This window comes from Lacerta agilis, chromosome 16, assembly GCF_009819535.1.
Source record: "Lacerta agilis isolate rLacAgi1 chromosome 16, rLacAgi1.pri, whole genome shotgun sequence".
NCBI classification, from domain to species: Eukaryota; Metazoa; Chordata; class Lepidosauria; order Squamata; family Lacertidae; genus Lacerta; species Lacerta agilis.
Genome location: NC_046327.1, coordinates 25,468,492 through 25,608,077, shown reverse-complemented (window position 1 = coordinate 25,608,077; position 139,586 = coordinate 25,468,492). Strand labels below are relative to the sequence as shown.

At 45.1% G+C, this 139,586-nt stretch overlaps 7 protein-coding genes and 1 non-coding gene across 15 annotated transcripts in view; 3 read left to right on the top strand and 5 right to left on the bottom strand.

The window, feature by feature from the left end:
- The window catches only part of C1R (complement C1r), a 17,954-nt gene extending 7,798 nt beyond the window's left edge, over positions 1-10,156 (top strand). Inside the window, 8 exon segments of the mRNA XM_033173349.1 lie at positions 25-221; positions 941-1,088; positions 1,175-1,296; positions 4,604-4,682; positions 5,390-5,527; positions 6,224-6,298; positions 7,588-8,177; positions 8,180-10,156. Coding sequence (XP_033029240.1) covers positions 25-221; positions 941-1,088; positions 1,175-1,296; positions 4,604-4,682; positions 5,390-5,527; positions 6,224-6,298; positions 7,588-8,177; positions 8,180-8,425 — 1,595 coding nt within the window. The 3' untranslated portion in view covers positions 8,426-10,156.
- Positions 10,157-17,900: 7,744 nt separating this feature from the next.
- C1S (complement C1s) lies at positions 17,901-38,386 on the bottom strand. The gene is made up of 12 exons (XM_033173347.1): positions 38,182-38,386; positions 37,667-37,779; positions 36,776-36,980; positions 34,223-34,400; positions 32,928-33,053; positions 30,248-30,447; positions 28,093-28,246; positions 26,698-26,813; positions 25,093-25,171; positions 23,005-23,139; positions 20,922-20,996; positions 17,901-19,106 (listed from the first exon to the last, which is right to left on the bottom strand). Exons 2-12 carry the CDS (start codon positions 37,684-37,686, stop codon positions 18,307-18,309), a joined length of 2,088 nt encoding a protein of 695 aa, XP_033029238.1. The 5' UTR covers positions 37,687-37,779; positions 38,182-38,386; the 3' UTR covers positions 17,901-18,306.
- An 8,667-nt stretch (positions 38,387-47,053) lies between these two features.
- LPCAT3 (lysophosphatidylcholine acyltransferase 3) lies at positions 47,054-74,381 on the top strand. Of its 3 annotated transcripts, none has more exons than XM_033172882.1 (13): positions 47,054-47,075; positions 64,057-64,164; positions 64,275-64,381; positions 64,532-64,625; positions 65,128-65,165; positions 66,670-66,848; positions 67,237-67,345; positions 69,180-69,266; positions 70,325-70,491; positions 72,239-72,386; positions 73,570-73,728; positions 73,844-73,970; positions 74,062-74,381. In XM_033172882.1, exons 3-12 carry the CDS (start codon positions 64,334-64,336, stop codon positions 73,958-73,960), a joined length of 1,146 nt encoding a protein of 381 aa, XP_033028773.1. In that variant the 5' UTR covers positions 47,054-47,075; positions 64,057-64,164; positions 64,275-64,333; the 3' UTR covers positions 73,961-73,970; positions 74,062-74,381. The 3 variants fall into 3 exon arrangements, with proteins under 3 accessions (XP_033028773.1, XP_033028771.1, XP_033028772.1); XM_033172880.1 differs by lacking the exon at positions 47,054-47,075 and adding an exon at positions 55,763-55,904; XM_033172881.1 differs by lacking the exon at positions 47,054-47,075 and adding an exon at positions 55,824-55,843.
- A 631-nt stretch (positions 74,382-75,012) lies between these two features.
- On the bottom strand, positions 75,013-78,582 carry EMG1 (EMG1 N1-specific pseudouridine methyltransferase). The gene is made up of 6 exons (XM_033172883.1): positions 78,427-78,582; positions 76,972-77,073; positions 76,491-76,632; positions 76,016-76,074; positions 75,778-75,927; positions 75,013-75,269 (listed from the first exon to the last, which is right to left on the bottom strand). Exons 1-6 carry the CDS (start codon positions 78,559-78,561, stop codon positions 75,156-75,158), a joined length of 702 nt encoding a protein of 233 aa, XP_033028774.1. The 5' UTR covers positions 78,562-78,582; the 3' UTR covers positions 75,013-75,155.
- Positions 78,583-79,618: 1,036 nt separating this feature from the next.
- PHB2 (prohibitin 2) lies at positions 79,619-87,173 on the top strand. The gene is made up of 10 exons (XM_033173342.1): positions 79,619-79,778; positions 79,865-79,949; positions 80,503-80,582; positions 81,000-81,184; positions 82,716-82,845; positions 82,972-83,075; positions 83,752-83,829; positions 84,618-84,694; positions 86,136-86,141; positions 86,540-87,173. The coding sequence occupies exons 1-10, from the start codon at positions 79,640-79,642 to the stop codon at positions 86,571-86,573; spliced, it is 918 nt and encodes a 305-aa protein (XP_033029233.1). The 5' UTR covers positions 79,619-79,639; the 3' UTR covers positions 86,574-87,173.
- Positions 87,174-93,022: 5,849 nt separating this feature from the next.
- On the bottom strand, positions 93,023-129,229 carry PTPN6 (protein tyrosine phosphatase non-receptor type 6). 6 transcript variants are annotated; one of them, XM_033173372.1, is made up of 16 exons: positions 129,067-129,228; positions 127,952-128,049; positions 120,810-120,932; positions 118,826-119,020; positions 110,116-110,332; positions 107,803-107,919; positions 105,727-105,840; positions 103,981-104,077; positions 103,249-103,319; positions 103,005-103,154; positions 101,220-101,351; positions 99,104-99,258; positions 97,991-98,058; positions 95,995-96,146; positions 94,934-95,022; positions 93,023-93,537 (listed from the first exon to the last, which is right to left on the bottom strand). In XM_033173372.1, exons 2-16 carry the CDS (start codon positions 127,963-127,965, stop codon positions 93,423-93,425), a joined length of 1,809 nt encoding a protein of 602 aa, XP_033029263.1. In that variant the 5' UTR covers positions 127,966-128,049; positions 129,067-129,228; the 3' UTR covers positions 93,023-93,422. The 6 variants fall into 6 exon arrangements, with proteins under 6 accessions (XP_033029263.1, XP_033029264.1, XP_033029265.1 ...); XM_033173373.1 differs by having other exon boundaries at positions 127,952-128,027; XM_033173374.1 differs by having other exon boundaries at positions 129,073-129,228.
- A 3,547-nt stretch (positions 129,230-132,776) lies between these two features.
- C16H12orf57 (chromosome 16 C12orf57 homolog) lies at positions 132,777-136,570 on the bottom strand. The gene is made up of 3 exons (XM_033173754.1): positions 136,467-136,570; positions 134,083-134,259; positions 132,777-133,122 (listed from the first exon to the last, which is right to left on the bottom strand). Exons 1-3 carry the CDS (start codon positions 136,540-136,542, stop codon positions 132,974-132,976), a joined length of 402 nt encoding a protein of 133 aa, XP_033029645.1. The 5' UTR covers positions 136,543-136,570; the 3' UTR covers positions 132,777-132,973.
- Positions 136,571-138,412: 1,842 nt separating this feature from the next.
- Positions 138,413-138,476, bottom strand: LOC117061335. Its single transcript, XR_004428069.1, has one exon. It is a non-coding gene; the product is annotated as a U7 small nuclear RNA (small nuclear RNA).
- Between the last annotated feature and the right edge of the window lie 1,110 nt (positions 138,477-139,586).

Sequence of the window (139,586 nt, the reverse complement as noted above, 5' to 3'; positions counted from 1 at the left end):
TTATTTTGTTTCCTTGCCCTGCAGTGAATTGCAGCAACGAACTGTTCACGGAGCAATCTGGGTACTTGTCAAGCCCTGGTTATCCTCAGCCCTACCCAGCTGATTTGCGCTGTAACTACAGCATACGAGTGGAGGCAGGCCTGCTCATCACACTCAAATTCCTGGAGCCTTTCGAAATTGATGATCACCAGCAAGTCCGCTGTCCTTATGACCAGCTCAAGGTATTATAGATCACTGTACCCCCGGCTGGGGCTCTCCCGCTCAGCCCCGCTTGCCCCAAATGGATCACAAATGAGGAAAGGGGGGGGTGTGCTCCAAAATGTCCAAGGTCTGCAATCTGTCTTTGAAGTATCTAGTTCTCAGCATGTGGAATAAAGAAGTCCTGCTATTTTCCTGAAAGCCATCTTTGGAACATATCTAGAATGTTGTTCTGTATGTTCACTGCCACCTTCTCCTGGGCTGCACTTCTTTTGGAAAGAGAAATCATTAGAGTGTTTTTGAAATAGATGGTTTATTCGCAAATACCATCGTTCAGTCCAGACACTGAGCTCCAGCTCCGAGGGCCTTCTGGCGGTTCTCTCACTGTGAGAAGTGAAGCTACAGGGAACCAGGCAGAGGGCCTTCTCGGTAGTGGCGCCCATCCTGTGGAACGCCTCCCTTCAGATGTCAAGGAAATAAACAACTATCTGACTTTTAGAAGACATCTGAAGGCAGCCCTCTTTAGGGAAGCTTTTAATGTTTGATGTTTTATCGCTTTGTTGTTGTTGTGTTCTATTGGGAGCCACCCAGAGTGGCTGGGGAAACCCAGCCAGACAGGTGGGGTACAAATAAATTATTATCATTACTATTAGTAGTAGTAGCAGGAAGTGTAGTGCTGAATAGCATTCACACATGTACGGACAGCAAATCCTTTGCTCCCAAACTCTCTGCTTCTCACTAGATCCAAGTTGGTGGGGAAGAGATTGGTGAGTTCTGTGGCACAATGTCTCCAGGAAGCATTGAAACCAATGGCTCTTCGGTGGACGTACTTTTCCACACGGATGATTCAGGATACAGCCGTGGGTGGAAGATCCGGTACAGCACAGAAAGTAAGGTATCCCCACCCAGCAGACGGAGATAAATGGTACTCGGCCATCTGCCAGCGCTTCCTTCATTCCTCTGTTATCTCCAACAGGAGTCTCCTGCCCGCAGCCTGTTCCAAATGATGAGTTCACCATCATTCGAGACCTACAGCCGTTGTATCAATACCAGGACTACTTCATTGCCAGCTGCAGGACTGGATACCAGCTGATGGAGGTGGGACTCATTTATCTAGGACCACGGACACATTAAAGCACATATGAAGCGCATTTCCCCCTCTAAGAATTATCGGCACCCCAGTTTACCCTCATAGAGTTACAATTCCCAGCATGCCTTAATAAACAGCAGTGCCCAGAACTTTTTGAGCAGGGCAAGGAAGAGACTCCACTTCTGACACCAACGTTGCAAGCCACACCAATTTCTGCCTAGCAGTGCGCAAGATTCCAGGGGGTCTTGGCCCTCCATCAGTGTCTGTCTTCTTATGGGCAAATGAGACACAATGGCAGTGCCGGATTAAACCCTGTGGAGGCCCCTAGACAGTCAAAATCTCGGGAGCCCCTTGCAAATTATCTCCTAATACATTTTTTATTTTACCAACCAACAGTTTTAATAAGCTAAATCAATATTATTTTGATCCATTGTTGCGGGGCCCCTAAAAGGCATGGGGTCCGTAGGCCAGTGCCTCTGTGTATTTGGCAATCCAGCACTGCAGAAATGGAGGCTAGTGTCTTAATAATATATGGCTTGTTTTACACTTAGATACAACCTTTAGTCTTCAGTGATAGAAACATGGAATTGAAGTTGGAAGGGACCAACTAGTCCAACCCCCTGCAGTGAAGGGGCGCACAGCAGGAGCACCCCTAAAGGTGCCAGCTTATCCTTACGGCAGCATCACCAGCCTCCTTTTTTGTTCTGCAGCCTATCTTGGTCTCCAGGGCACATACAAGCATGATCCCTTGTGTGACTTCATCAACACTTGTTGATGGACTAGGATTAAAGGTTGTTACACACTTTGGGCTTTTGCCCAGGTTAATTAACTTGTCCCATGCTGATTGCTGATGCTCAGAAGTAGGTTTACACATATGAATCTTGATTACATTAGCGTAAACGCTAATTACACACCTCAAAACCTTTAGAGAAGGAAAGAATGTGCTTTGGATGTGTTTTAAGGGTATAATGTGTACATTGAGTGGCTTCTCCATTACTTTATCTCTCTGCCTTCTAAGCCTTTCCCTCCTCTGATGACCTCATGATCCCTCAGGCTGTGTGTGTGTGTGTGTGTGTGTGTGTGTGTTTTCCTCCATTCCTAAAGGCTTCCCTTCCCCTTTACATCTGCCAGCTTTTCTCCTAGGAACAGTTCAAGGAATATGTGAGGGCAAGAGAAACATTTTATTCAACAAATATTTATCTCCCAAAGGCATCTGCGTTTGTGGATCTGATTAAAGGCAGAAAGAGAGGTGACGATTGCATAATTTCTGGCCAGCGTGATGAATAAGTGGGGAAATCGAAAGTAGAGCATAACAAACAAGCAGGCCTTAAATTGATCCAGAGCTCAGGCCCGGAATTTGTTTTGGCTGTTATGACTCAGCTCTGCCAGCATCTAAAACCGCATTTCCCCAGCCTGGTGCCCTCCAGATGTTTTGGTCTCAAACCAGAGATGATGGGAGATGTTGGGAAATGATGGTTTAAAGTAGCAATGGTGAGTTCCTTTAAGCATGTCCAAGGGGATTTTCCTAAACATGCTAAGCCTCCTGCACACCTCCACACTTGATATCTAGGGTAGCAGGGTATTCGAGGCAGAGGGTGTGGCTTCTGTGCAGAGTTGAGCATTGGAATATCTGCACAATGAAAATAAGAAAAACTGCCACTCAGTGATCCTAAATCCGAGGTTTTGAATAAATTAACAGATTTTTAAAACAGTATTTGCTATCTTAAGATAGGTCTTCCACCCACTGGCCAGAATCCAACAGGTGGGGCATGAACAGGTGGGGCACAGCAAAGCTGTTCCTGTCATTTTGGACTCCAGCTAAGTTTGACCAAACCAAAGGAGCACTATATGTAGAAGCCAGAGCTAGAACACATTGCTCATTTTATCAATTTTCATGAGTGCTGCAAAGTGTCAGGAGAAAGACAAAACAAAACAAAACTAAGAAAGATAACAAAACAAAACTAAGAAAAATAAGAAAGATAATTCTTGTCAACTGTACTGTAGCTTGTCAGCTTGCCTTCCTGGAGCTATGTCTGTTGTGAGGGAGCTCTCTATGGCGCAGGGACACTCTGTTCACTTCCTAGCCTGTTTTTATGCCTTCCCAGACTTCTCTGAAAATAGAAGTATGCCGGGGGCTAGAACGCAGAAGAGTCCACTGCGGTGGGTGGGTGGGTTGTATAGCGGTTACAATTCTTTTCTATTAAAAACAAAACAAAAACACACTGCTTTTCAAAGCTTCTCAGCCTTTTGACTAACAACAAGTGTACAAATATTTGGTTTTTGTTTAGTAATATTGCTACAAGAAGTTTGGGGACAGGAGAACAGATACCTGAGACCAGTGTTAGAAACTCAGATATATAAGCTAGGCACCAAATGGCTCCTTAACCCAAAACTGAATGTATAGTTGCCATTTTGGGGCAAGACGGCTCTTAACTCTTATTTTTTCAACTGATGGACTGACTGTGATTGATTCATCTGGTTAGTTCAGATGGCAGCCTTGAGCTAGGTGAAGAGCTTTGAGAACTTAAAGAAGAAAAGTCACTTGATCCAGGGACAGTCCACATATCTATTGGCTTGTTCCAATTGCTTTTTCTTAATGGTGACAGGGACCATTAATAAATGTGGGGATAGTCTTCCCAACTATGAGCAGAGCAGGGGGGGGTGTAAGTGAAGTCAAGTGACAACAATTAGCTATAACGTCGTCCACAGCTCCTACTCAGGCTGCACAGAAAAAGCATTTTGGTTCCTGAAATTCATTCTCATTGTGCAGATAAAATATAACTGGCCAATTTCTACAGGATGTGATATTTGTGTGTGAAACCAGTTCTAATCCAATGATCTCCAGGCATCTCAAGTGGCCGATAGGTAAAGGTAAAGGGACCCCTGACCGTTAAGGCCAGTCGCGGACGAATCTGGGGTTGCACACTCATCTCGCTCTATAGGCTGAGGGAGCCGGCGTTTGTCCGCAGACAGCTTCTGGGTCATGTGGCCTGCATGACAAACCAGAGCACCGCACGGAAACGCCGTTTACCTTCCTGCCGGAGCGGCACCTATTTATCTACTTGCACTTGACGTGCTTTCGTACTGCTAGGTTAGCAGGAGCAGGGACCGAGCAACGGGAGCTCACCCTGTCGCGGGGATTTGAACCGCCGACCTTCTGATCGGCAAGCCCTAGGCTCTGTGGTTTGGACCACAGTGCCACCCGCGTCCCAAGTGGTCGATAGCTAATTTCGACACTGCCTGAGACAAAGGTAAGGGGCATAGCTGTGTGCAGGGACTTGCCCAGCCATCGACTCCTTTTTTGTTTTTGAGCAGGGTGAAAAAGCACTGAAATCCTTCACCGCTGTCTGCCAAAAGGATGGGACGTGGCACCGCCCTATGCCCCGATGTGAAAGTGAGTAGCTAGCCACAGATTTGAAGTACTATTAAAGGATGGCAAGTTGCCAATTATTTTATTTTTATTTTAAGGTCATTTAGTTGCTAGAGGGACGGGGGGGGGGGCAGCTTTCGAATGCCAAAACATCTAGGCCTAGGCCTGTTCCCAAGGTCTAGGCCCCATCTGCACCAAACATTGAAAGCAGCATCATAGCTCTTTAAGCAGCCATGGCCACTTTCCCCCAAAGGGAAGCTTTTGTTAAGGATGCTGATAATTGTTAGGAGACTCTTGTTCCTAAGGAAAAGCGGGACATTCTGGGATCAAATCAGAAACTGGAGTGGCGTCTGTAAATCCGGGACTCTCCCTAGAAAATAGGGACGCTTCGAGGGTCTTTAATAATAAATAAATAAATAAATAAATAAATAAATAAATAAATAAATAATTTGTACCCCGCCCATTTGGCTGGGTCTCCCCAGCCACTCTGGGCGGCTTCCATCAAATATTAAAATACATTTAAAATATCACAGTTTAAAAACTTCCCTAAACTTCCCTAATCATTTCCCCATGGGTGGGAAGTCATCTTGAGGGGTGTGGTTTTTTTTTTTTTAGTAGGCAACTGGTAGCAGGAAATCACCACTGAATGATTGTGACCGAGCTGGACTTTGAAAGGATTGCTGAAAGAAAGATTCCCTCCCCTTCATTTATTTGTCGAATTTGTCTCATAGTTGTGAACTGCGGCGAACCGAAAAGCCTGACCAACGGGGACTTCAGCTATGAGTCCCAGCCAAACAATAACGAATACCTGTCAGTTGTCAAGTACAGCTGCAAAGAACGCTATTACCGCCTTTTCAATAAGGGAGGAGGTGAGTCCTGCCCAGCACAAACTGTGCCCCCCCTCAGTCCCATTCTTTTTTCCATTCTGTCCACACCCTATAGTCTGCTAAGCATTGCTGAGAATTATATCCCTGTGACAGGTAGAACTACAGTTCCCGGAAAAGAATGTGCTTTGAGTGTGCTTTAAAGGTGACGTGCGGACACAGGAATTCCCCTCCATTCCACGAGGGGTCTTTCAGCCATGCTCACAGCCGTTTCACTAGGGGATTCCACTTTTGCAGCCCATGGAAAATAATTGCCTCACAAAGGCTGCATGATTAGGGCAGCAGCACAGGGTGTAACTCTGGCATTACTGTACTTACTGTGTGGCAGAAGTTGCAAAAGCAGAAATGGGTCAATTCTGGGGTGGGTGGGGTGGGGGTTAATGCTGTTCTGCATTAAAGACAAGGAAAGTGGGGAAGTAGTTAAGGCAAGAGAAGCGGTACGACTGCTGGGTCTTGTCTTTGGGAGCTTAAAAAACAACAACACAAGTTGTTGCAGGTATGTAGAGAGAGAACTGAATTTGTGATGGGGGGGAAATGAGGAACCGACAGAACTGTTCCTTCCAAGAACGGATCCTGCCATCCCAGCCTGTGCAGATGTGCCCTTACAGAGTCGAAAAACTGAGGTGTTAAGCAGGCAAGTTATTCAGACTGTGCTCTCATTATTCCTGTTTCCATCCTCAGATATATATACCTGCTCTGCTAAGGGGTCTTGGACGGACCAAGATGACCATGAGGACATCCCTGTGTGCATGCCAGGTATCAGCACTCTTCCATCCTCCTCCTCCTCCTCCTCCTCCTCCTCCTCCTCCTCCTCCTCCTCCTCCTCATGTTGTCTAAAAAAAAAAAAAACCAGGCAAATGCTGCAGAAAAGAACAAGACTGAACATGAGGGTAAGGGAGAGGAGGGAGAAAAGATGGGATCGAAAACAGAGAGACAACAGCCTGATGGTGAAGCACGTTCCTTCTGCCCTAAGGTTCTGAGTTTAAAAGGGATCTTTGCCAGGGATGGGTGATTTATTTGTGGGGGGGGGGAGGAGAAACAGATTTTTGTGTCAGGCACTCAGTTCCTTAGTGTCCCGAAGGTTAGGTTCCTTCAGGTGAACAGGCTGCTGAAAGCAGAGGCAGTGGGTAGGGGTGGAGCCCGCAGCTCAGATGAGAAGTTGAAGCTAAAGCTGAGGGACACCATTGAAGAGGCGAGAAGGATCAATCAACCATTGACTAGTATTTGGACGTTATTCTGCCTCAAGTCCTGGTGCTAGAGTTTACCCATCATGAAAAGTAGCCATTTATAGCTTTATCCTCTACAATTCTATGATAAAGCCAGTGCTTTTTTCCCCTTAAAAAATGTTTAGGGGCACTCTCATTTTGATTCCAAAAAAAATAAATCACCATTTTATAGTTCAAATCGGGAAAAATAAGTACACTAAATGGACAAAAGTACAAAGAAATGCATTACCTCATATGACACAGCTGACAGTAACTTGCACATTGGCATGAGGTTGTGTGCACTAACATCTTCCTGATTCTACACATCCACATTCCACTACTTCACACATTAAATGCTCGCTTCCATCTGAGACTCAGGAAACACCGTGACAGGAAATGAGGCCGCCATCACGGGTAGCAACGGAACTGACGATTCACCATGCCAGAGGAGAAACTTTATTTTTTTAACATTTTAGTTTCTTCTCCTGTCAGATTCACAAAATGTTTAGGGGTATGTGTACCCGTGAGGTTCCCCCCCCCCACTGAAAAAAAAAAGCACTGGATAAAGCCACCCAGCTTATGGTGGTGAATGACACAGTTTAACAATGCCCTGTTTAAGAAGAGTATGTTATTTTATCTGTCCTGAATCTCCAGGTAGTGGGCTAAGTATGTTAACAGTAAGAGCAAATGCCGGTGGGGGGGGGGGAATTGATTACGTGGGAAAGGTCTGAAATGTTCTGTTAAGAGGGAACGGAAGCACACAAAATAAGGAAATGTCACGTGGAAAGAGGAAAAGCCAGGAGGCAGTCGCCTTTCTTGACCATATTGTCTCTCTTGCAGTATGTGGAAGGCCAGACAACCCCATCGTAAGAATCCAACGGATTATTGACGGCCAAGAAGCGCCACCAGGCAGCTTCCCATGGCAAGCAAAAACATACGTCACCAGCCGTGGAGGCGGGGCATTGCTGGGTGACCGCTGGATCTTGACCGCAGCACACACTTTGTACCCCAAGGGGAGCAGTGCATCTCGGATGGCTCAGAGTCCTGAGCTCTCCGAGTTGACTGAGAAGACTCAAGTCTTCCTGGGCCACACAGACGTGGATGAGCTCATAAAGCTGGGAAATCGCCCCGTCCGCAAAGTTTACATCCACCCAGCGTACAACCAGAGCCTTAAGGAGAACTTTGACGGGGACATTGCCCTTCTGGAGCTGGAGGACCCAGTGACGCTTGGCCGCGACATGCTGCCAATCTGTCTCCCAGATCCGGGGAACAGCAGCACCTTCTACGCTCAAGGATGGATGGGTTATGCCAGTGGCTTCGGAGTAGAGAAGAACTTCCTTGCTCACAAGCTAAAATACGTACCGCTTCCAGTAGCAAGGCGTTTATCCTGTCAGCAGTGGCTGAAAGGGCAGAAGATTGACGGCCAGGACCGGTCTTCACAGAGAACATGTTTTGTGCAGGTTCCCCATACGAAGCAAAAGATACCTGTCAGGGCGACAGTGGGGGGGCCTTTGCTGTGCGTGACCCGGAGACTGGGCGCTGGGTGGTCTCAGGGATTGTTTCTTGGGGCATCGATTGCGGCAAAGGCTATGGCTTTTACACCAAAGTTATTAACTACCTGGACTGGATCAAGGGCATAGTGGGGAAGGATTGGGTCTCAATGCAAGGGTCAGATTAACATATTGGAATGTAAGCATCTGTTGTGAGTCAATCAATGGAAGCTCCACCATTTTGGAAAGAACTGTCACCTCCAATGTATTGTTTCATAGCTCCTCCCAAGGAATGAATAAGTACGACCTTAATTCATGGTTTAGCAAATCCTCTTCATTAATCAGTCTAAGCTTTAGCTTAGATAAACGATAGCTTGTTTGAAACTGTCGATGTAATAATCACTAAAAGATTTCTGTACTACTTGCTTTAGTAATGGACAGATAAAAACAACATTATATTCCTGTGTCACTATCCCCAAAGGAGCACAGCATGCCTTTGATTACATCCTTGTGCTAGGAAGAATGCTATTTTCTTGTGGTTAATAAGGCAGCTGCTGAAGTTGTTGGTGGATCCAAATATGTCAGGCAGGGATGGCTGTCACGAGGGATAGTCATGGGCACTATATTCAAGAGCAGCTTCATTCTCCAAAGAATGATCCAGGAGCCTGAATCTCACATCCTCTCCATTTCTTTTTTCTTTTATAATAGTTTTATTGAATTTCCACAAATTCACATAAAATTCCCGTACATTATAATTTTTCTTCTGTTTATCAACTTCCCTTCCCTTTTTTAATACTTATTGCCACAACTTATCTTCACTCTTCTACACCATAGCCATAATACAATAGTCTCTAATTATTTCTGGTGTTCATAGTTCAAATCCTGCTCACTAATCCATCACATTATAATATTTCTTTAGTCAAAAAAAGGGCTTCTGTTCTTCCATCCTCCTCCATTTCTTAGGCTCATCTAAAATAAAGTCATTGCCACATAGCAATTTTACACTAATGTTGGCAATAGATGAGGAACAACAACAACAAAGGCTGGTGTGCTTATTCCAGAAAAATTAGCAGCTGATACTTTTCACAATTTGGAGGAAATCATTCCCTGTTAATGTCTGCAAGCTACTATTAAAGGCAAGGCTACAGTGGCTAGTCCAAATGTTGCCAACTCTACTTCACTTTTGGGGATTCCTGGGCTATGGCATTCATACACCAAAGAAAGGTTTAAGTGTAGAACATCTCTTACCACTTTTGAGCTCGATCCCACCGCCCGATACAAATAAAACATTTCTCCATGCTTTGATTCAAATTAGTTAGGACTGCTGAGAGCTAGATAAAATGGCTTCACATTGTGCCCAGGCTACAACTGGGCTCTTTGTGGTTAAGGGGTAACGAAGGGCTGATTCGCACATGCATATTTATCGCTTGGTGACTGCCCCATCCAAACTTTCATGTTTCAATGGAGCCATGACAGATCTATATGACACACATAACTTCCACATCTTAATGCTTTTGAAGGGTGCCTGATGATCACACAGTCGTCAAGTGTACAGTACTCAAGTGATAAACGTGAATCTGTGAGTCAGGCTTTAGCCCAGTTGGTCTTCCTTTAAAAGGTTATTATTAGTCATGCTTCTCCAAAGAAGCTACTTCACTACTAGTCAAATTATCTGCTGATGTTTTTTCCCCTAATGCAACTACTCTACTGTACTGGGTAAAGCTATATTAGCGCAATACTTTTAATCCAACTCTTGATGGTGCAATCCAGACTTCTAGAACCTGTCCCACTATTGGCTAAGAGATTCTCGACCACATCTTATGCGCTCCCCAAATAATGCTCCTGCCTAACTGTAAATTTGCATATATCGCTTCACAAAAATGGCATTCTACAAATATTAAAGTCACTGCTGCACAAAACTTTGGGTTCTGTTTTAAGACTCTTCTGTGCTTTTCTGTTTTCACTGTATACATAAAGCCACCATGCTAACCCAATGTTCTTTTGCACTCTGCCATGACCCAGGAAATACAACAGGGCTTTGTGAACGTTTTTTGGAAGCCGAACTTCCGACGTGGCTTCTGCGGCTTCTGATTGAGTGCAGGAAGCTCCTTCAGCCAATCGGAAGCCACACTTTGGTTTTCAAATGGTTCCAGGAGTTGAATGGACTCCCAGAACAGATTAAGTTCCGACAACCAAGGTACCACTGTACACAGGTTTGGCAATGCAGTTGAGGACAGTTGTGTTTTCAGTACTTGGGGGTCAGCAGGAGCAAGATGGCCACATAACATAAGGGCTGCCATTCACTTCAGTGGGCAAAAGTAAGTGCTGCATTTGGAGCACTGTTTGCAGAGCAGCTAAAGCCGGGCCTTCATCCTGAGAAGGACAGGTGGTGAACAGAACCTTGACAGGGCATCTTGTCTGCCAGGGATCTCTTTCCCCCTAACCGTTTTGAGGAACGGCTTAGGGATCTGCGTATGTTTAGCCTGGAGAAGAGAAGGTTAAGGGGTGATATGATAGCCATGTTCAAATATATAAAAGGAGTCATATAGAGGAGGGTGAAAGGTTGTTTTCTGCTGCTCCAGAGAAGCGGACACGGAGCAATGGATTCAACTACAAGAAAGAAGATTCCACCTAAACATTAGGAAGAACTTCCTGACAGTGAGAGCTGTTCGGCCAGTGGAATTTGCTACCAAGGAGTGTGGTTGAGTCTCCTTCTTTGGAGGTCTTTAAGCAGAGGCTTGACAGCCATCTGTCAGGAATGCTTTGATGGTTGTTTCCTGCTGGCAGGGGGTTGGACTGGATGGCCCTTGTGGTCTCTTCCAACTCTATGATTCTATGATGTTCTATGATGTTCTTCAAACCAGCCATGCTGTCTGGGGTGATGGACCCAGTAGTCCAAAACATCTCAAAGGCACCAAACTGGGGAAGATTCTTGAAAATAATCCCGGAAAGTGTTCTCACCCTAAGCCAACAAACTGTGTGTCTACACAAAGCACAAATCTAAGAGGCTTCAGCTCCCCACATTCCTTTTATTAAGTCACTCAGTCATTCACTAATCATTGTTTCCTATAAAACTCTGGGTTTCACCATCTAGACTTTCAACAACCTGCTGGTAGTTATTAGTTTTTTTTTGGGGGGGGAGCAGATCAATTTCTGTCCCCACTTTTCAGCCTCTGCCTATACATCCCATGCCCTTTAAAATGTGGGTTTTTTGGGGGGGGTATTGGGTTGTTGTTTTATTTTTATATGTATTTTGTGGTTTTATATCTTCATTTTATTCTGTGAACAGCCCTGAGACCCTAGGGTATAGGGCAGTATATAAAGAAAATCGTAGTAGTAATAGTTAGTAGTAGTAGTAGTAGTAATAATAATAATAATAATAATAATACCTGGTCCACAGGGTTGGCCTACCTTGTGGTCACACGCACCATTCACCTACATAAAAATAATTATCCCAGGTAAAAGGAGGCAGGGTGGTGTGCACCTTTTCAGCTTTCTGTTTAGAAAAAGGAAGTCAGGATTCAAACCATTATTTATTTATTTGTTTGTTTGTTTGTTTGTTTGTACCCCGCCCATCCGGCTGGGTTTCCACCCCAGAAGGGCCTGAGAACAAATGGCTAATGGGAAGTGCAGAAACATCACTTCCCTGCACATCTATCTCCCTTGAGTTCCTCGTGACCTTTCAGTTCTTCTGTCCCTCCTCTTTGGAAACTCCTTCAGGCCTTCACTTCCTCTTTGCCACTCCCTGAATTCAGTGCTTTGGGATAGCTCTGCTCCTCCAAAGGAATTACTAAGATGCAGAAATCTGGGAATTATTATTTTTTTAATGAGGAAAGAATGCTTTGGTAGAAAAACCTTTGATCATGAAACTGTGTCTTTGTTTTCTCCAAGTTATTGAGCCCAGATGGGGAAAATCCCAGCCTGCTTAGTCATGATTTCCGAGGATCCTGACCCTGGTGTTTATTTGAACAGCTGCTGTTACAGCTCATGTACTATCCCAACACATAACTAAAAGAACCCTGGATTTCTTGAATTTCCTTTTTCAAAAGCACCTTTCCAGCTATGTCGCCATTTTATACAGCTCAGGTTTAAGGCATGTGCTGAAGAAGAAGAAGAAGAAGAAGAAGAAGAAGAAGAAGAAGAGGAGGAGGAGGAGTTTGGATTTGATATCCCACTTTATCACTATCCTAAGGAGTCTCAAAGCGGCTAACAATCTCCTTTCCCTTCCTCCCCCACAAGAAACACTCTGTGAGGTGAGTGGGGCTGAGAGACTTCAGAGCCCAAGGTCACCCAGCAGCTGCATGTGGAGGAGCGGAGACGTGAACCCAGTTCCCCAGATTACGAGTATACCGCTCTTAACCACTACACCACACAGGCTTCCTCTGGTGCCTGCCAAATCTTCCAGCATCCTACTGACTGACTGCTCAGTGCCCACTTTGTTATGGGGTCTCCAGATTGAAAAGTATATATTGTTGGAGGAGGAAGTTGGAAAAGCAGTAAGTCTTTTGCTACTTCCTCTTTCAGCACAATGTACTTTTCAAGACACAGATGGTGCCTGAGCATCTGAACAAAGTGGAGCAACTGGGAGGTTACAAAGGAAAGGGAAACAATCTGTGAAATGGGTGTGGGTGTGTGGGTGTGCGTAATATGTGACCACTGGCATGCTGCAGGAGTCAGCAGAGAGGGGTGGGGGAAAGGTGTAAGTGCTTACACCTCCCAAAGCTGGACCCAGTAATAAGGATTTTCCAGACCCTCCAAGTGTCTCCTTTTTTCCAGGGCCATAACACCAGTTAAATGTCTCCATGAACCAGGGGCGTACCCAGGATCAAAACTAGGGGGGGGCAAGCCATGGTCACGCCCAGGGCCGTCTTAAGCCTACCTGGCGCCATGGTTCAACGATCCCTCCGGCGCCCCCCACATGCACGCAGCAGCGCCCCATGGCACAAAGATCCCCGCCCGCCATATGGATACGACTGGGGAGCAAAGGGAAGGAGAAGCCACAGAGGTGGGGGAAAGAGGAAAGTGCCATAGTGGAGAAGCAAAGCAAATTAAGCAGGGCTCTGATCTGCTTGGGTTGCCACCTGTCCCAAAATGCACCCTGCATCTTAAATCGCTTCAGCGTTGCTTACACATGCACACACATCTCCCGGTGCCATTTCGGCTCCCTGAAATCAACCCCTTACACATACACACACATCCCATTCTTTTCCTCTTCTTTTATTTATCCCTGCAAAAACCCACCACTACTCTTTTGGACGCCCCCTTTGCAATTTCCCATAGTCTCTCCCTCCCCCAAATATTGTACTTTTGGTGCCAAAACACAGGCCCCACCCAAGAAATCCAATATAAAGCATATGGAAATAAATGGAAATAAATTAGCAAATAAATTTGGGAGGGTCAGAGGAGGTAACTTGGGAATTTTCCACACCTGTGCCATCTCTCCTTCACCCCTCCCAGACACACATTTCTGTAAAACAAAAGGTTTCCTGCCATGGCCGGTAGAGCTAATGGTCGTCCTTTGTGAGGGAAATGGCCCATCATCTGGCACTCTGGATGCCAGAGAATCACTCAGGCAGAGACTTCTCACCTCCTCCCTGCAGATGAAAACACTTGGCCAGCTAGGAGTAAAAATGGAATGAGGCCTGTCTTCCTGTGCTGTTTTCAGACATGTGGCCTTATTTGTTTCATACATTAATAACACATATATATTATATAAATATGAAAGACCTTAAAAATTCTTATAACACGGTCCACAACCAAAACAGGCCGCCGAAGTCTCCCAAGTTGAGCAGTAAGGAACGAATCTATGCCCTCAAGGGAGCCCCTCTAGACAATGTCCCCTTGCCCCTGACACATTGTTACAAAAGTTAGAGCTCTGCAGAAACTCGTGGCCTACTGGCACTGCCAATATAAAATATAAAAATATAAGTGAAGGTTACTCATCCATTCTCAATTCCTGTGTGTGTTCCCTTTTATCTTTATTAACTATTAATTCTTCTCTAGAGACTTTGCCCAACTTGGGTAGTTTATGTGTTATAATAAGCACCCCATCTGTGTTAAAGGCTTCCATATAAAGTAGGTATTTATCCAAGTGTGTGTGTCTCTCTCTGGTAGTACAAATCTTGTTGTGAACCCTGTATTTTAGGGGGTTGGACTAGGTGACCTCAGGGTCCCTTCCAACTCTCAATTTAGGTATGAAAGCAATGTGTCTGCAAGCGTTGGAGCATAAATTTTATTATTTTTTAATACTGGTTGTAATGGGTTGGAGTTCAGACCAACTCTGCTTTCTGGCAAGGAAAGATGGAAATCTGGGTTTTCAGAGTTTAGATTTGAGTTTTATTCTCTCCTTTCTTGACTATTATTATCTTCCTCCTTTTTTTAAACTAATTATGTCTTCAGACATTATTGTCTTCAGACCCCAACCAACCCCCTGCAGGCTTATTTCAAAAGGATGTTTTATGGGAGACCAAATTGTCAATGCATCACAATGGCCAATTGGCCACAACAATTTCTTCCCATAAAGGACTTGAGGGGGACTGAATTATGAAGGACATTTTATCTCTTTGACCACAACCTAAGGAAAGGACCTAGAAAGCTATAACTTTTCAGAAGGTTTCTTATACACGAAGTTCCCAGAAATAAATACTTACTGCTGCTGGACTACTGCGCTGGGCTGGTGTTGAGGCAGAAAGCAGAAGCAAAAAGCAGAGGGGCCAAGGAGGAGACACGTGCACGTGCTGAGCCAGCCCTCTTCCTGCTCTCAGCCTTGCAGAGCTGCCCACCCATTGGCCTGTGCCTCAGCGATATTAGCCAATGGCTGCATCAGGAGGAGGGAGGGAGGAGGGAGGATGCAGTGGGGGAGAGCGATCGCGGGTGGGGAAATGCTTCTGAAAAAAATAATTAGGGGGGGAATGCTTTGAAGTTTTGAACGCTGATCATTTTTGCTGGGGGGCGGCAGCTTGCTTCTAGGGGAGGTGGAGGAGGGAGGATGCAGGGAGGGAAAGGGTGAGAAATTGTGCCCAGCCAGGAAAACAAATGCTCATGGGGAAAAAAAATACGGAAAAGAATGCCGATCATTTTTGCTTCTGGGGGGGGCAGCTTGCTTCCAGGGGGGGCAGCTGCCCCCCCTGCCCCCCCTTCGGTACGCCCATGCCATGAACACAGTCTTAACAGTGAGTCCGTGACTGTGGAGGCCAGTTCTGGATCCACATGTCCTTCCACAGTGGGGACATAGGTTCCTGGCTGGGAGTTGATCATGGTGAGGGTTTGTCAAACGTGCCTTCCTCTTAGCTTGTTTCTCCTTTTTGCCCTGAGTTTGTGCTTCTTCAAAGTCCATGATGAAGTGTAGGTGGGCTCCCACAAGGCAAGACACAGTGATAACAGCAAGAACCTTTATTGAACTAACAGAACTGGACAACAGGGGCAAACCAACTGCTTACCGTATTTTTCGCTCCATAGGAAACCACAACCATTTAAAAAATATTCAGTTTGTACAATAATGAAAAACAGTGGTTTCTCCAGATCTCCCTGCTACACTTCCTCTCCTCTTATTGATTTAACTCTATATTACCATATTGATTTCTCCTACAACCAACTTCCTGTTTCAGAATGCAAAATGCCCATCATATTAAGACAGCATAAAGTGTGAGTGTGCAAGCTTGTGTTGAGTTGGGATATGTGCTATTGTGCAATTCCTAGGCAAACATTTTTTTAAAAAATGCACACTGCTCATCTGATTCTTGCATGCATACATTTGTACAAAATCAACACATTTAAAATAACAAATTAGAAGATGGTATGGAAGAGAAAAGGGATCAAAGAGGAAAGTGGAATTGATTTTTTGACTGCAAATACATGCATGTTTCGACTATTGAGGCCAAATTTGAATGGAGTCAGCGTGGATTCTAAGTGAGATCCAGCTCAAATATGGTCAAGCCCAAAGTTGCACAAAATGTCAAAAATTGACTGCCTGGAGCATCTGGTCACTTTTCTAGAGTGCAATACATTAACAAAGCAGTAAAGATGCTTTCAAAAAGGGATGCGGGTGGGGTTAAACCACATAGCCTAGGCCTTGCAGATCAGAAGGTCGGCGGTTCGAATCCCCATGATGGGGTGAGCTCCCGTTGCTTGGTCCCAGCTCCTGCCAACCTAGCAGTTTGACAGCACAAAGTGCAAGTAGATAAACAGGTACTGCTCCGGCGGGAAGGTAAACGGCGCTTCCATGCGCTGCTCTGGTTCACCAGAAGCGGCTTAGTCATGCTGGCTACATGACCCGGAAGCTGTACGCCGGCTCCCTCGGCCAGTAAAGCGAGATGAGCGCTGCAACCCCAGAGTTGTCTGTGAATGGACCTAATGGTCTGGGGTCCCTTTACCTTTACCTTTTTAAAGCTCCTTTCAAGTCTATCGGGGGGGGGGGGAGAGCAAGAAGGCAGCACACGTGATTCTTCATTTGGTTCTCTTTTTAATATAATCCAACTGAGTATGTGTTACAAGCAATATGTAATGTATTTGTAAAATCAGGGCTACGTTCAACATACAAATGAAGCTGTGGAGATTCTGTAGCAGTAGCGGCAGAAGCAGTGAGGGCTTGTTCCAAGGACAGGCTAACTGTCAGAGACAGGGAAGTGCTCCTGTCTTTCTGTTGCACACAATACATGTGGTTTCCCCGTTATGTGTCAGTGGCAGCAAACCAGACTTTGTTGTACTTCCATGTGGCACCTCCCTCAATCCAAAACCACCCTCCAGGGGCGGGGAACAAACTTACTGCAATAGAGATATGTACATTGTAGATTGTATGGTCATCTGCTAGAAACCCCTGAGGATGAGGAACTGTTTCTCTCCCTCTGCCTATGTAGCCTTTGAAATGGTTTTAAAAGGGATTTTGATTTGTGCTCTTTGCATACCCTTCAACATTTCTCTGATGAACATAGGGACGTCCTAAGGAAAAGCGGGACATTCCAGGATCAAATCAGAAACCGGGACTGTCCCTCAAAAGTAGGCACACTTGGAGGGTCTGTCTTTGCTTCCCCCCCCCCCCGTTGTGTTCTACATGCACTAGAGCTAGAAGGACACTGTCATGATTTTTGGACTTTGCTTGTGACACAATTGCCAGAAATGTTGGCCCCTGCTATCTCTGAAGTATAGTCACACCTGCCGTCTCCAAAACTTCAGGGCACCTTTATAATAATTTTCTTAAAGGTATGAACAGGCTCCCCCCTGGCCCCCCCCCCCCACTGAAGGGCTGTGCTCCCTCTCCCCTGGAAAACCCGCTCAGAGCAAACTTCAGTTTGGAGAAAACCCAACTGACGTTTGCTCCGATTCAGCAGTAAAGATCAGGTTTCCCCAGGAGAAAGTGGCAGGGCAGGAACAAGTTGAGATGAGCACTGTGCTTTCTTCAGCTGGTTCAAACCATAAGCAGCTACAAATATGAAGTTCTTATCCCTATTTGCATCATCTCTTTACACAGAACATATTAGGTTATTGACAAATGTCTGTGCATTAGGATAATAAGAATATACACACCTGTGTATCAATGTATGGGTATGTAACAGTATTTTTTCTTTTTCATTCTCACTCACTTTTTTCTCTCTTTCTTCCCGCCCCTGCACTCTCTTTTTTTTATAAATGAAATTCTTCTAATAAAATGTGTGTGGGGTTTTTTTTAAAAAAAAAATCTGTGGTATAGGGCACGTTCCAAAGGAGTTTAAGCAGCTACAAAGAAAGACATAAGATATAAAAGAAGAAATTAAGCAGGCGGGAAATCATATAAGAACAAATCCAGCCCGAAAGCTTTTGGTTGCTCTATTTGCTTCTCAAGAAAACAGGTTGTGTAAAGAGACTTGCAGTGCATGGACCTTCACTCCAACCTCCCCTCTCTTGCATTACCAGTATTTCTCTAATTTGGGTTTTCTGCTGTTGTTGGACTACAACTCCCATCATTTCTGACCGCTGTCCCTGCTAGCTAGGGATGATGGGAGTTGTAGTCCAACAACAGCTGGGGTCCCACATTGGAGAAATGCCACTAGCCCAAATGACTGAAGAAAACATCAAGGGAAACAAGCAGGCGCTTCTACAGACACGAATGCATCCTTCTGGTCTCATCCTGGCTCATGACGTTTGCGATCCAATCCATGTAATTTGACACCTTAGTGTAGAGGCCGTAGGTGCCGCACTTTGGCCCCCAAGAAACCAGGCCAGCAACATAGTAGTGCAAATCGTCGTGGGGATATTTAACAGCATACGCCCCGCCGCTGTCTCCCTGGCAGCTGTCCTTCCCGTTGCTCCCCCCACAAATCATATTGTCTGTGAACACATAGGTCAAAGAATCTGCCGGGGGATCTGGCCTCACGCTTCGGCACCTGTCCATGTTTACCACAGGGATCCGGGCGTACCTAAGTATTCTCGCCGCAAGCGTATTCTCCGTCCTGCCCCAGCCAGATATGTAGCCCAGTATCCCCACCGGCAAGTCGTAGTCGGATGATGCACCGGGCAAGCAAATGGGTGAGATGTCGTCATTCATTGTCAATGGTTTTGCCAACTTCACTAGAGCAATGTCATTGTCGAAGTTTGTCCGGGACCGGCTGTTTGACATTTCCAACCAGTCGGGATGGATGAACGTGGCTTCCACTTCCAGTGGCCTGGCGCCTTCCATGGCCTTTCGCCCAACGCGAAACATCCCTGCGTGGATGACTGGGCACCGGGTCTGCTCCAGCACATGAGCTGCGGTGAGAACCCAGCGGTCCGAAATCAGAGCCCCGCCAGCTTGTGGGTTTTCGAAATAGATTTGCCAAGGGAAGTTTCCTTTTTCGGCTGTGTCGCCTCCAAAAATCTTCGCTGTCCCTTTAACGGGCCGAGAGGGAACTCCGCAAACTACAGAAAGGATAGAACAACAACAGCAGGAATAAGAGCTTGTGAGCAGTAGGAAGACCGGATTTGTGCAAATGAAACAATCCAAACCATTTATGTTCACTGACATGACGGAAAGTAAGCGATAACTTTAGGGTAGGGGGTTCAAGTTGAATCCGGTTTTGGGGCCTGTGGGCATGCATGTGTGTGGACCTCTCCCCAAGTTTTTGCTTGCTGCAGCTTGTTAACTTTGCCCAGAAACATTAACTGAGTAGTACAGTTGTACCTTGGAAGTCAAACGGAATCCATTCCGGAAGTCCGTTCGACTTCCAAAACGTTCAGAAACCAAAGCACGGCTTCTGATTGGCTGTAGGAAGTTCCTGCAGCCAATCGGAACCCGCAGAACCTGCATCGGCCATTCGGGTTCCAAAGAATGTTTGCAAACCAGAACACACACTCCTGGGTTTGCGGCGTTCGGGAGCCAAAACGTTCAACGTTCGGGATCCAAAGCACAAATGTATTGAGAATGAAGCCTGCTATATGTATATCCGTGGGCATAGCCAGGGGGGCAGCTCCCCCCCATCAAGTAAATAAATAAAAATACTTAACTAGAAGTAGAAATAACCAGAATATTTGAAGTTGAAATGCTCGCTGAGGTAACTTGGATGATGTTGTGGTGCATTCTAGGGATGCAACCGAGTGATAGGCATGGCTTCCGCAAGCTGACCAATCGTACGGCAAGGGTAGCTTGGTTCTGGAACAGGACAGGTGGGTGCCCTGCCCATCCACCCAACATAAATCCTGGCTATGCCCACGCACAAATCCCCATTCTTGGATTTGCTTGCTTGCTTGCTTTATTTATTTATTTAAAAGACTTACTGCTTTTCAGGAAAATTGCTTCACAGAGAATTTTACGATCAACAAAATGTATGAAGAACAACAAACAAACAAACAAACAACCCATTAAAAATAGCTCAATAGGTATCAGGAGGGGGTGTTTTGTTCTTCAGAACCTGCAGGAGCCTAGTTTGATGTAGTGGTGGACTCGTAATCTGGTGAACCGTGTTCGCGTCTCCGCTCCTCCACATGCAGCTGCTGGGTAACCTAGGGCTAGTCACACTTCTCTGAAGTCTCTCAGCCCCACTCACCTCACAGAGTGTTTGTTGTGGGGGAGGAAGGGAAAGGAGATTGTTAGCCGCTTTGAGACTCCTTAGGGTAGTGATAAAGCGGGATATCAAATCCAAACTCCTCCTCCTCTTCTTCACCAGAACCAAGCACCATCACCGCTGAATGTAGCAGCATGCCCTAAACTATAACTAGATGCAGGTTCAGCTCCTGTGCCTCTTCTTCTACTGTGGGTCTATGTTCTCTTCCCTTTTCCTAACCCCCAAAGATGGCTGTGCTCAACAACATGATCAGCAAGAAGGGACTCTTGAAACATGGAACACCGTTGCTTCCTGCAAGACTGGTGCTTTGCGGAAACGTCAGGAGGAGAGCAGGTTTTAAAGCTCTGGTTTTCAACCACCTCGAATCATTGAGGCAATTCGAAAACATGAATTCAAGAGCAGAGGAAACAAGAATTTTACAATATTGGCAGGCTCTTCTGTAAACTAGACAATGTGGTGGACTCTTGTCACAGAAGAAGAAGAAGAAGAGAAGAAGAGTTTGGATTTGATATCCCGCTTTTCACTACCCGAAGGAGTCTCAAAGCGGCTAACATTCTCCTTTCCCTTCCTCCCCCACAACAAACACTCTGTGAGGTGAGTGGGGCTGAGAGACTTCAGAGAAGCAATTTGACCACAATATCCACATTTAGAAATAGAGGGCTGGGCACCGTACCTGGGACACAAACCGGAATCTCTGTTTTCTCGTCTTCATCCACCCATTTCCCACTGGCTGAACACCTATAAAGTCCTTTCGGAATAAAAGAACACATAGCACTATTCAGTTGTTTGTTTTTAATTGGCGTTGCATACTCAAATGCAGACGAGATCAGAAAACAGATTGCAGGCCATTGGTGGCCCTTTGGCCAATTTCTAGCAAGCCATGTAGTGTCTGCTTGTCTGTGGGATTCCTGTAAATAATGTTGGCTCCAGATCTGATCCAGCAAAGCACTTCTAATGTGCTTAACCAAGAATGGATACACTGGGTCGCTTAACATAGATTAGGTAAAGGGACCCCTGACCATTAGGTCCAGTCGCAGACGATTCTGGGGTTGTGGCGCTCATCTCACTTTACTGGCCGAGGGAGCTGGCATACAGCTTCCGGGGCGTGTGGCCAGCATGACTAAGCTGCTTCTGGCGAACCAGAGCAGTGTACAGAAACGCTGTTTACCTTCCCACTGGAGTGGTACCTATTTATCTACTTGCACTTTGACATGCTTTCGAACTGCTAGGTTGGCAGGAGCAGGGACCGAGCAATGGGAGCTCACCTTGTCGCGGGGATTCTAGCCACTGACCTTCTGATCGGCAAGCCCTAGGCTCTGTGGTTTAACCCACAGCACCACCCGCGTCCCATTAACATAGATTAGCTATGCTTTAACTCTGTGTTTCCCAAACTTGGATCTCCAACTGTTTTTCAGACTACAATTCCCATCATCCCTGACCACGGGTCTGGATAGCTAGGGTTAATGGAAGTTGTAGTCCAAAACCAAGTGGAATAAAATGAGCAGCAATGCCTTGAGGAGTGAGTGCCTGAGCTCTCATCGAGTTTGGAGGGGGAAGAAGTGGAGAGGAGCGACGGTGGGTGGGAGCAGGGCATGACACATTCCTAATTTGGCACAGGTGGTGAAACAAGATGGGCTGCCCCTGGGCACACTGTGTGTGTGTGTGTGTGTGTGTGTGTGTGCATGCATGCTTGCATGTTCGGGTAGGGAAGTAGTCCAGTTGCATGAGTGGACCTTGTTCCACACACCCCTACGCCTCTTAGTAGGGACGCGGGTGGCGCTGTGGTCTAAACCACTGAGCCTCTTGGGCTTGCCAATCAGAAGGTTGGCGGTTCGAATCCCCATGACGAAGTGAGCTCCCATTGCTCTGTCCCAGCTCCTGCCAACCTAGCAGTTCAAAAACATGCCAGTGCAAGTAGATAAATAGGTACTGCTGTGGCAGGAAGGTAAACAGTGTTTCTGTGCGCTCTGGTTTCTGTCATGGTGTTCCATTGCGCCAGAAGCTGGGCACATGACCCAGAAAGCTGTCTGCAGATAAACACCGGTTCCCTCGGCCTGAAAGTGAGATGAGCGCTGCAACCCCATTGTTGCCTTTGACTGGACTTAACCATCCAGGGGTCTTTTTTACCTTTTATGCCTCTTAGCACTATGCTACACCCCACCCATTGCATCACCTCTGCGCAAGCTTTGTGCATGCAAACAATGAGAATGAATGCTGAATAAAGAGGTTGCCTGGAGGAGCCAAGGAACGGCCACCTTGGCTACAGCACTCTTTGATTCACATCAGCTGAAGAAGGTGGAAGCAGAAACATTCTGCAGGAAGATCTTCACATCCCTGTCTCTTTGTTCATCTCACCTTTGTTCTTTGTTTCTCTCTCTCTCTCTCTCTCTCTCTCTCTCTCTCTCTCTCTCTCACACACACACACACACACACATGCACATGCCATAAGTTTTAACTGTGCTTCGGAAGGAATCGTTTCAGTGTTTACGACTCATTAAATTCTACACTGACTCTGCCTGTAAGAAGAAAGCAGCCACTTTTGACGGTGTTGCTTTAGTGGAAGCAAAGTGAGTGAAAACACACCAACAAGTTTCACAACGATACTGGGATGAAGCGCCAGTGAAAGACTCTTTGAATGAGTTTGTCATAACATCGCCACCTCTAATTCTGTCATCATAAACTGAGTACAATGATGCTCTTTTTAAGCTCTGAATCAGATGCTGCTTGGATCTGAAAAGGATAGGACACAGCATTACCTTTGCCCTGCATTGTATAAAACTTCTCGTTGCATGAATAGCTGATAGTGTCTTGATACTCCGTGTTGTCCTCGGTTCCTGATAGGTAAGTGACTTTCCCATTTGCAAGGTGCTCAGGCTCACCACAATTTACGGCTGCCGGGGGGGGGGGCGAAAGATGGGGTGTTAGACTGGAATCTTCACTCTGCTGCCACCTGCCACCTCATCCTGGTCAACCCATATTCTGTCAGGCCTGAACATATTTTCCATTTCTTCTTTTTTTATGGTGCATAAAAGCAGGGGTTGCCAACCTTATTGGACTGGTAGAATTGGTGAGGGTGTCGGTTGCAAGATGGCTGCCATGGAGGGGGTGTGGCATAACGCAAAATCAGAGAGACAACCACCTGTGACAACCTTAGGCTTACCATGGGAAGTTGGTTATGTCCTGCTGCTCCTGATTAAGGTCCCTCAGTAGCAGGAAAAATATTGTTACAGAAGTTGGGCACCACCACCCCACTCTGCCAGGGGGCTTGTGCTCCTTTGGAGAACTGACACACAATGGAAACTGTCATAGCTTTAAAGAAATATGGTTTATTCACCTATGTACACCTTCAGTCTGCATGGAGTCCAGATTTTACAGCATGGTCATTTCAAGAGGGGCTTGTCTCCCACAGCAGTGCAGCCCTGGAGTCCAAAGCATCTCTCTCAGGCCGGCCTTCAGCCAACCTGCCCAAGATGGATCCCAGTCCTTCTACCTCCTTCTCCTTCCCCTGCTCAAGACTCTCTTTTTCCTGTCACCCCACACCTAGTTACCCTGGCAACCTTCCCAACCCACCCACCCCTCTCTGTTCACACCTCAGGACCAGTGGGGAGGGCAGTTCTCTTGCATTGCCAATGGCCCTCTATTGTTTCTTAATGGTCCCAGCTTGGCCAGGTCATTTTGCACAGGCTAGCTCAGGAATTCCTCTGCAGCTTGTATTTCTCCCTTCACATCACAAATAATCAAAATCCTACCATTTATTAATTTCTAGGGTTTAGCCCCTCCCCCCAAAAAACTAGAACAATATACAAGCTATAGAAATCACTTATCTACACATTTGGTCCCATAGCTTTCTTTCTAGGGTGACTAAATACTCCCCGCACAAATGAGAGCTCAAAGTTTGGGGCACCTGCCCAGGGGAACTACTGAAAGCCTTCATGGGTGCAATGGCACCCACAGGCATTGGGTGCCAGTCTTTAACTTCCAAGTCATCCCTTCCTATTTCTATCTCCTTCCAGGACCAATTGCCTAGAACTGGAATGGCATAAATGCCCTCTCCATTGAAAAGTCCCATTTATCTCAGGTAATCCAAAGGTGTTTAAGCTTAATTGTATTGAGGACCAGTGCTTTCTTTCTTTAAAAATGTTTAGGGGTATTCTCATTTTGACTCCAGAAAAATCACTGTTTTATAGTTCAAATCGGGGAAAATAAATACAGTAAATGGACAAAAGTACAAAGATTCACAAAATGTTTAGGGGTATGCGGACCCCCCAGAAAAAAACACCGCTGAGGACCACTATTTGGGTTGACATTGCTTTGTGGATCACTGTATTTTCTTACCTTACACAGCCACCACAAAGGGGAACAATCATTCTGCGTGGCTGCTGTCCAACTCAGCTCTGAAGAGAGCTGGAAGTTTCTTTGTGATTACTCACACTGCTGAAGAAGCAAGTTGCTTTCCAGTTTAAATTTAGAAGTGGCTTGCCTCTTCAGCATCTTGTCAAAACTTCAGAAAGCCTCCTGCTACTTAAGTACAGTCATACCTCACGTTACGCCTGCTGTGGGTTACGTTTTTTCGGGTTGTGCTCTGCGCCGAACCCGGAAGTACCGGAATGGGTTACTTCCGGGTTTCAGCGCTCGCGCATGCGCAGAGACACCAAATTGTGTCACACGCGTGTGCAGGCGCAGCACTGCGGGATACGAACGCTGCGGGTTGCGGACGTGCCTCCATCAAGGATTATGTCCGTAACCCGAGCGTCCACTGTATTCTTCTCTGTTATGATCCCTGTGGTCTCAAGACCAATTGAAAGTGTGTTACGGACCACCAATATAGGAAGCCAAGCACTTACGGACACATTCGAGGTCAGAGTTGCTCCACTCGCCGTTGCTTTGACAGACAGAGTAGAAGGATGTGAGGCTGCCTGTTGACTGAAGGGAACAGAATTGAGAGACACTGGAGTTAATTCATTGGTTGAGAAATGTATCAGAATGACATACACACTGCTCTCTCTCCCTTGTTACATGAGGGGAGTCTTGGGCCCTTGTCTAAAGTGAGAAGATACATGAAGTGGATGCAAAAAAAGTTGTTTGAGGAGGTGGAACATTTGCACTAAACAAGACTGCTGGCATTTCATCTCCGAGCTTACCGCTTGCGTTTAAAAGCATGGGGCTAAACAGAGTTTAAATCCCATCTTGAACAGTTTAATCGCAAGTGTAGGAACTAGCCATTAGGCCGATCTCCCCCTTTTGTTATCCAGTTTATCAAAGAAACAGGCTACAGACTGAAAAGGAAATTTAAAGCATGTATTTTACTCACAGTCAAGCATTTGTCCTTAGCAGCAACAGCAGTAAAAATACTTGTGTTTACAGCAAAAATAGCTTCAGGCAAGTGCCTGATGCTGGAGCAAGTGGACAAATGTCCATATACATGGCTGGTGGAAGAGAGAGAGAGAGAGAGACGAAACAGGAAATACTTCTTTGCTTCTTCCCTCCCAGGATAGGATGGGAAACGGCACCATACAGAGCCTTCTCTACCAATTACATTTCAATGGCCTGAGTCTGCCTATCACCAATGCAGCTCTATGGTCTTAACCCCTTCACTTGCTAACTAGCAAGACTTTGTGTTGTTAGATTTGACTACATATCTGCCACACTCAGGGCCTTAGACAGGGACCTGGCCAGTTAAAGGGCCAGGGTGTACCTCTGCAGCTATTAGCATTCTAGGAATTCAGGTTTCAAGATGGGGGGAATATATCCTCAGGACTCTGCTGATCATCTAAAGAGTCTGGTGGCAGAAGTATCTCCCTGGGGTTCAAAGGAGGAGACGCAGGTTCTGGTGACTTCAGCATCACATGCAACACACCTGGAGTAGATTCATCTCCTCCTCCTCCTGATGTTGCTAGAGGGCTATGTCTCTCACGATTCCTGGCCTGGTCTGCAGCCATGACACCAATTGTCAAGTACTGAGGGGAGTGAAGGGTGGCTGGTGTTATGTCAATAGCCCTGTAGATCCGACAATGGCTCTTTGCACTGCTGATATGGCTGGCCACAGGAGACTGATATAACAGCCCACAATGCACCTGGCCTGGGAAGCCTGGTGATATGGGAGGACCAATCTGGCGCCATCAGCAAGCATAAAGACTCTTATTGTGGGAAGCTTGTCCCTGAAGGAGGCTACCCAGTTCTCATTTGGTGAATCAAGCCACTGGCTGATCCCAGATTGTTTCTAGGTAGCTTTTTATTCAGCCAGCCAATGTGCATGAAGCTTGCGTTTCAGAAGCCCTGTCTGCTCTCTGCTCTGGGCCCCTGACATCAGTGCAGAAAGAATCCTTTCTCACTGCTATGTTGAGATGGAGAAGAAGCGCAATGCATATCGGCATAGAACTAGCGGCGATGTAATGTTCACGTCAAGGGGATTCTCAGAGCCTAACCGACCTCGGTGAGCACAGACTTACCAGTACAATTTCATAGCCTTCAACACAGGTCACCTTCACAGAATCCTTAAAGACGTAACGTTCTCTCACGGGTTCCATATTGGAAAGCGGAATGACAGTTTCTTTGCAGGGCATTGCTTTGCAAATGGAAAGCAAAAAAGGAAACCACCTGAATCACCTGGCACACGCTCTCTCTCACATGCACACGCCCCTTGTCATTTTCTATCCCCAGTAGTCACAGCCAAGTCCAACAGAAGCCGTGTATTTATTTAATGCGACTTCCTCTCTGCTCTGAGGGTTAACGCGCCTCTTCGACTCTTGACCGCATCAACAAGAGGAAGAAGTAGAGGTTGGCACCCACTGACAGACAGAGACACATGATCACCCCCTTCCTCCTCCCTGTTGAGTTCTACAAAGGCAACACCAAGCCTCAGGAGGAGAAAGGCTATCTGCCTTTTCTGTGGGATCTGGCATAGGATCATGACATGACGGGCAGTGCCTCCCTTGCCCTAATGGACCAGGCTCCACTGATGAGGAAGAAAGGATTGGTTCACCCTGTCTCCTGAGAGCTAGCAGCTGTAGCCTGCAGGGCCTTCAGCTGGAACCCTTGTCCCCCTTTCAATTTTCCCATTGCCCACCAGAGATCAGGAGATTTCTCAGATTTCTATGGGTTTTACAAAGGTGGATTTAGGGGAGTGTGACTGGTTCGTGGAGCCTCAGGGTTGCTGCAGGGGCCACTGCAACCATGATGTAGAGTGAAAGGCAAGGGGAGGTGGGATTTTGGCGCTGCACTGGGTGCCACTGAAATTCAAGACCCCAAGGTCCCCACCGGGTTTTACTTCTTTCCCTGCTTCCAGTTCTGGTGGGGCTCATCCCTAGCCAGGAAGCCAGTTGTCAACACACCAGCCAGCCCCTTACATGTTCTGCTAGCAGTGCACCAGATTTGCTAGTCTTCTCCCTTACCCAAATAAAGGTAAAGGGACCCCTGACGGTTGGGTCCAGTCGTGGACGACTCTGGGGTTGTAGTGCTCATCTTGCTTTATTGGCCAAGGGAGCCAGCGTACAGCTTCCGGGTCATGTGGCCAGCATGACTAAGCCGCTTCTGGCAAACCAGAGCAGCGCACGGAAACGCCGTATACCTAAATACCCATTCACAATTTGGGTGCATAGCAAACCTCAAGTGTTCTCTTCTGCAGCAATTCACCCCAAGAACAACTGCTCTCGGAGAAAGCGGCCATTCTGCTTGAATGACATCCCTTGTCTGCAAGTGTTTTCTCCTGCACTAGACTTCCAGCTCAAGGTGTATGTTTGCTTCTTGCAAGCACATGCCCATTCTCCTAAGAACTATACATTTCTCTGTCCCAGAGCGCTCACGAGTGTGCCCCACAGGTTTGCTCTCATGGGATATCTACTCACGATCCCCAAAGTAACGGATTTTCCAGCCTCTGCCTTGCTCTGAGTGGTCCGTTTGGAAGAAAATGTCAAGTATATTGCTTCTAGTCTTGATTTCTGGAGGGCCAGGGAATGTGTTGCCACAGTAGGGGCCAAATTGCTGGTCGCCTGCCGAAAACTGCAAGAAGAACGAAACAGATTGGGAAAAGTAAGGTACATTTTATCATATGTGGTGGGAATGTAAGAAAGTGAAAGGCTTCTGGGACATGATTTATAATGAAATTAAGAAAATGTTGAAATATACATTCAGTAAAAAACCAGAAGCCTTTCTATTGGGAATTATAGGTAAAGATGTAAAAAGACAAGATGTTGAACTTTTCCAATATGCTGTAACTGCGGCAAGAATTTAAATAGCACAAAAATGGAAACAATAAGAATTACCGACAAAGGAAGAATGGTTAATGATGTTAATGGAGTATGCAGAACTGGTTAAAATGATGGGAAGAATCCGAGAACAGCGGGACCAGAAGTTCATCAAAGATTGGACTAAATTTGTAGATTATTTGAAAGACAATTGCAGTCAACTAAATACATTGGTAGGATTGCAAGAAGCTTTGTAAGTTATATTATAAAAATAATTGTAGAGATGGAATTTTAGTGATATATTTGGATGTTATAATTTTAAGCAGTGGTTAAGTAGTGAAAATATAGAAATTAGCAATGAATGTAAGAAAATCACTAGGAAGGTTTGAAGGAAGTCATGGCCCTAAAAAGCCAAAATGTATAATGTAAGAGGAAAAAAATGTAATGGAAATTACTATTGTATTATTGTAAAATGAATAAAAATGATTTGGCAAAAAGAGAGAGAGAGAGATTGGGGAAAAGTAGCAGAGGAACACAAAAGAGGCATATTTAACAGGAAATGCATCTAAAAGAAACACACCCAAGATTTGGAGAGGAGAAGGGAAGCAGAAGCAGAAATTTGATACTTGCACGTACATTACTGAAATTATTAAATGCTTTTAATGAAATGAGGTTTGTGCCAAACGCCTGCCAATCATTCCAGCGATTGACACTTGTTGGAAGGAGCACTGGAAGCTCAGAACAGATTTACTTCTTACTGAGCAACCAAGTAGAAAACACTGCCTATGTGCTCCACCACCCCTTTATTTCCTGCAAGACACCTACAGGAAATATCCACAGGAACATGGACCATTGTTGGGATGTCAAGGGAGCAGATTCTCTAGGGGTCAGGCAAGTAGAAAGAGAAGCAGAAGCTTGGAACATTTGAAGAGTGCGAGAGGGAAAAGGTCACTAGGGCAACAGATATTTTCACACCCGAAACTAAAACCAGCCTGTAATGTTGGCTGGAAAATGCTGCTATGAGTTTGGGCTGTCTGGTTACTATGAATGTATTTTGTCCCTATTTCTGCTTAGAATCTCACTTGCTGAGAATCAAGGATTTGATGGAAGAAACCTAATGTTCTTTTAATAGCTGTGCGTGTGGGCAATTCAGTCGCAGAGTGTGGGGGCCCAAGGCCAGAACATGTGTAAGAAAAATGGACAATTTTGAATTTGGAGAAGCTGGGGGAAGTTCAGCAGGATTTGACTAAACTGGAGGGGAAGACCTGCAGGAGCAGGGGAGTTGTCACAGTGGCTCTCTGGGGGTTGAAGCTGTGTACCAGAGCCTATTTGCTTCCATAATGCTCTGTTTGCTCTCAAAGGGAGGCTGGAATAAAATGTTTAGAGTCATCACGTAGCAAAACAATGAGAATATTCAGAAGAGGATTTTCAAAAGGAGCAGGTGGAGGAGGAGGAGAATGGGCATTACATATCAAAGGAAGCAAGCAGAGATAATCCTTTCCAGCAAGTGTCCAGATTATAAGAATGTGTGTACCTATGCAGTCCACTCTTTCCCATGTCCTGGGGGTTTCCCCCTTTTTAGTTTACTAAGCTGCTGCGCAAACAACACCATGGGGCTGGAAAGGAAAGCAGGAGCAAAGGGCGGACACCGTGCCACAACCAGGCCTCCTGCTCCTGCCCAAGTGTGCCACAACCCCCAACGGCAAATGTCACCCCTGGGACTCCAGTCTGCCATTTGGCTTCTAGGGATACACAGCTAAGATGTATTCAGAACAGGGGCAGAGACACCCCTCTCTTTATCTAAGGCACCACCTACTCTCAAGGCATCAGCGCAGTTTCCTTCCGAGTCAGCCGGCTCGATGTCGAAGTCTTTCTTGCCAATGGTCAAGACCACACGGTATCCTGGCTCCAGGGTGACACGGTAATCGCAGTGCGAGTTCTCAGGGTACAGGCTGGGGTAGTTGGGGCTGGTGATCTCCCCGGACAGGTCAGTGTACACATTCCCAGTGCAGTTCACTAGAGTTTAGGGAAGAGCAATGGCCAGGAGATCCGTAACAAAGTTAGATGACTTTCTGCTGGAGCTAGTGCTCTTCTTGCTTAAAGCTACCCCCCAAAATATATTTTGCCCCTTGTGTTAAGGCCCAAATACTAGATGGGCTAAAGTATCAACAAAGGGCAACATTTAATCAACTGCATTTTTACGACCCCCCATGGCATGTGTGTGCGTGCTTGCACATGGATGCATGCCGTGTTTCCATCTCAGAAAACAAAATATCATGGGCTTCTCCAGTAAGTGTCAGTAACAGTAAATACTGCCTGATATCAGTTCCCTTGGTGAACTCTCACTGTTTCCCTTAAGCTTTCAGACTCAAAACACCAGCAAAGCACCTTCCTTCTCTTTATATTTCAGGTTCATTTTGAAATAAGCAAAAACAAATTAGGGTGTTCGTTTAATATTATTTGTTGCATGATTTTTTGTACCCGTTTCTACCTAGCAAAGAAAAGGTTTTCTGCAAAAATACATGTATTTCAAAAAACAACACAAAAGTAACTGATACTGCCAAAGAAGCTTGAAACAGGATTTTTTCATATTCCATATTTTCTTTTTCTTATTAGATTTTAATAACTTTAACCAATTAATTTCAATTATTTCATACATTTCTCTTATGAATTGACTTCCCAACTTTCCTTCCATGTTGTTTTTAAACCCATCCCTTTTATTCACTGCATAACACCATACATTTCACCTAATACATATTCCTCTGTTATATCACATATTTCCTCCAATACATCTTTCTATATTTCATATATTATCATTTTCTTCCTATTGCTCAAATTTCAAATCCTGCCTGTGATTTCATCCGATTATGATATATTATATTTTTTTTAAGTGAAATTCTGCACACAGGCAATCCGAAATCCTAGGGAAGCTGGATTCTGTAACCTGTATTAATAATGGTTATCAAGAAAATGTGCATAATTACTTTTAATCTGTGTGTTTATTCTGATACACACACACACACACACACAGCTATTTTGCATGCTTTTTTGGTTTTGCTCGGCATAGAAGAGATCAGGTCACTGAAGCCTTTTGGCTTCTGAGATTTCAGCACACTTTCAATATTTTATTCAATAGAATAATTAAAACAAATATTCTCAGGAAGCTGAAATATGTGTCCAGTACCACACTATGCTTTTTCTATGCACCCAGAGGATCATGGCAAACACACAGCTAGCTCTGATTTTAAACTTTTATTGCTACTTGCCTGTGTTTTTCTTATTCAAGCAATTTGAAAACTTAAAATGATGTCATGCTGCCCAATATTACCTGTTATGATATGATGGGGTTTCAGGCTTAATGGTCTTTAGCATGAATGAGCAGTGTGCTGCTGCACATTGCTCAATTGCTCCCAGTTTGCTCCTCCCATGGACCAAGCAGGCAACGTGGTTTGAACGTGGTTTGCTGCTCCTTAAGAAGCCACTTTCGGTAATTTGCTAGCCATCATGCCTTGTGAGGGAGACTTGGATCAAGTGTACTGGGAAGCCAAAGATTTCTTCTGCTTGTGCCAGGTGAGGAGCAAAGTTGGGATGACTGAGCAACATGCACCAGCATGCTGTGATAAGGGGGGGGGGGAGAAACTAGCTCGTTAGTACATGTAAGCAAAGCCAACATTTCTTTTCTTATTGTATTGAGTTTTTGTGATAGGTTGTTGCTTTTAAAATGTGACTTTTTCTTTTGTAATTTAAAAAAAATCTTAATAACAAGAAACAAAAAATATATATTCAAGTGAATTAGTGCCAAGAATTTGTGCGTGCCTATCTTGAGTGTTTCCACTGGGCTTGGCAAAACCATGCCAGAAATTCCAAGCCTCTGTTTTCTATGCCCTTACTTAGTCTCCCGCAGTTTATCAACATATTTCTAAGATTTAAGATCCAAGTTCTGAATCCTGAATGACGTCTATGCAGGCTGTATCTCGCTGTCCCCTTGGCCTGCTGTATGACACATTATCTAAACATCCTTCAACTGCTTTTTGTAGAAAGCCAAACCCTTTTTTCAGATTCCTCATTCTAATTCTCCTTCCATTACATCGAAGGGGGAGGGCAGTCTTAGCTCCCAGTGTTTGGGATGATTTAATTATATTTCTTTATTATGCAATGCTACTTTCTTTTCCTTTCCTTGTGAGCAACAGCAGTTTCTTTCCATTTATCAGCCTCTCTGGATGTTCACAGGCTGCAAACAAGTGCAATGTTTCTCTCAAAGAAATCTGGGCACTGTATTTTACTCCTCACGAGGTTACAATTCCTAGCAACCCGTAACAAACTACGGTGCCCAGAATTCTTTGAGGGTGTGTGTGCTTTGAATGTACTTTAAATGTATAGTGTGTAAACAGCCACAGTTCCACAGTAGACTGCTGAAGTTATTCCCATTTCAAGTACCGTATCAGCAGTGGGGATAAGGACTGTGATTTCTGGAGCAGTAGCAACCAGGCTCCTACCTCCACATGTCTTCAGATCCTCATGCAAGAAATATTCAGGTGGGCAAGAGCAATAGTAGCCACCAACATAGTTGTTGCAGTAATGGCTGCAGGCCTCTTCCACAAAATCCGTGCATTCATCCACATCTGCGAGAAGTGAACAGAGATGGAAGGAAGAACGTGTATGGAATATCATAAAAGGAGGAGAGGAAAAGAGACTGGGATAAACACCATGCTGGTTAAGGGAGAAGAGGTCCTTCATTTAAGGTAGAGTCCCAATTATTCCTTCTTTTTTGCAACCCTCACACAGCCTCACTGGAACACCCAGCTTCAGGTAGGCCCTGCCGCTTCTCATAAACTTCCACTTGCCTTCCTCTCAGAGTTGGCAGCCTGACCCCCCAAGTGCTTAAAAGACAGTCGTCTCTCATGGAATCCAAAACAGATCTGTAAGCAGCCTTGAGTGCCGTAAGGGGGAAAGGTGGGGCAGAAATAAATAACTTTTATTTGGGCACTACAATTTAAGAAGGATGTTGACAAGCTGGAACATGTGCAGAGGAGGGCAACCAAGATGATCAAGGGTATGGAAACCAAGCCTTATGAGGAACGGCTGAAGGAGCTGGGTATGGTTAGCCTGGAAAAGAGGAAACTGAGAGGAGAAAGGATAGCCATCTTCAAATACCAGTATCTCAAGGGCTGCCACATGGAGGATCATAGAATCATAGAATCATAGAGTTGGAAGAGACCACAAGGGCCATCCAGTCCAACCCCCAGGGCCATCCAGTCCAACCGCAATAAGCTTGCTCCATCTAGGATGGAGCAAGCTTATTTTCTCCTGCTCGGGGGGCGGGGGGGGGGGTAGGACTCAAACCAATGACTTCAAGTTATCACCCAGGGTAACTATTGGGAAGTTTGTGGTCTTTTATGCATGCAACCATCAGGCCATTTCAGACCACATGTGACATTTCCTCAGGAACACCTCCATTCTAGGTCAACTCCTAGTTCTGCATCCTAAGTAATCTATATACTAAATATGCAGATATGTACTGGATGATGGCTTAAGTTTTTATGATATCCTTGCTATAATTCCTAAACAATTTCTATAACCAGTGTTCTTAATACTCTGCCCTTCTTCTTAGCTGGGGTTAGGGAGAGATATTTAATCTTGAAGTGGGCCCTTGAGCCTTGGTAAGAACCTGGCTTGTCCATTCAGTGCATTCTGAAAGTTTTCCTCCTATAGCCACCCCAAAGCATTGCTGGGTGGAATACTATATCTACAATGTGTTTCATACACCAGGATGAGACAGACCAGGGCTTACCCTCTGCAATGTAATAGGCAGCGAAGCCAGTGAATCGCTCTTCATTGGAAAAGTCAGACTGAAAGGTGACTGTCAACGTGTTATATGGGACATGGAATTCTTCCAGGACAGGAGAGCCAGGAGTGCGGCTCTTCTTCCGCCCACAGAACTGACCCTCAATGTGGTTACCAGTCAGGACCTAAAAGTGACACAGGCACACAAGACAAGTAAGTCTCTCTTAGCTTCTGCTTATGGAAATAGATTGTAGTTGGCTGTTAACAATATTCTGGGCTGGCGCAATGTATGCATGCACACACCCACCCACACACCCACCCACACACACACACACTCAGTGCCCCTCTTGCACGCTGGCATCAAAACAACACACAATATACTTTGCTGAAATTCAATATACAGTTCAATACACAATTCAATATACTTTGCTGAAATCAAAATTCCTGAGCAAAATGCAGCTGTATAAAGCACTGTGGAGTAGATCATCGCTTTTGCTGCTGTGGTATTGCCAGCAATAACCCTAGCAGAATGTGAACATACTGATAACACAGTGTTTAGTTATAAATTAACTAAGGAAGTCAAGGTATTAGCTGGAAAAGGAGAAGATGATAACTTTATAGTGACATGGCGGGTGGCCTTCTTGGTCGTGGCACCCTCCCTGTGGAACACCCTCCCCTCAGATGTCGAACAGATAAACAACAGTATTATTTTTTAGAAGACATCAGTACAGGGAAATTTTTAGTGTTTGATGCTTTATGGTGTTTTTATGTTTTGCTGGAAGCTGCCCAGAATGGCTGGCGTAATGCAGTAAAATGGGCAGCATATAAATAATAAAATTGTTGTTGTTGTCGCTGCTGTTGCTGTTATACACTGTGCTCCATAGTTCTTTGCCAGGTGACGGGGGGGGGGAGACATGTTGTTATATAGCATAAGGGAGACCCTAATACCATTGGGGGGCACACTGCTGCATGTTACTTCAAAAAGAAAAACCAGGGTGGAATCTAGAGACATAAAAAATGCTGTGAAAATGTTTTTTTTAAAAAAAGTTTTTGAAAATATATTGAATTTGCCATTAAGTTCACAATCGCCATCTTGTGTCACATTTGTATAATGCATTTAAAACACACTTAAAATGTTCTATTTGCAGCTGTATAGCTGAGTCTCTAGAGCAGATATAACTGGACAATTATTTTCATTCATTTATGAGTAGGAAAAATGCACCACCACCTCATGGCAGCAGCAGCAGCAGAAGTCTCCACAGCCTGAGTGGCTTCTCACCTTCCTTCCCTCTCCCCACTTTATTGGCCGCAGTAGATTTTACTAGGCCTCCCTCTCAGTGACCAGCCACCATCTTGGTGCACTGGAGAGAAACAAGATGACAAAGGCGAGGTCACTGAGGCCTCATCCAAACTTCTGCTTGTCCCGTCACTTTCCCCCCGGAGAAACCTGCTTTTTACCACTGAATCGGAAGAAACATCGATTGCATTTTCTGAGGATTGATGTTTGCTCCATTTCAGCACGAAAGGGTGGGTTTTCCAGAAGAAAGCAGCGGGGCAAATAGAAAACCACTTGGACTCATGCCCAGAAAGCACAGGAACCCGCCAAGACCTGCACTTTCTAGGCACAAGACAAGCAGACGTGTGGAGAAGCCATGAGATGAGGGCTCAGTGCTCACTACTGACTGGCAAAAAGATTACAATACAGAAAAAGGTGTGTGAGAGAAGATATCTGTGGAAAGTTTTTTTCCAGCTTCTGCCATGAAGTGGTTATAATTTTATATCAAATAATTAAAAATAATAACAGTCTACTGCAGTGAAGCAGCTATGGAGGGGACAACATGGAGGTGAATAGATAGAAGAGGTTTTTTTAAAAAATGTGTCCATTGCCCGTGGCAGGTGTGTGACCAAGATGATGATGGGACAAATGGAATTAGCATGTTCCCTTGTGGACAACAATGTTCAACTCCTTAAAAAAAATCAGCTGTCTCCAGGTTTTTGGACACAACGAGTGGAATAGCATTCACACACTGCACTGCAATCGCTCCACAGCCCCTGCCGGTTGCATTCCTAAGCATCACAACACAACTTTGCAGGTGAACATCGGTTCAACACCAGCAGGTAAAGGTAAAAAGGTAAAGGACCCCGGACAGTTAAGTCCAGTCAAAGGCGACTATGGGTTTGCGGCACTCATCCCGCTTTCAGGCCAAGGGAGCTGGCGTTTGTCCACAGACAGCTTTCCGGGTCATGTGGTCAGCATGACTAAACCGCTTCTGGCGCAACGGAAGACCGTGACGGAAACCAGAGCACATGGAAATGCCATTTACCTTCCTGCCACGGCAGTACCTATTTATCTACTTGTACTGGCATGCTTTTGAACTGCTAGGTTGGCAGGAGTTGGGACAGAGCAACAGGAGCTCACTCCATTGTGGGGATTTGAACCGCCGACCTTCCGACCGGCAAGCCCAAGAGGCTCAGTGGTTTAGACGCATCAGTTCAGCACCAGCACACACCACAATGCTCCGTATCTACCTGCCCCAGCAGTGGAATGGGGGCCCCATACCTTCACGGAGTCATATTGGCAGTTTTGAGACGGCTCTATATCCAGGTGGGTGAAGTAAAGATGGATGCCGTAACCAGGAGGCACACTGATTTCCCAGGATTCCAGAGCATTGTTGGGATATGCCTGAGGATAGTTTGGAGACAGGATTTCCCCGTACATGGAAACTGCCTCAGTGCAGGCCAAGAGGAAGCAGGAAACAAAGCCCCTAAAGAGGAGAAAGGAATATTGAGAGTGGCTACCAATTCTACTCTCTGCCTCATCTTCCTATGGCCCAAGGGGTGGAAGAGTTAAGTCAACTTGATTCAGAACCCCTAAGCAGTACAGGGTTGCCATTACTATATAGGGAGTAGGAGGTAACGTTGTATTGCTGAAAACACAACCGAGGGAATTTGGTTCCTAGATTTGAGGTCAGCAACGGGGGCCGCTGAGGAAAATGCTTTTCTCTGAGTCCTGTATCTAGCCTTGTAATGATCCTGTGGCAAACGAGGAGTGCGGACAAGAAGCATCTTCAGCAACTATTACAGCGGAACCTCGGTTTTTTTAGCGTCTCGGAAGCCGAACGTTTCAGAAGCCAAACACCAAAAACCTGGAAGTAATTGTTTCCGTTTTCAAACGCACCTTGGAAGTCGAACGGCTTCCGTTGCATGTTTTTTTTCTCAATGGATTTAGCCGACTGCCCATTGCTCCTTGGTTTTCAAGTGTTTCGTAAATCGAGCGGTCTTCTGGAATGGATTACGTTTAAAAAACCAAGATTCCACTGTAGAAAAAAGCCACAAACTCTTGTGGGGAGAGGGGTGTGTGCCTTGCCTGCCTTCCCCAACTCCTTTGTCAGCAAAAGTAGTTGCTGGCCAGAGTCTCACCTTATTAGCTCATGTATATTCAATAACTTACCAAGTCTGCAAGAGCTCCATCTTGGCCTTCTTCCTCAAATCCACTGTGGTTGGACTTCAGATTTAGACAAACAAAGCACGCAGGCTTGTTTGTCTTCTTCCCCTGAAGCAGGCCTGGTTGGTGGGCAGAGCGATGGAGTTAAAACCCAGCTCACGGAAGCCGTAGACACCCAGCCTCTACTAACCTTTAGCAAGGGAAACTGATTTCTAGAGTAGCGCAGGGTTCAACATGATGCATGCTTGCCCACAAAGTGGCAACGGGGTCATTAGCGCCATGTAAAGGCAATAGGTCAGAAACTGAGCCCAAAGAGAGAGATTCCTCACAGACATTACCTGCAACTTGTGCAGTACAACTATCTCCACCCCACCCCTCAAAACAGCCATAGTAGCTTAGGAGAAGCATCATTTTCCTTCCCAGAAAGGCTGACACCCATCAGGAAACATTTAACTCAAATGCTAATACTCATATTCTGGTTTTTTTATATATAAAAAAACAAGTTTTAAAAAGAATTTTACCTTGCACTCCTCGTCTCTGCAGCTGTTTCTCTCTTTGTCTGGCTCTTCTATCTCCCTCTTCATAATCCTCACCAACCCTTATCCACATTTCGGAGCTGTTAATGTCACTTACGGTAATTGCAGACCTCCATTGCCCTCTGCTGTTTGAAAGATGCCATCCTCCAACTTTACTAAGAAATCCTATCCGATAGAGAAAGTTCTAATAGCCTGGTTGCACAATCCTCTTTTTTGCTTTTTTGGCCAAGCCCAAGTCTGCGAGATGGGGAAGGCTGGATCCTTTCAAACTGGGCCTTTTTCGGGGAAGTCAGGTGACTTCTGCAAAGAGAACAGGGGACGGGAAATTCCAGATTGAAAAAAAAGTTCAAACATTACGCAACCGCAAGGGAAGATTGCCTTTTGGCTCGTCGTCATCCGTTGACCTCCAATCGCTTTCCAGAAAGGGCAGCAAACAAACACACAAAACACGCATGGAGAATCAGAAGCGCCCAAAAGACGAAAACAGGTTTCTTATCATGTATGTTTTTTTGTCACACTTAGTTAGTGACCATATGGTCACATATGTAGGTATGGCTAGAAACATATATCCTGATTACCAAGAGAAGAAACAATTCTGAGGTGTTGTGGGTTTTTTGCACCATTAGAACAGTGCTATTTTTCTAGGGAAAGAGATGCCAGAACTCACTGTGAACGCCTCCCCATTCTCTTATAATGGCAGTGGGGGCCATGTGAGTTCCAGCTGAAAAAAGCCCTGCATGAGACCAAAAAGTCAAGCAATGTGAGAGACAACAGAGTCTCATGGTACTATGAAGACCCTCCAAGTGTCCCTAATTTCCAGGGGCAGTCCTAGATTTACAGAAGCCATTCTGGTTTCTGATTTGATCCACTTTTCCTTAGGACATCCCTATTTTCATCAGAAAAATGTTGGAGGGTATGGTAGGATGCCCTCGTTTTCTTTTTTCTACATCACACAGGGGCTTCCATTCTCAAGTCCTTTTGTGCAGCCAAAGCATCAGTCTTTTTTACGATGACCTGGAAGTGGAACTGCAGTTGTGGTTCTACATTACACTGCGTTTAGCTTTTTCACAATGCTACAGCCACACAGCTAAGCCAAAAAACGGGTGCATATTACTAAGCTGGAATTGGTAATGTGATAGGTTTTCAGCAAGTTGACTCAGAAGTAAATTGTGTTCCTTTCAGAGGTAGTTTCTCCTGAGAAAGCCTGTTTAGAATGGCAGCTTTCAGTCAGCAAAGGTCTCCCCTTTGATGTGGTTTAGTGTAGTTCTGCTTCTTCTGCGACATTGTAGAAACTATTAGTTAATTGCTCTTTTTTTGAAATTGCTGGAAATTTCATGGCTGATAGAACTGATAGCAGGGCAAAACAGTGATGCTGAAATGCATTGTTAGGTAGACGTGGAAATGAAATTTAGCCAGAGGTTAGTAGCAATCTAACAATGCCTCCAAAACATATGGAACAACAACAACAACAACAACAAAAGCAGAGTGAATGTCTTTTCCTCATTTCTACTGGAAACAGTGATAGAATGGAGTGTCAGATTTTCACATCCTCCAACGTTTTGAGAGGGCAAATTGGGGTGCTCCTCCCACATTACAACCCCCACCATGGGCCCACTTGCACATGGCGCTGCCACCACCCACCCACCAGCTTGCTCACTCACTCGCTGTCACCTACTGGTCCTCTCCCTCCCTCTCCAACTCACCCCCTGCCTCCTCCTCTGCAGTCTCTGCCTCCACCTTTGTCAGCATGGCCTCAGGGAGCGCACAGACATCCTTACGGAGACTGGCTTCTGGAAGTGCCACAACAGAAGGAGGAGGAAGAGTCATGATGCACTGGGGCAAGGTAGGTTTTACTTCCATTTTTGTGGTCTTGCGATCTGGTGTGAGCCAACTGACTTGCGCCACCGGAGAAGACGAGAAAACACCCATCTTTTGGTCCCATGCTCCGGCGTGGCCAGAGCATGGGAGCCAAAAATGGGATACCTAGGATTGGGATCAGAAGCCAGGTGGGCTTCTGTCCATCCAGGATGTCCCGCTTAAAGCGGGACAGTTGCGCCAGTATGGGTTTATGGGCTGCTTATTGAAGGTCCATGGGCAGATTTCTTAAAGTGAGCAGCATGGCTCTAAATCCAAAATGCATATAGGAAGAATGTGTGATCCTGGTACATGGGAATGTGAGAACAGTGGGAAATTAGCATTGGTATGGGACCACAGAGGGCGACAAGGAACAAAATGGATTTGGAAAATGTGTATTGAGCCCTCTTTTTTCAGGGCACGTTGTGAGCAAAACATTCTCCTCCAGTGTATTAAGCTTTTTTAAACTTCAGTGGAACAACTGTGCATTTTCTCCAGATGTAGGTGGCCTGTTGCACAGATTTCATGGTCATTAATGGCCTCTGTAGATTGACTGTCCTAACCACTTCCTTCTCTAGGGTTCATCTGTCTTCTCCAGGAATCAACTCAATTACTTTAACCCTTCCCTTTCTAAACTGAACAGTATTAGGTTTATACCTGTTCCTTTTCTCTCCCCCACCCAAACTGCACTGGGATCATGATCAGGAGTGCAGCAAGAGTGGGGGCAGAGGAAGTATTCCCCCCCCCATAACACGCTCCCAATGAAAATCACCCACCCCCACTAACTTTAGGGCTGGAGAACAATTACCACTTTTCCACATAATGTTATTTGGGTTCCAGGAGTCAGGAAGCAAAATTGCTATTCTGTTTGTGGATTAAAGCAAAACAGCAATTATATTGGTGTTGTTAGATCAACCACATCTGGAAGCACCCAGACATTGTCCCGCTGTCCTGGTTTGTTTGTTTTATAATTCAGATTTTCTGTTACTTCAAAAAAGAAGAAAACAGTATTATAGGGATGGTCACACAGCCTGTTTATTGAGCATCCATCCTGATTTGTTTTCAGGGAGATCTCCAAATCAACTTTAATTGCACAAATCTCACCTGAAAATAGTGACAGTCTGTAAGCACCTCCAAATCAAAGGGAAGCAACAATTGATTATGAGACCATGCAGACATCCCCTAAAAAATGAATGAACAAACCACGGCAGTTCCACACTAGACAACAAGTGTGGAAGCTGTGATGAACCTGTGCGCTGCCCAGATGTTCTTGTACTGAAATTCCCATCGGCCTCAGTCAACAAGCCCAAGCTTGGGCTCAGTGTACCTGAAGGAACATCTCCGCTCCCATCATTCAGCCTGGACACTGAGGTCCAGCTCCAAGGGCCTTCTGGTGCTTCCCTCACTGTGAGAAGTGAAGCTACAGGGAACCAGGTAGAGGGCCTTCTCGGTAGTGGCACCCACCCTGTGGAACGCCCTCCCATCAGATGTCAAGGAAATCTTTTAGAAGACATCTGAAAGCAGCCCTATTTAGGGAAGTTTTAATGTTTGATCTTTTATCGTGTTTTTAATGTTCTGTTGGGAGCCTCCCAGAGTGGCAGGGGAAACCCAGCCAGATGGGTGGAGTATAAATAAATTATTATTATTACTACTACTACTACTACTACAACTACTATTAGCTTGGCTCAGGAGTGGTGGGATTTGTAGACAAGCAACATCTGGATAGCCACACATTGCCTAACCCTGTGAAACATCAATCCCCAGCTCCACATATATATAAAGACAGCAGGGGGCAGCAGAACACAACTTAAAGGGCACCATCTCAATTGCCCAAATGACTTTGGAGACCAGCTCTCTCTCAGCATGGTCCACTTCCTCAACTTCACCGAATCGCAGCTAACAAGGTTAAGAGTTTGTTGAAATCTGTTTGCAACTCCCCCAAGCACAGAGCACAAGAGCTGGAGGGAGAAAGAGATTTAAGTCAAAGTTAACAAAAGGATTTGCTTTTCTCTGACAAAAGCCAGAATTAAGTTTATGTTCCATAATTTACAGATGCTTCCATGCTAGGAGTAGGATGCACCTCAAGAACCTTGTTGGTGAAACATTTATAATAGCACTGGTGTTGAATTCCACCCTTGGTGGTTACTCCAGAGTAGGCATGATTTATCGACTCACTTTTTACGATATCATAATGCAATCACTGCCTGCCTTTTATTTTCTTTGAACTCCTTTTCAGACTGTAGGAAAGCTGGGGGGGGGGGTTGTGGGGGAGAGAACAGAACAGCAGAACAGGTATGGATTGCATTACTCCTACACTTCCATCTATTTTTAAAGGTTTATTTTTACATGCAGCCACATTGTAACACAAATTCAGTATTAGCACTATCATCACAGCTAATTTATCTGGATTTTTTAAAATAAAAAATATATGTGCACTAGCGTACCTTTTCATGTGTTTTTTTTAAAAAATGAGATATTCATGTATCAGGGCTTAAATGAATAAGTGTTTAGCACAAATTAAAATATTGAGACCTAGGACACAATATTGAATATTTAAAGTGGCACAAATTGTGGAATTCAGGACTGAAGTTTACAGCATCTATACAATTAAAGGAAAACTTATATAAGATGATGCACAGATGGTACATCACACCAACCAAATTGTATAAAATGTACAAATCGGGTGACAAAAAATGTTGGAAATGTGGTTTGAAGGAGGGAAACTTCATCCACGTGTGGTGGAGTTGTGATAAGGTTAAACAATACTGGGAAGATATATATAATGAATTAAAAAAGATTTACAAGTATTCGTTTAGGAAACTGCCCGAAGCTTTTTTGTTGGGTATGGTTGGAGAGGATGTCGAGAAAAAGGATGTGAAAGGTATTTTTGTATGCAACTACAGGTGCTAGAATTTTGTTAGCACAAGTCTGGAAACAGCAACAGACCCCTACTATAGAAGAATGGCGGCAAAAAATGGTGGGGTATATGGAAATAGCGAAATTGACAACTAGAATTCGGCAATCAGGAAGCGAAGCGTTTGAAAAAGAATGGGGAAAATTCTTGTCATATTTGAATAGGATGTGTGGAATATGAATTGTAAAATAAAATTCATGGCTTAATATATAATTCTTTATTGGAAGTTTAAAATGTATAATGCATAAAGGACAATATGTAGATTACAGATTAAGAAATTAATTTAGAACATAAGACAAAAACAATAAAGAAGTGCAAAACCACGAGAATTAATGGAGAGGAAGAATAAAACAGAGGAAGAAGGGGGGAAGCAGGGGGGGATGACGTGGGAGGGTTGGGTGTGGGGGGTTTAAATGTTGGTTGGTTTGTATTGTAAGAAGGTTGTGACATATAAAGTTGAAGGTGAAGTATAAAATGTAATGCAAATGTAATGTATAAGATATATTTATGTAAAAAACCAATAAAAAAATTATAAATCTAAAATATTGATTCTCACCCAGTACACACTCTCCCAGTCTTTCCATTCAGTGCCATTTTATTGTCTCCATTGGGTTTGAACACCACTCTGAATTGCAGCAATTTTATTCAGTAGTACTGATGGATCAGACCAAGTGAAGTGCTTTAAATGCATGGTGTATATATAGCCTGAGCTCGAGTGTTGGAAGATAAGAGGAAAACATTTCTTTCTCCACATCATTCATAATTTTATAAGTTTCTATCACGTCACTCCTTCCCCTCTTCCATGAGCCAATAAAAGAAAACCAATAGAAAGTCTTCATATTCTCCAGTTGTTCCTTGTCAGGAAAGGGCCCAAACCTTTTGATTCTTAACAACTCTGCGAGGATAGGCAAGCTATTATCTCCATATTGCAGTCTGGCAGAGGTGTGGAGATTTCTTTCTTTTTTTTAATAGGAATTTATTGGATTTTAATAATAAGCATACACAAAATACAAATACAAACACTACAAAAACTACAAAACAAAATACACACAAACAAAACATTTATCCATTCTTATCCTCTTTATAATCCTAAATTTGGGACTTCCTCGCGTCCTCTCTTCTGCGTTCATTTCTAATCTTCTCTAGTAACTTTGTAACATTGTAAAATCTACTTTCTTACACCTAATCTTAATCTTACAATTATAATCAACATATCTTAAATCTTATTCTTATCAAACAAAACATCAAATTCCACATCTCAACTTCTTTTATCCTCTCTTTGTTGCATTGGGCAAAAGGCCCCACTGCTACATCTTAACTAAACTTTGTTATACTGTAGCCTATATTTCTTCTGATTCCAGTTTCAAATATTAAAAAAAAAAAAAACAGCTTCCGACTGCACGGAATGGCACTCACACCGGAAGTCGAGGTGTGGAGATTTCTGAAGATAATTTCTTGCTTAAGACCACTCAGTGAATTCGTGGTGGTGATCTTTCAGTCAGAGTTTTTCAAGGGCCACCAGATAATACTACTTCTTTGGAAGTGAGGAATATTAATTCTCTCTACAGTCACTGGTCAGCGCCTCTGTTTCCACCAGTGCTGCTGTGTTTTTAGCAGATACACAGTCAGCAACTTTTACACAAGTCGCCCTGAGGCAGTGGTTGAGGAGGTGATTGATAAATCACTTGCAATAATAATAATTATGATGGTGGTGATAAACCCAACCCCTAGTACTGAAGCTTTGCCCATCAACTGCATCTTGGCTGCACCATTTGAATTCCTGCCTCCCAGGCAAGCGGTTGAAAGGTAAAGAGTAGGGAGGGGTGTGGGATGGGGTGCCCTGAAAATCCCATTAGCAGCCCCTCCTTTCCTCCCAACTAGTTCAGGTTGTCTGGACCTCTTATAATTGGTATGTAAATGGCTGGAATACATAAAATTCCAGTTTCTCTGAATATACAGTCTGCCTTGGTAAAGGAGAAAACTTGAGCCCCCCCCCCCAAATTCTGGTTGTCGAATGTTCCAAACGGCCAGTAGCCTGGAGTTATGATTTGTGCTGTTGTGAACATTCAAAACAAGCTGCATTCTAACTGCCAAGGAACTCAAAGGAGCTACAGTTGCTACAGTTACCGGCTCAGACGAGCTCCAGTCTTTTCAGATCTTTTAGGTCAGACACAAGTAAGGAAGAACAGGGAAAAGCCCTTGAGTACGTAGAGTCCAGTTGAAGAACCCAGGGTAGGATACAACAGGAATAAAACAATAATTCAAATGGAATGTACATAAGAACAACAAATTGGATACTGTAATATCCAGGATTTGAGCCATCCCATAGGCACATAACTGATGAGTTTGGCACAGATTCTGTTTTCATATGCCTTCTATGTCTCCCTGAAGTAGCGGAGTGGTCTTTGAACTCAAGTTTCACGGCAGAGCCACGTGGCCTACACTTTAGCCTCAGCTGGGCTCTCACTTTCCATTACATTTTCTGGGTCAGTTACCAGAGAAAGAAGATCCGGCCGGGATCACGGAGCTGGGGTTGAGTTCCCTCCGCTCCAGGAAAAGCACTCCAGGAAGCCCCCAAATTAACGGTCCCTGAGGTTGTTTCCCGCCCGGAAGGGCTTGTTATGCTGAGTTGTTATTGGTTAATATTATGCTGATGACGTTGTACGAATACCTAATAAATAGCCCCTGCCTCTGTTCGAGGCAACGGAGAGCTCGCTCGCTACCAGTGAGTGCACTACAAGCTTAGATTGCAGTCTTTTTGTTTTCGGCCACCTTCTGCTGCTTCGGCCGCCTTTGCTACTTTAACTGCCTTTCGCTTCTTCAGCCCTGAACCTTCTACAATTCCTCCAAATCCTCACGACCTTCATGACTTGTTGGAGCAGGTTACTCCAACAGCTCTTGTGTACCCCATAAGGGAATAAGGCTAGATTTTGTTTATTACATGCTTCAGAGCTGTGTGGACCAGCAGCAAAGTACCCCACATAAATAGAAGCTCCAATGCATTGGAGCGGCGATCCCGAAACTTCAGGGAGCTTCATTCCTTCCTTCTCTAGGATGGAAGACATATTCCAGGAAACTGAAGTGAGCACGAATGTTCATGCAGCTAAATCCAGAATGGCTCCAATGGGGGGGGGGAGTAAAGATTAAATCTTCGTGTGTTTTCTGGACTTCAAGACATTATATAATGTACAGGGCATCCAAAAAACTGAGCACATTTGCAATGGAGGCTAATGGCATGTGTGGGAATACGTTTTTGGTTTCTCCCGCGCACGATAGCCGCTGCACCGATCATTCCGCGCTAACACGCAGAAGGAGAAGAAGATCCGGCCGGAGTTAGAGCCGGGATCCCTCCGCGCTCCCAAAAGCGCGCCAGGAAACCTCCTGCTAACGGCTGCAAGGCTGGTTTCCCGCCCGGAAAAGCTCGTTATTGCTAAGTTGTGATTGGTTTATGCTGAGTTGGTGACGCTGTATAATTTCTCAATAAATAGCCCCTGCCTCAGATTGAGGCGACGGAGAGCTCGCTCGCATTCAGTGAGTGCACTTTGACAACCGACTGCAGTCTGATTTATTTTGGCCTCCTTCTGCTTCTTTGGCCGCACCTTTTACTTTTCTTGCTGCCTATCGCTATCCTCTTCAGACCTTCTGCAACTCCTAAAACTCCTCACGACCTTCAAGAACCCTCATAACCAGTGGGAGCAGGCTCTCCAGCGACTGGTTATCCCGACAGGCATGAAATCCTGAGCAATAATCATTTCAGAGGGGAAGGACTCACGATCAGCTAATGCTGTGCACAGTACGTTTATCTTCTTGATGGTAACTCTATGCAAAGAACAGGTGCCCCAGAGCCCAATCCCTATGAGGCCAGGGCTGCTGATGCCCACAATGTTGTCGACATACCACACCATCCACTGCACACCGGCAGATGCACAAAACGCAGCTACGAGAGCCAATACAAATGCATCTAGTTGGAAGCAAGATAGCCTGTAGCAACCATACAGGAAGGGAAACCCTAAGCTGCCTCAGGTGATGCCTTAGCTCGGGTATCGGCAAGGCGGGCAGTTGAAGGTGCCACACCTGACAGGAAGTGAGCGTGGCCACTTTGTGCCACCAGGTGAGCCACTTCTGCATGTAGGATGGGGCAGGGAGCCTTTTCCAAACCAGAGGCCACATTCCCCCGTGGCAACATTAGAGGGCTATAGTCAGCAGGGCCTGCTGACAAAGCAGGTAGTGCAAAAGATGGTGTGTGGTTAGTGGACTAGAGGGAGTAAGCTAGTCTCTTAAATGTTCCCCTGGTGCTTCCTTCTCAAAGCCCAGGAAGCTTCTGCCTGGCTTAAGGAAGGGAGGTGTGATGCTTCTATGCATGACGTCGCTCCCACATCACGTTCGCAAACTGTTTCCGTACAAAAAATTTCAGGCCTGGAGTCTGGGACTGCAGCAGTCCTTCCAAGGTTTGATCGGCAGGAATGTGTCCTTGGACCATTAGTCTTGCTTGCTTAAGTGAGGGATGGAGAGATGTGAGTGCACATGAAGCAGTGCATTCGGTGAAATTTTTCGTAGGGGAACAGTTAGGGGCAGAGGGACCAGCTTGCGAACGTGATGGGGGGAGGCGGTCAAGCATGTGGGCATCGTGCCTCCCTCCCTAAGCCAGGAAGAAGCTTCCCAAGCTTTGGGAAGGAGGTGTCAGGGAAACATTAGGGAGACTAGCCTGGTCCCCTTAGTCCACTGACCGCACACCACTGCTCCAGGCTCAGGCTTTGATTTTAACTGGAAAGGGCCATTCCATCCCAAATTCCTGTATGGTCACATACAGTGGTGTCAAGTATCCTGTATTGGCTGAGATTCCCCCGTTTTTAAACGCGTTTCCCGCTGCTCTCCCAGATTAATCAAAAACCCGTATATTCCTGGGTTGTCGGGGATGAATACTCTTAGAGAGCTGCTGCTGCTGCTGCCCTCAGCAGGCCATCCTGTGACAGAGACACTAATGGCCTGTTTCTCTCTAGGGCAGCTTCGTTTTGCTTTCAAGTTCTGCCCCTGAGTTGTGTGCGGCAGCTGCAGCCCAAAGCAGCTTGATCTAGGGAAGAGCGCGGACGCCACATTCTAGCTGCTCCACCCACTTTTGCTTCTGGCTCTGCCCACCACTGCCATGTGACTATCATAGGTGAGGCTGCTGATCCCTTATTTTCAAATCCAAAAGTTGACAGCTATGGTCACATATGCAGGACTTGCTTCCCAAATCCCATCCCCACGGATTCCCACCAGATTTCACTGCACCCCCTTCTGGAGAAGCCTGGGTGAAGGTCTCCAAAATGCATCTCAGTACAAATTAGTTTCGTGCAAGTTTCTGAAACTGGCAATAGTCAGGCTGTGAATTCTGGTAGGGGCTTCTCTGCATCCGAGACCGAAGAAATGAGAAAACACAACACTCCTGGCTTCTTTGTTTGGCCTTTGGGGCTATTCCCAGGTCACACACCAGGGCCAGCTCGATATATTTTGGCAGTGGCAGCAGACGATGTATTCCTTGGATGCTGGATCTACTGCCCCTGTGGATCCTGCCACCCTAGGGGGTCACCTCACCTTGCTTCATGGGTGGGCCAGCCCTGCCACACCCACCATTGCTGCTTCCCAGCACCTTCCTTGAATGCTTTTGCCTGGCTGGAATGTGTCCTTGAATTGTAATAATGCCTCTTGCTTGCCTGCCTGGCTGGATGCACATATATGTGTGTGTAGAAGCCGGCGACATTTGCATCACTCGAATGTAACCTAGTGAAGAACGATAATAGTCACATGCATTGCTATACCGACTTCTGCCTTTGAATCCAACTACCACTGGCAACAAGGGAAAGTAGCCCTCTGGCTGAAAGCTATCCCCACCCTTGTCCTATCAAGGGCCTGCTTCCTCCAGAAATGTCTTCTCTTCTTTCTTAGGCAATATGATCTTCATTAAAGGTAAAGGGACTCCTGACCAGTCGTCTCTGACTCTGGGGTTGCAGCACTCATCTCACATTACTGGCCGAGGGAGCCAGTGTACAGCTTCTGGGTCATGTGGCCAGCATGACTAAGCCGCTTCTGGAGAACCAGAGCAGTGCATGGAAACGCCATTTACCTTCCCGCCAGAGCGGTACCTATTTATCTACTTGCACTTTGATGTGCTTTCGAACTGCTAGGTGGGCAGGAGCTGGGACCGAGCAACAAGAGCTCACCCTGTCACGGGGATTCGAATCGCCGACCTTCCGATCAGCAAGCCCTAGGCTCTGTGGTTTAACCCACAGCGCCACCCGCATCCCTATGATCTTCATTAGACCTAATGATCTTCATTAGACCTCAACAATTTGTGGAGGATAAAGTTTCTGATGGCTATTATGCATTCCCTTCAGCAAGCTTCTTAACTCGTGGTTGTCAAAGGGTGTGGCAGAAGAGGATGGCAAGTGTGGCAGGAAGATTCAAGGACAATCAAAGAAACATTTAAACATTTCAGCATAGTCTAGTGTTAACTTTTTTTGTTAATTGCAGAATATGGGTAGATTTCAAAATGAGAGCAAGAGTATCTGCAGACAATTCTATATAAAAAAATTCTTTCCAGTAGCACCTTAGAGACCAACTAAGTTTGTTCTTGGTATGAGCTTTCGTGTGCATGCACACTTCTTCAGATACACTGAAACAGAAGTCACCAGACAATTCTGGTTGTGATGCAGAATTGCCATTCAAACTGCAGTGCTGGAGAATAGCGTTGGCTATTCTTCTACAGTTCTCCATGACACATTCTTGTGAACAGGGATTTTCAGCTCTGGCAAATCGCAAGGGATCAATGCCTTAGGAGAGCGAGAAAAATTCTCAGGGACGATTCACACCACGGCCAGCACCTCATCGGGCAGGAGATATAGAAGTATAATCAGTCGTACCAACAGGCTGAAAAACAGCTTCTATCCATGGGCTGTTAGGGTGCTGAACGGAAAATAATATCATGCAACTGATTTTCAGGGTTGGTGTGTTGTGTGACAAGCACACAGACTGCAATGAGATTGAGTGTTTGTGGGGAGGGGGGAGGGAGGCTTGGTTAATTTCATTGTACACAGGTTGTACATTGACAATAAAGGTATTATTATTATCAAATAAGAACGATCAGAAAAGAGAGTCTGCTTTGCGTTGATGAGATGAGAGTTTGTCTCAAATTAGACCCTACAAAAATGAGATTACCCGACAAAAACAACTCACACCTCTCATTGAGTTTGTGTACATACTTAAGGTACATATGTAACAGGCTCGTTCATAATTGTATTTGGGGGGGGGGTGACTCATGTTCATGCTTTAAACTTTCTGGGCGTCCCGTGATCATATTATGAAGCAGTTGTGTTCTGTGTTACAAATCAAGCCCTGCTAGGAGTTGTTTCTTCTTGTTTTTCAATGTATCAATAAAAATTTTGGTGAGACAAGTACAGTAATTTTTTTATTCTGGAAGTGTGGCCCAGAGAAAAAAGTTTGAGAACCAATACCAATTTGAGTGGGGGGCTCGTGAGCAGGAGACAGCTATTGTGCTCCTGTTCTGTTTTGGGTTTGCCCAACCTTTGAGAGGCCTTTGGTCTAAGTCAGCAGCCTGGTTCCTATGATAGTCTTGTGGTTGTGGGATATGTTAGCACTACCACTCGTTTGTTTGTGTGTGTGGGGGGGGGGGGGGAGAGACTGCCTGCCGTAACTTAACTGAGGCAATACTTACCCACATCCCCCTGAAGGGGTTGCAGTGGAATGCAGCATGAAGTGACAGTTTGTTCTGCTTCGTGCGCCTGAGCTGTGTTCCTGTGAGGCAAACATGCTCATACCCTGTATAACTAGATAGTTGGAGTGCTTGGCCTTTGCAAGCTTATCTGCGTGAGAGACACAGCTCTCGGCTATCACAGGGAGACAGCGTGCTGAAGTGATACAGTTTAAGCAAAGTTGCCATTTTCACCAATGGCAAAGAATTGCAGTGAGGGGCGTGGGACACGGCTGCAGCAGCTGTAACATGGATTCCGCTTTGCCTTGCTTACCTGTGTGGGGTCAGAGGCATTTTTGGGGTAGCGCGATTGGTTCGGCCACACTGGGCACCTCGCCGCAGGGGGCACAACAACAATGCTGCTGAGATGGGGGGAGTCCCCCTAATTTTAGTGCCGCACAGAGTGCTGCTGAAATTTGAGATCCCAACGCCAACCACTGGTGGGATACCCGTGTTGTAAGAATTTTAAGGTATTTTATTTATATATAATAATTGTTATTAATGTACCTAAACAAATAAGGCCACATGTGTGAAAAACAGCACAGGAAGACAGGCCTCACTCCATTTTGACTCCCAACTGACCAAGTATTTCTTTGTCTCAGGAACAAAGGGGGGGGGGGTTGCCCCTCCAGCTACTCGGCAGCCCTCTGCCTGAGTGATAATCTCTGGCATCCTAATACCTGAGTGCCAGACAAAAGGGTGTGATTAACTTGGCTGGGAAATAGGGAAATGTACCCAGGTGGCGCTGTGGGTTAAACCACAGAGTCTAGGGCTTGCTGATCAGAAGGTTGGCGGTTCGAATCCCTGCCACGGGGTGAGCTCCCGTTGCTTGGTCCCAGCTCCTGCCCACCTAGCAGTTCGAAAGCACGTCAAAGTGCAAGTAGATAAATAGGGACCGCTCCGGTGGGAAGGTAAACGGCGTTTCCGTGCGCTGCTCTGGTTCGCCAGAAGCGGCTTTGTCATGCTGGCCACATGACCCGGAAGCTGTCTGCGGACAAACGCCGGCTCCCTAGGCCTATAGAGCGAGATGAGCGCCGCAACCCCAGAGTCGGACACGACTGGACCTGATGGTCAGGGGTCCCTTTACCTTTACCTTTAAATATCTTTTGCTTCACTTGATGGGTTTTTGGTGGAGGGCAAGAGGAGGCAGGGGGCAGGATCCAGGATGCTCAGATCACTGCTAACAGACCCTCCATTTGTGATGTATGGAGGGGTGGTCTTGAGCTGGAGGGGGGCAATTTCAAAAGTCTATATAGGAGCTTGCAGGCCTTTGTTGGAGGTCTCACTTTTGCTTGCAAAACACCCTGCTGCAGCAGTAACAAATAAAGGGCTATCATCTTGCCTTGGGATATTCTGTATCGTCTCTATTTATTCATAAGTGCTCCTGTGAGGAGGGGAGCCCTACTAAGGCTCTCCCCCGGGTTCGTGGACTCCCTTCTGGGGTTGAACCTAATTTATATAACACCCGTGAGCATAGGAGCCAACTCCTAGGGGCCAAGGGGTATTCACCCCCTCCAATAAAATATTTGAGGTGGCCGACACCCCTCCCCCCCAGGCATTGCCATTCAAATGGTGTGCATGCACCGCATCATGTGATTATGTGGGTGGGGCTTAGCTGCCCCCCATATTTTATTCAAGTTGGCACCCCTGCCCATGAAAGTTTTAGAAAACGTTTGAGGAATTTGCTGTTCCTGCAAAGCACTTTCTTGTTTTCCTTGCCCCCATGGGCCGCCCTCTTCCCATCCCCCAAGTTATTCTTTGTATGCACATGAAACTAGAATAAATACAGCCCCATGCTGCGCACTGGGTCACCTGAGTTATTATGGGTACCCTGTGTGGGGTTTAAATAGGGGTGTTGGCGTGCTGTGATGGGGCTCAGAGTTCTGCCATATCCTACACTAAAAATGTGGGTGTGAGCAGAACAGTTGGCTGGTGCCCCCCTCTTCCATTGAGTTTTATAGGAGGGGGCTGATTTTTGCAGTTCTGTACAGTTCCACCATTGTTAGGGGCATAAGAGGACCCTGAAAGAAGATAAAACTGGGAATAAGTCTGTTCCCCTCCCACGTTCCCCACATCCCACTGACATCCTTGCCCTGTTCTGTTGACAGAGTTGTTCCCATCAGAATAGATACACCAGTAGGATGTTGTGCAAGCCTATCATCTGTGGTGGCAACATTCAGTATTTCATGTTCTGCTGGTACAGCAAGTCGTCTTAGCCAGTAGCTCAGTGAGCAACCTACTCATTCAGCCAAATTTGATGCTTTGGTTGGACAGATGCACAGAAAGGGCCCCTGAACAAAGCATGGCTTAACCTTTTGTTAAAGTTGGAGGGACCCTTATTTTTTCCACCCCCCACCTGACCACCTTGGTCCTCCTCTGCCTAACTTTAAAAGTACCGGTAGTCATCTCAGAGCTCTGGCAAGAGTGATCTGCCCCCTCCCCAAACAAGCAGCCTGAAGGGATTGGGGTGTTCTAAGAATTCTAAGGTCCCAAATATAAAATAAAACGTTCATAAATGTACAAGGCAAACACATACATAAGTATATAAACCACATGTCTGAAATAGTACAGGAGAGCAATCCTGAAACCATTTTGACTCCCAAATTGACCTCAAATATTTATCTACAAGGAGGAAGCAAATAGGAGAGCCTCTCCATTGTCTTTTGCTTACCTGTCTTAAGGGCATATATGTGTGTGAATAGGATGAGCCTGTGATCTGGTTTCAGGAATTAAAATATTTACCATCACGAAAGAATGGCCAGGCTGCCCAGATAAAGCAACCAGTGACCATTAACAGATAACCTGGCAAACAGGATTTCTGCTGCAGACTGCCTCCTGTGATGTATTTCCACTGTAGACTACCCTCTTCTGTGATGTATGTATGATACTTTGGGGGCGGGGGATCTTGAGCTACAGGGTGGGCAATTTCAAAAGTCTATATAAGGGCTTGCACCCCATTGTTTTGGGTTCCTCCTCCCTCCTGCATGTCGTTGGCCTGTTATTTTCTCCTACCAATAGGGGACCCACTTAAGGACTCTATATGGGCTCTGGAATACCCCATGAGGGAAAAGGAGCAGGTTAAGGAAAAGAGGCTAAGGAAGGGCGAGCAGCCTATCTGGAGTATAGAATGATGTCCTTAAACAGCAAGTGAAAATTAATTTTGTTTAAGCATACCTTGGAAGGAAGCCAGGGAAATAAGTTTGGTGCTTAACGGGCCTTTCTTTTTAACCGGCATTGCCCCTTTTAAGAATCTGCATTGTTAGGAACTAGCAGAACAGCAGAATGGAAATAGTTAAAGCAATTAACTTGGAGTCGTTTGTATCATCTAAAGCAGGCCATTTTTATTTTTAAAATAATTATAGGCCAGACAATTTATAGGCAAGTCAGAATGGACATCCTTGGCTTTAATAAACTGAAGGGCAGCATCGGCTGGGATATTCTTTCTCCCTATATCACCTCTGCTTCTTGCACATTGTTGTTGTTCAGTCGTTCAGTCGTGTCCGACTCTTCGTGACCCCATGGACCAGAGCATGCCAGGCACGCCTATCCTTCACTGCCTCTCGCAGTTTGGCCAAACTCATGTTAGTAGCTTCGAGAACACTGTCCAACCATCTCATCCTCTGTCGTCCCCTTCTCCTTGTGCCCTCCATCTTTCCCAACATCAGGGTCTTTTCTAGGGAGTCTTCTCTTCTCATGAGGTGGCCAAAGTACTGGAGCCTCAACTTCAGGATCTGTCCTTCTAGTGAGCACTCAGGGCTGATTTCTTTGAGAATGGATAGGTTTGATCTTCTTGCAGTCCATGGGACTCTCAAGAGTCTCCTCCAGCACCATAATTCAAAAGCATCAATTCTTCGGCGATCAGCCTTCTTGATGGTCCAGCTCTCACTTCCGTACATTACTACTGGGAAGACCATAGCTTTAACTATACGGACCTTTGTCGGCAAGGTGATGTCTTTGCTTTTTAAGATGCTGTCTAGGTTTGTCATTGCTTTTCTCCCAAGAAGCAGGCGTCTTCTAATTTCGTGACTGCTGTCACCATCTGCAGTGATCATGGAACCCAAGAAAGTGAAATCTCTCACTGCCTCCATTTCTTCCCCTTCTATTTGCCAGGAGGTAATGGGACCAGTGGCCATGATCTTAGTTTTTTTGATGTTGAGCTTCAGACCATATCTTGCACATTAATAGCATAGAAATACTGAAGAAATCATGAAAAGGTTCTGGAGTTCAGCAAAGTGGGCTAAGGGCTGTCATAAGTGACTAGATATTTCATTGGCCTGATCCAGTATACCCTCCTTATTTTCTTATGTGCCTTTAAAAAAATAGCCATATGATGATGATGTGTTTTATTATTTTGATGATGAAACTTAATTTTCATGATAATGATGGGTTTTTATTATTTTGATATTTATTTTGAAGATGACAATGGTTTTATTTTAAACACCGGTGTAGATTACATATCGGAGTTCTTTTCTCAACGGCTGAACGTGCAACAGTAAAAGCAATGCCGACCCAAACGGACAGAGCCAGTCCCCGCTGCGCGTGTCCTATTCCAAGCACAGGCCGCGCCCGCCCCTTCCTCCTGCCTCGCGCCCGACAGTAACCCCGGCAAAGCCTCCTACTCCGGACCCCCTCCCTCCCTGGGTCTCTCCTGTCTTAAGGGAGCCAATGAGAAACAAGGATCCGCCTCGCGCTCTGGACGCCGCCCTTCCTCCCCAATAGGAAATAGGTTCCCCCCTCCCACTTCCCCCCTCCTACTCCGAGATACCGCCCTCACGCGTGGGGGGGTGAGCGGGTGGGGGTGGGGAGGCGTGAATAACCTTTGCCTCAGTTACGCTTTGGAGCCGCTCGCTCCGCCCCCTGCCACCTGTTAGCCAATGAGACGCGGGAGCTGGCGGCCTCGAGGCCAATAGGCCTGGGAGGCGGGGAGCCACAGAGGGGCGTGGTTTGCGTGAGGGGGCCGCCGTGCCGCCGCCGCCGCCGGTGCTGCCACTGCCGTTGCCGGGCGTCGAAAGGGGTCACCAGAGCGGGTCCAGTCGGGCGGGCGCGCGGGCGAACCGGCGGAGAAGATGGCGGACGAGGGCGGCGGCGGCGGCGCCGGGTCCGGTTTTCATATACCCACGAGCCTGGCGGAGGTAGCGAGCTCGCTGGGCATTTCGGAGCAGGCGCTGCGCCTCATGGTGTCCATTTTCATGGGTGGGTAAAGGACGGGACGGACCGGCGGTTGGTGCTGTGCGGGGTGTGCGAGAGAGGAAGGGAGGGGAGCGGGTCGTGGCTTGCGTGACACCCCATGCACACGTACCCTGCACACACGTGTGTGGCATGATGGAGAAGGACAGGCGGACCCTGTTTCGCCTCCTGCCCCCAAGAGAGAGAACGTATCCGGGTGGAGCAGCTCACCTGTGACACGAGGGATAAAGCGACATCCGCCAAAAGCCCGTTCCTATTTCATCTGCAAGCCGCCTTGAGCCCCTGGGGGTGGGAGGCGGGGTAGGAATAAATAGAAGAATGATAATAACCCGCATGTTATCAGAAATTCACTTCCTGGGAAAACTGGGAGGGAGGCTGTAGCGTGTGGTTTACATGCAGAGGAAGTTGGGGGAGGGGTTGGTTTTTGGTTTGTAGCCTTTGCATCTTTTAGGATCTTATTTGTTTCGTAAGTAAAGTTATAAGAATAAATCTCGGGGAGCAGGTGCTGGGAAATCCGCTGAAGAGCCACTGCTAGTTCGTCTCAGTAGGCCACTGAGGGCTACATGGACAAAAAGTCTGATTTACCATAAGGCTGCTTATCCTTAAAAGCAGTTGGTGTGTGTGTGTGTGTGTGTGTAAAAACAGGAAATGGTGGGTTGCCCTTCTGTGTGGGCTGCTTAGAAGCATGTGGCTGGTCACTTGGAAACAGCGTTTTGTGAAGGAATGTTCTTCTGTTTGATCTAGCAAGGCTGTTCTTGTATATACGGTATACTGACCTCTGTTGCCTTACTGGTCTCTGTTCCCCTTGCCTTTGTTACAGATGTCTGCCATAGAGATTGGGATCAGCAAGTTGTTTGACTAGTGTTAAGGGTCCTGCAGAACTCTGTGCTATTTGTTTTACATAGCTGTCAAAGCCATGGGAACCCTACTGTCCTTTCATTACATGTATGGCAAAGGTGGCTAACCTCTAGGCCTCCAGATGTTGTTGCTATGGGAGAGTAGTACCTCTGCTGGAGGATTGCGGAGAAGAAGGAAACAGAAATGGATGCAGTTACTTTTCACTCCTAAAAGTATTCTGTGCAGTTCTTACAGGTGCATGAGTTCAGCTGCCTGCCTTTTGAATAAGCAATCACCCCCTGGTTACAGCTGCTTGAAACTCCTCATGGTCTGCCTGCAGCCCAAGTATAGGGCAGAAAAATATATGAGTGACCAGATACATACAAAAGAAGACAGAAGGGTTCCTGGGAGCACAAATGCATGTCATAAAATGAATATTGCTGGAGTTGTAACCTAGGACACATTTCTAAGTAGACATGGTTAGGGCTGGATAATTTCTAGTTCTGTCTGCCCTATTCCAAGTCCAGCACAACACAAGAAAAGAAAAGATGGAAGGATTCCGGTTATTTTTAGATGAAAGAAAGGTTATGTCTCCAAGCATCAGTGAAGATTGTGAGGGCACCATGTTGAGTGCTGCACATTGCTGGGCTAATGGCACCACATGAAGATTGATAGGCAGGCTTGAAAGTAAAGGATGAGTCACAGCTATGTTTTGTTTTTGTGGCATCCCAACAGCCTTTACAATGGATATGGATGGCTTAGGGTGGTTTTTCTGAATTCTGACAGTCTTCTAAGTCTAATTCACCTAAAATAAAATAGATACCCCAGTCACTTTAGTCCTCTCTTTGGCAGGAAAGTGCATACCATCTTTACACCAATGAATTTGTGTGCCATCTGCTGCTGTGCATAAGGATCTGTAAGTTGGGGCATGATTCAAACTTGGCATTAGAAGTGAACAATTACAGGGCATCTCAAATTCCCTCCTAAAGCCAGCTAGCCAGACGGCTTGGAGAGGCACTGCTATGGCAGGAACTTATATGAGTTCTTTATCTCTCTCCAGCCGTCATGGTTAACATAGGTTTTGGTGGCACAAAGCTAAGTTCTGCCAGGAGGAAAGCGTATCTGTTCCACAGAAGCCATCTTTGCAGTTGTGTGTGTATTCCCAGGGCAAAAGAAATAGTCCCTCAATTCAGAGCTGCAATGTTAGAACGTCTTTTTCTGTGTTACTTTGGATCTCTTGGCATTCTGAAAAGTGGATGGTGGACTCTTTTTTCCCAGGGAGACCTGTTCAGCTAAATACGAATCACTATCACTAGGCTTAATTTTAAAATGTTTTGGTTTTTATATGTTTAGGAATGCATCTCAAAGGAAAAAGATAACCAACTGTGTTCAGTTTAACTAGGAGGACTGTATCTTAATTGTGCAAATGAAAACTAGCTCTGGGTTTATGTAAAGACCTCTGATGGGGAAACCTGAGGTGGTAATACTCCAAGATGGAACCACTGTGCTTTCAAACAGGATAGTGGTGATGCTTCCAATGAAGCAATGCTCTAGGAACCTATTTATGGTCTCTTACTTGCTTTTGCCAATCACTTCTAAAAGTCAACTACTTCAGCTTAAATTTTCTACGTGTCTTAATCTTAGTTTAGACCAAGCATGATCGTGTGTGTTTTCTCAGAAGTCTTGCTAGGTTTAATGAGGCTTCAACCTTTATTAGGAAGCAAGATGTATTGAAGTTGCTTACAAATAAATATGCATAACATTGGCAGCAAGGCCATTTATGGGACTTCATTTAATAATTTATGGGACTTCATTCCTAATGCCTAATGTGCCCATAACTGGAGTATGAGAGTAGTGTAATCTTTAGGATGCTTTAAATTTTAATACATAGCATTTTCTGTGTGCACCTGATTCCCTATGAGAGACCACCTGTCTACAAGTAAAAGGTTTGCATTGCACATACTGTGGAGAAGCATCCAAACCTGACTGGGAACTCTGCTAAGGTGCGGCTGTCTTAATTAACAGGATTGTGTGGGAAAGTTAGATCACCATTAATTATTGAGTAGGGCGAGGCAGATCTGCTGATCTTGCTATCAACTGATCTCACATGAGAAGTATTGTATAAATGTACTGCACTCCAGAGGTTCCGCATTGTCAAAATAATGCAGCACATCTTTCTTGAGCCACATAATTCCTTCCTCTCTTTGATGGTCAAGAACATTACTGCTAATTTCAGGAGGCTTTTACTAATTTCTTTCTCTTGATCCTCACTTGCAGGTATTCTGGGATGATTTTGTAAATGAAACTGGAACCAATCTTCTCTTACAGAACCTCCCAGTTTGCCAAATCCACAGTGGCCATCCAGTTTCCAGAATGTGCCAGAGCCAGTGACCATGATCAGCATGTCACTTGCATCGCCACACTCTCATCCCTTAGGTCAGGGAGTGATTAACTTGGGGTCCTCCAGATGTGGTTCCACTATTCCCAACACCTGTGACTATTCACCATGCTTCTTGGGGCTGATGGGAGTCCAGCAACATCTGGAGGGGGACAGGTACCCACCTCTGCGTTATCGGGTGATGGGGGAATGAAAGAAGACAAGTATCCACCTACTTCTTGCCCAAACAAGCTTCTTGTCCTCTTTTTCTTCTCATTGGGGCACCAGATTTCTCCTAACCCCTAACACCTGTCAGCAGTTTCTTCCCACTAAGGCTTGATTCTTTCGTGGGCTATTCCCTTCTGGTCAGTGCAGAATAGTTCACTCCTGCAATAACTTTTGCCATTTCTAACCATGCATCATGTTTTTATGAGTAGTGAGAGGGGAGAGTTAAAGGGATTGACAGAAATAAATATTAGAAAGAAAAAAGACTTGGACCTGTTCTAAATCCAGACCAATCATTTTAAAAACTTTTTCTGTATCTGTTTTGAAGTGTGTACCCTACTCTTGTGTTCCATATAAAGATAAAATAGCCTGTCTATCTCTGATGTATCTGATGCTGGTTACATCAGTCTTGTGTATCTGATGCTGGTTACATCAGTCTTGTGTAAAAGATTACTGATGGTGTGTGTTATTGCCTATTCCGTTCTTCACTTGCCAGAGCTCCTCCACCTGCTCTGTCTCTTGCCTTCTGTTCCCTACCCCAGTGTTTTCCAACATTTTTCCGACCATGGCCCCCTTCCAACCTTGTTTTCTTCCTGTACCCCCCCATGGGTGTAGCCAAGGGGGGCAGCTTCTCCCCCAATAAGTAAAAATCAATACAAATCTGAGGTTCTGCCTCCCCCCCAACAAAAATCCTGGCTACGCCCATGCCTCCCCCATCCTACTAGTAGAAAGGTAGCTATTTTAATGTTTTGTTTGTAAATAGGACATGTTTTGTTTTATTATTTCTACAAAATACAATTATATAAAATGGTAGGAACATAATGAAATATTATTGAAGCAGAGTAACATAGAATCGTGGAGCTGGAAGGGACCCCAAGGGTCATATTTCTAGTGCATCCCACTGCTATGTAGGAAACTCAGCTAAAGCATCCATGACAGATGGCCATCCAACCTCTGCTTAGAAACATCCAAGGAAGGAGAGTCCAGAACCTCCTGAGGGAGATCCATCTTCCATGAATTATAAAAAGTAAACAATGATTATTTGACCCCAGTTATTTGACACAGAGGGGGAAATGTACAGATGCAGTCCAGAAGGTGCATAGGGAGTTTTGTATATATGGGAGAATTTTAAAAGGCAAGTGGTCTTCACTGACCTGGTGCAAAAATATCTTTTTTTTTTTTTTTAAACATATTTATTGATTTTCCAACATATATTTCCAATTACCAAACAAATTACAATGCCAAATTAATTATACAATTCCAATTATAACAATTCCAATTATGCCAAATTTTTAACTTGTGAATTCCCCATGTCTCGGACTCCGGAGCGCTTTCTTATGATCTTTTCCAGTTGCTTCATAAAGTCAATATTTTCACAGCCTCTGATAAATGCCAGCAAGCAGACACTCTTATAGTAAATAATGTCTCTGTGTGGAAAAAGCCATCCTCTCCCAATATCGCATTTCGGCTGACGCCATCTTGAAAGTCTCTCATAAATCAAACTTGTAAATCAAACTGCGACACACCAATTTCTTCCCCTGTGAGCCGTCCCCACTCCTTTCCGGGAGGGCCAGACCCTCGTAAATTCCACTATCAATCGTCCATCAAATCCGGCTTCTCCCTTTGAAGTGGTGTACAGCTCCACAGGCTATCATCAGCACTCGGCAGTTAATTCTAGCTGCGTCACAGCCAGCCGAGGATCCTCCATTTCTGTTGAGTCAAGTCCAGATCAAGTTTCACCTCCACACAGTTTATTTTTGTAATTTCCATTCTAATTTCCATTCTGTCTTTAAAGTCCACTTGCCATTTGCCTGTGAAAGTGGATTTTCTAGGGGGAGGTTTCGCCCGTGTTAAGTAGATATTGAGGCAAAACAAACGGAGATTCCAGAGCTTACCCCCCCTTCTTTTCCCTCCTTCACATACCAATGTAAAGTCCGCGTCTTCTTCCAATCTTCATTCTTAATCACTCAGGGCTGCAGTTAGCAACATTCTTCCCACTCCTTTGTCCGAGACATGCCCAAAATCTTTAAACAAATTTATATATCCAATTAAAGGGAGCGTGCACGAACGGGGCCGGCTCCAGGAGCTGCATCTGAAAACGAGCCCTATGTGCCCAGACTCCCCCACCGGTCCCGAAGGACCCAAAGCGGGTTAAGGAGTACCGCGGGCAAAGGCAGCCCTCCCCGTCGTCCCGGGGAGGTGGGAGGCTGCTTACTCCCATCGCAGCCGCCAAATTAACTCGTGATAGATAGCAAAGATGTTAAAGTCCGCCATCCTCCCGCTGTGCACGCCGGGAACTCCTACCTGGTGCAAAAATATCTTGTCATCCGGAGGAGCCCTGGCTGCCTAGATAAAACACTGTGGCCCCAGACACACTTAACTTGGGAGTAAGGTCCACTGAATTTAGTGCAGCTTCTGAGTAGAAAAATTTGACACTTGGCGTACAATTGATTGGGGAGTTCTGTGCATTGACACATACCGCTGGTGCAGCTCTGAACTGTATCAGATAGGGCCTCGACAGGATAATTTCCCCCAACATTGATCCCTCTTATCTTATTTTTAATTACAGGAATTTCTGCCCTGCTTCTCAAATAATTCCTAGGGTGACTTACGGCACTATAATACAAAATCCAATAAAACATTTAAAATGTATGAAAGCACTCTAAAAATATGGGAAGGTAGCAACAAATCATCAGCCGAGATAAAAACTGACTAAGAGGCCTGGAAAATAGCCTCTGCTTGCTGCTGAAATGATTTCAAAGGAGGCACCAGGTCAGCCTCCTTAAGAAGAGCGGCCCACTGTTGGGGTGCCACAGCGAGGAAGGGCCAGTCCCCAGCTGGATGTTGGTCACATCTCCAGTAGAAGGGAACTCAGAGATGGGCCTCGCTGAAGATCTAATGGGAGTGGACAGGGAAGGTGCTAGTAATATCTCCTCCTCCTCCAGACTGTAAGCAGTGCTCTGAGAAAATACCTGCTTTTTCTTCATCAAGCTCCTAGGCAAAGCCTCTGGTATGAGTATGTTGGAATTGTGACTTGCTGTTTCATGGTATAATTTATGGTTGCTCCACGTCAACAACTTTGCCAAGAACTTTGCCATGTACCTCCTACAGTCTGCAGCATTCTGAGAATCAGCATTTCTTTTGTAACTCCTTGCTTTTATGGCTGCAAAGATAAGTTTGGAGTGAATAGTGCCTGTGATTAACGACATCATTGCATAGGCAAGGAGTGTCATAAGGACAATAACCCACATTGCGTACACTTGTGTGTGAATTTATCACTTAAAATTACTGCTTGGTCCTGGATCTTGATAACTAGTTATTTTTTTAGTTTGAGAGAAGAGAAGCAGTGTATCTGTGGCTGGAGACAGGCATTAGTTTGTTTGTCTTCCACTTTCCAGGAAAGTTGAAGTGTGACAGCCCTTGTAGCTCAGGGTGCTCTTAGAAATAAGCACTCACCAGCTAATTTCTTTTTATCCTACAATCATTACTGGGAAACTAAGGTTTTGCAGATTTCTACTGTGCTTCAGAAACCTGTTTCACCAGAGGTGCAAGTGTGCTAAATTGGTGTGTCGTGCATTATCTCACATTCTTTTTTAAAAATCTAGTGAGTATCTGCAGTCGAAATGCTCCCAAGAATGTGGGCTGCTGCTAATTCTGCTAAAAGGATTAGGTGGCACAGAATGAGACTAATGGGTTTTGAACCTTTGATTCCATTAGTAAATCATTAAACCTGAGGGTGGGGAGTAGGAAGATTTGAACCTTGAGGCTTGAAGGCTTTGGGCTATAAACTTGTGGATTTGTTGATGTGTTTCTTTAATTAAAAAAAAAAAAATGGAGTACAACCTCACAGGATTGGTTTGAGGGTAAACGCGAGAGAAGTTGTAGCTGTGCTGTATATCTGATATTAAAATAATCCAGAAAGCTCAGGAGACTCATAAATAAACCACTTCTTCAGGGGAAAGGAGTGTGAGATCCAATTACAATGTTACTTGGTTACTAGGTAATATTTATAACATGGCTGGTTGTACTGGAGAGCAATGGTAAAATATGGCTTGTGTGGTAGATTACACTTACTAGAATCTGGTTCATTGTGCAACTGGCTGAAATGTGCAACTGTCAGTCATGAATGGGGGGGGGAGAGCAGATGTGAGCCAAGGGGGGGGGGCTCTTGGTTAGAACTGCATTGCAGTTCAGAGCGTTGAAGGACTTGATGAAGACTTACAAAACGTTAGAGTAAAACTTGTGTAATCAGCAAACTGCCTGAATACAAAATAGGAAATTTTACTGGTAGGTTTATCGTCAATGTTTTGGAATGAGATGTGTGTGAAACAAATCATTTTAATTTACAAGGGTTCTTTGGGATGGCACATGGCATTTCTGTCTATCCTGCACCCTAGAATACATTGCATCTCCTGGCAGGTTCTTGGTCAACTCCAGCTCCCCAACATCCAGGTCATGGGGGTGGGTGGGGGTAGCAAGTTTTGCCACTTCTGCAACATTGCCTCCAAATGCAGCACTTCCTCCATAGGACTGAACTGAAAAAGGTAAAGGTGTCAGCAGCAGGGCTCACAGCAGAGTCTTATTTAGCTAATGTAAGACCTAAACAGTGAATTTGGTGCACCCTCTGTGTCCCCTGGATAGAAGAATCAAAAGGGAATGCTTTTTATAGAATCCATTTGTGTTCATCGACTGATCTGTGTTCCTATTCTTTCCCTATAGGATACCCTTTTGCCTTGTTCCAGCGCTATTTCCTTTTCCAGAAAAAGCTCTACCTCATACACCTGTACAACACGCTAACGGGGCTCTTGGTTGCCTACTTCAACTTTGGTAAGGGGGGCTGAGAAGATGGCTGCCCGACCAGTGAGTACCAGAGTGGGGGTGGGGGGTGATGTTGTTTTTCCTTGCAGTTTCTAATTGTCTCACATTTACCTCCTCAGGGCCACAGTTCTGTCACTCCCTGATATGTGTCTTCGTTCAGTTTCTCATACTGAGGCTCATGGGCCGCACAGTCACTGCCGTCTGCACTTCCTTCTGCTTTCAGATGGTAAACCTGTTCCTTCTGCGTTCCTCACTGAGATTCTGATCTTGCTGTCTTTTGCTCTGCCCAGCAAGAGCTGTGCAGGAGCCTGGGGAGTGGGCATGGGAAGGTAGATAGAGAAAGCAGTGGTTTATCCTCACGGCTAATGTCTTTCAGCTATATCTGATGGCTGGCTATTTCTTCACTGCCACAGAGAGCTATGACATCAAATGGACCATGCCACACTGTGTTTTGACTCTCAAGCTGATTGGTAAGCAATTTTGCTCATCCAGTTATGTTCCATCATCGTGCTTTGGCACCACAAATTCCCTCCTACAGTCCAGCTATGTTGCTGTTTTAATACAGTGTACAGTCGTACCTTTGTTCACGAACACCTTTCGGCTCTAATGTTTTGGCTCCTGAATGCCACACACCCGGAAGTGACTGTTCCGGTTTGCGAACTATTGTTGGGAGCCGAACGTCCAACGGCGCTTCCACGGCTTCCGATTGGCTGCAGGAGCTTCCTGCAGTCAATCAGAAGCCAACATTTGGTTTCCAAACGTTTTGGAAGTCAGAACGGACTTCCGGAACGGATTCCGTTCAAGAACCAAGGTACGACTGTATTGGGAAATCCCAGGGCAGGTTACAGATTAATAGTAATCTGATTCATACTCAGTGAACTGCAACATTGGGTTTTTCAGGCCATTCAGTGGGCTGACTTTTTGTACGGTGTTGGCCTCCTTGATTATATTGGTATCTCTTTCTACCCCTAGGTTTGGTCATTGATTACTATGATGGCAGAAAGGAAGTGGTGAGTGAAATGGAATCATTTTCTTTCCCCCATTCCTCTCAATGGGATTGTGTTCAGGGGAGTTATTGGTGAGAAAGGCAATTCGCAAAGGGTCCTGTGGTGCAGGCTGGGTACCCAGGAAAGAGTTCCTTCCAGGGTAGAAACCGTCCACTTCTCAAACAGGTTATGAGTGAACCTCTAAATTCCAAACACTTGTACAAACAAGTACAGAGGAAAAATCTGGTATAAGAAGTCAAAAGTCGGGCTTGTTAATAGAATCAGAAAGTTACAGATACAGTGCTACCTCAGAAGTCCGTTCAAGTTCCAAAATGTTCAGGAACCAAGGCATGGCCTTCCAATTAGCCGCAGGAAGCTCCTGCAGCCAATCAGAAGCCGCAACAGATGTCCAGGTTCCAAAGAACGTTCACAAACTGGAATAATCACTTCCGGGTTTGCGACATTTGGGAGCCAAAATATTTGACTGGCAAGGCGTTCACTTCCAAGGTACAACTGTGTTTGAAAGATGAGGCAGTGAAAGCAAAAAAGGTGCAAGAAGCAAACAAAGCTGGCAGATTTACAAAACCTTGGTTACAAAGAAAATGGGACCAAAATTCCTAAGCCATTTTGATCACCTTATCACTACACAGACACACAACTCACCTAATTTTAAAGTTATCCATGGGGCTGAGTAGAAAATGTGTTTCATCCAATCCAAGTGAGACTTGATAAACTTGACCAATGAGAAGATGACTTTAAACTTTAAACTTCCAGTCTGAAACACCTATGAAGCATTAATCCACTCACACCTGTCAACAGCCGTATCCAGATGATGATTGGAGGGGGGGGGGCAGGACTCCAAATCATGCCTTTGCTTATGTGCATAAGGGCTGCTGGGAACAAGGCCAGAAAAATGAAGGGCTGACAAGTTTCTTTTAAACATAAAACTGATTCTCCACAAAGATTACAGATAATAGAGTGATGACTTAAGGAAAATAATAACAAATAAAGTTGGTGCAAATGCTGACCTTCTATCCTTCCGCTCCTTAGCAAAAGCTCCTGCTTCCTTTCAGGTCTATCAAGCAGTCTTTCTTCAAGTTTGGACAGATGTGGGTGGGAGCGGGGTTTAGTTCATTTGAAGATGTTAGGGAGGATTGGGTAGAGAAATGCTATCTGTTACTGTGCCCTTGAGCTTATCATGGCTTCTTCTGTGCCAGTCCCTGCTTCCATTTCTAGAACTCCAGGGAACAAAGCCAGAAAAAGTTGCAGTTGAGAAGTCCTTAGGAAAGCAAATACCAGAACAGTTTGCTATTAGGAGTATGAACGACACAACAAAGCATGCTATGAACCTAGAGATTTCTGTCCATGGTTGACCTTTGGGGTTCCTAATGGTGGATCTTGTTCTTCAAAGCATTTAGAGCAAGTGAGTTAGGCAGCGTTAGGGCCAACAAAAAATCTCATGCATGCAAGCAAAAGCAAATTCATGGGTGCTGATGCTGTTTTTGGTGTCTTTATTATTTTTCTACAGCAGGCTCTCACTCCTGAACAACAAAAGTTTGCTGTTCGGGGTGTTCCTACTTTACTGGAAGTCACTGGCTTTGTGTATTTCTATGGTGCCTTCATGGTGGGGCCACAGTTCTCCATGACACAATATCTTAAGCTGACAAGAGGCGAGTTGACTGACGTTCCAGGCAAAAGACCCAACAGGTAATTCTCCTTGCCCCGCTTCCCAGTGCCTGGAGTATTCTTGACCATTTCCTGTGCATCCTAGGACTACTAATCAAGATTCCAAACACTGCGGGGTGTGGGGCATTCCAGCTTCCTCATGGTGGTGATTCCAAAATCCATGTGAGGGCTATAACTTTATTGGGTCCAGCAAAATATTACAGACTCATGTGCAGTGCCCAAGCTCTCAAGTCCTCCAGGGTTCCCCCCATAAAGGTAGTCATTGTAATTAAAAGCACATAACATTTGTCCATTTGAGCCACAGTCCACTTTTCCTTTGTTCTGAAATAGTGCACTGCTGGATGACTGATTTCCTCTCTGTCTGTCTGTCTCTCTCTCTCTCTCCCCTGCTCCCCAATGTTCATTTCAGCTTTTTGCCTGCCCTTCAGCGCCTGGGCTTGGGCCTCTTCTTCATGGTAGTCTACACTGTCGTGTCCCCATACATCCCTGAGGAATACCTTGTCTCGGATGCTTACCTGGTAAGTAGGGCTTGGAGGAGAAAGAGCGGTAACTCCAGGAGGAATAGTATTAGTAACTAGCTGTACCTGGCCACACCCAAACTGAGGGCTAGTTACCCATGATTTAACATGTCAGACATACAGGTGAAACTCAAAAAATTAGAATATTGTGGAAAAGTCAATTTATGTAAGCAATTGTTTTCATTAGCTACTGGAGTTTAATATATGAGATAGACTCATGACATGCAAAGCGAGATATGTCAAGCCTTTGTTTGTTATAATTGTGATGATTATGGCGTACAGCTGATGAAAACCCCAAAGTTGAAATTGTTAATTTGGGGTTCTCATCAGCTGTATGCCATAATCATCACAATCATAACAAACAAAGGCTTGACATATCTCGCTTTGCATGTCATGAGTCTATCACATATATTAGTTTCACCTTTTAAGTTGAATTACTGAAAGAAATTAACCTTTCCACGATATTCTAATTTTTCGAGTTTCACCTGTACATACTAATACTCTAGCAATCAGATGGATACTACCTAGCCCACAAGCCATGCAACCAATATCTTGGACAACCAGTTTCAATCACTTTGGCAACCTGGGAAGCTTTATGACTGGTTTGAACGATTGCAAACCCTGCTGCCGAGGCACAGGGCTGCATGGCACCAACTTTCCGGCTCTTTGTTTCTTTCCTTGAGTCCAAGTACTTTCTCAGCTAGAAGAAGCTTTTGTCTCTCTCCCATCTTCATGCATCTTTTTCCCCCATGAAGCACCATAAACACTTGCATGAGAATCTAGAATTCTAATAAAAAAATCTATACTTTCACCCAAAACTACATGAGAAACCACTTGATTTGTATTGAATGCATTCAAAACGTTGCATGCCTTTAAATTTTCCTGTTGTCTACTTTTTTAAGTGTGTGTGTGTACCGTATTTTTTGCTCCATAGGGTGCACCTCGTTTTTAGAGGAGGAAACTCTGGTTTTCCTCCTCTAAAAGCCCTGTTTTTTTGAGGATCAGCTCAAATTTGTACAGCTTTTTTTGCAAAGGGAAAAGCCCTGTTTTTTGAGGATCAGCTCAAAGTTTTACAACTTTTTTGCAAAGGGAAAAGCCCTGTTTTTTGGAGGATCAGCTCAGATTTGTGCAGCTTTTTTTGCAAAGGGGGAAAAGTAAAGCTTCTTTTGCAAAGGGGGAAAAGCAAAGAGGAAAAGCCCCGTTTTTATGAGGTTCAACTCACAGTTCTGCAGCTTCTTAAGGAAAGGGAGCCGTTTCTACAGTTTACAGACAGATAATCTAATCAGCCAGTCACATGTTGCTGGGGAAACAAACAACCTCCCTCTACAGCACATCCAACAATGGAGGCCTGGGCAAGGGGGTAGGGCCGAAAGGGAACCGGGGACTCTTATCGCTCTCCGAATCTCTTGCTGATCAGCTGCTGAGCGGGGTCCTTTCAACACCCCCTTTTCTCTTTGTAAAAAAAAAAAAAAAGCATGATCTGCTTTTGGCCCCTGGGCAATTTGGCTCTAAGGACCACCATTCGCTCCATAAGACGCACAGATATTCCCCCTTACCTTTTAGGAGGGAAAAAGTGTGTCTTATGCAGCGAAAAATACAGTAAATGTGTACTGCTAACTAAATGAAAGGCATCATTAGATATTTTGCACATGCTGTTTCCATCATACATCTGTGAGAATAATTTAATATTGAAGAGTTTTATCTACCACAACCCAGCTTTATATGCCATTTCTCTGTACTGTTGCAACTGCACTCGAGTTTTTTGAGACTAGCCAAAGTGGTTTCCAGTGCAAAGCTTACCTCACAGATTTTTATTATTTTTTGTTTCCTGCAGGAGCAGCCTTTCTGGTTCCGCTGCGTTTATATATTGATTTGGGGCAAGACGATGCTCTATAAATATGTTACCTGCTGGCTGGTCACGGTAAGCCTGGAAGCTAAACTTGGCGTGCAAAACCACTTTCGCCTGTTGAGTAAGGCCAAGCAATGTCAGGACAACTTGTTACCGTATTTTTTGCTCCATGACGCACTTTTTCCTTCCTGAAAGGAAGGGGAAATGTTGGTGCGTCTTATGGAGCAAAGGTTTCGCTCCCACTGCCTCCCCCCAACCCCCGTCGCGTTTGGCGGGAGGTGGGGGCGGCAGCGGAGATGTTGCTGGATCCTCCCCGCACCTCCGTTCGCAGAAACATGCTTGTTTCTGCGGACGGAGGCTGCGGGAGTATCCAGCAACATCTGCTTCGCTCCCCGCTGCCTCCCCCCACCCCCTGCTGAGTTTGGTGGGGGGGGTGGCAGCGGAGATGTTGCTGGATCCTCCGCGCCGCCCGCCGATCCCAAAAGCAGGCTTTTGGGATCGGCAGCAGGGTGCAGGGTGGTGGAGAAAGCAGCGGGGATGCTGCTGCTTTCTCCACCCCCCCACGCCCTGTGCACCGATCACAAAAGCAGTCTTTTGGGATCAGCGGCATGGCGCAGGGTGGAGAAAGCAGCGGGGGTGCTGCTGCTTTCTCTACCACCCCACGCCCTGTGCTCATCCCACTTGCTTTGAAGGGAGCTGGGAACGGGTTAACTCTCACCCCTTCTCCCCGGCTCCCTTTAAAAAAAGCGGGGGTGAGCCGTTCTGAAGGGTGAGCGTTCACCCCCTCTCCCCATCTGTCTTTAAATCTTTAAACCTCCCATGAGAGCAGCGAAAGTGGGGTGGGGGAGAAACAGGAAGCCCTACAGCATCACTACTGGGCTTCCCCTTTCTCCGCCCCACTTTCGCCAGTGTCGGCAGGGTGGGGGAGGTAGGGGAGGCCTGTAGCATGTTCCTCTCCCAGTCCCTCCGCTGCTGCTGCCTCCTTCGCTCCCCCTCCCAGCCTTTTAGAGGAGGGAAACCAGAAAAAATATTTTTTCCTGGTTTTCCCCCTTTAAAAATTAGGTGCATCTTATGGTCCAGAGCCTATTATGGACTGAAAAATACGGTAATCTTCGCTGGTTTCGTTGCAGGAAGGAGTCTGCATCATCACGGGACTTGGCTACAATGGAAAGGATGAAAAGGGGAGGCCAAAGTGGGATGCTTGTTGCAACATGAAAGTCTGGCTATTCGAGACAACCCCTTATTTTACAGGCACCATTGCCTCCTTCAACATTAACACCAATGCCTGGGTGGCTCGGTGAGCAATGCTGATAGCTTTTCTGCATAACAGTTGTTCCCAAACCTGGGTAGAGGGGAGGTAGCCTTTTGTACAAGACCAGAAAAAGTCCTGAGGCTATCTATTTTTTGCGTTTACTACCTTCGCCCACTTTTGAAATGTGAGCAGTGTCTGATTTTATTTTATTTTTAAAAAAAGCATATATCCAGAGCTAAAGGGGACTCAATAGAAATACCATTGGGCAGGGACAGGGCTTCTGTGCTCACAATTAGCCCAATGTAGTAAGTTTCCTTGTTTGAACTTGGTAGGATTTATTTCTTGATTGGATTTACTACTAAGTAAAGCAATCTTACTTGGTAAATGTGTATCCACCATTCTTTGCCCATGGAACTCTAGGTGTAATATAGAAGGCTTCTTTGGTGGTCTCCCAACCAGGAAGTGAGCAAGCCCGAGACCTGCTTATCCTCAGCAAGATACGAAAGCACCATTTACCTTCCCACCATGCACACAAAATCTCTGGGATGGGGGAACCTGTGGCCCCTCAGATGTTGACACATGGTGTGGCTCCTGGCCATGCTGTCTAGGGTAGTAACAATTGGGAGTTGAACAACATTTGAAGGGGCTACAGGTTCACTATGCCTCACCTAATGTCTTTGTGCATAATCCAGCTGCTCCACAGTAGATTCACATGATTACCTTCTTCAGAGCAAGGTGTTCATCCCCAACCCATTTTTCCGTCTTTACATCACCTGGAGTGGTGAGGACTATACAACTATCCTTATCTTGCAAAGTGGCTTGACAAAGTCCTATTATGAATTACAAGCTGGTAACATTTGGAGGTGGTGAGATCGTGATTTTTAATACCCTGGGTGGTATTCAAATAGGTTTTACTCAGAGGAGATGAAATGAATGGACCTAATTTAGTCACTTTCGTTAATTTCACTCAGTCTACTCTGAGTAAACTTTAGTTGACTACCACCTTGGCTACTTGAGGAATTATACAGCACCAATCAAGAAAGTGCTTTTACACATGAAATAGAAAATATTCGCTGCATGCCTGATAGTGGAAATGGATTCCACACAAAGTTTGAGCCCCCAGAACCGCTCATTGAGAAATTAAGCCATAACGCAAGTTGTTCAACTTGAGGGTTTTCTTGTAGACAAATGATGTTTGTACTTCCCTAACTGAAAAGCATTATCTATATCTTTTGGAAACCAGCCCAATAAAGAAAAAAAATCATGCATTAAAATAAAACCTATATGAAGGTTGTCACAACAAATCCAAGATACAGAACACAAATGATGCTAAGAACTAAGCTAATTAAGAGGTTAGAAGTGACACCATGGCAATCTATAGCAATAGATTTAACTTGCACAGAAATCTTGTATATAAAGAAAGCCATAGCGCAGTACCAAAGCATATGTCCCAAGTTTGATTCTTAGCATCTAATTAATCTGTTTGCCCAGTGCCCCCACCCCAATCTAACTAAAACCACTTATTTCAATAAAATTGAGATCAAATTATTTCTGCTACATGGAGAAACATAACTTTGAACCAGGGCCCGCCAGTGTTTTTAAGTGCTGGGTTAAAACCCTTTTCCTTTTGCTGTTTGAGCCTCCTGCAGCAAAAAACAAAAAGCACACCCAAACTTGATGAAACCACCATGAACTTTTTGAGATGTCATTGTTTCTTTTCTGGAGAAAGCTAAATGGTGTTTAATGCCTTCAGGACTGGCAACTGAAAGGGTTTATTGTTTTCCATCTACAGCTACATTTATAAACGGTTGAAATTCCTGGGGAACAAGTTACTATCTCAAGCAACGGCCTTGTTTTTCCTGGCTCTCTGGCATGGTCTGCACTGTGGATACTTGGTGTGCTTCCAAATGGAGTTCCTCATTGTCATCGTTGAGAGACAGGTGAGCTTTAAATTAGTGGTGTTAGTAGGACTATTGCTAAAGTCAGCCTCTAGGTCAGGGCGGGCCAACTTTTCATACCAAGTGGGCTGCAAGAGTGCTTCAACACAGAAGCCATGGGCTGCACACAGCCTTATTTCACTGGAGGTAGGAAGTAAGGCAAAAGTTTTGATGTCCCCTCCCAGTGCTCTTCCCAAAGTCGCTGCCTTCCCAGAGGCTTAGGGAAAGAGGCACAAGGCTCTGGCAGGGTCCTAAAGCCCTCCCACCTACTCCCTAAAATGCTAACTAGACTTAGGGAAGGAGATGGGAGGACTCTAGGACCCTGTCAGAGCCTTCAGGCCTCATTCCCAAAATCCAGGGCCTAAGAATAAGCTGTCCTGCTAGGCTTAGCTAGGTCCTCCATCAGATCATATAAATTGGTAACACCAGATTTCCAGGAAGGCTGTGGAATGAAGTTTCTGAATTGGAGATTAGTTGACTTCTTCCTCATGTGATTCCTCAGTGAGCAGCATCAGTTTTACAAAAGCTTGTGTTGGGTTTTGGTTTTTCAGGCTATCTTTTGTGTTCTAGACTGGAGAATGAAAGAAAATGTTTTCTTCTCACTACAGTAGCCCAAGGCTAAGACTTTGGCTTTCGTAAATGCCAATGAATCAAACCAATTTAAGATTGGGGACTATAGGTTGACAGCCATATTAAGCAGTCAATTTATTATACGTCTCTTCAGTGAAATCTAATTCTGTAGACCAGGCTAGGGTGCCTGTGTTTATCCTACATTGTTGTCAACTCCCAGCTCATGTCCAGCATAGTGGAAGGGCAGGGGCGGTGATTGTATTTCAGCAACATCTGAAGGTCTGCAGTTTCCCCATCCCTGTTTCATATGTAGTCTGGTTTTAGACCACACAAAACTTGGGCTTATGTTGTCTCAACTCAAGCCTGCCCACAAACTGTAGCTTTTTGGGGGTTTTACTGACCACTGTTAAGACCACTGACAAGCCACAGCTGGGGCTGCTTAAGAGCTGTTGCACCAAATTGGATTCTTGTACTGAACAAATAGAAATCATAAAAACAGCTAAGATCAGTCAGTGGAAGCTCAAACTATGGTGTGGGCTCTTAATTGCTGTTAGTACAAAGTAAGGTTTGGTGTTGTCTGAGCCTAGCCATGGAGACCAAGTTCTTCTTGTTACAGCTTATTGACCTGGTACATGACAGTCCACCTCTGGCTGCCTTGGCCTCGACCACTATCTTGCGGCCTTTCTTCTACGTGATTCAGCAAGCTCTCCACTGGATGTTCATGGGATATTCTCTGGTGCCATTTTGCCTCTTCAGTTTGGAAAAGTGGCTCAAGGTACTGAAGAATTCTAATCCATGGGAAAAGAGGAGGACTTCCCCTCCCCACTTCCCCTTATTGACTGACAGCAGTAGCATGTCTTAACTCTCACTTCCTCATTCACTCCTTCTAGGTATACAAGTCTATTTATTTTGTAGGCCATGTGGTGTTCTTCACATTACTGTTTGCATTGCCTTACGTGCGGAAAGTACTTGTGCCACGAAAAGAAAAGTTAAAGAAAGCTGAGTAACAACCAAAAGGTAAAAAAAAAAAGTCCTGAGGGTGTGCTACTGCTTCGTAAGCAGAATCAGGTGGCATGCAGCTAATTAATTATGCTTCTTTCTCTTCCAGATTGTACCATGTGTGCATTTATTATGGGGATGGTAGAAGCATCACCTGCCAAACTTGCTGCGGTCAAACCCATGCAGAGTGACATTGGGAAAAGAGCACAGGGGCGAAGACCCCAGAATGAGGGGGACTGGCTGCAAACTTCCTCCCCACTTCTACAGGTTGCCTTATCTCTCAACTTCTCCCTACGGACACTCCAGTCTCTGGAAATGTCAGATGATTGTAAAGCACTTGACGCAGCTGCCATCTAGGAATGGAGCCACCGCCTGACTTTTTCTACTTTCCAATTCTGTTAGATAAAATTGGTCCCAGTTGGTTTTTCACTCATGCCTCATCTGCTTTTTAAAAAACAAACCGGCTGGGGGAAGCTGGTGCTGTTTCTATCTCCTAGCTTTGTAGGCAAGGGGAAAGATAGGTTGATGGTGTTCATAAGCTACACAGGAGTATGTGGGACTCCAGACCACCCGCACTGTTTTAGGTAAATTGAAGGACAATCCTCTGTTGTAACAAGTGCTGCAACCCTCCAGCTATTGTTGGACACGGCTTGGCTGTGGGTCCATCATAAGACGCCAGAGACACTGGGAATGACAGCTGAACAATATCTGAAGGGCTTTAGATTTTCTGTGCTATAGGTATACACACTAAGGTTGCTACTTCATTTTTGTACTTTGCTGCATGTCCTTTTATACACCAACTGAGCAGAAATTTTTTCCTATGTCTTAACCCTTCTGCATTGGCCATCACTTTTTTTTGCCTGCCACCTAAGAGAAGGTAAGCAGGGGTAGATCCCTGACACTGCTCCTACTTAAGGTTTGTTTTCCCCATCTTACTTAGAACAGGCACAGACGTATATTCATATGACCTCTTGAAACGCCTAATGAGGTGGATACCCAACCCAAGCAACACACAAGTGCCATCCTGCTGCTTACATACCTCTCTACTGAGACTATCCACCACAATAAAAAAAACATTTATTTATGCCCCAAAACAGAACATGAGGCAATTCTAACAGGTAGAACCCTGTAGCGCACATTGTTCCAGGACATGGAGCAAACAGTTAAGTCCAACTGTACAAAGTCCACATTACACTAATGAGTTCACACCACTCCCCACATCTCTTCAAAGGCTGTGGTGATCTTGGCACAAGTCAAAGCAGCAGAGAGTGGGTAGTTGCTGATAGAGATAGTCTTTTCCGTGTACTCCACGTTAACCTGGAAAAGAAAAGCAACAGCCAGCATGTCAGTGAATGTCTGCATTGTATTTTCTGTACGATACATCTTAAACTCACTTCAGAGCAAAATAAAATAAAAAATTCCTTCCAGTAGCACCTTAGAGACCAAGTTTGTTCTTGGTATTAGCTTTTGTGTACATGCACACGAAAGCTCATACCAAGAACAAACTTAGTTGGTCTCTATGCTACTGGAATTTTTTATTTTATTTTGTTTGACTATGGCAGACCAACACGACTACCTACCTGTCACTTCAGAGCAACATACACAGATTACTACCCCCTGAATTATGAGCTTATATCAAGTGTTCTATAGCCACTTTATCCTCAAAAATACTCCTATAATAGGGCAGCATAATCCTGTAGCGTAGATAATATACCCAAATACATCCACACACTACCTATGAATAGTGCCTTGCCCTAAGGCCAGCTTGTGCATTCATGTGAGATTCCTAACTTACAACTGACTGGTATGGAAATGGGTGTCTTACCGAGCCGTGAGCAAAAGCTCCCACAGTGATAGCTATTGGATCTGCAGTAGGGACTATGTCACGGACGTCTGTCACAGTAGAGGCTGAGAAGGATGTGCTGATCTTTGTGCAACCTACAGGGAGGTGATCGGTCACAGGATTCTTAATTACCTAACAGAAGAAAAATGGGCGGGCTTGAAAGTAGAAGCAAGAACAATCTTGCAAAGAATCACATAGTGAACTAGTAGATTTTTTTTACCTTTAATAACTTCTGAGGCCCATCAGCAGCTCTGACGCTAAATTTGTGCAGCAACTGAACTGAGGAGAAAAAGGCAAGATACCTTTACATTGGCGTTACAGAATAGAGGCATACTCTTAAGATAGGAGAAATAAATGGGCTGTTCTCACAACTGAGGTATTAAAAATTGGATCTTCCAATTTTTGGAATACTGTGCATGCTTGAAATAGCTTTTCTCACCCTTGTACTACTAGTGCTCACACATCCAATGAAGCAGGACTGGCAAAAGGAAGAACTTACTCTACATAGTGCAATTCTGAACTTCACTAATTGAAGATCTAATGGCCACCAGCTTGGATAGCTTTAAAAGGGCTTTAGATAAATACATGGAGAATAAGGCTACTATAGATGGCTGCTCCCTCTCACATACAACCCTGCATTTATCTCTGCTGAAGGCATAAAATTTTGACGGAAAAGCAAGCCCCTGTCCTCTTACCCATGAGGCCACAGAAACGATCAAAAGTGCGAGGGATTCTTGTCTGGGGATTGACTTCAATTAGAACATTCTTTTCTGTATGGATATAAACTTGGAGTAGGCCAGCTCGATTCAAGGGACTGTCCATGAGCATCAGGAGGCTCTGGGAAGAAGAGTGAGAAAGAAATAAGCTAAAACTATTCAGAAGCAGGGAAATTCACTACAGTAACATCTGTCAGAACCCTGCAATTGTGTGTTTTAAAAGGGAAGTGTGAGAAGGAAATTCCAGCGTGCAAGTTTGCTAGGAATATTCAGTGAAAAGAGTAAAGGAAGCATTTGGGAACATTTGCAATCTGAATAATTTTAAAAGTTGCCAACAGTATTTTTAAAAGCTGTTGTGTGGGAACTAAATTTTCCTGTCAATGCTTCAGAAATAGCAACACACCACAAACTCGACTTAAAAGTACACTACTTTTATTATGTAGTAGATACATGAACGTACCTGGTGAGTGATGTCAGGTCGAACTGTTCCAGGGTCCCGGCCACTTCGCAGAAGCAACGATTTATGCTTGTCGCAGGTCAACAGCTCATAGGTTTTCCCAACCTGGACCAATAATCATTTTATTTGTTTACATGTATTCTGCACAATCTTTCTACAGTGAAGTGTACTCAAGACAGCTTACAATAAAATGTAACATGAAACAAAACTTTTAACACAAATCGACAACAGAACAGTAAAATGAGACAGTTAAAATGTGCTAAATTGGGAATTGTACAGTAGATTAAAGATTCTTAACTGCTAGCTGGCAAACAGAAGCCAGGCAAGTGGCTTTGGAAAGCCCACAAGGAGGACATGTAAGTGGCAGTTCCAACTCCTATCTCTCAGAGACCCATGTTTAGAGGTACACTAAGGAAGGTGGAGGCTCCATGCAGTTACCATGGTCAACTGCCCATGATGAATATATTATTAAATATTTACTTATACCCCATCTTTTTCCCTGATGGGACCCAAGACATCTCCCACCTCCCCACCCACAAGGCTTTATCTACACATAAAGCGGAGGTGAAATAATGTGCTGTTTTTAAGTAAATCAATTAAATGTATGTACAATTTTAACTGTATTAATGTTTAATTGTTTTGTGGGGGGGGGGAGCAGGGTATAAAAGAAAATATTTCTGAATGATTCCCCTATGTGAAAAACCACCTACACATAGTGTGGCACATCAGAGATAGGTTTGCCACCATTCTTCTGGCAAAATACAGGACAGTGTGTGGCTTCATTTGGTGCTGAAGAGACTTCAAAGCAATCCATTACAACCTAACAGGATGGTCCTTATGGAATTCGTCTCTCTCTCACACACACGAATTTGTAAATCTGTCTGTACCTGGCTACCCAGAGCTTAAATACAACATCTTTCACACACACTTGCAAACACATGCATTTATTTGGAGAGGATCCCTAGTTTGGCAGAGAGAGAAAAGATCTGAAATACAGGACGTAGCATTTTAGTACTGAGACGCGGGACAATCCTGTATTATACAGGACAGGTGGCAACCCTAGCACAAGTTACTAAAACCCGTCCTTCCTTGCAGGGGGTCAATTATAGAACGAGTTATTAAGAGTTAATGGCTTTTTAGGCTTCCTCCACGTGAATAGGAGTTCACTTTTTGAATAATAAGAATCATATGTCACCGGGGGGAGGGTGGTTCAGGATTTTAGAGATGCTTAGGTGGTGCATGGCCGGGGGGGGGAGGATGGGAACCACTGCCTTAGGGGAAAGACCGTTCAGCTTTTTCCCTGGAAGGAGCGATGAAAGCCGCCCTCGCCCGCCCCTTCGCAGCCGCTCTGCGTCTAAGGGAGCAGAGCGACATCCACGCCCCAAACGCGGCTGCCACCCCGCTTCGTTCGCAGGCCCCCTCACGGCCTGCCAAGCCGCGCCTGCCCTGCCCCTTCACCTTCACGGTCTCCAGCGACGCTCCCTCCAGGATCACCAGAAGCCGACGCTTCCCTGCGCGCTGAAGCGGCGGCCCCCGCTCCCCTACGCCCGCCGCATCCTCACTCGGGCGCTTCCTCGCGGTAGCCGACGCCATCTTGACGCCGCGCAGGCTCCTCGAGGGTGGCGAAGCTACTTCCTGTCGCGTGCGCGTGAGGGAACGGTTCAGGGAACGAACTACTTCCGGTCACCCAAGTGACCCCCCCTCGCTTCAATTGCCGTTTGGGGGAAAACAAAAACACGTTCGGGATTAAACAGCGACCCAGCCAGCGTTCTCTTTCCAGACGCCGTTTGAAGGGGGACAGAGAGAGCAGCGGCGGAGCACCGCTCGTGTTTAGGCGGAGCCCCGGAAGTACTGTCCTCCCGGCGAGGTTTCACTTCCGGGAGTCCTGCGCCAGAAGCGCTGCCGGGGTGTTTGTCTGCCGGGGAAGCATTTAGTGTGCGGCCACTTCCGGTGTCCTTTTCCCAGGTGGGGCAACGGCGTGCTTGGGAGAGAAAGAAGAAGGTGAGGGGTCGCTGCGCTTGTTCAAGCCTCTGTAGCTTCTGCGAGGTGACTCTTCTGAACATGCGGGTTGTTCTCTTAAGTAGGGATGAGCACGCTTTTTAGGAGGCCCCGGGGTGGAGCCCTGTTCCATGAAGGGGGAGCAGCCTCTCTTTCGTTTTCCCTTTCAAAAAGGACTATAAACGTAAGGAGTTCTGTCTCGAAATCTCATTCTGCCAAAAAGGGGGGGAAATGGAACTAAGTCGTCGTGTTTTTAATTCGGCCCTTAAAAATGCTCAGTGCCCCCCCCCATTGGTGCAGCGTGTAAAGATGTAGGATTCATGACAGAGGAATCAAAGAGGGACCTTTCAATGTACCCATGCTTAGTGAAAAATGAAATCGAAAATTCTTTCTAGTAGCACCTTAGAGACCAACTGAGTTTGTTCCTGGTATGAGCTTTCGTGTGCATGCACACTTCTTCGTATCTCATTGGTCTCTAAGGTGCTACTAGAAAGAATTTTCGATTTTGTTTTGACTATGGCAGACCAACACGGCTACCCACCTGTTAGTGAAAAATGGAAACGTGTTTCTGTGTATCCCTGCTTTTCTGTCAACATGCAGTTTGGATAGGAAAATCTGCAGAGCTGTGTAAAATACATGGCTTTAGTTTTTCATTCTGTGTTTCTTTTCCCATATGAAGGTTGCCATGGCTCAGAGCCTGAAAGACTTAGCTGGGCGCCTGCCCACTGGCCCCCGGGGCATGGGTACTGCTTTGAAGTTGTTGTTGGGTGCTGGTGCTGCAGCCTATGGTATCCGTGAGTCTGTCTTTACAGGTAGGTCAGTGTTATTTGTGTATGGTCATCTCCTATCTTTTGCACAATGCTTGGTGGTAACTACTGACTGCTCTCTGTTTCCACAGTGGAGGGTGGCCAAAGAGCAATATTCTTCAACCGCATTGGTGGAGTTCAGCAGGACACCATTCTTTCTGAGGGACTGCATTTCAGGTACCTGGTCAAGAACTATGTTGGAAAGTTTAGAATAACAGGAAATCCCAAGATGTTGTTGTTCCCAGACAAATGTTTTCTAATAGCACCTCACCTCCAGAGATTCCTCATTATAAAGCATACAAACCTTAATTTAATTTGAAATTCTTGTAACATGCCAATATTTTTTATCTGATCACAAACTCCTAAGAATCATTTGTCAACTCTTAAGAGGTAAATGTTTTCTCTCGTGCTAATATAGTTTCTCCTTTGGCTAAATGTCTTACTGTGAAAACTTCAAAAAGTGCTGTTCGTGAGAAAGTGAAACCCAAAAATTGAATTGTAGGACACTAATGATTATTTGTTATTTTAGTGCAGTGTTATAAATGTGAATCAAGTAATATAGTTTACACAGTATCAAGAGAAAAAAATGCAGTTCTTGGGCAAGTAGTGTAGTCTCTTTATCTTAAAGCACATGAGAAAAGAAAAAAGTATTTGTAGAAATTATTTCCACATATCTGTACTGCTTGGTTTTGGACATCTTAATTTCGTATAATCTTTGTTTTCTTCCTAGAATTCCCTGGTTCCAGTATCCAATAATTTATGATATTCGAGCTCGGCCCCGCAAAATCTCCTCACCAACAGGCTCCAAAGGTGAGGTCATAGAGAAGCACATTGTCTTTTGGTTTTGTCTTCCCGTCTTCAATAAACACAGGGTGATGCACATAGTTTATTCTTCTTTCCTCTTTTCCCTATTGAATCTTTACAGTAATCCTGTAATGCACGTTAGGCTGAGAGAGGGTTAGTAGATCAAGCTTACCCAGTGAACTTCAGCGCAGTGAGGGTTTTTTCATTTGAGTCTCCCAAGTCTGAGCCTAGCCATTACATCAGATACCTTTTATTGTCACTTCTTGGGAAGATGTGTTTTTCCATAGCCAGGTATGAGGCGAGGGCTTCAGAACAATCTTGTACAGAGCAGCATGAATGGGCAAGATCTGGGTGCGCAATCAGAGTTGGAAGGTGAAGTAAGACAAACCACTGGGACTAAGCTTAGTTTGATTCTGTCTCTAGACTTGCAGATGGTGAACATCTCCTTGCGAGTTCTGTCACGCCCAAATGCTGCTGAACTACCCACCTTGTACCAGCGCCTTGGTCTGGACTACGAAGAGCGAGTCTTGCCTTCCATTGTCAATGAAGTGCTCAAAAGTGTGGTGGCAAAGTTCAACGCCTCACAACTCATCACCCAGCGAGCTCAGGTCTGTTCACTTTCCATGCAGGCATATTCACCTGTCCCAATTCCACTTTTCATGGGAGGAAGGACTGCGAAGGTGGGAGGTTGCAGATTATTGGTGTGGATGCTGCATGTTTCCACTACCTCACTAGTTTTTGATGGTTTAAGCCTTAAGAAATTTTCCATGGGATAGATGAAATCATTTGCAAAGTTTGTGAAGATTATGCATTCTTCCATTTACTGAGGCAATCTTCCCTCACTTCCACATAGCTCGATTATTTAGTGAAAGGTTATTAACTTAGTTGGTGTCAGTTTTTAGACATTGCCATGGTAAGTTCCATGGTAAAATTGGGGGTCATTTAGACATACGACTGGATACAATTACAAAATAATATCATTTGGTGGACAATTTTAATGCTGGATTAGACTGAAAACAATATGGCATTTGTGGACATGATTGTCTGGTTGACTGAGGAACTGGAAAGTCTTTCCCGAATGAAATCCAAGGACAGTTAAGCAGTATTAATATATTTCAAAACAAAATGAAAAATGAAAAAAATTCCCTCCAGTACCACCTTAGAGACCAACTAAGTTTGTTCTTGGTATGAGTTTTCGTGTGCATGCACACTTCTTCAGATACAATTTTTTATTTTTTTATTTTGTTTTGAGTATTGCAGACCAGCACAGCTACCTACCTGTAACTGAATATATTTCAAGGTCACCTAAATATCAGATAAAGTTTCTAATGAGATGTGATCTGGCCTTTAAAATCTCCAGACTCTTGATTTCCTCCAGTAGCTGCATTTGGCTCTGGGCTTACCCAGTACTGGCCTCTGGAAATTTCACATAATGATTAATGTGACAAGTAAAGTGATAACTGTAATTTGGCAAAGTAAGGAAAATTGAGTGGTGCTGCCTATGCTGCAAAAGATAATGTGCCACCTTTGGAGATTTAAGCAATTGCTAAAGAAAAACTGCTTCACACATTTGGCAGAAACTAGAGTAAACCACCTGGAGATTATAGGTCCATTAGTCTGTTGGATATGACATTGGTTTCTGTATAAACATGACCTTCTGACCAAATGAGAAGAATGAACTAAATCAACATAATTTTTGAAGTATAGACTGGCTTTAGGTATGGAAGGTGTTTTCTTCTATGTTCTGCCATACCTACCTGTAACTTTTATGTTCTGAACCATCTTATTAATAAGCGTACTGAGAGCTCTAAGAAATCTCTTCATGTATACTTCCCTAAGAGTATTTAACAGAACTGACCACAAAAGGCTGTGCCTAGAGCTTAAAAATTCCTTTGTCACAATTTTACTTTCTAACACATCAGCCAAGGGGACTGGGCCTGGGCTGACTACTGGCTCTCCTTTTTTTCTCATCTGCATGTCAGTGACTTGAACATGAAACTCGAGCTTTTTGAATGGGATGCTTTTCAAATCTCAGGGGGGGGGGAAGGGTTCTCATGACCTGCACTTTTCATGGTCTGAAGGAAGTTGCCACCTGCTCAGGATAAATGTGGAGGACAAACTGTTGGGTTATTGCTTTAGGTGTCTTTGCTTATCCGTCGGGAGCTGACAGAGCGGGCGAAAGATTTTAGCCTTATTCTAGATGACGTAGCCATCACAGAACTGAGTTTCAGCCGGGAGTACACAGCAGCGGTGGAGGCCAAGCAAGTGGGTGAGTCCAAACAAGTTCTGGTCCTTTCTCTAAAGCTGTGTTTGCATAAAGTCAGCTAGGAAAAAGCGAAACCCCTGGAAGTGGTTGCAGAGAGATTCTCATGTTCTCTTTGCTCTTCTTCTCCAGCCCAGCAGGAGGCACAACGAGCTCAATTCCTGGTGGAGAAAGCTAAGCAGGAGCAGAGGCAGAAGATTGTTCAAGCGGAAGGAGAAGCCACAGCTGCCCAGATGATATCCTTGCTTTGCTGTGGGGAGACAACCACCACACAGTTTTCTAAGGGTGTGGGAAGTGGTCTCTTGCAGAATCCCCAAAGTCCAAATTTTTGAGCTTGGATTGATATAAGAGGCATCGCATTGTACGAGTAAAGGGCATCTGTTTTCTGTTAACTGGAATTGCTGATGGGAGATGCTGTTAGGAAGATTTTGGGTGGTGAGATTCTGAGGAGTTACTCTGTGACAAGAATTTAAGCAGCAGCTAGTGGTTATTCCCTCCTGAGGACTTTCTGCTTCCCTCATACCAGCTTTGCAGACAGCGTTCAAGCAAATGGGGTGCTCAGTTCTTCTCCATCATATCCAGGGTGTTTCCTTAAATGTGCAGTCCCATTGCCTGCAGAAACTGAGAAAGATGTTGGGACTATTTTATGCCCGCTAGTGCTGTGCTAGTTGATGAGAGCTTTGTAGTGAAGCATTAGGGGGAGCACTCTTGCCAAATACATATTTCCCCCCACTGATTCATTGATTCCTGGTGTGTAGCAACAGGACATTTACAATTGTACACAACTTGTCTCCCACAAGACTGTGGCTTCGAGTGGAGCAAAGTAGGGCTGTGTTGATCCCAGATGGGTGAGTTCAAGGAGGTGTAGGTCCCACATTCCAAAATGGGGAAATGCTGCCCTAACCTGTTCACATTGGCGAAGCCCTCAGCAAGAACCCAGGTTACATCAAGCTGCGCAAGATCCGTGCCGCCCAAAACATCTCCAAGACGGTGAGTTTTAGGACAGTGGAGTTGCTTTCTCACACACTCCCCCAAACTATGCTTTTCCAGGCCAAGTGATGAACCTAAGGCGAATACGATATGCTTCTCCTGATGTCTCTCTCCGCCACACTTATTTATTACATTGGTCTGTGCATCTTAGCAGGGGCTTTGGAGCCTCTCGCCCTTGTGAAAGCAGACCCACATCATGTTCAATGTGCCATACCCAGCTGTGGCCGCTTACAGACCATAATGTGCCACAGGCCAGGAACAGGCTCACAGGAAAAATCAGACACATGGAGAAGCAGAATGAACTGAAGCATTCTAAAGACTGATGGCCCTGGGCTGAGAAAGAATGTAGGATAGTAGATCAGAAATAAAATACTCACATTCATAATGAAAAAAGGGAGTAAACTTGAGTTCAACTCTGTTTCACATCATCGCTATTCTGGTTTCTGGGCCTCACTAGAGAACTGTGCCCATAGTAGGGGCCTTCCAAACTTTTTCCAGAACAGCAACAGCAAAAAGGACTAGCAAATTATTTTTTAAAAAAGACTTTCTGAAATTATACCTGCAGCCACCAAGGCTGTTTTTCTTTTCCATCCCCCTTTAAGCTTTGAGACTTAACTTTGCCTAACAGTTTTTACAGTTCAGTGTTGAACATTAATTCTCTGCCATTTGTTTGGAATTGGTTTCCCCCAAATGCTGGCAGGACAAAGTTCTCTATTGAATGTAGTTATTTGTACCACTGGACCTTTGCTTACACCCTCCTTGATCTTTCCCTTTCTTGCCTTTTACAGATCGCTGCATCTCAGAACCGCGTGTATCTTACAGCCGACAACTTAGTGCTGAATCTACAGGATGAAGGTTTCACTAGGTAAGGGAGTTTGTGGAGATACCTCCTAAAGGCTTCTGCTTCCTTCTGTAATGAGCCTTAGGAGCTCCATCCCCCAAATATGAGTTTCTTGGAGGAATAGCAGAGCATAAAAAATAAACAACGCCCCTTGCTTTCTGGGTGTTACATAAATGCACATGTACTGCCAGTCATCCATGCACATTCTGTGTGTGTGTGTGTGTGTGAGAGAGAGAGAGAGAGAGAGAGAGAGAGTGAGAGAGTGAGAGAGAGAGATACATGTACACATGCACAGCTGCATTCCCAGATTTGTATAAAGACGAATAAACTGAGACAGGCATGTCCTGTGCATGGTCAGATCCCGGATCTGGGAACTGGTATGCTTACTAGTTCTGGACAGAGTTGCAGTTCCTCTGATGGAAGGGTACATAGTCTGGGAGTGCTAGTTCCACCTTCGTGCTACAGAGGTCGATGCCCCTCTAGTGACAGGGGGACGAATTCAGCGGAAGCCGGCACAATTGGACTTTCCCCCCTTCTCCTCCCCCTGTGTGTGTGCCACGCCCTCCCCACATCTGCCCAGGAGGGTCTGGAGAACTAAAACAGTGTGCGGAGGGAGGAGAGGCGAGAGAGTTCTGTCGGGCAACCAGAGATGCTTTCACTCCCGAAATGAGCTCCTTAGTGCTATGTTGAATTCCACCCAGACTGTTCATTGCCAGCTATACCCATTCCTGGCCTTTCCACTGTTCTCCGTGCATTGGTAACTTCATTTCTAGAGTACAGAAATGTGCTGCATATGGGGCTACTCTTTGTTTGGTTCAGAAACTGTCATTAGTGTACAATGCTGCAACTAGAGTACTCGACATTATGTCTTTCCACATTCATACACCATTGGGGCTTAAAAATCTGCAGTGGCTGCTTATCTGCTACCAAGCCAAGTTCTTGGTTTTATTATTAGCACACAAAGCTCTGAGCAACCTTTGTGATCTTCCATGGCCAGAAGATTGTCATCTAGAAACAGGCCTTCTCCCTTTGGGATATGCTTAGTTAGTTAGTAATAAAATTTATACACTGCTTGGTTGTTTAAAAAACAACAACATTAAAGTGATATACAAAATATAAAACAGTAAAACCAAGAAAAAACTATGACCTTGCTTTAAAACATAATACAAAAGTTAAAAAACACCAAAATAGATTAAATTACCTCAGCTTTGGAAAGTATATTTTTATGGTTAGCAGAGTGATAACTGTTTTACTGTTGGCTTGGCTGTTTATAATATGATAGATTCCGTATATTTAATGTTTATTTTCAGCAATTCCTGATACTTGTAAATCTCTCTGAGATTTTGCTTAAAATGTTCTGGTGCATAAGTTACTGAAATTAATAAATTAGTTCTAACTTTCTATGTCTCTCTCTCCCCCTGTCCCATTCTTCATCACCACTTTTTCGTTGCTCTTCTGGATGCAGAGGAAGGTAAGATAACAGTATTTTAACTTCCAAGTAGAGCTGCAACTTTTAATTAAATGAAATTCTCTCCTTCCAGGGAATTGGGGGAAGGAAAGAAAGAGAGACAAAATGTGAGGGTGGTTGCTTGGAATGGAACAAGCAGGGAAAGAAAAACCAGGGCGGGGAGTGAACTACTTCAACTACCCAGAAGACTTCCAAGTTCCTTCCACCCCCTGCTGTTGTTCCTTATGTTTTCTGAGTGGAGCATGTGCTGTTATGATTGACTAAGGCTGTTTCTTGGCGATGAAATCAGTCGTCCACTGTTCCTGCTCTGCTTTACTCCAGCCTGATTCTGTTCTTGGCCCCCCACACCCACGTTGTGTGAATGTTCCTTTTTGGTAACCCCTTTTTTGTTTCTCTTACAGTGACAGCCTCCTGATCAAGCAGGGGAAGAAATGAACTAGCGGCTTCCTCCCAGAACCATTGACATGACTGGCAGAATGGGGGTTATGCGCAGCCGTGGAAGAGCCTTGCACATCTCTGCTGCCCATAAGTCTTCTCTGTGGTTTGGGCCTTTTCCCCCAGTTGTCATCTTCACTTCCCAATGCACCATTAATAAGCCCTTTCTTGGCTCATCATCTGGTTCCTGTTTTTGGGAACTGCCAGCTGTGAAGGCCAGCTATGGAAACAGACTTCATGCTGAGGCGGGGTGAGGGTAGACTTTTTGCTGCCATGGTCTCTGATCCCACCCCACCCAGCCTTAAGGACTGGGTACAGGTGGGCAGCAGAGACCAGTCAAGGGGTTGGTTTTTAAGTAGATCAAATTGTTGCTCTCCTCTTCCTGCTGGGGCTGGATGAGGCCTGAGTACATATAATCCCCTGTCTCTCACGTCAGTGGAGAGTTTGCTATCCTTGCCCCCTCCCCTGCCCCCCGTCGAGCACCTCGTCTCAGGAATAGATGGGGCTTCTGCAAGTGCTGTGATCTCCCATTTATGTAAGTTCTTTTGCATCGTGATTCACAACTTTATACAAATAAAATCAGGTCCAAAACTCTTCTGATACCATTGTGAGCGAATTTTCATTTTGTATGGGGTGGATTTCCTACGAGTCAAGACAGAGAACTCATGCAAATGGCTGGGAAGCCACCCATTCATCTCCCTCTAAGTCCTCTGAAAAAAATGTTGCTAGAATAAGCTCCCTAAAGGGCTAAAGAGAGGGCAGGTACATGCTTAATTCTCAGTCGACTGCTGTGTTTTCCATCTGCTTATTTAGAACTTTGTTAGTTCTAAATTTTCTCTTTTCTTCCTGCAGAAGGTTGCTTTCTTTCATTTTTTTGTGTTATGCAAGAGCAGGTGGTCCTCTATCAGGCCTGTGTAGAATACAGCCCATTACCAACTTCAGGGGAGGGAATTTCCTTAGGACTACTTGCATTCCCCCTCCATGTCTGGTGTGGTCCTCAGCCACAGTCATTAGGGTTCATATGAAAACAGTTCAGAAATAATTGCTTTAAAGGTGAGGTGGGTTCTTTGCTGTTGCCATTGGGGTTTCTTGTCAAAGTTTTTTTTTAAAAAATTTTTTAAAAAAACCACAAATAGGGAACACATACATTTTCTGCCAGAGCATTTGAGCAATGAAATGAGTTCTCTTAAGAAAACTGACAACTTATTTTTTTTGAGGCAGTGAAAAAAGATACATCCTGGCAGAGGGAAAAGTTGGTGGTGGCCAAGCTCTTTCAGCAAAATATGCCACAAATAAATGCAATGATTTTGTGATGGCAAGCCATTGTCAGGCCTTTCTCTTGGGGAAATCATGAGTTTGTGCTGTGTCAGGGTTGTGCGCCTTCAGACTTGGATGTTACGTTATACAAAATAGCTACAGTTTCTGCACATAGAAAGCCTATGAATCAGGAAAAGGGTTGTAGCCTAGCCACCTGGTATGCTACTTTTCTGTGTGCAGGGTTTCTTTTTTCGTTTTGAAGATGGGCGCTCCTGCTTACCTCAGCCTCCCCATCTTACAATTTGAGGATAATACTAAATGACCTTACAGGACTACACAGATTACTAAAACAATGTCTGTGAAGCAGTCTGCACAAACCAGAGCACTATAAATGCTAAAAGTTGATTTTGCCGGTATATTTTTGTGTCAATGTCTCCCTAGTCCTCTTGTACAACTGCAGAAATGGCAGGCAGAATGTAGCAACTGTGTCTATGCTATAGCCAGCCTCACAGCTCCTTTTACTTGAAAGATTACTACCTGTAGAGTCGGATTAAAATACATCAAATAAATGAAAAATAACACATGTCATGCATGAACTGCATGGTGCATGGACAGCTTGCCAACCAAATGCAATGTGGTCTGGGGCTTTCGGCGGCTGACGCCATTATGGGTGGTCGTGGGATGCTTCGGCTGCGAAGCACCCAGTTCATTCCGGGGGTTAGGAGCCCTGCAGCCGCATAGCGGGGCTCCGGTTGGGGTGCGGGAAGAGCGTCCCGCACCCTGGGCTCCCCGGCGGTGCCCGTTGTGGCTCCGAACCCTTCCCCCGCACCCCCTGTAAAGGGGGAGTGGGGGTGAAGGGACGACGGAGCCGGGCTATAGGGGACATGTCCCAACCGGGATGGAAATGCGGCGGCTAAGCCTGTGATGAGCGTCTAAGTTCTACCTGTCATTAAGGAGCTGATAAGAACCCAGAGGCTGTGAGTAATTGATTGACTCTTTGTTTTCCTGGAATGCTCTGGGGGAAAGAAGAAAGGCAGCCCGCCTCCCTCCCTTCGGCTGGGGAAAGAAATTAACTCTTTAAGTGACTGCTGCCACAACAATCAATAGAAAGTACTTGGAATTTGAAAACTGAGTCTGTTGAGATCTCCCTTCGGGGGTTAACTGGGGGAAAAATATCTCCGCTTGAAGTTTTGGTCTTTATACTCCGGCTTCGGAGAAATGGCGGCGACTTGGTGTGTCGTGGGAAAAATTTGAAACAAAGGAAGGAAGAGACAGGAACTGAAATCTGACACTCACCCTCTCTCTTAAAATGCTGGACTTCGCGCTCACACTGGCATCGAACTCAGATTTAAAGGATGAGGAAAAGCTCACTATCTTGCAGATGGAATTGCTTAATCGGAAACTACAAGTCTTGAGTGGAATTATTCATAAAAAAGATCTACTTTCCACAGAGGAGGCTTTTCAAAAGTTCTACACAATGGAATCATGCCTTGGCAAAGAGCTGGGAGGGGCGTTTGAAAGATGGTCTGAGATGGCTGGGCAAATCCGGGAAAAGCAACTGGAAATGGGAAAACTTACAATATCCAGACCCCGAGGTGGCAGCTCGGGGGCAAGGGACATGGAATTAGAATTTTTACAAGAAGAAGAAGCAAAAGAAACGGAGGAGCCCAGAATGCAGATGAGAAACGCCCTGAGGCTCGATGCGGGGTTTGCTGTGGATGCTGCCTGGATCTGTGGACACTTGGAGGAAGACAATGGGAGATTTGGCGCTGAAGAAAGACAGAAAAAGACAATGGATAGAGGGGGAGTGGGTTGAAGTATTAAATGTATAATCTAAATGGTCTGCCATGGTATCCGAAGTCGGAGTGTGAAGTCTGTTAATGATAAGTTTATTTTAAATAAGTAAGGAGATATTGAATTTTAAGTTAAAAGCAGCATGATAAAGGACAGAAGAAATAAGTTTAGCTATAAGAATATTTGGTTATGATTTAAGGTATAATGCAAAGATTGAGATAAGTATGTTTTCTTTTTTTTAAGTAAAGTTAAATTTTTTACAGAGAAAAGTTGTTAAGGAAATAGTTATTGAATTAAAACCGAAGGTGAAAAGGCGGGGGAAGTCAAGCGTCAAGATTCAGAACTAGAATTTTTTTTTTTGTAAGGTTACAAATAAGAAGAAGAATCCTGACTTTATGTGTATTTGTATTTGTTTTTGTATTTGTAGGTGTGGGGTTGGGTTTGTGTTATATTATGAAAATGCTAATAAATTCTGTTTAAAAAAACAAACAAATGCAACGTGGTCTGGCACAAGAGGGCAGTGCTATGTCAGAAAACATGAAAACCTTTTCCAGGAAGAAAGGAGGGAGGGTGCTCCCCCTTCTGTGTGTCCTCTCTTTTTGTTACGGTTCCTTAATTTTTAAGACTGCAGAGCAGGGTCAATAGTGACTCAACAAATGCCTTGTTGCTGCAGTTGTGCTGTTGTGGCCTAAGGAGGTTACCTGTCGAGATAGTACAGGCAGACAATTCTCAGGCACTTGCAGAAGACGTATCTCACCTGAAGACCTTCCTGCAAAGAGCCAAGCGTACATGGCGGAGCTCTGTGAAAGCGCACTTATTCTTAAGAATTTCTAGTTCTTGTAAAAAAAAAAAATGGACCTCATTTCAGTCTGTACTCTGTCAAATATAGCCTACTGGCTGTGGCAACCTAGATCTGTACCCCAGTTCATTTTTTTCAGCCCTTAGCAATCTCAAGGTTTTTGCTCTTTGTTGTAAACTCGTACCAAAGAGCATGCAGAGGGACATGGGTATGTCATATTTTAATCTCTGACGTCCTTGTTGGACAACCCTGCAGCATCTGTGCCCCATATTGTAAAGCACTTTAGTGCTGTCTGGATTTGGGGCTGACATGGGCGATGCTGTGTGTGTGTGTGTGTGTGTGTGTGTGTGTGTCCCGATTTCACTGCTTATTAGCTCTAGGCATTTTGCATCTGAAGCAAAAAAAATAAAAATAAAGAACAAAGTTGGAGCTCTCTGAGGCTGGAAGCAGGAAACTGCTTCTGGCATGTGCTGCCCACAGCAGATTGACTGTGCCCCTGTTTTCCAGCAGCACCTGTAGATCATTTCCAGAGTCCCAGCAATTTTGTGCACTCCTGCAAGTTCAGTACGGAACTCTTTTAACGATAAAAAAGTCTTCGTGCAAATCAAACAAAAATCTGGTTTATTTACAAGTCAAGAAAACAAATCCACTGGATTAGAAAATTATCCATTATTTACACACAGCACAGCGGTAAGGTTCGGCAGCTAAGCAGAAGTTGGCAATGGGCTGGAGGTTGCACAAGGCAAGGATGGCTTTGACCAATTAGGTGAAGCATTTGAGCAGTGGAGAGAGACAGGGAACCAAAAAGTGACGTTACAGAAGCAATGTTGATCCCAAGGGCACTTTATACTGCTTCTCAGCCTGACGGGGCTTGCTGTATGGAATAGCCTAGGCTAGGCTAGAGGTCATGATAGAAAGAAGACTCAAGATCTCAAGACTAAGGGGGAAATGGCAGGAGTTCTGGCCTTCCACCAGTGTGATTGTATACCTGTCTACTCCGAAGTAAGCCGAAGTGCATTCAGTGGGACTCCCAGCTGTGTTTTCTGGGCCCATGGGAATAACCTATTTTTGTTGCTTCTCTGCCCCCAGACATAGACAGTGTCCCCCCCCCCTCCAGACACTTGCTTTCCCAAGGGGTCTAGATAAAAGTGAGATCCAGTTGAATTAAAACCGATCCTTGTGAATTTGCATGTTTTTATATGGAGTCCCACCCCCACCCCCCGCTCTGTCCTGGAAAGAAAAGGTAAAGGTAAAGGTACCCCTGACCGTTAGGTCCAGTCGCAGATGACTCTGGGGTTGCAGCGCTCATCTCGCGTTACTGGCCGAGGGAGTTGGTGTTTGTCCGCAGAAGCTTCCGGGTCATGTGGCCAGTATGACTAAGCTGCTTCTGGTGAACCAGAGCAACACACAGAAACGCCGTTTACCTTCCCGCCGGAGCGGTACCTATTTATCTACTTGCACTTTGATATGCTTTCACACTGCTAGGTGGGCAGGAGCTGGGACCAAGCAATGGGAGCTCACCCCATCGCAGGGATTCGAACCGACAACCTTCCGATCAGCAAGCCCTAGGCTCTGTGGTTTAACCCACAGTGCCGCCTGCGTCCTTGTCCCAGAAATAAACCCATCATCAAATCAAATCTTGCAGTGGTAGATGGCACAGCAAAAAGCACAGATTCTGTGCTAGGCAGAGCTCAAAGCGCATTAATCCATGTCACTTTTGCATTAAGAACGACAACAAAACTAGCCAACACATCACAGAACAGAGTGGTAACTAGGACGGTGGTTTTGAAGGGACCCCGTGTAAAAATTAGGCAGTCCCATAAGGACCTGCGCTTGGAATCTTATTTTAGGGTCATGGCAACAGTGGAAAGCTCTGAATTAGCCGACCATTTGTCCATCTAGCCAGGGCTTGACTCACCATTAAGCAAAATAAGCCTGTGGTTAGGGCATCAAGGAAAGGGAAATTTTCCACTGCCAGATTTTTAACTTTAATGGTCACAAATTGCTCAGCTGAGCATTCATTTTTTTCAGTTAAAAATCCCAGCTGAACAACTATGCAATAAGGCAGGCTGGATACCTTATCTCTACGAAGTATATAACAGATCTGCTGCATAATATTAGTTTTGAGGATCTGAACAAAGTCTTTGCAGTTAGAAAAAGTAGATTCCCTCCCCAAAATATAAATAAAGTGGAAGTGTACAAAAACAAGCATTGTTTTCCATCTTACTGTAGGTTTTGTTTCAGTTCTAAAAGTAAAATTTTATTTTATGGTTTATTATTATTATTGTGTGTGTGTGTGTGTGTGTGTGTGTGTGTGTATATATATACACATATACACACACACACACACACACACACACACACACACACACACACACACATATATATATATATATATATATATATATATATATATATATATATATATAGGCACCAAAAATTTTTAAGTGCTTGGGGCCTCTAAAGGTCTTAATCTGGCTCTGCATCTAAGCTAAGAATTGTCAACACTGGCTGGAAGCTGGTCTCCAGGAATTTAGAGAGGGGTCTCTTCCAGCCCCATCAGGAGATGCCAGGGATTAAATTTGGGATTTTCTGCACACAAAGCAGGTGTCCTACCGCTGACCTACAGCCCTCCCCCAATAATTGTTATGGTTTGGACTTTAATGGTGGTTGGGGCATGTTTCAAGCATTCAAAAACTGCCTTTTAGAAAAGGTAAAGGCTGGAAAGCCTAATGAATTTGCAAGTGCACTGGGGAGTCCAAGAGGTGTATGGGATTAGTATGTTGGGTCATAGGAGAAGCAGGAAGAATTGCATTCATTAGTAGGAGGCGAATGGAAAGGTGACATCTGGATTTCCCACTTCAGGCACCCAAATGTGTTGGCTAACCCTCCATAGCTCAGTAAACCTTTCGGAGGAAGTTTCCAGCGGGGGGTGGGGGTGGGGTAGACAATTTGTGTCTGCTGTGAATGGAGCCAGGCAGGTGGAATAATCTAGGGCATTATTTTTTCTTCAGAGAGCCCTTTGATTTCTTCTCCTTCCCCGAAGGCCACTGCTTTTGCCCCTTTTCCTCTTTTTTGCCTAAATTCTCATACAGGGTTGCTTCATCCTTTTGCCTGTGAAAAAGGAGAAAGGGAAAAACAGAAAGCAGCATGAGCGCTCTTAACGCCAACGGAACCTAGAATAAAGGAGGGGAGGGAGGGATGGAGGAAGGAAGCACTGGTGGGGGTGGCTAACACGTAAGGCCAAGCCATGGCCAGTGTGGTGTAGTGGTTAAGAGCGGTAGACTCGTAATCTGGTGAACCGGGTTCGTGTCTCCGCTCCTCCACATGCAGCTGCTGGGTGACCTTGGGCTAGTCACACTTCTCTGAAGTCTCTCAGCCCCACTCACCTCACAGAGTGTTTGTTGTGGGGGAGGAAGGGAAAGGAGAATGTTAGCCGCTTTGAGACCCCTTCGGATAGTGATAAAGCGGGATATCAAATCCAAATCCAAACTCTTGCCATCTCTTAAAATATCAGGGAAATATATGGCAATATGTATTTCCGTAAAACGCTACTGAAAACAGCAGAAACTGATCACTGAAATTGTGCATCATGCCATGTCCCCTTGGACCCATCTGAGAGATGACATTGTGGGTCAGGGACTGTTATTATGATTATTTTATCATTATGCTGTCTAGGATTGTGCTTTGCAATATGTTTTTATTATTATGCTCCGTAACATGTATGCTGCCCTGGGACCTTTTGATAAAGGGTGGTATATAAATTGTAATAATAATAATAATAATAATAATAATAATAATAATAATAATAATGCTATCACAGCAGGTTGTTGCATGAACTCAGCTTTGCAGCTTGGTGCTGGCACACATACTGCTGAGTCAGCATCTGAATCAGCAATTTGCTTTACATGCTGTGAAAATGGGCTAGTCCTTACCCTTGCACTCAAACTTCAAGTGGACCATAGGTGCCAACTCCCTGGGTGCCTGAGCACCCACAAAATTCCCCATGAAGGGGCTGTGCATCCACAACTGTTGGTGCCAGGGCCATGCACACCGCATGGCACCCAAGACCCCGGGCACCCACAGTCGCTGGGCCAATTTGGCACTCATGGTTTTTCCACTTTTTTTAAGCAGCTCAGATAAACAGGAGGCTAACCTTTCAGCAGCTAAATGAATAACATAAACAGAGAAATGTTGTGGAAAATTGATGCTAAAGTGTTCTGTGGATCCAGAGGGGTGCTGATTGTCTGCCATTCCTTTGAGTCCCTCTTAAACTGAGTGATGCTGGGGGGGGGGCAGATTTCAAAGCTGGATTTTGTGCACGTTTTTGAGCTGGCCAAAGGGAGAAGCATGTTAAATGTGCTTGGAAGGAGGACAGGAATGTCATTCCTAAAACACCACCACTCCAAAAACATTACAGGTTGCCTTCGCCAATGTTCTATTTATCCACACCGTGAGATAGTTACAACTGAGAGAGATGCTCTAACGGCTGCCATGGTTGTGTTCTTACTTAGAGGATTTCCGTGAAGCCTTTATCTTCTGTGCGGGTGGGTAGGTTATATTCCCATATTCAGATTCACTTGGTTTTCCTTTCGTAGTCTGCAGCAGAGAGAGAGAGAAATATATGTATAAATCTCTCTATAAGGGGATTTATGGCATGGAGCACAGTGGTGTTGTGGTCCTTGGCGCAATGCACTATTTCCTTGCACAGTGAGGGGCCCCATTTAGTCAGGAAGGAGAAGGTAAGAGGCAAAGCTGCAGGTGCAACCGGGGGGGGGGGGGAGGCAGAAGTAGCAAGCCATTCCCCCTTTCTCCTCCCCACACTGCCTGATCTGCTACCTTTGGGTGAAATCCTTCTCTTCTTGCTGTAACTCTGGGCCAGCAGGTCTCCAGGGCATTGGCAGATGCTTACCACTGAGTCAAATGCAGACCAAAATGGTCATGCCATTCCTAGCAAGTGTATAGCTGGATCACACAGGGATTGTGCATGCGCACGCGCACACACACACACACTTGGGGTACACTGTGCAATGCCTAATTATACCAGGTGCTGGAATCTGAATGTCTGTCCCCAGCAACATTGCCAGAAGAGGTGTGTCACCCAGCTAGGTAAAAGGTAAAGGTAAAGGACCCTTAGATGGTTTGATCCAGTCAAAGGTGACTATGGGGTTGTGGCGCTCATCTCGCTTTCAGGCCGAGGGAGCCGGCGTTTGTCTGCAGACAGCTTTTCCGGGGATGTGGCCAGTATGACTAAACCGCTTCTGGCGCAACGGAACACCATGACGGAAACCAGAGTGCCATTTACCTTCCCGCCACAGCTGTACCTATTTATCTACTTGCACTGGTGTGCTTTCGAACTGCTAGATTGGAAGGAGCTGGGACAGAGCAACGGGAGCTCACCCCGTCACGGGGATTTGAACTGCCGACCTTCCGATCAGCAAGCCCAAGAGGCTCAGTGATTTAGACCACAGCGGCACCCGCGTCCCAACTATGATCTCCTTGAGGATGTGGGGCATCTTCCGTAAAGGAGAATATACTAATGATAGTGACCACCTCATGCCAGTCCCATACCTGCATAACATCCAGCTTCTTCTTAGTGGTGTCTATGAACTGGCAGATAGCCATGTAGATGAACTTGTACTGTGCTTCGGTCTGCACCATGCCTGAGCGCTGGGAGCGAACCATCTGAATGGCCTTTGGGATGTCGATATCACAGTCAAACCCTGGGACAGAATGAGGAAGAAAACGTGGGAGGCAAAATGTGGATAGCTCAGTTGGTTAGAGTGTGGTGCTGCTAGCACCAAGGTTGCAGGTTCAATCCCCGCATGGGGCTGCTGCATATTCCTGCTTTGCAGGGGGTTGGACTAGATGATCCTCAGGATTCCTTCCAACTTTGATTCTAAAGTGTAATAAATAAAAGGGGGAAGAAGTCGTTCAAGACTTACAGGCCAATCGTAAGCAAGTGGCACTGAATAAAACAGGGCTTGCTCCCAAGTAAGCATGCGTGGGATTGCTGTCTTTGTTTTATTTTTCCTTCCACATGGCGCTCAAAGCAACATATAAATTATGAAATATAAAACAACATCACATTCCGTAATAAAATATTCTGTAGCAAGCATAGGAATAACACTGGCCATGATCCAGCAAAGCATGTTTATGTCCCACTGATTTCATTAGGAAGGATGTGCAACCCAATCCTATGCATGCTTACTCAGAAGTAGGTCCTGCTGAATTCATTTGTGCTTCCTCCCAGAGCTGGTAGCAGCTTTAGACATGTGCCCAAGTCTCTCACTGAGCTCAACGCTTGTCCATGAATGGTCGAGATACACCTATTGAAGACACCTAGCTGCTGGAGATGGGATAATGCTTCCCTAAAACGTATGTTTGTACAATGTCCTACATTGAAAAAATTTCTGGCAGAAGGTAGTAGAGATGATCAACATGACTGTACGGAACAATCTTAAATTTGCAGAGGAAAGTGTCCTTTTGAGTTATATACCTAAGACATGGAATCTAAGAAAGGGACAATATGAATGGACTCCCCACTGCCTTTGTACGGCAAAAAGACAGGTATTGATGAACTGGAAAAATAAAGATGAGGATCCCTTTAATGACTGAAGATATGTACAAACTCAATACAAATGAACAAGTTGTGTACAAACGTAGACTTGCCATGGACAAATTTAACAATATCTGGTTACCTACAATAACAATCCCCCCTTTTGTAATGTACACAATATATTTTTTGTTGTTCTGTTTTGTTTTCTACATGGGTACTATTTCTTGTTTCTTCTTCTTTGAGTCTTATTTTCCTCTGTGCACTTGTAATTTTGTACTTTTTGTACTTTTCAATAAAGAATACAGAAGAAGAAGAAGAAGAAGAAGAAGAAGAAGAAGAAGAAGAAGAAGAAGAAGAAGAAGAAGAAGAAGCACATCTTTACCCAGGCTTCCTCCCCTCCTGCTGTGCTGTTACATTGTTAGTTTGCTATTGATTATTGGTTTTAGTTCATGGTTATAATGTAATTTGTAAAGGTAAAGGGACCCCTGACCGTTCGGTCCAGTCACTCATCTCACTTTACTGGCCAAAGGAGCCGGCGTACAGCTTCCGGGTCATGTGGCCAGCATGACTAAGCTGCTTTTGGTGAACCAGAGCAGCACACAGAAACGTTGTTTACCTTCCCGCCGGAGCGGTACCTATTTATCTACTTGCACTTCGACGTGCTTTCGAATTGCTAGGTGGGGAGGAGCTGGGACGGAGCAACAGGAGCTCACCCCGTCGTGGGGATTTGAACCACTGACCTTCTGATCGGCAAGCCCTAGGCTCTGTGGTTTAACCCACAGCGCCACCCACGTCCCAATGTAATTTGTACTGGGTTTTAATTCACCCTTGCTACTCAAGAGGGCAAATGAGGGATGGGAGGTCCTGTGTCATTTACGGGACAGGCTTTGGCTGTTCTCATTTCCCACCTACGTGACCAGGAAGGCAAGGATCTTAACCCTGGCCAGCGGGAAAGAGGGACCAAGGAATAAAATGGCCACCAGGATGCAAAACAAGAAGTGACCTAACCTTTTATGGAGATCAAATCCACAATCATATCGATGACTATGATGGTACCGGTGCGACCAATCCCAGCACTGTAGGGAGAGATGGAGATTAGGGAGATATGTGGCAGTATGTTCTACATGCAGAAAACAGACAAGGCTTCCCTTGCTAGAACCTACCAAGCTGCAGTTAGTCCAAGACTGTGGCTAGAGCAGCAGTCTCTGGACATCTGCATTTCCCTTCCCAGGTTGCCTTTGTGCCCCCAACATCCAATACGTAGGTACATATTGCCTCTATATAGGGAGGTTTCACTTAGCTCTTATGGCTAGTGGTTGCTGATAGATCCACCGCCCTCCATGAATTGGCCTTGTCCTTTTGGAAAAATTATTTTAAGTAAACATCCCTGCTTGAGAGATTAACAAACAAACTACAGTTGACATTTGGACAGATCAAAGAAGATGGCTTTACCCTGGTGTAGTTTAATTTCATAGCATATGGCAGTATTCCAGAAAATGAAAAATCCCTCCCCCATCAGAATTAGGCTCAATCTGGTTGATCTAAATTTAAACATAAATTATTATATTCGCTTTGAAACCCCCCCCCCCATGTTCATTAATATACCAACACTTTTTTTGTTTCATTGGTAACACAAGAGGAAAAGTGACTATTACTCATACTTGATCTAAGCACAACCACAAGAGATCCTGATTAGGCTACGCGATGTTGAACGTTATCTGTTTATTTTCTTCTGTCCTGTTTCATATTTGTTTTTGTTTAAACCAAGTTCATGAACCAAGAACTTATACATTGACCACTAATAATGAACCAAATTTTGCAGATATCACTGCAGATTTGTTATACTATTTTTGTGATATGCAAATGGCATGAGAAGACTTGGTCTGTTTATTTGTATTATTTATTATTCCTATTATAAAGCCCAATAAAAAGCTATTCCCAATAAAAAATAAAATAGCAGCGACCAGCGCTTCTTGTGGAATATACCTATTAAGACTTATGAGCAGGTGCCAAAATTTATCGCTGGTTTATTTTCCCAGTTTATTTTGCTGATCATTAGAGAATAGATTTCTGTTTGCCGCATATCTAGCAGTGAATTAACAATGGTGCCAACTCACTCACCTGCAATGAACTATAATGGGTCCAGCTCCAGGGATGCTCTCTTGCTTCTGATTGACTTGGTCAAGAAAGCCCAGAACTCCTCCAGGCTCACTGGGCACTCCATGGTCAGGCCAGCTCAGGTATTGGTAATGCCAGATGTCTCGCACAGCCTCACTCTGGCAGGGGGCAACAACATCACACCCTCATGTGGGTTCATGCCTGCAACTCCTTTGTCTATCCTTCAACCCACCAGCTTGTTCTCTCCCATCACGCTTACAGTCAGAGAAAATACCCCAACCCTCTCCTAACTCCCAGTCCTGATGGCTGGAGGAATGAGATTGGCCTAGCTCTCTGTCTGTCTCCCAGAGGCTTTGATGACTGTCTCCAGAGAGGGGAGACAGACAAATCAGACCCCCGAGGGACAGTCCGCAAGCAAGTTCTCCTGCACAAGCCCCATAAGAGGCTTTCATTTCAAGAGGAGAATTTTAGACTGGATGTGACCCTTCTCTCCACATGACTTATGCCACCCTCCCAACTGCCCTAACCAGCCAGATGAAGTCCATATGAAGAGCCTGGTGGTGCCAAGCAGATTTCTGCTGTCTCCACATATTGGCTATTAGGGGAGCTTCACGTGTTAAGATGCAATTTGTCTGTCTGCTGTAATTGCCCTGGTGCGTCAGTGTTGCAACCCTTGAGGTCCCAGATTCACGAAGATGTTCAGGTGAAAATGGTAAGAATGGAAATCTGAACCTCCGGAGTCACTCGGAGAAAAACGAAAGAAGTTGCCCACAGAGGCATTGTGGGGTGGGGTGGAGGAAGAAAGAGAAAACGCAGAACCAGCAGCAGACATTTCAGGGAACTACCAATTGTTTTTTGTAGAATATATATGATTCATGTGCTCTGTTATTACAGAGGATGCAGCTGGCATCACCCCAGTGTTTTTGTTTCGTTGTTTTTTTAACTTATTTATTAATTTTTCACAAAGAAAAAATAACTTTGCAAATTTTAACATACTTTACAAATTTTATATACTTTTAAAATATTAAAAGTATGAGTAGATTGTGTGCCAGAGATGGAGATGGAATAGCAAACATCCAGGGGTCAGGCAAAATGCTGGGATATTTTTTTCCTGCAGGTCCTTATTTTCATCATCAATATTTGTAGCGATCAGGGCCGTCCAGGTATGCAAGGGGTGCTGAATTCTGGGGGGAGCCAAATGTATACCTACTGTATACCGGTCCCTCTCGATTGGCGGCAGTGAAAAGCAATGGAGCGAAAGTCCCACCCCCACCCCTGTCACTCTGTTACTCCGTAGTGTTGTTGTTGCAGGTGAGTGATTCCCCCCCCAAAAAAAGGTCAACAACTTTGCCTTCCCCCTCCCAAGAAAAGCTCAATAGAAGTTAATTTGGGGGCAGCTAAACTAAGTTTGGGGGCGCTGGGTGGATCTTTGCACCCCGGCGGCACATATGCTAAAGACAGCCCTGGTAGCGATAATAGTAGTACCATATTTTTCGCCCCATAAGACGCACTTTTTTCCTCCTAAAAGGTAAGGGGAAATATCTGTGCGTCTTATGGAGCGAATGGCGGTCCCTGGAGCTGAATTGCCCAGGGGCCAAAAGAGGATCATACTTTTTATTTTACAAAGGGAAAAGGGGGTGTTGAAAGGGCCCTGCTCAGCAGCTGATCAGCAAGAGATCGGGAGAGAGATAAGAGTCCCGGCTCCCTTTCAGCCCCACCCTCCATTGCTTAATGTGCTGCAGAGGGAAGTTGTTTGTTTCCCCAGCGACATGTGACTGGCTGATTAGATTATCTGTCTGGAAACTGTAGAAAAGGCTCCCTTTCCTTTAGTAGCTGCAGAAATGTGAGTTAAACCCCATAAAAACGGGGCTTTTCCTCTTTGCTTTTCCCCCTTTGCAAAAGAAGCTGCAAAACATTTAGCTGATCCTGAAGAAACCAGGGCTTTTCCCTTTGCAAAAAAGCTGCAAAACTTTTAGCTGATCCTCAAAAAACCCCAGGGCTTTTAGAGGAGGAAAACCAGAAAAATATTTTTCCCCTTGTTTCCTCCTCTAAAAACGAGGTGCATCCTATGGAGCGAAAAATACGGTAATTGGACGTTCTCCAGGCTTGGTGTACTCACATTGTGGACTGATGAAAGGCAGAGCTGTCGGAGTTTATATTCTAAGGCATCATGTTCTCCGATGTTTTCCACAATGTACGGCCCGTACTCTTTGCTGCTGCCCACCTCTGGCCAGTAAGGGACACATTTGTTCTGTTAGGAAACAGAAAGCAGGTTTTGATGGGTGACAGTGGGAACATCTGGAATCTTTGGCAGGCCTTGAATGACTCCTGCAAGGTGACATAACTTATGGATGTATTGGATAAGTATATGCTAGATGTTATTCAATATACAATTACGGTAATATAGAATTGTAGGGGACCCATGTTTGGGTAGAGGGAAGTCTTACTACTTTACTATATAATTTTATTTCATTTTCAACATCTAAGCCTTTCTTCTTCTTCTTCTTATGTACATCACTGATGGAAAATGATAATTGTGATGTATACTTAAAAAATCAATAAAGTTTAAATACCTCCCCAAAAAAAGAAAGTGGGAAGAAGATCACAGCTGCCCTCTTCACCTAAAGCAAAACCTGGAAGGAAATCTACCAAAATAACCACCTGAGGATGAAACAAAATAGGAAATTCTTTCCAGTAGCACCTTAGAGACCAACTGAGTTTGTTCTTGGTATGAGCTTTCGTGTGCATGCACACTTCTTCAGACTCTCCCCTCGTTACTAAGTGAATTTTTAATCAGGTGTTCTGGGTCAAATTACAATGCACCCCACCTATCCCTCTGAGGTCCGTCTGTTATTTCAATTCCCTTTTATTAATAATCTGGGAATCTCTTAGTAACAGGAGTTTTCCTGTCCAGCGGCCGTGGCCGGTTATATCCTCTGCTCTGGGCTTCAGGGGTTAACCTCTCCTTTGCCTACAGTTCGGGGTCTCTCTTTATTAGATCCCCTCACTATATCAGTTAGCTAAGCCCTCTTAGCAACTCTGTGGCAATACCAGGGTTTCTGCCTGCTAGCCCCTCCTGAGGGAACTCCAAGACACAAACTATCCCCCTTCAGGTTAGTTTTGTCCTTTCCCTGAGTTCACCTCCTCAAGAGCCTATATAACTCGCTGGACCAAATGAACGACGATATTTTCTTAGCTCAACAATAAGAGGTCTTTATTTCTTACAGAACATAACGGTTTCAGTGATGGTTCATAAGCTTAGTTTCATAACAGTGTAAACTCTTTCTTTCAGCAACATATACACATCTTCAACGATCCTAACCTAACCTAACCTGGCCCCACACCCTCCTTCTTCCAGTCACCACTCTCCTCTCTCTAACGGCTGCTCTCTCCTTTTAAAGAGCGGAATGTCCTGCCTCCCAAGGGGTATCTGCCACTCAAACTGGGGTGCCCATTAACTCCTAAAACACAGTGGGTTTCTGAACATCCCCTAACTTAGATCTGATTCATCACAGCAAGCACACCTCACCAGGGACGGCATTTCGCAAATGTGGGACCACCATCAAAAAGGCCTACACCATCTGACAGGGAGAACCACTCCATTCTTCTCTTGGCTCTTGGTTTGCATCTTTCCACAGTCCTGGTTGTTCCCCCCACTGAAAAACCCCGTGCCCCCCCAACATCCACTTTCCCACCTCTCCCTACACTGCTTTGCAGCAAAGAAATTGGCTGTTGTACATCATTTGTGTGGAATGTTTGGCAGCACCTTCCGCCCTAGAAATCTTTCAACGAGTTTCTCACAACCTCGGAGGAGATGAAGACTGAGGAAGAAAGATGTAATGTATGCTGGGAAGGTGGAGGAACGGATGGAGAGGAATGTCCCCCCCCCCTTGGCCCTCCTTACCCTTCCTTTCTCCACTTCTCGAGTGGTCATCACAATGATTCGTGAGTTTTCTTGCCACACCATCTGCCAGAAATCGTTGGTGGTGGCATCCAGGCAACCTTGGCTGGCAATGTAAGTTTTGCTGCATTCCTCAGGGCTGAATAGCTTGTTCTGCGAGTGAGAAAACAGGTAAAATATAAAGTGCCTGGAGCGAAAATCCACCACCACCACCCTTCTTTCTGGAAGACATGACTCAGCTGCTCACCTTGATGTAGTTGGCATTTATATAATCTGACCCAGGGTCTCTGTCTTGGAGGATGACTCGAGAGTGGTCAACTAAAACAGGAGGCAGCACAGTTAGTATGTCTCTAAGGAATGCCCTATGCCAGGCATGTCCAACAGGTAGATTGTGATCTACCAGTAGATCACTGGATGTCTGTGGTAGATCACCGGTAGATCAGTGGCTGCCCCCAAAGAAGCTAAAAAAACTTTGGCTCCCCTAAAAAAAGCTCAACATCTTTGCCCTGCACCCCTAAAATGACCCGAACCACCAAAAATAGGGCTTTCCTTCCTAAAAAAAAAAGCTCAATGTCGCTTTCCTCTTCCCAAAAGAAGCTTAACAACTTTTACATGAACCCCCCCCCCCAAAAAAGGGGGTAGATCACTGCCAGTTTTTAACTCTGTGAGTAGATCACAGTCTCTTGGAAGTTGGCCACCCCTGCCCTATGCAATCCACTCTCTTCAGGGCCCAAGATGGAAACAGAGGTGGCAGCATGTGCCCTGTGACCAGTGCTATTTTTCTAGAAAAAGAGGGGCCAGAACTCACCATGAACACCTCCCTCATTCTCCTAGAATGGCAATGGTGCCCACCTGAGAGGTGCCGGAACTGAGTTCTGGCTGAAAAAAAGCACTGCCTCAGACTCCTCTGCCACCTGATTCTGTGGCCTGTTTAGGCCCAGCCTCTGGGTCAAGATGATAGGTGGAACTCCAGACTCACATGGCAAAATGTTCTTGTAGCGGTTCTTGCCCTTGTTTTCTGGTCTTTGGCCCTCATGCCGATCATACAAGTTCTTCGTCTCTTGTTTCTGCAAGCTCTGAAAGGGGAAGAGGCACGGAGGAGTGTTTAATAAGGGCTTACAGCTGGAGGAGAGAAAGAGATCTAAAAAAACTGGGATTCGTGGGTTCAGCTTGTCCATGGGATTGCTGAGAGGTGCTGTTAGCGCTTGCCTGTGGATTGGAGGCAGGAGGCACAGGCAACCTCCCTCAGGAACAGGAAGTGACCAACAGGAAACATCTCTCAAGCATGAGGAAGCATCCAAGTTTACCCTCACCCACACCTCCCACTCTTGCATCAAAATTTAAATAAGTGTCTCGGGGGAGGTGTTTTTGGATGTGCCATACACATCGGTGACAGTGAGATAATCTCCAGCACTGTTGTGTGGTTGTCTCCCAAGTTGGCAAGGCTCACTTGACATCAACACTAGGGCTGGACAATACAGCAGTGGCGAACGGAGCCACTTGGCTGCCCGGGGCGGCAAATGCAGAGGCACTCCCCGGGGCGGGGTGCCGCTCCGCAGCGTGCATGCATCCTGATGCATGCGTCGTGCGACATGACGTCACAACGCACGGGCGTGATGCCCCTCGCTGGCCCGCCCCTTGCCTCCGCGGCTCCGCCCAGGGCCCAGCAGGAAGGGAGAACTTAGCAAAGCGTGTGCCGGCCGTGCGAGCAAGCCAGCTGCTGCCGCGCTGATCAAGCTTTTGCCAGGCAGCGGGGCTCGGCTTGGGAGTCATTGGTTGCAGGGGCGGGGCCCCGAGTGTCACCCCCTCCAGGGTGCAACATGGGGTGAACCGCCCCCAACGCCCCGCCCTTGCTCTGCCCCTGCAATACAGTATATCAATATATCGTCCCAAACCAGATTAAAGTCCCATACTGTGGTATTGGTTACATAGTTTTTGACCTGGCAATATATCACAAATCATGATGTGTGTTAGGGCTTGGCAATATATCGTCCAAAACCAATTTCAAGTCTATATCATGAAATTGGTTTTTGAAATAATTTTTGACCTGACAATGTATAGCAACTTATTGTGTGTGTGTGTGTGTGTGTGTGTGTGCGTGTGTGCGTCCGTGCGCGTGCGGCACTATGCAAAAGTCACAATGTGGGGAAAACCGTGAAGCTAGCTAGTGCTCTATCCTTATTTCAGACATTGTGATATATCAGTATATTGTAATGTTTAGCTGGTGATATATCATGAAGTTGAACACATATTGCCCAGCCCTAATCAACACAAAATAGACTTTAGTGTCGTTGGCCTAGTCCTATGCAATGCTCTCCCATTAAGAGTTTCAGCAAGTGTCTTCTGCTTTATCCTTCAAACTCCTGCCGAAAACTTTTCTATTCCACTTGGCTTCTGCAAGCAATTAAGAATACATCTCTCCATCGCAGTTAGTTGATGCCCTCCGATTTCAATTCTTTTCTATGTTTTTATAATATAGAGGTATTATTGTAAACTGCTTTAACTTTTCTTAGGTTATGTCAGGATGCAAATGACTTTATACATGAATGCATTCTAAAAATGCTAGCGATCAAAACAATAAGGTCTTGTGAATGCATGAGTGCACCACACCCAGCTGAGGTGGGGATAAGCCAAGAATCAGGGCAGGGGTCTTTGGACTATGTAGGGAGTTCCAGACCCCATAATGCATCACGAGGAAGAGCAAGCTTCACAGTTCACCACTCACATCGAACTCCTCCCAGAAACCTCCTTTGGCAGCCTCTTCCTCTTGGCTTCTCTTGTTGAGCATCTGTACCCTGTCCTCGATGTCGGCTGCATTCACCCGGGTGGCATTGAAAGGCTAGCGGGAAGGGGGGAAAGGAAAGAAGGGGAAATTTGAGAAACAAACAGAGGTCTCTCTGGAGACAAGAACAAAAGATCAGGCCAAGGAGCAGAGCTCTCCCACTCACAAACCCAGAATCTGGGCTGCTTATCTCTTTGCTTGACGGCTACTTTTCCCCATGAGCTGGGAGAGGGAATAGCGGGGGATGGGGGAACATCCACCAAGGAGAGAGGGAAATGATCAGTTGAGGGAGAAGGGGAACATAGAATCATATAATTGGGGAGTTGTTATGTACTGAGCTTGGATCCTAGAACAATAGGATGGTAGGATCCGAGAATGCTCCAACCTAGTTGGCCTGCAGGAGCAGACCAATCAGGCTCCAGGAGGGAAGCAGAATCAGCCAATCAGATGGAACCCATTGTCTGGGGTCTGGGGGAGTGACTGTTCCGGTTTGCGAACTATTTTTGGAAGCCGAACATCCGACGGGGCTTCTGCAGCTTCTGATTGGCTGCAGGAGCTTGCTGCAGCCAATCAGAAGCTGCGCTTTGGTTTCCGAACGTATTGGAAGTCGAACGGACTTCCGGAACGGATTCTGTTTGACTGCCAAATACGACTGTATTTTAAAATGAATATTTTAATTCACCCGTAAGAGAAAAACTGAAGGAAAAAGCACATAAAAGAATAAAGGGTCACAGACTATTTCTAAATTCATACACTGTATCTTATAATGTGTTGCAATTTATTAAACTATCTTATCACAGTCACTGTAGCATTTTATGCCATTGCTACAGTGACATAAAAATGTTAAATACCTCTCCAAAAATAAATAAGCATTCATGACTTACTTTGAAACTTCTTGGTCATTAACCCCATAATTCATATAAACAGTGTTTCTCCCCATTAAGGCTATGTCCCATATCTTCACTCTTAATTGTTGAAATACTCATGCCCACCCCCTCTTTTTGTTAAAGTGACTGTGGTTGCTACATCATTTGTTCACCAGTTTTGGTGTTTATTCCAGAGGTATTCTGTAATGTGTGACCATAATTCATGAAATTATTGTCCATAGTTTCTTATACAGGGCAACTCCACCAGGCATACAAATAGGTTCCTTTATTAATGGTACCCAGAACCTATGGCAGTAATTTGTTAAATCCTACACAGCGCCAGATGTTGTAAAGATGTTGATACCACCTGAAAATTAGCCTCTCAAAGTTAATCAGAGACTAGTATTTCTACTTTCCAGATCTACAGTCAAAACCAATATTCTACTTCTGCTACTTCCTTATTCTGTTTCTCGATACAGCTACAGTCTTTCTGATCTAATGCCATCAACACTTCCTATGTATTAGATAAATTCCCCCTTGGCTTTAACAAAATCTGTTTTTAAGATAACTCCAGTTTGCCAATTTGATTCTGCTGCATTATCCTTCTTACAAAAATAACAATAATACTTGAAAGCTGTGGAAAAGTGGCAGCTTTTTCCCTTCCTCATCTGCAGGAATAACTTCATAGTTAAAAAAAATATATTAGAATTTCCCCCCCCAAATCTGTCTGTCTCACTGAATAAATTTAAGCCATTTACTCGTATTTCCCCAAACTGCTTCGCAATCACAATCCCTTGCCAAAAAAAAATCCAGCTAAAGGAAAAAAGTTTAGGCCCAAACCATATATATTTAAATTTTTTGAAAAGCCATATAACCGAGATGACTTAAAAACAAACAAAAAACATGCATCATATTACTTTCCACAGACCACATCACATAACAACATGGGATAGAAAAACTTTGTTTTTAATTTGAGGATGCTGGGTTTTGCCCCCAACAAATAATATTGTCTAATTTCTTTCTCATTAATTGTGTGTTTCTCCAGTTGTTTTAGAGAAATCATCTAACAAGCTTTATAAATAAGAGAGAAAATAAAATGGGATGTGTAAAGCAGACATGGTCTACACTTCTCTGTGTATATCTATATCAGTACCTGTCTCAAATACAGATAGGATCCAGATGCCTCTTCAATTCCTGTCTTCTTAAAATGCTCCACCAGGTCAGCCAAGCTGCCAAACCTCTCTGTGCCCCCAATTGTGTACTTCCCCTTCTGCAGGGAAATAAAAAATATATTATTAGTCATGTCCCTTATATATGTAACATGCTTCTCCCGTGCATTAATTTTTTGCTGATCAGGTATATTTCCAGTGCTCTGGGAGGTTATGACCAGAACCAGTCGCAAGTAACAACCCTCACATTTAACATGCATACACCAATTAACACGAGACAGAATCTACCAAGGCTTTCTGCTGTTGAAGTGAATTGGGAGGTCTCAAAATACCACTACAGGCAACTCTCATTTTGAATGTGTTTGATGCACACACGACTGAGCATGCACACGCCATGTTTTGTACCGGAAGAGGAAAGGACTGAGGCGGAATGGGGTGGGGCGGGATTACGTGTGCTTCATCAACACGCACAATGACCCGGAACGTCATCCCTGCATAAATGGATCTGTGTGCGCCTGTACTGCTTTCTTATTTCAACAGGGCTTCCTCAGAAGAACTTCATGGTGGTTAGAATCATAGAATCCTAGAGTTGGAAGAGACCACAAGGGCCATCCAGTCCAACCCCCTGCCAAGCAGGAAACACCATCAAAGCATTCCTGACAGATGGCTGTCAAGCCTCCGCTTAAAAACCTCCAAAGAAGGAGACTCCACCACACTCCTTGGCAGCAAATTCCACTGCCAAACAGCTCTTACTGTCAGGAAGTTCTTCCTAATGTTTAGGTGGAATCTTCTTTCTTGTAGTTTGAATCCATTGCCCCATGTCCACTTGTCTGGAGCAGCAGAAAACAACCTTTCTCCCTCCTCTATATGACATCCTTTTATATATTTGAACATGGCTATCATATCACCCCTTAACCTTCTCTTCTCCAGGCTAAACATACCCAGCTCCCTAAGCCGTTCCTCATAAGGCATCGTTTCCAGGCCTTTGACCATTTTGGTTGCCCTGCTCTGGACACCTTCCAGCTTGTCAGTATCCTTCTTGAACTGTGGCGCCCAGAACTGGACACAGTATTCCAGGTGAGGTCTGACCAGAGCGGAATACAGTGGTACTATTACTTCCCTTGATCTAGATGCTATACTCCTATTGATGCAGCCCAGAATTGCATTGGTTAGTGCCCCATTCATCTAACGCCCATCCTATTTCCCCTCACAGCTTGGATGTCTAACCAGCTGCAGCAACAGGCACTTAAGGGCAGTGAGAAGATCTCATGCAGTGTGGTGGCTATGTCGGCCTTAGATTGGAAAGAGATGGTTCAAATCCCTAATCAGCCACAAAGCTTACTGCTTTATCTTGAGCTAGTGACTCCATCTCATCTTAACATACTGCACAGAGTTGCTGAGGAGAGAAGTGCAGAATTCGGCACTGGGCCAAGACAGTTTGAGCATATTACACCGATCCAGGTCCAACTGCACTGGCTACCAATTAGTTTCTGGGCCCAGTTCAAGGTGCTGCTTTTGACCTATAAAACCTTAAATGGCTTAGGACTGCAACACCCCAAGGACCACCTCTTCCCATATGAACCTGCCCGCACCCTGAGATCATCTTATGAGGCCCTTTTTCATGTGCCTCCTCCTTGAGAGGTCCGGAGAGTGTCAACACAAGAACGGGCCTTTTCTGCAGTTGCTCCCCATTTGTGGAATGCTCTCCCCAGGGATTCCCCTGGCACCTTCATTATACACTTTTAGGCGCCAGGTGAAAACATTCCTTTTTAACCAGACCTTTGGTTGATCCGATTTAAAAATGTGTTGTTGTTGTTTTTGTGTGTGGAGGGGAGTATTGGTTGCTGTTTTTTATTTTTATTAGGCAATTTGTGATTTTATATCTTGATTTCATTCTGCGAACTGCCTTGAGACCCCCTGGTCTACAAAGGCCTTGGGAGGGAGGATTGTTGGTTTGGTTTTGTTCTTATGTATTCTGTGTTTTTTTATTGTATTTTTATATTGTGGAATGCCCTGAGAGCCATGGATGAAGGGTGGTATACAAATTTAATAAATAATAAGTGGGGGGAGGGGGAGTCCTCATATAAATTCCAAGATGGGAGGCAGACAAATGTGATGAATAAAATAATGATTATAATTAATTAATTAATTAATTAATTAGGCTCACTGGATTCCTGGTTGTCTCTTAATTTTGAGACCATGACACAGAGAAACACGCCACCGAAGGGTGCTCATGGGAAGGAGGTTGTTTTCTGTCTCTTCCCCGCCCCTTGGCCACCTCTCCACAAGTTTCTCACCTCACACATAACCTTGACATGAGTAACTTTAAGTCGTTCTTTGGGGGCGCTAGCAGCTCCAGTGGCATCCCCCCCAGATTTAGGCTGGTCGGTGAGGACAGACAGCACAAAGTCACCCGGCTTGCTGAGGCTCTCACGAACCAAGAAAGTCCATGGTGCAGCCTTAGTTTGGAGTAAGGTCTCAGCAGCTGGGCCAGAAAGATGACCATGGTACCACCTGGGGAGAAGGAGGGATGAAAGACAGAATCAGGCCACAGAAAAAGAGGGTAAGCATGGCTGAAGCATGGCTGGGGTAACAGAAGCAGCATATGACAAAGCACGATGATGATGATGATGATGATGATGATGAAGATGAAGATGATGAAGATGATGATATTCCCCAGCCACTAGGGCGGCTCCCAATAGAATATTAAAAACACCAAACATTAAAAACTTCCCTAAACAGGGCTGCCTTCAGATGTCTTCTAAAAGTCAGATACAGTGGACACTCGGCTTACGGACGTATCCCGCAGCACCGCGTCTGTGCATGTGCGTGACGCAATTCAGTGCTTCTGCGCATGTGCGTGACGCAATTCAGTGCTTCTGCGCATGTGCGTGACGCAATTCAGTGCTTCTGCGCATGTGTGAGTGCCGAAACCCAGAAGTAACCTGTTCTGGTTCTTCCAGGTTTGGCGCGGGGCGCAACCCGAAAAAACATAACCCGCAGCGGCCATAACATGAGGTATGACTGTAGTTGTTTATTTGCTTGACATCTGATGGGAGGGTGTTCCACAGGACGGGAGCCACTACTGAGAGGGCCCTCTGCCTGGTTCCCTGCAATCTCACTTCTCACAGTGAGGGAATCAACTGAAGACCCTTGGAGCTGGACCTCAGTGTCCAGGTTGAATGATGAGGGTGGAGATGCTCCTTCAGGTATACTAATAATAATGATACAGTACGGGTATTTACCAAGCAATGATGATGTTATCAATGTGTTAATGATAACTAGTATCTACATAGCACTGTTCCAACTGCTTCCTGCACATTATCTCCTGCTGTTTTTTTATATAGCAAAGTTTGCAAGCAATTCTATTTTAAAGCATTGCTTTCTATCTCCAACCTTGGACTTTGGGTAGCTGGGGTGATGCAGCTGTGCAGGCTGTGCTCTTCAGAATTGTCTTGTTGCACAACCACCTGCCATTCCCACATTGGAGAAGCGTAAAATGTGTTTAGTAATATACACAGGGAGAGGTAACACTTTGGAGGTAAAAAGGTAAAGGACCCCTGGATAGTTAAGTCCAGTCAAAGGCAACTAAGGGGTTGTGGCACTCATCTCACTTTCAGGCCAAGGGAGCCGGCATTTGTCCACAGACAGCTTTCTGGGTCATGTGGCCAGCATGACTAAACCGCTTCTGGTGCAACGGAACACTGTGGCGGAAACCAGAGCGCACGGAAACGCCATTTACCTTCCTGCCACAGTGTTACCTATTTATCTACTTGGACTGGCTGGCATGCTTTCGAACGGCTAGGTTGGCAGGAGATGGGACAGAGTGACAGGAGCTCACTCCGTCATGGTGATTCGAACCACCAACCATCTGACCAGCAACCCCAAGAGGCTCAGTGGTTTAGACCACAGCGCCACCCTTTTAATACTTTGGAGCAACCATGACAACTGCCTAGGTCATCTCTGCATCACACAATGCAGCCAGGGATTTGACAGGCGCAACAGCCACACCAACCAGAAAATCCCCATAACCAATCTGGGATTCACTGGAGTCCGCTAGCCTCTAGAAACAGACCGTTGTAATAGGTCCTCCACCCTTCCCGAAAGGAACAGTTGTTGCAAGCCCAAACCTCAACAGGAAGTGATCTGATGATGACAAGGGACTAGAAATAAACCCAATTTCAGATCATCCTCCTCTTTCCCGCTAGAGAAAACCAAACTGACAGTGTGTCCTGCAACATGACTAGAGCCGATGACAAATTGGGACAGCCCCACAGTTGCCATGGCAGCCATGAAGTCTTGCACTCTCGCAGCTACAGCAGCCTTGGCACGGAAGTTGAGCTTCTCCCTGGACAATAAACCTAGGAGTCTCAACACCAAATGAAATATTCCCTGACAGTGTCATGGGCAGGAGAGTGACTGGTACACCAGCAGATTTCTGCAGCTGTCCAAGGTGCCCAACACAAGATATAAACACTCCAGATTGGCACACAAATGAACAGAAAGCCTAGAAACAATTCCGATAATTTTTAACAACCATTCTTCTCAGCCCTCAAGTCTGGGTTCAACCAGTATTCTGGTGTTGAATGAAGCATCCAGGAGGGGTTAGCTGGGAGATATTATTCCCCCCACCCTCCAGCATCTCCCCGACTCAGGTCTTGTTAATATAAACCAGCTAGCCTTCTTGTCTGCAATTAAAGCATGACTGAAGGAGATCTTATTATAAATTGTGCTGGCATTTAATAACAGTATCAGTAGACCAGAGGGCAATCTGGTAAACCAACCACGGACTATCTGGCTGAGAGAGAGAGAGACCAGAAACAGCTATAGGCATAAAGTGTCTCGGTCTGGAAGCTGCAAAAAAAAAAAATTCCCCTGACTATTCCCACAGGTATACCATTCTGAAACTTTTTGTGGCCTTCTCAGATTCCCTAATTGGTCCATTAAAAAAAATGTTTTGCTGACCCCCTACTGTGATTCAGCGAAGCCCAGATGTTTGTGAGGACTACTCCCCGAATAAACATTTTCACACACACCCCCCAATTAAATCCTAATTTTTATACTTGAACAGGCCCACTTCGAAATGTGGCCTACAGAGGGCTGACTGTGGATCAATGCGCCCCCCCCAGCCCGAAAAATTTAGCCATCCCTGAAATGCAGGTGCTCCTGGGGTTTGAAATACAGAAACGGCAACAGCTGCCACCTTCCCAAAATAGCATTCCTGATTCACTTCTCCTGAAGTCTGTTTTAACCAAAAAATATGGCGGTTTCATGACACTCATTAGCCGCATTGGACGGGATTCAGCTAAATTGTCGCATGCACAGAGCAAGGTTCTCTCACGCAAAAAAGGACATCTCTCCTCCTCCTCTGTGTGCCCCCCCCCAAATATGCCCTGGGGGATTGGGGGGAAACCCATAGCACGCTTAAGGGGTGCAGGGATCAGACAGGGGTAGGAAAGTCTTGGTGCTCAAGCAGATCTCATTTCCCACACACATAACCCGCGTAGTCCTACACTGACTTCCACCCATTGTTCAAAACCAAAGGAGAGTTAAGTTCCCAACTGATTTTTCCTTCAGCTTTCCTTTAGGCATGTCACGATTGTTTCTGAGCAAACTCCAGGCTCTGATGTTTTCAAGCAGTACACGTATAATAACCAATGCAGCACGACAGGGCACTGAAAAAGTGTGGGGTGGCCATCGCTTGAGACAAACAAATAAACTCAGAATGAGTTACCCAAGCCAGACCAATGGTTCAATTGGTCCAGTTTTGTATAAATTAGGGCTCCCATATGTCCAGATTTTACTGGACATTACCAGGATTTCAAAGGCTGAAGAGATGGCCACCTGCCCTCATGCAATGCAGCTTAGGAGAGGCAGCGGGGGAAGGGCTGCCCTTTGCATCCTGGCCTGCTCTCCAATGCTCTTCTCCTAGGCCTGCTGCAGCTGTGGCTCCTGTTCTGCTGGGACATTGCGAAGCCTGCCAAGGAGCTCCAACTGCTGCTCCCGCTAGGAGCTTGCCAAGCTGAGAGGGCAACTGGCGAAGTTTGCCTATTGCCTCCTCTGTGACAACCGCAAGAAGGTTAGGGAGCGTGATCCTTGCCTTGCCCTGGGTGCTGCTAATGCATGCTACACCACTGGGCGTCAGTGGGAGGCGGCCCATGAAAAGCCATTCAGCCATGTGCTTGCTAGTAGTGCATGCATTATACAGTCTGGACCAGAGACCACTTTTCTCTACAAAAGTTATTTCACACCCGATGACCCAGATTTGGAACTAAGCTCCATGACGCACCTACTTATATGACACATGCTTGAAAACATAGTTGTGCCATAGCAGCAACCCAATATATTTTGAGCTGTAAGTGTAAGCATATTAGGCATACCTAAAACCGAAAAATGTGTTGACCCATAAATTTATTTCGCAAATTGGTGTGGAACGGGTCTGTAATTAGTGATTGAAATAAACCATTAACAAATCAATCTCAACATGTACATAGCACTTTGGGGCATTCCAAAACTTCGGACACACTATCACAAAAGGTTTTACAACCACCCTGTAAGGTGGTTATCATCCTAATCACCATCTGTATCTTGTGGTGAGTGGCTTTTTGGTGAGTTGATTGCAGAAGTTAGTTTTGAACCAGGAATCGCAGCCACTGCTCTGCACCTGTGTTTGACAGGTAGATTGTGGATCTCTCTCTCTCTCTCTCTCTCTCTCTCTCTCTCTCTCTCTCTCTCTCCAGCTAATTTCCAATATCGTCTTCCTATATATAATGTAAAGAACCAATAAATTTCTGTCCCTAATTAGAGAGCACCGCTTTATGAGTTCTTTGTATGGAAGTTAGTACTTTGCAGAATCTTCCATAGCACTTGCCTGCTGCTCTCCATCTGCTATGGAAACTTGGTTTTCTTTCATTTTTTAAAAATAGCACAACATGGTACACAGTTTTTAAAATAGTTTTAAAAATACGCTAAAAATGCTACACTATCTGATGATGGCATTATTTACAGCAGAAGCTATATTTAAAACAAAAACAAAAATAGAGGATTGCAAAGGAATAAAAGGGCCGGACAGTGGAGTTCACAGTGGCAAGACTCTGGTGCTCTTGGCAACCCCCCTGGACCAGAGAGGACCTGTATGGGCGAAAGGATGCACGACTCCCAAACAGAGGCCTGGCCAGACTTGCTATGATCCTCTAGAATTAGAGCCGTCTAGATGTCTTCTTGCATTTGGGGCCAAAATCCTGACATTTTGCTCCTCAGCTGGCAAAACTTACAATGACAATTTGTCACACTTGTTTTGCATTTCAGTTTCATTTTGCCTGTCTGAAAAGCTTGAACGTTCTGTTTATCGGAACTTTAGCATACCTTTTTGCTAGGACAGCAAGCTTCAATCAAGAGAATAACGAACTACAGTGGTACCTTGGGTTACATACGGTTCAGGTTACAGACTCCGCTAACCCAGAAATAACGCTTCAGGTTAAGAACTTTGCTTCAGGATGAGAACAGAAATTGTGCTCTGGCAGCGCAGCGGCAGCGGGAGGCCCCATTAGCTAAAGTGGTGCTTCATGTTAAGAACAGTTTCAGGTTAAGAACAGACCTCCAGAACAAATTAAGTTCTTAACCCGAGGTACCACTGTAATGTGCCTGTTGATTAATCGGAGGAGTTAAAGCTACACTTGCTTTTTAAGGCTACTTTAGTTTTGGTACGTTGTTGCGATAGGAAATGAAAAATAGCATATTTAAAGATGGCTGCCCTTTTTAATTCCTAAGAGGGGTAGGGTTTTCCCCTTGTTAAGTTAAACTTTAGGTTTTCTTATATTTCCTTCACTCTCTTAAAAAGGGGCCTGTGCGAATATTCTGGTAATTTTCAAATATAAATGTAATTGATTACCGGTAATTAATCACTGAAAATACAGGTCACAAATCAATTAAGCATTCTTTAATCAAGCCAGAGAGCCTCAACTTGTTACAAATGTGTTTTGAAATTATAGCATAAAATTATACATCTTTTACAGTCCAAGTTGAACAATGATTTTGAGTTACAGGTGGGTAGCCGTGTTGGTCTGCCATAGTCGAAACAAAATAGAAAATTCTTTTCAGTAGCACCTTAGAGACCAACTGTGTTTGTTCTTGGTATGAGCTTTCGTGTGCATGCACACTTCTTCAGATACTTTTCGTGTGCATGCACACTTCTTCATGATTTTGAGTGAGGCTCTCTAGGCCACGGGGCAGAGTGGTTAACCAATCCTTTTACTATTTTATTATTAATTATTATTATTATTATTATTATAACTTCTGGATGGTTTTCAGGCATAAGGAGCTTGGGTTATTTTAGCCATATGTCAAGGAAGGGTGCCCTGAGCCTTCAGCCCTCTGCAAAGGTGAAGAAAAAATGCAGGGCATGTGTGTGGTGTGCTGTGTGGTATATGGGTTGGTTGTGGTGGTGGTGGTGGTGGTTGTGGTGGTGGTTGTTTGTGTGTTTTTAGGGATACTGTTGACCTGACACAAATCAAGTTCTGTGGAGTGTAATTATGGACTCTTTCTATTTATTCCATTACGAAAGAAAACAAGATGTCCATCTGCCATGGATGCTTTAGTAGTAGTAGTAGTAGTAGTAGTAGTAGTAGTAGTAGTAGTTATTTTATTGAATTTATATACTGCCCTAAAACCGGAGGTTGAGATTCCTGCATTGCAGGGGGCTGGACTAGATGACTGTCGGGGTCTCTTCCCACTCTACAATTCTTTCATTCCAAGATAGATGTACACGCAGCAAATACACTAGCAAATAAGAGGTCTCCACAGTGCATAGCTGTCAACTTTTCCCTTTTTATAAGGGAAATTCTCTTATACTGAATAGGATTCCTCGCAAGAAAAGGGAAAAGTTGACAGCTATGCCACAGTGACCGCATATTTGCTTCTGGTAGCCCAACGGGCACAAGGACCAGAAGATAAACATGGGGAAATATGAGGCAGGACAGGGAGAAATTATTGCTCTGCAGCCCAGCAATGAAGCTTTTTGTGTGTCTCAAACCGTTAGAAGGACCATAAGATTAGATAAGGCCTGTGCTGTTTGCATCCTAACCTCAGACCCATGACAATGGGCCAAAAGTCTCATAGACGGGAGGGGGGAGCCCTCTATGGAGATAGGTAAAGGTAAAGGGACCCCTGACCATTAGGTCCAGTCATGTCCGACTCTGGGGTTGCGGCGCTCATCATGCTTTACTGGCCGAGGGAGCCAACATACAGCTTCCGGGTCATACGGCCAGCATGACTAAGCCACTTCTGGCGAACCAGAGCAGTGCACGGAAATACCGTTTACCTTCCCACCGGAGCGGTACCTATTTATCTACTTGCGCTTTGACGTGCTTTCGAACTGCTAGGTGGGCAGGAGCTGGGACCAAAGAACAGGAGCTCACCCCGTCACGGGGATTCGAACCGCCGACCTTCTGATCAGCAAGCCCTAGGCTCTGTGGTTTATTTTTGGTCTTATAACCAAAAATAAACAGGCAGTCCTGTAATATAGTAACTAATTTAAACTGAAAGCATTTAAATGTGACAATTGTGGGATATCGTTGGGGAAAGAAAAAGCTAAAGAGAAAATCCTACACAAATCCAGAGTGGCATCCCTAAGACGGTTGGGTGGAGCCTTGTATGCCTCCTTCCCGCAACTCCTGCAGCCAAACTGGTGCCAAATGTATTGCTCTGCTTTCCTTTGGGAGGCAGAGAGGAGAGTCTTGTCATTTGGGCAGCCCAGAACCTCCAGACACACTGCCCAGGCTTGTGTCCCTGGAGACGTCAATTCGGTGCTGCTAACGCAGCAGTTTGACTTCACACACACTCCATTGTCTCTCGAGACAGACAGATGCCAACGATTGCGACCCACCTAGAGCAAAAGCTAGATAGTTGTCCTGTTTCTGCTGCCTAACTTGGACTGCAAAAGTTGAGTGGTTGCTCACAGGTCAAAAGGCTCCTGGCTGGCTGACAAGGTTACACTGGACTCCTAAGTTTTGCATGGCTAGTTTCAGTTAAAGTCAAATGAATCTGACAGAAAGGCAGGGCATAAAACTCAAGAGGAAAATAAACAAGGTGCTTCTTGGGGAAATTTTGCAGTTCCTTCAGCCTTTATTTTAGAAACTTTGCTCTTCTTACCCTTTCAAAGCTTTAAAAATGACCCAGACCTGCAGTTCTTGAGTGGGCTCCCTCCTCTTCAGGGAGGAAACAGTTAAGCTTCACAGCCCTCACTAAGGAGGAAGCCACATGATGGAAAATCTTGGGGTGGGGGTGGAGGGAGAAGAGAGCTGAAAAGCTTTCATAAGTGCCTAGAGGGCAGAACTTTCCAACCGCAAGGGAGGAAGCAGCAGGTTCCCTGACCAACTGCTGAGTTTTGGATGCAAAAAAAACCCCACACAAACTGAAAAGAGGACAAAACATACATATTTCCTGTAAGGTGACACCATTGATGAATTGGTTGCGGGAAGCACAAACCTATCCAGCACTCCTACCCCTCAATATCAAGCAGAGTGGATTTCCAAAAGCCCATATGATTTGATAAGAGAAATTATGTGCTAGAGAGAGGGGGGGCGGGCATGCAAACTTGCAACAGAAGCCGAAAAGGGTACTGTATTTGGCAAGGCTGGCAGGAGAAAGGGGCAATGTTTGCCCTTGCTCGGTCACACAGATCTCTGCTGCGTATTTAATGCAGTATCTCTGCATCTCACCTACACTGCCGTTTACATGCGTGCCAAAAATAGTGAAATCAGAGGAAATCCAGTTTCTAAAAATAAGTTGGGCCAATATTGAAACTTTCACAAAGCGGTTGGCAGATTGTGTGAGATCTAGAGCCTCTACAGATCCGGGGTGGGGCGGATCTCTTAGTACACTGAAGGACTGAAGAGATTTTTTTTGAAAGGGGGAAATATTGAGATGGGGGGAAGATGAATAATCCACCCAGGATAGGGCAGAGATGGTGCTCAGTTACAGGCATAAACGGGACTGCTTTATCCTTACCTTTCTGTTGTTGGATCAGAGCAATTCAGCGGATACCTCAGGTCTATGATGGTCCCATCTTTATCTTGCAGGGACCCCTGCTGCTGTGTGTAATATTCAACCAGTTCTGACAAAGTGGCAAACTTCTCTCCTCCATAGAGGTCATAAAAGTCCCCCGTATTCTGGATACGGATGTGGGTTACCTGGTCACCAATCCTGCAAGGAGAGGCAGAAAAGCACCTGGTCAAGAAAAGTTGGCGGCGCTGGAAATTGTGGAGGGGAGCAAAGGGAGGCAGGATTAAGCTGCTTCCATGGGTTAACTGGGGTGTGTTGTCATCAGCAAGTTTTAACCTCAGCACTCGTTTTAAATGCCAGCACTCTACCCCAGACAAGTAAAATAAGTTCAGCCTTTCGTTTAGGCTGCTTATACACTATTATCTTCAAATCACATCACACAAACAAGAAAACTTGGGAACTGTAGCTTCCCCCCAGTGGTGCTATAATTCCCAGCACCTGTACAAACAACAATTCCCAGGATTCATCGGCTGGGGGGGGGTTTGAAGATACTTTAAAGGTATTGTGTGTACACAGTCTCATAGTGGAGTAGCAGATAATTTGTGGCAGGGAAACGGAAAAGATGTTATCCATAAGATATGGCTCCCGTTATGCATGTGCACAACTGATGTTTCTTCCAGATATAAACAGTGGGAGCTTTCTTTTCCTTCTGAAGCAAACCAGAGAATTCTATGGGACGTGGAATAGTTACCACAGGTGTTTTTATTTGAAACGGCATACAAAGCAAATCTGGGAGTTCTGAGGAATTTCTGTATGAAGATAAAAGACTAGTTCAGGTAAGAAATTTCAGTGCGGTCATAGAATTGTAGAGTTGGAAGGGACCGTGAGGGTCATCTAGTCCAACCCCCTGCAATGCCGGAATCCCAACTAAAGCATCCATGGAAGGTGGATCCACGACAGGCATGAAACATTGGGAAGAACTTTCTGACTGTGAGTCTGTGGTTCTAGTGAAATGTCTCAAGCAGTTGGATTTTCGCATCCCTGAGATGGAGAAGAACTAAGCAGACAGCATCTAGCCCAGCATCAGTGTAGCACGACCATGAAGCTGGCGAAAGAAGTCCACAACCTTAAGGGAGCGTCTGCAGCCTCAGCCCAATGGCAGAGAAGGACCTCCCAACTCCAGTTTCTGGCAGCTTTCCAGATGCTGTCAACTTGAGCAATTGGTTGGCAACTGAGGGAGAAGTAAGCTTATAACCTGGGCTTACTTGGCCTAACTAAATCTGGCCTGGCCATTGTTTAGGGGTGGAATGGGGATCTAGTTGCCAGAAAAGTAGGTTAGGGAGGGAGAAACAGCTATTTTTCCCCCTTGCTCCATTCTCCTCTACCTTAGCTTTAACATATTGTTTTTTCACTGGCCTCCACCCTGAGCTTACAAAAAACTCTCCCATATCCCCGCATCCCCTGCAAAAAAAAAAAAGCTATACTTTACTTGCTCTGACCCAGAAAAATTCGCTCCCAGATCCTGGGAATCATACGAGTTGGATCATGTAGTTCAATCTCCTGCAGTGCAGGCCTATGCAGCTGTACCATACAGGGATCGAACCTGCAACCTTGGCGTTATCAGCACCATGCTCTGGCCAACTGTGCTATCCAGGCATAAGGAGAAGGCAACAAGCCCCTATGGCCTCATGTCTCTCTTTAACACCTTCATTCAACCCATCCATGCTGCAGTCCCTGCTCTCCCACCCAGACTGGCTCTTGAAAGTCCTGTTTCAGTTTGCCTCAGAGTTTTCTAGATACCACTTTAAAAATTAACTTTGAGGACAGGCACAAGTGGCTGTTGTCCCCATCAATCGCAGAGGGAAACCCTCTGTGTGTCCGTAGGGCATAACTATTTATGTGAGGTGGGTCCAGGCAAATGGACAGACAGTCCCATGGAGAGGAGGGAGAGGTCCGTGGAAGGGATGGAGAACGGTGCTCTGACAATTACCTGACAGAAAGGGAAAAATCCCCCTTGTTCTTCCGACTGGGGCGAGCCAAAAAACTGCCATGAACTCCTCGTGCTTTGAGTAAGACCTCAGCATCGATGCCACTCAGGTCACGGTGGAACCACCTGGATTACCGGGGGGGGGGGGGGGAGAGTAGGAAAATGAGGATATAATAATGAACTGGGAGAAATGGAGGGAGGATGCAGCTTGCACAACTCAGTCATCATCAGGAGGATTCCACAAGACTACTGCATCTCAAGAAGGGCCAGAAGGCAGACATTAGTCTCCCACAATCCTCTCCCCTCCACTTAGTTCCAGCAAAAACCTAGATCGCACATGCATGTTCAAAGGCAACATCAACCAGTGACTTTTTCAATGCTTTCATGTCACACGTTCAGCTGTCCTTCATCAATGGCACATCCACACTTTCCTTTCGCCCTAAGTGCTCTCTAGACCCAGGTTCACACTTTCCCCAGGAAAACCCGCTCTTTAATGCTGAATTGGAACAAAGAGCAGATTGGTGTTTGCTCCCATTCAGCGGTAAATATATTATATTTTTTTGTGGGGAAAGCGCCTGGGCAAAAAAAAGCGCTCAGACACGGTGCTTTAAAGTCTGGAACTATACCTAGAAACGTGACACAAAAGGCAGTCTGAATGACCCCTATGTAGGGGGTGGAGGTGTGGCTACCTTAGGGATGTGGGAACTGCCTTTAAGGTGACTTTCCCGAGGGAGCAAAATGCCAGCCATCGAGAGCTAAGGCTCCCAACTCTATCTCAGTCCCAGCTGCCAAATCCATAAAGTTCTACGCAGCTAACAGAACAGCCACCTTCCACTTCCACTCACGCATAACACAACATCCTAGCTGTAGTCCCGGGGCAGGAACTTTCGAAGTCTGGGATAAAGAAGAGGTTGGCCTTCCATTTGCATTCCCAGCTCTTTCCTTACCTCATTATCGTCAGCAGGCAGAACCCAAAGAACAGCAAAATAATAGCAACAACTGGAAGGACTCTCTTTAAGATGTCGATAAAGGAGAAGTCGGCATCTACTTGGCGAGGCTCGCTAACTTTAAATGTCCCTTCGCTGCCTCTGTCCACCTACATGACACGTTTCCTCGGCCTCCTGGCTTCCATGGTGTCCAATGTCTATTTGAGTTGGTGGGTAGGAGCAGGCAGGCCGAACCGAGGCAAGTGCACAGTTCAGAGCTGGCGTTCACTATTACAGGAACAGGAAGCCTATCTAACTTATCGCCCCTATACATGCAAGCTGCTCTGCATACACTTCTGCTTCTCCTTTTGGGTCCCTCTCCTTCCGTTCCCTCCCCCACCCCCTGCACCATTATTTCTGGGTTTGTTTTTTTGTGGGGAGAGAGGCTGGGAGGGCAAGATTGCACGTTTAACTGACACCTGTGGGGAACGGACACTGGCAACAAACGCAGGGACGGTACGAAAACAATGGTACCCGAGAAAGGTACGGGATACGGGATGGATACAAAGGTGTGCTGGCCCCAAGGGTTTGTCCGTGAAGCGAGGTCCAAGTCCAGTCCTGGGTCTAGGGGTCCAAAGGAGGTCAGTCCGGTGGGGAGCAAGGCAGGGAGCAGGTCGAGGTCCAAGGCAGGTTCAGGCACAAGGTTGCAGGTTGAGCATACGCTTGCAACTAAGTTGCTCACGCAACTTGGGCTGGGTCTGGCTGGCTTTTATCTGGCCCTATGCTTAGGGCGGCCCCGATCCTCCGGAGACTCGCCTCTCCTCCGGGCCTGGAGGCGAGCACTCCTCCTGTAGGCACTTAACTCCCTTCGCCTCTCTGCCCTGAGCCTCTGTAGCTCAGGAGAGGCTGGTGGGTTACTGGACCCAGGGGCTGCCTCAGCTTCCTCTGAAGAGGCTGGGAGTGGAGCACCTGCAGGCAATGGGTCCTCCCTCCCATCAGGAGCCAGAGCAGACTCTGCTGATGCCTGCACCTGGGGATCCAGCACAGGTGGGGATCCTTCAGGCTCAAGCCCTGGCCCCAGCTCAGCTGGTTCTGGAGGCGGGGAATCCTGTGCAGGCTGGGATCCCTCAGGTTCAGCATCAGAGTCTGACTCCCAGGCCATCACAAAAGGACTGTTTTGTCAAGGCGTGGCATATCATAGCATGCTCATGCAACCATTTGGTAAGCTGGTTGCCTGTACTATTCAGTCCAGAGGCAGGGAGAATTTTGCCACTCTCTGGGCTGCTTCCCTAGATTTGTGATCAGATGGAGAAGTGTGGTAAGATTTTTCTCACAGCCTGGCAAGATGATATAGGGAGCGAGCCTATCAAGTGGCTATATGCATACCATGTGGTAAGTTACTATTTGGGAAATTATTGTTTTGTTTTATTTTATTATTTATTAAATTTGCATAATGTCCTTCATCCGTAGATCTCAGGGTGGTTCACAACATAAAATTACAATATGAAGGGAGGAAGATGGAGTCTGCGGAACTGGCAAAGCTAAGAGCAGAAATTAAGAGATCAAAATGATGAAACACTCTCTGAGGTTTGGAGACCTTTTGTAGAACATCAAAAGAACTATCATAGTTGCACGGAAACGTGGGCAGGATTTGAAATTTGAGCAGCGTTAAGGCTAATAATTTAGGATGGATATACAGTATGGTGTGTTATAAGATAAAATATGCAGCATTAAAGGATAAACATAGAACACAATTGAGGGTGGGAGTAGGAATACAATGCATAAATTAAAGGTAGTGTTGATGGTAAATGTAAACTTTTATAAACTAAATAAGCATTTTTTAATATAAATAACACAATATACAGGTGAAACTCGAAAAAATAGAATATCGTGGAAAAGTCCATTTATGTAAGCAATTGTTTTCATTAGCTACTGGAGTTTAATATATGAGCTAGACTCATGACATGCAAAGCGAGATATGTCAAGCCTTTGCTTGTTATAACTGTGATGATTATGGCGTACAGCTGATGAAAACCCCAAAGTTGAAATTGTTAATTTGGGGTTCTCATCAGCTGTACGCCATAATCATCACAATTATAACAAGCAAAGGCTTGACATATCTCGCTTTGCATGTCATGAGTCTATCTCAAATATTAGTTTCACCTTTTAAGTTGAATTACTGAAATAAATGAACCTTTCCACGGTATTCTAATTTTTCGAGTTTCACCTGTATAAGACACAAGATCTCAGGGCTAAACCTTGTAATTCTGGACCATATTTTTTTTTGCAGACTTGACTTCCAGAGACCACAAACTTCCACCAGTCCCAGCCAGCAGATTTGTTGTGGATATTGGTTGGCCGTAATAAAGGTACACTTTAGAAAGAAAGCAAAAAACAAACAAACAACCCACCTCTGTGGATTCTGTTCTAACAGGTCAGAACAGCTACGTGTGTTTGACCTTTAAATATTTACTGCCCCATGCAACCGCTTAGGTGGATTGTGCAATCGCCTTGGCCTTGTGATTCTGTTGCAAGAACCTCGTTCTGAAGAGATGCTCTCTTGCAAAGCTGCATTGCCTTGCTAGAACTCTTTGCTGGTCTACACTGAACCTTTAGAATGATTCCTGTGCACAGTCCTTACTTTATGGGATGGTATATTTTCAAGAGCTCAGCCAAGGTGGCCTGAAAATGGCAATGGTAAATAGATGGAAAGAACACTGTTCCAGTTAATCAGCGTGAGAGCCAAGGGCTCTATTTAGTGTACAAACATTGCTGTAACCTTTAGATAGGACCAAAAACCATAGCAAGCCTTCATTCCCGCAGAATGATTTAATAAAGCACTGGTCTTCAGCGGATGGATTGAGGTACTCAGACTGGATCTCGTCCACATCTAAGATGGGTAGCACCAGAAGCAGCAAAACCATCACCACTTTCTTCTTCTAAGTGACCACACTTTTTGTTATATAGAGAAGGAGAAGCAAAAACAAGAGAGCAAGGAAAATAGATAAATGAGGTCAAAGAGGCTACAAATGGGCTCTTTTTCTCTGCAGATGAAGAAGACCTTTTGCTGTCGTAGTCCTGTTAGCTGCTGTTGTGTGTGGCAGGCAGAGAAGAGAAGTTCTTTCTGGAAATTATGTATTTATATTTATTTCACAAGGTTTATATACGGCTTAGTTATAAAAGCAGCAGCAACCTCTCATTGCATAGGCTTCATAGATTAGTGAGAATGATGCTTCTGATGAAGAGGACTTTAGCCCAAGAAAGCTTATGCCATTAAAAATTGTTACTCTTTAAGGTGGAAGTGCTGCAGGCCCTCCGAGTGTCCCTATTTTTCAGGTACAGCCGTCCCAGTTTCTGATTTGATCCCAGAATGTCCCACTTTTCCTTAGGACGTCCCTATTTTCATTGGAGAAATGTTTGAGGGTATGGAGTTATGCGACTCCCAAGCCAAGGAGATAAGTAATAGGGACATTTCTTAATGTTTAATGCTTTATTATGTTTTTATATATGTTGGGGCAACCCAGTCAGGTGGAAGAGGTATTATTATTATTATTATTATTATTATTATTATTATTATTGAATAGGATGTCCTTTTTTTCATCAGAAATGTTGGAGGTCATGTTGCTGTCGTTTTGCTAAAATTGTACTATGGCCTTCTTCAGTAGTAATAGTAATACATTATTATTATTATTATTATTATTATTATTATTATTATGCCCCACCCTGCGTAAATAAACCCACCCCTCAAGCACCCGGGGGGGGGATTTCCAGAAAATTTATTTATTCATTTTGTGAATTTCCTTTAAAAAGTGTGAGAAACTTCAAATTGTTTGCAAAGCTCAACAACTTTGACCACCCCCCTCCTCAAAACAAGCTTTTGTGTCCGGATTTTCACTCTCTGAAATATGGCAACCCTGTAAAAATAGTTTTGTGTTATGCCAAGCTCATCATGCCAGCCATTTTGTGACTGGTACTCTCAAAATGCAAAATGTGCCCACTGTTTCAAAAAGGCTGGAGATCCCTAATAGATAGTAGACCATTCGGATATCGGTTTCAGGTGCCTTATCGCTACCCTTACAATAATTTAAACTGTCACCAATCCCATGTCCAGATCCACAAGCTGTATTTTCCACTCAAAAGAGATTAGACAGAAAAAGAGGAAAGGAGAAATCTATGCACAAGGCATCTCCGTTCCCATCACAACAAACTGATGTTTGATGAACTCCTATAGCATTTCAAGGCAAGCAGAAAGAAACTGAAGTAATTGAAAATAAATGTGGGGCTGGATAGAATTATGCAGACCCTCCAAGTGTCCTCATTTTCCTGGAATGTCCCGCTTTTCCTTAGAACATCCCTATTTTCATTGGAGAAATGTTGGAGGGTATGGTCGGACGTCCCTGTTCTCATTGGAAGGTATAAGTAACTATACAACCTTGAGAAGACATCTGAAGGAAGCCCTGTTTAGGGAAGTTTTTTAACGTTCAATATTTTGTTATGTTGGAAACCTCCTAGAGTGGCTGGGGCAACCCTGTCAGATCAATGGGGTATAAATAATAACATTATTATTATTATTATTATTATTATTATTATGGAATAGAACGTCCCTATTTTCATCGGAGAAATGTTGGAGGATTATGCAAATAATTGAACAGGGCTGGGATGATTTGCATTCTATCCTATTCAATCATAAAAGTAAGTACAGTAGTACCTCAGGATACGTACGATCAGGGTTACATACTTTTCAGGTTACGAACTCCGGTAACCTGGAAGCACAACCCGGAGCGCGCGAGAGACACATAGAATCATAGAGTTGGAAGAGACCACAAGGGCCATCCAGTCCAACCCCCTGCCAAGCAGGATCAAAGCATTCCTGACAGATGGCTGTCAAGCCTCTGCTTAAAGACCTCCAAAGAAGGAGACTCCACCACACTCCTTGGCAGCAAATTCCACTGCCGAACAGCTCTCACTGTCAGGAAGTTCTTCCTAATGTTTAGGTGGAAACTTCTTTCTTGTAGTTTGAATCCATTGCTCCGTGTCCGCTTCTCTGGAGCAGCAGAAAACAACCTTTCCCCCTCCTCTATATGACATCCTTTTATATATTTGAACATGGCTATCATATCACCCCTTAACCTTCTCTTCTCCAGGCTAAACATACCCAGCTCCCTAAGCCGTTCCTCATAAGGCATCGTTTCCAGACCTTTGACCACATGGATGCACAAAAGCGTTCTGTGCACTTTGCGCATGCGCAGACGCGTTTGTGCATGCACAGACCACTACTTCCAGGTTTTTCACACGCTTGTTCGGGTTGCGTACTTTTCGGGTTACGAACTGTAACCCGGAAAGAATTACGTACGCAACCCAGGGTACCACTGTACAGTTGTACCTCGATTTTCAAACAGCTTAGTTCTCGAATGTTTTGGCTCCCAAACGCCGCAACCCTGGAAGTGACTGTTCCAGTTTGTGAACTACTTTTGGAAGCCGAACATCCAACGGGGCTTCCGATTGGCTGCAGGAGCTTCCTGCAGCCAATCAGAAGCCACATGTTGGTTTCCGAATGTTTTGGAAGTCGAACGGACTTCCGGAATGGATTCCATTTGACTTCCAAGGTACGACTGTACTAGCCAGTATATACTGAATGCACAGTGACTGCATCCGCCCAGAGTCGATTCGGGTTTTAAGAGTGAAAACACCCACCAACCCCCAACGGAAAAACAAAAGCCATAAACCTTATCCTAAAGGCATAGTTGCACACTGGGCACTTTGATGGTTATGTGTCATAAATTATCTAATGGGACAGTGGTATAACCGGCTGTAGCCCATCTTTTAAAGTAGTGATATCTTCTTTTATCTAAAAATTTTAAAGCTTAAAGTTTATATTTATAGTTCAATATTTTAGCATGTATTTTGGATTGTTTTTTTATGGATATGTGCGTGCTAGTTGAGAACCGTAACAACAAATACTTATCTAATGGGAAATAAGCATATAGTGTTGGATGTTGAAAGACAGCCTTTCTGTTCTGCTAAAATGTGTGGTCAGGATAGCCCCTCAACATCAAAGCTTATGGTGCCCATAATCTAGAAGGTTAACTAAACTTCCAGATTCAGTTTCCTTACAGGCAGTTTTCGTTTTCCTTCACACATATAATTCTTCAGTGAAGAATTAGGTTCCTCAACTCTGCTAGGCAAAAGTTTCGAATCCCTGATGGGAGAGAGACATACCTGCAGGATGGCATCAGGACCTCAGAGGTCCACTAAGAAAGCTTGAGAAAACAAGGTACCACGGCCTACAGTCCTTCTGGAAAGAAAGGAGAGAATACCTAGAAACAATATATACAATATTCAGTGAGCACAAAGGCAGCTCACCTGACAGCAATAATACAGAAATCAGCCTCCAGTAATTTTAAAATATATATATGAAACTAATATTGTACAATCGCTGTGCATATCTACTCTGAAGTAAGACCCCTTGAGTTCAATGGAACTTACTCCCCGGTAAGTGTTACCATCATCTTCTTTTTTTGCCACCTTAAACTACACAAGGAAAGGCAAGGTAGAAGACTTCTAAATTTTAAGAAAGGAATAACGAAAGTATATAAATTGCTTTGTTCCAAGGGGTGTTCGCCTCACAGCAATCTTTTTTCGCTTCTTCTGGGGAGGGCAGGGGACAGTTTTGTTTGTTTCACTGCTCTTTGACAATGTGTAGCATGAGAAAATAAAATAAAATAAATCTAAATAGCAAACATATGTAGAAAATTTGTTTACAATGCAAATGCTCTGTTCATGAACTCTTTGGCATGCTGGCTACATTACAGTTTTAACAAGTGTGCATTTTCCTGAGACTAATCTATGTGTAGATTATTAAAAAATTCTCTTGTTTTCTAAGAATTCAAGAGCTGGCTGTATCTAATTTATTTGCACATTACTGTCACAGCCCAGATCATTTTAAGCCATTCTTCATCTGAAGCTTCTGGTGTTTTTTTTGTTACAACCATTTAAACACCCCCTCACAATCTAACCACACCAATTTTACAGTTCTTCCTTTTGGCAGTTTCTTTAACCGTTCCGAGAAGCTACGGGGTGTCGCTACATCCCAACTCTCAATCACATGGAGACATCTTCCCAAACAGATTTGTATAACATTATGTTGCCACCAGATGTGTAAGAAAAATCCAATGTGTTCGTTCTGACATTACCAATATCTGCCTTAAGAGAGAACGATATATGCTCCTACTTTTTGCTGCAGTTACTGGAAGCGAAGCTGGAGGCCCAGATCAAAGCAAACTTTCCCTGGGGCACCCACATTAAATCCGAAACAGAAAAGGCCCAGAACTCACGTTTACCTGCCCGGGCAAGAAACCTCTTCCTTAGTAACATGGATATAGTAGAAGCAGGAGGAAGCCCCAGTTCAGATGGCTGTTCTAAGCACAAAAGGCTCCATTCTTTCCCCTGGCGAACGTCTCCCTGAGCTATCGTTAATAAATACACAAGGGAGTGTGTAAGGGGGGGGGAGGCTGAACCTGAGCAGAGCAGGTAACTAGAGGAGGGGCAGCCTGTTCGCTCCACCCCATCCACCTTCTGCGGAGGCCCTCACTGGGTGGATCTGCAAGCAATTTGCAACAGACACCGAGGGCAAAAACAGGTTCATCTCTGAGCCAGATACCTCTGTCAAATGCCACTCATCTTTTTTTTCCAGGCAGCTTTCTCACAGTACCCAACTCCTTCACCACTGTTTTAGCCTCACCGCAGATGTCTGCCGCTTTTTCAAAACTTAGGGGCCACTGTTGGCAGTTTATACAAATGTGCTCTTTTCTCACACAAGCCTTCTCTCCTTCGCCAGTTTGAATATCGATCCTCCCACAAAGCTTCTGTGCACAAGCACGATCAGAGGTGCCAAAGAGGCCTAGAGATCGTTTTTGCAAAAAAAGTCTCTATTGAGATTCCATTGTCACCAAAGTGGTAAACTGGAATCTGGTTTGTGCTATTTCGGACGCCTTGCAATGGAATACTGAACAGAATACCGAAAATACACACACAACTTCCTTCTGCAAAGGAAACTTTTGTTGTTGTTCAGTCGTTCAGTCATGTCCGACTCTTCGTGACCCCATGGACCAGAGCACGCCAGGCACGCCTGTCTTTCACTGCCTCCCGCAGTTTGGCCAAACTCATGCTAGTCGCTTCGAGAACACTGTCCAACCATCTCATCCTCTGTTGTCCCCTTCTCCTTGTGCCCTCCATCTTTCTCAACATCAGGGTCTTTTCTAGGGAGTCTTCTCTTCTCATGAGGTGGCCAAAGTACTGGAGCCTCAAAGGAAACTAAGCATGTTCAAAAGAAAGTTAGGCTGGAGCTCTTCTCCTTGAGGGCTAGTTTTCTAGATGCAGGGATATTTTTTAAAATTGTGATGGAGAAGCATTCCCTTATGGAAGCCACCACTTGTAGAGTGAAACCGAAATGGTACAGCTCAGGGCCAAGATGCAAATGACAAGGTCTGAGGGACAGTGGACCCTGCTGAAAAAGTTTGCTGGCCCCTGGGTTAACCCCTTTCCCTGTTTCTTTGTCCAGATTTTAGAAAGGGAACAGAATTGTCTTTCATGAATATGAAAAACATCCAGCTCTGTGACTGGATCTCTCACCTCACGTGTAATTTGGCCCTCAGACACACATAATAGGTTTCATTACCTCAGTGAGCATTAAATCCTGTTTGGAGTTATTCCAAGGCGAAATGCAGAGCCACTCATAAGCAACAACCAATGACAAAAGGTGCCATTTTAGCACCCTTTATGCTAGAATTACCAAGTGCATGGCCACCCACATGTTCCCTGTCTATGTAATGGAGGATTTGATTTCCGTATAGTACTACATTTCCCCCCCGTACAAAGGATTCTGCTCTTCAGAAAGCAGGGCACCCAAAGGAGCCTCCTTGAATAGAGAAATATTTCTAGTTCCTTTGTATCTTACAAACACTGGTTTATGTCATTATATAGCATTGATCGCTACAGACTATAGCAAATATTTCGAGAATGTGACTTGTCTGTTCCTCCTGTTGCCCTGGTCATTCAGGAAGTTACTGAGTAACACAGGTCCCATCTCCTAAAGGTGCTACAGGGATTTATTTTTGTACGATGTAGCATAACAAGTAATGGTCATGCCGTTGGAAGAAATGCTCACCAAACAAAAGTTGCGCTTGTTCATAACTATCTTCCAGTTCATACAAGATCTTTTTTTTTTTTATATAATCTTATCTGAAGTGAGTAAAATGTGTATCCGTAAGCAGCTGGCATATTATCAGATACAGATTGCAATCTGCAAGTATTGATAAATGTTCCTGATTGCTAGTGGAAATTTGCCCTTATCGCAAGCTGATTCAAGTGCGTGAAGCGATAATGGAGCTCCCATAGCCCAGCATTTGCCCCACTGCGTGGGTTGCCCTGATGGGAGAATTGCCTTTGGATACAAAACAAATTTCATATCCTGTGCCAACTGTCCTGTTTCTATACATTTCTAAGAACCAGGGTGCCTTGGGTTACATACACCCTTAAATTTCAGCGTTCTACCTCATAGGAAAGTGTTGTAACAGCTTTTCCTTGTTCTTGAATCATTATTATCCCTCTTACATGCTTGTGTATATATTCAGGATTCGTTCCGGAAGCACTGATACATTTCTGACTGCTATGGCAACCTCTGCAGCCTGTCTTCTCCCACCACGGGTGATTTATGTGTGTGTGAGAGACATGAAACTCCCACAATCCAGCACTGTTTTGTTTGGGATGCTGCCCTCTAATGTCCGGTGAATTCATTTATTTTAAAATTAAAGGTAAAGGGACCCCTGACCATTAGGTCCAGTCGTGTCCGACTCTGGGGTTGCGGCGCTCATCTTGCGTTACTGGCCGAGGGAGCCGGCGTACAGCTTCCGGATCATGTCGCCAGCATGACAAAGCCGCTTCTGGTGAACCAGAGCAGTGCACGAAAAACGCCATTTACCTTCCCACCAGAGTGGTACCTATTTATCTACTTGCACTTTGACGTGCTTTTGAACTGCTAGGTGGGCAGGAGCTGGGACTGAGCAACGGGAGCTCACCCCGTCGTGGGGATTCGAACCGCCAACCTTCTGATCAGCAAGCCCTAGGCTCTGTGGTTTAACCCACAGTGCCACCCGCGTCCCTATTTTAAAATTAGTTTTTGTTAATTTTCAAAATCTTACCAAAATGAGTAAACAGTAAAATTTGTATGCAAAACATAAAAGAAAAACTATTGCTTGTAAACTTAGGCTCAGAATCATTCCACTGCCCATTGTTTCACTGCCCATTCCACAAAAGTGTATGCCATGCTGCGACCCTTGTCCTATTTTAAAAATAATAAGGAATATGGAATAAAACTTGTCCTTTTTTCCTCTCTTTCCTGAGCAGGTGGAGCTTTTGAGCCAAACCAAAACCCCGAACGTTAGAATACCAGGCCCCAACAGGTGGTTCCTTCAAAATACTGCCGGAAAGGAATAATTCAAACAATCATTCTTGCCACCATCAGCAGGAAACCAATGAGTTTGTAGTCCTTACCCTCTTTGGCTTTGGCCTTCCCGAATGTTTAGAAGCACTACAGCAGCTATTGGTAAAAGGTACTGCAGAGTAATCTGATCTCCTGGGTGGGGCGGGGAATCCCCTCGAACTATTGCTATGGTAGGAGAATTTGCAAAATAAAATTATTCATGAGGTAAAATTATTTCTAGGGAGACATGAACAGATATTTATTCCCCTCCCCCTTTTTGGCCTGGTAATCAGTTCTGCAGCAAGCTTTGAAGAACTAACATTTTGTATCCTCAATTTCGGGAGATGAACTAATGTCCCGCCCTTTGGGCATCTACAGCAATCCAATTGTCTCAGGCTATGTGTACCAAATTTTAGTTATTCTCCTTACTTCTCAGGACAGAGCTGACTGATTTTATGAGGATTCCAGGTTGTATGTGTATGTCAAGAGAACAGGAATGGAGTGCATTAAGCAAATCTCTTCTCCCACCATGGGGCAGGACTTTGTCAGAAATATGCAGGGAGATAATTTACAAACAAGCAAAGTTTATTCACGAGCACAAAAAATACACAATATATGATGCAAAACAAGGACTGCTCACAGAAGTCGAAAACACCTCTCATGACAACAGAAAGAAGACGGTGTCCAAGAATCAAGTTAACACTGCCGCAAAGGCAGTAGCATAATTTAGACAGGCAAGAAGGCAGCAGAGGTTGCCAGCTTCATGATGCTGCAACACCCCCTGCCCCAGTCCCATGGGGAGGCAGTGTCATTGCAGGCAGGAACATGGATTTTAGCTTCCCAGACATGCTTGCAATCTCGGGATCCTGAGACTCGTAAGATTTTATCAATCGGGCAAACTTTAGGACTCCTAGGGGGAAAGAAGGAGGATAAAGTGAAATCCAGTTTATCCACCAGAACACTAACTTCTTATTGCCTTTATTACAATGCTCCCCAGCATTGCATGACAAACAAGGAAACCTCCTTTGGCTCAGCCGAGCAATCAATGGGGCACCGTCCTTTTTTTGCCAATTATTATTTTTTAATTGATTTTCAAAAATGTTAACAAATTAATTAAAATTTAAAACAAATTTAAAATTTGACTTCCCACCCCTTTCCAGATGTTTCTTTTCCTTTGCTGCTCTCACAATAACATAACTTTTCCTAATTTCTATTAATTTTCCATCCTTACTCAATTTCCACCTGCTGGGCAGATTTCGATTTCTGCTTAGACTTTTGTTTAACTATAACATTTTCCCATTTATTCAAGTAGAGTTATTATTCCTTTATCGATGCATATAAACCATAAAACACGATTTTAAAATCGTATTTCCTCCGGTGCGACTTGTTCATCTTGCCTTTATGCATTCACAATGCTATAATTAAAAGGGGTAATTCTATAATCTTCTTTAACCCCAGCACTCTATTCAAACTTCACAATCCTCAAAAACATCTGGGGAGTCTCCTGATCCTGCATGTTATGAAGTTCCCTTTAAGCAAATCAAACTTCCCCAGGCTTAATCTCCTAGCTGTGTCCATGGTCAGGTGGGATGCAGCTTGAGTTTGTGTCACCCCACAAGGAACAAAATAGAAAATTCTTTCCAGTAGCACCTTAGAGACCAACTGAGTTTGTTCTTGGTATGAGCTTTCGTGTGCATGCACACGAAAGCTCATACCAAGAACAAACTCAGTTGGTCTCTAAGGTGCTACTGGAAAGAATTTTCTATTTTGTTTCGACTATGGCAGACCAACACGGCTACCCACCTGTAACCCACAAGGAACGTTAGTCAATCTAGCCCCTTTCCCCTTCACTTCAGCACTTTGAACTCACCTTCCCCATCATTGCTGAACCCATAGGCTTTGATCACATCCTGCTGTATCTGGGTAGCCACAGGTAGCAGGAACTGAAGCATCTTCCCCATGTCATTGCAGGCGTTGTCTCTCGCCTCCTCCATGCGCTGGGCGTTTTCCGGCGAACCAAACGCCTTGATCACTTCAGCCAGAACCACTGAGGAAGAAAGCAGAAGGACTGTAGCCACTAAGGAGCCAGAAACCTGCGAACCATACACACAGCAAGTGGTACACGCAAGCCATAGGTGCCGACTCTATAGGGCTGAGGTGTCTTCATGTCCCCACAGTCTGTTGAGACAGATTTGCGCCACCCCAGTGTCGAGGGGCCAGGCCTTGCTGTGGTGGGCCTTGCTGGTGTGGCAGCATACCTCACCGGGGCAGCGTACCTTCCCAATGTTGGGCAGAATTTGGCACCTCTGAGCACCTCCACCTGCTAATATGACTAGGCAGGAGGGTCAAATCTCACCCTCGTCTCAGACTTCCTGGGATGAGTACCAAGTGCTGCCTACATGCAACAGCCTTGAAGTGAGCCTCTCTGAGAAAAGGTTTCCAGTGAAGGCGATGCCAAGTTCCTGGAATAAGACGAACCAGCACCATCGTCCCTTGTTTCACAGAAAACACTCTGCAACAAAACAGTCCAGTTCAAGAGAGAACTGACAGGAACCATGGCAAAACCCCAACCTCTCCGTCTCATTGGAAAGCCACAGTTAACACAACATTCAGGTTTACCCTACCCTTTCGTGCAATGGCTTTCAAGTGCAGGGCCTTCAGGTAATCTTTTCCTTGTAAGCACATCATCCATGGAACCCCTGTGTGCAGCAGAGGATTCCGGGGAGTGTTTTGAGAGTGCACACTCAGGCCCGGGTCATACATACACACATAAATATTAAAGCATATCAGGGACAATGCCAAGCTGAATCCTTCCTCCAGAGATGCTAGTTTTGCATGTACACAGATTTATTTGTTCATGAAGGGAGTACCTCAAACTGTCAACCTCCCCAGCTTGAGCCTACAATGGTACAATGCACTTTACAGCTTTACCATTTGATTCTGCAAATAAAGTAAAAGCAGAATGCTTTCTTACACTCATGCTGGGTCCACCAAGAGAGAAAACGTCTAGAATAACACATATCCACAGGTCTCATTTACACATCTGTATGTGTAAATGCACGCTGCCGAGTGGTGGTGCACATACCGTCCTTCAGGAAAGCTCGACTGTGATCTTCTCATTAAACACCCCTAATAAGTTTCCATAGAACAAAGTTTCCATAGAACAAAGTCTGAAAAACTCTGCTTCTGTGCAGCAGAGATAGCCAATTTGCAGTCCACAAATGTGTTCTACAAAGGAATTTAATCTGGCCCCTGACTGGCCCTGCTATATTTTAATCAATGCATGGCAGAAATTGTGCCTTTTTTCAGGTAATTTCAATAATTTCAGATTTTGAAATTATTTTCAGGAAGCTTCCACTACTAAAAACATCACATCTGCCTAGGAAGGGTGATTATTGTGATGCTCTTACTGGTTTGAAAGCAGTGTATATGTTGTTGTTAGCCAACTTTATTAAAGAGCCTCAGTATCATATTGTCCAGCTCTACAGGAAACAAACAAACAAACAAACAAACAACTCAACCACCAATATTTTTCATTCATCAAGATGATTCCCACTTTCCCTCAGCCAAGCTTAGGGCCACACTTCCCCACAAAGTGTGATGCAATTATATCATTTAACTATTTCCATTTTGTGATTACTTTCTTTCCCCCTGGAGAAGAAGTATATCTGCATAAATTGAGAATCACCTGTTTTGTCCCTTCCTACCCATCTTCTTTGCCAGATAGATTTCTGTGTCCTTTTCACATTGCTCACCCCTGATTTAAGCACAGCAATTGGAATGAGGGGTGCCAACATGAATAAAATATTGGGGGGCAGGCAATGCCCATCAAATTCCCCCCGCCCATTTTTATTTGTGGTGGGGCTGAAGACCCCTTGGCTCCTAAGTGTTGCTAATATGACTGGAGCAAAAGCCACTGGCTGAAGTGCTTCTGATCATGTGCAGAGCGCATTTCTTGCCCTTCCCACTGATGCAACACAGCAGCATCTGAGATTGAGGTACGGAAAAAAGCGGCTTGGGCGCCGGCATCTGTTTCCAGAAACGAGAAAATGTTCGAAACAGCAAGTCTCAGAATCCCAGGGTTGGAAGGGGTCACTAGGGTCATCTAGTCCAACCCCCCCCGTAATGCTCATCATCCCGGCTCCATCACTCCGGAAAGAGATGACAACCTTAGCTTCTCTCCCGGTGGGGTATCATTATTATTAAATCTAAAACTACAAGGGAGAAAGCCCCCGATGCGTGTCCTCCTCTCACCTTTGGCTTGCTCAGCTGTTAGGGAGACGGGCTGGGCCTGGGCCGAAGAGGCCACGGGGCGCTGCAGGCTCGACATGTGGAACGGAGGGAGGAGAGGCGCCGGCAGCGGAGAGGAGACCCAGGAGATCGGCGGCGGCGGATCAAGCAGCGCCCGGGCAGGCGGCGCCGGGGCTCCCTCTGCTCCTCGCTGCCCGCACTTGTCAGGCGCCGGGAGGGCCGAGCTGCTGCACGCGGGAGGAGCAGACGCGCGTCTTCCTCATTCGCACCCGCCAGGAAGACACAACAGCTGCCTTCCAAAACATCCCTTCCCCCCGACCCGGAACGTGTGGACCCGCCTTCCCACTTCCGTGCTGCAAACCAGATTGGAAACGCCCCGGCGACGACGACGTCACTTTAAAGCTAAAGAGAACCTCCCCGTGCAGGGGCAGTATATTTCCAGATTTTTTTGCGGTGGGAAAGCAGCGCTTTGCTTGTTCTCTTTAGCTGCTGTTTCGTTGTTTCAGAGGTTATAAATGCCGTATTGATTTGTTAATCCTGCAATATTAATTCTTCCTTCTTGCTGTAATAGTGATGTATAGGATAATTTTTTTAGTTGCTGCTTTGTTCATAGCACTTTATAGATGATTGTTTTTTTGTAATGATTGTTTACTTATTTTGTATGATTTATGCAGGGCCGGATTTAGGTTTGATGAGGCCCTAAGCTACTGAAGGTAATGGGGCCCTTTATATGTCCAGCTGTCCTTTGTCAACAACAAATTATCACTTTTTGTGCTGAATATATGCTACAGTATATGGTAATTTATGGACCTAAGAGCCATTTGCACATGCAGAATACAGAAATGAGCAAACCAGTGATATTTTAGGGAGCAGGCTAGCAGGCGGGGCCCATAATTTACATCATAGGAGCCTACACAATACAAAACACTGTTGCTGTATGTAGGTTTTATTATATTTGTTTTTTTATCTTATAATTTGGAAAGGTACATCCAGTTTTTTCCCCTTTGAATTTTTTTGGGGCCCCCAAGAGAGTGGGGCCCTAAACTATAGCTTGTTTAGCTTATACGTAAATCCAGCACTGGATTTATGCCTTACGGTTTCGCTCTATTATGTTGCTGTTGTTTATTGCTTGTAAGCTGCTTTGGGATTCATAGAATTGTAGAGTTAAGAAGGGACCCCCAAGGGTCATCCAGTCCAACCCCCTGCAATGCAGGAATTCATTTGAATGAAAAGCAGCAGAGAAATACAGTCAGTCGCTCAGTAAATCAAATGGGTTGCACAGCAAGGTGCTCCTGTGGCCTGATCCTGCAGGGTTTGCTTGATGGCCTGCTGTTTTGCTCCTTCATCTTCCTCCTCAAGATATAGAGCGTGTCATTTTGGCTGCATGCAGGTTGTGGATTGTCACAGGGTTCTTGCACTCCATGACCCACAGATCTGCTAGAGCCCCGCGTGTTGAATTTCAAAGCAAGAGGCCGACTTAACTGATCAGTATTGTTTAAAAGTGTTCCCCCTGCCCCAACAATTGAAAACCCTCAATTCCAGTCCGAACTCATTTATAGGAGACAGAGAGATGCAGCTCTTGGTTGTACTGCCAATACGAAGGGACATGATCCGGGCAAAATGAAGCCCTTCTAGTCCTCATTGACTTAAATAGGAAGATATGCTAAAGAGATGCTTCCCGTCCATTGGGTTTGAAACCTGGTGACTATAGCGCCCCAAGTGCATTTGCTGTAAAAACAATGCAAGTTCCGAGGTCCTTTGGATCAGGTATGATTTGCTCACGAGGACAGGACTTGTACCCACGCGTGAAAATATGGGGGAACCCCACACAGGGGCACTGTTTGAAAGCTTAATCCCGCCTCTCTTCCTATAATATGGATACGAAGGAAATGAAATGCAACGAAAGAACACATAACGGATTTTGTCATCTGCAGTTTGATCAGATTTAGGGTGGATCTCCACAGCTGCAGCAGAAAGCCTGCTGGACAAATCCAAAGAGAGCAGGAATCACTAGGAGCAACAGAAAGAAATTGCTTGACGTTTGTCCGAGCACAGAATACGGTTTCGGTGACGGTGACCAGTAATCCTCGCGTGTATTATGCCTCCCTGCTTGCAGCGCAACGCAAAGCGTCAACAGTGGTGGAAAAAGCAACCCTGTTTTCTGCGGGATTTAGTTTTACCCTTGAAAATGAAGCTTTGGGCACCGTAGAGCTCATATGCTAAAAGTAATGGCTTCCACTGGACACAGTGACTTAAGATCTAAGCCCCTGCCAGTTGACGGATCCCAGGGGAGAAGCTGGAATATAGGCTCGGAATTTCAAAGCAGAAGAGAGATGGTTCTGAAAGCCACAGGGCTTCTTCATAATGGGAGTGCCATGGCCTACATCTTTAGGGTGTCAGTGGAGGTTTTTGAGTGGTTGCTCCAAGTTTGATGCTGTGCATCTGAAACCATAAATGCAAAAGCTATCGTTCTGGTTTGCATCACAGTGCGGTACCTACCGGTACATAACCTTTCACCACTTAAGATTGAAGTTCCTGGGATGGCTTAGTTGGTAGAGCATGAGGCTCTTAATTTCAGAGTCATGGGTTCTTGTCCCACTTGGGGGACGGGAATCCTTCATTGCAGCGGGTCAGACTAGATGATCCTTGTGGTCCCTTCCAACTTTACAATTCTGTGGCTTTTAGTCTACAAAAAGGAAGCAGGCCGTCTTGCAAGGCTGTGAAAGTACCTCTACTTGTCCAAGATCCTTTTCATTTATCCCCGGGAAAACCAACCATTTATGGCTGAATCGTTCCAGACATTGATCGGGTTTTCTGTGAATTGTGGTTTGTTCAAATTAAGCAGTGAGCAGTGGGTTGAAAAGCCTCTCCAACCCGTGCTTAGAAAGCAGAGACATGCAGAAGATGTGGAACAAGCAGAAGTGTGTACGAACCCTTTGGATGCAGGGCCGGCTCTTAGGACAGCCTCTTGTTCTTACCCAGAAGTGCCCCCACAAACCACATTTAAAGATGTTTGGTCCTCTTTTCGGGGTGGATGCCAGCAGGCAGCTAGTTATTTTGGCTGTTGCTGGTGTATCGAATGTCCTTGTCTGTGCTGTGTGCCCACACACCTCCTCAATGAAC

Coding starts and splice junctions, on each gene's coding strand:
- PTPN6 (XM_033173372.1), bottom strand. Junction 98,059..99,103: donor CCCATTATAGTTCATTGCAG/GTGAGTGAGTTG, acceptor CTCTCCCTACAG/TGCTGGGATTGGTCGCACCG. Junction 95,023..95,994: donor AGAAGCTGGATGTTATGCAG/GTATGGGACTGG, acceptor TCTCTGCTGCAG/ACTACGAAAGGAAAACCAAG.
- EMG1 (XM_033172883.1), bottom strand. CDS start 78,561: ATGGCGTCGGCTACCGCGAGGAAGCGCCCGAGTGAGGATGCGGCGGGC. Junction 77,074..78,426: donor CGTCGCTGGAGACCGTGAAG/GTGAAGGGGCAG, acceptor TTATTGGTCCAG/GTTGGGAAAACCTATGAGCT. Junction 75,270..75,777: donor GAGCTTTTGCTCACGGCTCG/GTAAGACACCCA, acceptor TTTCTTTTCCAG/GTTAACGTGGAGTACACGGA.
- C16H12orf57 (XM_033173754.1), bottom strand. CDS start 136,542: ATGTCGAGCCTGCAGCGCCCCGTGGCCTCTTCGGCCCAGGCCCAGCCC. Junction 134,260..136,466: donor AACAGCTGAGCAAGCCAAAG/GTGAGAGGAGGA, acceptor TTTCTTCCTCAG/TGGTTCTGGCTGAAGTGATC. Junction 133,123..134,082: donor GTTCAGCAATGATGGGGAAG/GTGAGTTCAAAG, acceptor CTTTCCCCCTAG/GAGTCCTAAAGTTTGCCCGA.
- PHB2 (XM_033173342.1), top strand. CDS start 79,640: ATGAAGGTTGCCATGGCTCAGAGCCTGAAAGACTTAGCTGGGCGCCTG. Junction 79,950..80,502: donor TCTGAGGGACTGCATTTCAG/GTACCTGGTCAA, acceptor TTTTCTTCCTAG/AATTCCCTGGTTCCAGTATC. Junction 83,076..83,751: donor AAGCCACAGCTGCCCAGATG/ATATCCTTGCTT, acceptor TAACCTGTTCAC/ATTGGCGAAGCCCTCAGCAA.
- LPCAT3 (XM_033172880.1), top strand. CDS start 55,778: ATGGCGGACGAGGGCGGCGGCGGCGGCGCCGGGTCCGGTTTTCATATA. Junction 66,849..67,236: donor CCAGGCAAAAGACCCAACAG/GTAATTCTCCTT, acceptor TGTTCATTTCAG/CTTTTTGCCTGCCCTTCAGC. Junction 72,387..73,569: donor TTGTCATCGTTGAGAGACAG/GTGAGCTTTAAA, acceptor TTCTTGTTACAG/CTTATTGACCTGGTACATGA.
- C1S (XM_033173347.1), bottom strand. CDS start 37,686: ATGGAGCTCTTGCAGACTTG. Junction 28,247..30,247: donor ACTGCGCTGATGCCTTGAGA/GTAGGTGGTGCC, acceptor TTCTTCTTGCAG/TTTTCGGCAGGCGACCAGCA. Junction 23,140..25,092: donor CTCTGACCTCGAATGTGTCC/GTAAGTGCTTGG, acceptor CCCCCCCGGCAG/CCGTAAATTGTGGTGAGCCT.